The sequence below is a fragment of the Heloderma suspectum genome, chromosome 5 (genome assembly GCF_057233095.1).
Source record: "Heloderma suspectum isolate Gila_16-S chromosome 5, 16-S_ref, whole genome shotgun sequence".
NCBI lineage: Eukaryota > Metazoa > Chordata > Lepidosauria > Squamata > Helodermatidae > Heloderma > Heloderma suspectum.
In genome coordinates, this window is record NC_139462.1 from 127,391,856 (window position 1) to 127,524,142 (window position 132,287).

General features: G+C 46.9%; 6 protein-coding genes and 1 pseudogene across 15 annotated transcripts; 3 read left to right on the forward strand and 4 right to left on the reverse strand.

The window, feature by feature from the left end:
- Positions 1-682: 682 nt before the first annotated feature.
- Positions 683-2,618, reverse strand: LOC146344423 (amine oxidase [copper-containing] 2 pseudogene; annotated as a pseudogene).
- Positions 2,619-12,466: 9,848 nt separating this feature from the next.
- PSME3 (proteasome activator subunit 3) lies at positions 12,467-27,597 on the reverse strand. Of its 2 annotated transcripts, none has more exons than XM_084857340.1 (11): positions 27,461-27,597; positions 18,546-18,578; positions 18,128-18,190; positions 17,881-17,985; positions 17,628-17,676; positions 15,882-15,994; positions 15,095-15,163; positions 14,655-14,722; positions 14,447-14,501; positions 13,977-14,063; positions 12,467-12,691 (listed from the first exon to the last, which is right to left on the reverse strand). In XM_084857340.1, the coding sequence occupies exons 1-11, from the start codon at positions 27,500-27,502 to the stop codon at positions 12,611-12,613; spliced, it is 765 nt and encodes a 254-aa protein (XP_084713466.1). In that variant the 5' UTR covers positions 27,503-27,597; the 3' UTR covers positions 12,467-12,610. The 2 variants fall into 2 exon arrangements, with proteins under 2 accessions (XP_084713466.1, XP_084713467.1); XM_084857341.1 differs by lacking the exon at positions 27,461-27,597 and adding an exon at positions 19,551-19,646.
- Positions 27,598-27,878: 281 nt separating this feature from the next.
- On the forward strand, positions 27,879-29,490 carry LOC146344426 (uncharacterized). Its single transcript, XM_084857338.1, has 2 exons — positions 27,879-28,818; positions 29,279-29,490. The coding sequence occupies exons 1-2, from the start codon at positions 27,977-27,979 to the stop codon at positions 29,400-29,402; spliced, it is 966 nt and encodes a 321-aa protein (XP_084713464.1). The 5' UTR covers positions 27,879-27,976; the 3' UTR covers positions 29,403-29,490.
- On the forward strand, positions 27,879-41,055 carry BECN1 (beclin 1). 3 transcript variants are annotated; one of them, XM_084857336.1, is made up of 13 exons: positions 27,879-28,117; positions 29,484-29,635; positions 30,032-30,160; positions 30,873-30,940; positions 31,479-31,537; positions 32,525-32,615; positions 32,838-32,974; positions 33,313-33,507; positions 34,236-34,382; positions 35,318-35,467; positions 35,621-35,681; positions 39,257-39,399; positions 40,499-41,055. In XM_084857336.1, exons 3-13 carry the CDS (start codon positions 30,034-30,036, stop codon positions 40,665-40,667), a joined length of 1,347 nt encoding a protein of 448 aa, XP_084713462.1. In that variant the 5' UTR covers positions 27,879-28,117; positions 29,484-29,635; positions 30,032-30,033; the 3' UTR covers positions 40,668-41,055. The 3 variants fall into 3 exon arrangements, with proteins under 3 accessions (XP_084713462.1, XP_084713461.1, XP_084713459.1); XM_084857335.1 differs by having other exon boundaries at positions 29,484-29,585; XM_084857333.1 differs by lacking the exon at positions 29,484-29,635.
- A 158-nt stretch (positions 41,056-41,213) lies between these two features.
- CNTD1 (cyclin N-terminal domain containing 1) lies at positions 41,214-58,871 on the reverse strand. The gene is made up of 9 exons (XM_084857337.1): positions 57,231-58,871; positions 54,488-54,664; positions 49,260-49,450; positions 49,092-49,167; positions 46,762-46,918; positions 45,609-45,771; positions 44,679-44,823; positions 41,789-41,885; positions 41,214-41,624 (listed from the first exon to the last, which is right to left on the reverse strand). The coding sequence occupies exons 2-9, from the start codon at positions 54,646-54,648 to the stop codon at positions 41,517-41,519; spliced, it is 1,098 nt and encodes a 365-aa protein (XP_084713463.1). The 5' UTR covers positions 54,649-54,664; positions 57,231-58,871; the 3' UTR covers positions 41,214-41,516.
- LOC146344428 (uncharacterized) lies at positions 57,871-59,632 on the forward strand. Its single transcript, XM_084857342.1, has 2 exons — positions 57,871-58,480; positions 59,322-59,632. The coding sequence occupies exons 1-2, from the start codon at positions 57,881-57,883 to the stop codon at positions 59,433-59,435; spliced, it is 714 nt and encodes a 237-aa protein (XP_084713468.1). The 5' UTR covers positions 57,871-57,880; the 3' UTR covers positions 59,436-59,632.
- Positions 59,633-65,464: 5,832 nt separating this feature from the next.
- On the reverse strand, positions 65,465-118,360 carry WNK4 (WNK lysine deficient protein kinase 4). Of its 7 annotated transcripts, XM_084857331.1 has the most exons (21): positions 117,723-117,812; positions 112,852-112,934; positions 98,033-98,205; positions 95,592-95,812; positions 92,125-92,282; positions 91,200-91,288; positions 87,310-87,529; positions 83,787-84,117; positions 83,338-83,438; positions 83,153-83,211; positions 82,500-82,641; positions 79,279-79,395; positions 79,033-79,167; positions 78,260-78,317; positions 77,308-77,460; positions 74,482-74,975; positions 73,427-73,520; positions 71,169-71,484; positions 70,878-71,080; positions 69,435-69,532; positions 65,465-66,294 (listed from the first exon to the last, which is right to left on the reverse strand). In XM_084857331.1, the coding sequence occupies exons 3-21, from the start codon at positions 98,185-98,187 to the stop codon at positions 66,292-66,294; spliced, it is 3,147 nt and encodes a 1,048-aa protein (XP_084713457.1). In that variant the 5' UTR covers positions 98,188-98,205; positions 112,852-112,934; positions 117,723-117,812; the 3' UTR covers positions 65,465-66,291. The 7 variants fall into 7 exon arrangements, with proteins under 7 accessions (XP_084713457.1, XP_084713454.1, XP_084713453.1 ...); XM_084857328.1 differs by lacking the exon at positions 112,852-112,934 and having other exon boundaries at positions 73,427-73,517; positions 117,723-118,360; XM_084857327.1 differs by lacking the exon at positions 112,852-112,934 and having other exon boundaries at positions 117,723-118,360.
- Between the last annotated feature and the right edge of the window lie 13,927 nt (positions 118,361-132,287).

Sequence of the window (132,287 nt, forward strand, 5' to 3'; positions counted from 1 at the left end):
GAATCCCGAGTCCCTCCCCTGAAACTCTTGTTCTAGATCGCCTGGGAAGATTTATGCCAGGAATCCTGAGTCACTTCCCCTGTGTTCAGAGCTGTTGAGATGGCAATGAGGAAACCCAGTTGTATAGATCTCTGTCATGGTTGTAGTTAATAGGTTGAGTATGTTCTGGAATTACACAGATCTTATAGCTATTGACCACCAGCTGTAAGATTTCTGGAGAGTGTAACTGTTAAGCTTTTGCTGTGGGATTTGCTACCATAAAGAAGTCTCACTGTTTTAGGTATCCTTTGTCAGATTTCCTGAGTGTTTGTGGGAAGGACTGAGCCCTCGACACAGTGTATAACTGGGCCAAGAGGAAAATACACAGATGCCCTGCTAGTTTCACAGTCTGTGCTCCTGGCATGAGCGTGCGCGTGCACGCGCGCACACACACACACAGAGGAAGGGACAAAGACACTGGATACATTATCAGAATTCAGACTATTAGCGACAGATTGATGCAGGTGCCAGCTACGGCAGAGAGCCCATAGGCAGGCAACAGGGAGAACTTAAGCATAAAGCGAGGGATGCTAGAATGGCGCTGTGTCCACCTACCCGGCCCAAACAATATATAGAACACACTGCAGTCCATTCAAGGTTCAAAGACAAGGACTATACACAAGACATTACAAAGCTCAAATGAAGAGAAAAGCAGCAGCCCCACCAGGATTTTGAATCTACCCACTGGAGATGGGACACTTACCACCAACATCCAGGTCCACCTTGTAGCCAATGAAGTGGGTGTGGATGGTTCCTAGGGTGTGATCTCCAACCCTATTTCCATAATCTAGCCCATCACCATAGAGGAAAGATGAACTTATATAACCTGTGGCTCGGACTTTGCTTTCAATGGCTCCGTTGGGATAGAATACGAAGTCCCAGATATAGTCATAGTTGCCAATGGTGGTGATAGAGCGAAAGACCAGTGCAGTGCCAGGCAGCCCCCCATAGTAGAGAGACTGCAGGTTGGAGTAATGACGCCGAAGTGGCCTCCCCATGTCATGCTCAAAAACACAGATGGCATCTCGGGTAATGATGGGCCTTTCTGCTTCAACTAAAAAGTGAACATTGAGGTAGGTAGCGGAATAAGGGCAGTCGACCCCTCGCACCAGTGGGTTCATGAACCTCCCAATTCCAAAGCTCGCATCCATGAACCGGGTTGACATCCCACCAGGGTTGCTGGAACCATAGACGGACATGGTGTCCTGCACGCTGAGTTCGTAGATTACCCTTTGGCCTTTGAATCGGATATCAAAGAGATGTGGGCCCCTGCTCACATCCATCCGGAAAGCAAAACTCCAGGATGAGGAGTGGACCTGGTTCTTTCTCACACTGTAACGGGGCCCATAAGGCTCGTAATTCAAAGGGCCTGGCTCAGCATGCTGCATCCTGGGCTTCATTGAGGAAAAAGCCCCATCGATTGGGACCATCTGCACCTTCTCCACATGCACACGCCCCTCTGTGAATTCTCTCTCCAGTTGAGCCAAATCCCTGTAGTACTGCCCATTGTAAAAGACTTCCTTCACAGCCCAATGGGAGATATCCAGGCTGCTGTGATCTAGCAGCACCTCCAGCCCAATTGGGTGTAAGAAGTAGCCAGTTACATTCTGAAACAGGACCAGCCAAGTTGCACGATCACCAGACTTCAGCCCCCGGGGAGATGTGGTCATTGCTGCTAGGTTGGTCCCATCATAACTCAAGGCCTCCCGCATGAAGCTTGGGGCTGTGGGGAATGCTGCGCTGCGCAGGAAGTGCGCCATCTGCTTGTATTCAGCAGCTAGTGGGGGCCTGCGGTGATACGGTACCTCCCCTCCATACTTCTGCACTGTCACATCCCGGTGATACATTGGCTCTGGGAGGGGCCCCACCACGTATTCAGTGACATTTGGATCTGGCTGGTTTCCATAATACACAACCGTCAGTGCCTGCCTAGGAGGGCGGCTTCCTCCATGATCCAGAAACAACAGAGACTCGGCTTTGGGTGGCAAGTGCAAGTCAATGGAATAAATGCAGTTATCGGAAGGGCTTGCACGAGAAGCATCTTCCAGGGTTGCTCCAAGATTGGACTTCAGGTACTGCACCACACGAACCATCTCCTCTTGTGTCAGATCAGCAAACAGCCAGCTCCATTCACTGTGCAGATGCTCCGGAAAAGCATGCGGCTGGTGATCACAGCTTGCATGTTCTTTACCTGTAGTCAACAAGATGCAAACTAAGGCAAAAACTGCCACCAAGACCAGAAGGAGCACAAGGAGAAGAGCTTTCAGGTTCATATTTGCAGCAGTGGAAGGAGAGAGCACGAAGGAGCCTGGCAGTGGCGTCTCTGTTCCAAACAGCTCCCTTGAACTATGACCAGCTGGATTAAAGGCAGTGATGACGAGGGGGGAAGGAAAGACTGAGGGAGGGGCTTGCAGAGGGTCAGCAAAGGCAGGCAGCCCCTGCTTTCTCTGCATGGCAGGGTTGAGGCAGGCAGACACATCACTAGGCCAGAGCAGGCAGTGACTCATGGCACAAGTCACACAGCACTTGCTCTTGGCTGCTCCTTTGGGCTGGCCACCTTCCTGGAGAGTCTGCAAAGCCAGGGTGATTCAGTGGATGGCAGGCCTGGGAGCTCTGACAAGCTCAGCTCTTTTGTAGATTAGAGAAGTTGCCCCATTCCTCAGTGTAGCTTCTTTGTGCTCAAGGTAAACGTTTATTTGTTCACTGAATACATGTAGCCTGTCTACCTCTCTCTCCTAAGAGATTCAAGGCAGTTAAATGAAGTGAAACACAAATATACCAACCACGCTAGCTAAAACATAGCATCATCAAAACCATCAACAACATAAAAGTTGCCCTTGATTGGGTCTTCTGCTGCTGTAAAGACGCTGCAAGATACACCAGGTTTGTTTAAATACCCTTGGACTTAGCCCATAAAAAAAAAGGATACAAAATCTCAAGTTAATTCATATGTTAGAAGGACAAGCTCCCTGCCCAGTTTGCCTCGACTGGGACTTCCTTATCCTGCTTGGCACAAGGAGTACCAGACTTTGTGATGGGACACACAGTGTCCTGCTTTTACATAAGGGAAGAATGCGTCAAGACAGCATGGTGAGGGAATCCGCTGGGCTGCCACACCTGCATTCCCATGGCTTTATACTTTCCTCTGGGAGGAGCTAGCATCCCACTGCAGGATTCACTGGGTGGTGGGATTTTCTCTGATGTAGAGGGTTTACATTTTTCCACTCACCTTTTGAAGGCAAGGAGCACCCCCTTACTGCCCCTGGACTGGAATCCTAATCCACAGCAGCAAGACAGTGTCAGGCAATTGGTGCCTCTTTGTGCCTGGCCCAGCCGAGGAAAGGAAACCACAAACCCGCCAGCCAGGAGAGGCTCTGTGTGGGAATTTCCACTCCTGCTTCCAGCCTGCCCCCATTCTGGTTTCCTGAAACCTCTCTTCTGCAGTGAATGTGCCCTTTCTGTGTCCTTCCAAGGGTGGACCCTTCTCTTCAGCTGGCCCCAGGTGTACCTGTTCCACCTTGGACCACAGCCGCTCCTCTTCAGAGTAACTCCTTCACTGAACAGCAGTACTTGGTACCAGCAAAGCCCTGCCTGCATAAGGGGTCGCTAGCCCACTTTTGCATCAGCAGCCCCTGCTCCCTCCATGGTTCTGGTTTTTACTCTTTACTTTTGAATCATGAGCTTGCTCATACTGTGTGAACACGGTAGAAAACGTGGCCTGAAGCAATGTGAAAGAGCCCTCTCCAGAGAAAGGCCATCGTCGTCGGGTCTTTTGTTACTGGTGGATATAACGCCAGCAAGCCCTGAAGGCTTAGGGCATGCTAACGTTTGTGTAGACGTGGAACATGTGTCTAGTGTCTTGTGCCCATTTGGAAACAGAACGCACCAGCTGAACCATCGAGGGCATGATGTACACTGTCATAGTCAAGTGTTGGCTTTCAGAGCACATTCACACAAGCGCTTCCTTTGCTCAGCTTTCTGGTAACAGTATAATTTGGCAGACTTTGAACCTGGTGGACCTTTGTCTGACTGAACTGAAAATATACTGCTTTCAGTACCTCTGGCTTTCATCTGTGCAAGGACTGTTTAGTATGCAGAATTCAGCGTCCTAGCATTTTGAGCTTCTGCAGGCTAGGAGAAAAGCAAGTTTCTATTCCTTATGGCTGGAAGGGAAACCTGGAAAAATGAAGCAGAAGAAGAGGGAGGGGGTGGCAGATGAGCTATGACGGTGTCCTGTGCACCTCCTTGTCCCTCCCCTATGGTGCTACAGCCTTTCCACACTATATACGTTTCTTCCGGTCCTTGCTAAAATGTTTTCAAGCTCTTTGGAACTCTGGTTCTCGGAACTGGAATAAATAAAGCAAAATAAGTAGGTATATGCAAATATGCTTTGATTTGCACTATATCTGCAGTATATCTGCAGAGGCTGAGTGATATCTGGGGTTGTACAATAGAATATTAGAATATAAACAAAAGGACAAATTTATTAGACAAATAATTCCATATCTTTGTCCACATCAGCTGCAAAAGTAGGCTTGAAACTGGATGGGTGCTCACATGGTAGAATCTGAGACTATTGGAGGTGGGGAGAAAGGAGGCTGAGCAGCACTTACACAGGCCTTCATAGCTCTCTTTTCCCTGCATGACTAGCAGATGCAAAATGTAAGCCAAATTAGCAGATACAGTGCCACACTTTGATCTTTTTAAAGCATCTCTAGTGTCCCTCTGCAGTTGAAGGCCGCTACTGGAAACAGGGAACATACACATTTCTACCTAGAGAGCCACACCACACACAACTGGTCATGCTTCAGCAGCAACAGAAGCATCCACACCTGGTTACCAGAATCCTCTCTTCCAGCATCAGACAAAGGGATAATGAGATGAAGTTAAATACAATGCTCTATGCAGATAGAAAGGTGCCAGAGTCAAGGGGACCTAGTTTTAATAAAGCAAAAGAAGGCAGAAAAGTGGTCTACTCTCTCAATGCAGGTTCTGACAGTGATGGAAGATAAGCATGATGACAGCACAGAAAGGAGACCAAGCAATTACCAGAAATTCATCCCATTTCAAGGTCACCAAGGAACCACTTGCTAGAGTTTGAAGATGTTCAACAATCCAACCAAACAGGCAATGGAGAACAAGTGATGAGCAGAGAAGTCATAAGATGAGAGAAGCTTCCAAAGTACTTGAGAGGCTATGTTATATAGAAGAATTTATTTGGAGGGAGGCGAAACAGTGTCCTATGTACAGACATGTTTTAGAGAGTGCCTATCATATGAAGGAAAGGAAGCTCTCACACAGAAAGTGAGAACTAGAAGAAAATGGAACAGGGATCTGCAAGCAAGGAGAGAGGGCTGTGTAGCCCAGTTATATAACTGTGTTACTCAAAGTTCCCTGAGCAGTTATTCACCAACATTGATTAGCTCTGGATATCTAACCAGACTAGTAAACCAACTTTGGCCAAGGAGGAAGCTTTGTATTTGTGAAACATTTTTGAAAATGCCAAAGCAGAGCAACGCTACTAAGAAGAGGGTCAGGATGGCATTCAACCCCCCGCCCCTTTGTCATCTTAGTGTGAGCCCACATGCTGAGAAATGCCACACCTCGCATCTGCTAATACTGACACCTCACCAGAAACGTATTGTAAGCATCAAGACAATGGTATAATCAGTGTTATAAGAAAGCAGATTAAAGAAGTTGAAAGATCAGCTCTGCAGTTCTGAGAGGGAAGGTGGTCCTAGGAGTATTGCAGGCAGGCAGTTTTGAATGGCAAAACAGTTATGAAATAGGATAATGCTGTGGTCTCACTGTGAGGACCCGATATGGTGGACCTGCAGGGAGACTACGGCTTACAAGTAACGCACTGATTCGGAGAAGACATCCGGTGCTTTTCTACTGGTTGTAGATTACGCATAAATCGGCAATCCAGTTTGGGACCTGGATTTGGGAATTGGAATTATGCACTAATTTGTTTATAGCAATCCAAGTTCAAACCTGAGTTCTGAGTTTCTATCCATTGCCAATCATCAGTTAACATTAACCGTGCCTTATAAGTGATTATGGTGGAAGTCAACCAAAGCTACCTCCCTACAAAAGTCTTCCCTAACCTGGTGCCCTTAAGGTGTGTTGGACTATGACTCCCATCATGTCCAGCCCAGATGGCCAATGGCCATGGTAGCTGGGGGATGATAGGAGTCAAAGCCCAACAAATCTGGCTGGCAGCAGGTTCGGGAAGTTGGGTATAAAAAGCTGTTTAGGTGTTACTGATTTCGCACCTGCAACTGTGTTAGTTTGCTGCAGCAAACACAGGAGAGCGTTGCGGCACCTTAAAGATGTACCAGTGTATTGTAGCATAAGCCTTCATGGACTGGGGTCAGGCTCTGAAGGAATTACCTGAAATGCAGGAACTAATGGCTTCTCAGCCTGCTCATTATGGTGTATCAGGAGTAAAAGCCTCTTTGTAAAAGAAGCAGAGTCCAGCCAAGACAAGAGGGCCACACAACAGCAGATTCAGGTTGGGTTAACGTTAATGCTGCTATTATGTTTCTGCATTTATGATAATTGTATTTTAACTTGCGTAAAGATATGTACAGTCAGGGCCAGAAATATTGGAACAAGGATAACTGTTTTGGCAGTTGGCCTCTGTACACCACCACATTGAAGTTGAAAGGAAACACACCCAGATGGGAGCAAAGACAGGACTTTCAGCTGTAATGCAAGGGGTTGGACAAAAGTGGGGCACTAACCATTCAGGAAGTACAGCCAGTGGCATACACCCCCCCCCCCATAGTTGGTGGCTCATAAGTAATGGAGTGAATGGCTGACAAGCAGCTGCATGGCCAGGTGTGGCCTGTTTCCTGGGTACCCCTTGACCAATCAAGGAGATAAAAGTCCTGGAGGTGATTCTGAGTGTTATATTTGCATTTGGTAGCTGTTCACTGGAACTCCCAACATGAGGTCCAAAGAGGTGTCCATGTGAGTGAAGGAGGCCATAATTAGGCTGAGGAAACAACATAAACCCATCAGAGAGATAGCAAAAACAGCGGAGTGGCCAACACAACAGTTTGGAACATCCTGGAAAAGAAGGAATTAACTGGCAAACTCAGCAACAGCAAAAGGCCTGGAAGACCATGGAAGACAACTAAAGTGGATGACTGCAGAATGCTGCTCATGGTGAAGAGGAACCCTTTCACAACATCTAGCCAGGTCAAGAACGCTCTTGAGGAGGGAGGCATGTCATTGGCAACATCTACAGTCAAGGGATGGCTTTATGAATGTAAATACAGAGGCTTCAGAACAAGGTGCAAACCACTGGTAACGCTCAAGAACCGAAAGGCCAGATTAGCCTTTGCCAGCAAACACCTAAAAAAGCCTGCCCAGTTCTGGAAGAAGATTCTCTGGACTGATGAAACCAAGATTAACTTGTACCAGAATGATGGGAAGAGAAAAGTATGGAGAAGGAAAGGAACAGCTCATGATCCAAAGCATACCACATCATCTGTCAAACATGGCGGAGGCAGTGTTATGGCATGGGCATGTATGGCTGCCAATGGAACCGGGTCACTGGTGTTTATTGATGACCTGACTGCTGATAAAAGCAGCAGGATGAATTCTGAAGTGTATAGGGCTATACTTTCTGCTCAGATTCAGCTGAATGCTGCCAAACTGATAGGACACCACTTCATATGGCAGATGGATAATGACCCAAAGGTGCTAGGGAAAGTGGAAGTCAAAAGGAAGAGGGGCTGACCAAGGGCAAGATGGATGGATGATATTCTGGAGGTGACGGACTCGACCTTGGGGGAGCTGGGGGTGGCGACGGCCGACAGGAAACTCTGGCGTGGGCTGGTCCATGAAGTCACGAAGAGTCGGAAGCGACTGAACGAATAAACAATAAAATGACCCAAAACATACAGCAAAAGCTACCCAAGAGTTTCTCAAGGCAAATAAGTGGGATGTTCTTCAACGGCCAAGTCAAGTCGCCTGATCTCAACCCAATAGAGCATGCTTTTCACTTACTGAAGACAAGACTGAAGGCAGAAAGACCCACAAACAAGCAGCAGCTGAAGGCAGCTGCAGTAAAGGCCTGGCAAAGCATCTCAAGGGAAGAAACTCAGCATTTGGTCATGTCCATGGGTTCCAGACTTCAGGCAGTCATTGACTGCAAAGGATTTTAATTCAGGTATTAAAGGCGATCCTTCAGTTTGAAATGATGTTTGTTCCTTTACCTATGAGCCACCAACAATGGGGGTGTGTGTATGCCACTGGCTGTCCTTCCTGAACAGTTAGTGCCCCTCAAACCCCATGGATTACAGCTGAAAGTCCTGACTTCTCTCCCATCTGGGCGCGTTTCCTTTCAACTTCAGTGTGGTGGTGTACAGAGGCCAACTGCCAAAACAGTTATCCTTGTTCCATTATTTCTGGCCCTGACTGTATGTCTTCCAGTCCAGGCCACCTCTCCTTACAGCATCTGGGATACTTGGACTTCCTGCCCATGTGGCAGAGAGCATGACAGCAGTGGGGGCGGGGGGGGGGGAGTTCCCATGGAAAGGCTCAAGGTGTCTGTTCACAATGACCTGCTGCTCTCATGGCCGCGTTGGGCATTCAGTCCACATCCAGGACAGCACAGGATTTGGGTCCTGTGGCACAAGAGCAGCCTGAAGCAGCTGATTGCCTCGTGCCTGTATATCGGGGTGGGGAACCTCTGGCCTCCTTGGGGCTTTGCTTGCCCTGCGTCTTTCTCAGTGGGAAAGGCGAGGGCTAGGCAAAGCCAGCTCACTGGAGAGCCACTACTTTGAGGAGCTCCCAGCAGCATAAAGCTGCTCTTCCCTGGGGGAGCAAGGCTGGCTTAGCGTGAGGAAGCACATGTGTCTGGGGACATGCCAGCTGCATGCATGTGGCCCCTGCCATCGTGGCCCAAGGCCAATCCCGATTTCGGCCCACAAAATGTTCCCCATCCCTGCTGAATACGTAGATCTCCAAATGCAGACAAGGTCCCCTAACCCGCCCATCCCATGCGAGGCTTTACTCAATTACCCCACCACTAGACCCAGCTGGCACTTTGGGCAACCAGAAATGGGAAATGGGTATTATGGCGACAGCAGCAGCTGAGTCTAGGGTGAGACTTTGGTAGTTCTTTCAAGATGATTAGCTGTGGATAAGGGCGAGCTGCTGATTGTGTAAGGCAAGACATTCCAGAGTTTACAGTGCAGTAAAGGGATGAGTGTTTGCTATAGGTTTCAGAGACAGACACACTGGTAATATTGTAAAGAAATCATGCATAGGCTATGGCACATACTGTGTTTTGCCCAGACCCAGGACGCTAATATGAGGCAGGGTCCAGGTAACATAAGGCAGGTGTCCCCAATGTGGCAGCTGCCGGCACCTCCAATGGAACCCAAAGCTCTTCACTCCCTGCCCCCGCCAATAAAAATCTGAAAAATGTTGGGGCGCCAGGTTCTTCCTTTTCCTGAACATGCTGCTGATCAGCTGTTTAGCAGGCAGAAGGGAAAGAGCAAGGCTAGATGCTGGGAGTGAAGAGAAACAGCAAGATAAAGGGGTAAGGGGAAAGAGTGAGGCTAGACTCTGGGAGCAGAAAGAAAGTGCGAAGGGGACAGGTCTGTGTGGATAGAAGGCCAGGAAACACTTCCCACTTCCCCCTTCCTCCCAGCCTCTAGCCTCATTATTTCTCTCCCCACTATCACCTGTTGACTAGCCAGGCCCCCACGGCAGCCATTATGCAACTAGCCACATCCTCCAAGGGAGCCATTTCGTGGTCGTGCCCACAGAATGTGCCCTTGGGTCCAAAAAGGTTTGGGTACCCCGACATGACATCAGGATTTAATAATACAGGGCACATAGAACTCACAAGACTGTAAGAGCCATGCTGGATCAGACCAAAGGCCCACAGTGGCCAATCAGATGGCCACAAGAAGCCCACAAGCAGGACCTGAGGGCAACTGTGCCCTCCCACTCATGGTCCCCAGCAACTGGCATACAGAGGCATATTGCCTCTGATACTGGAGGTTATGTATAGGCATCGTGATTAGTAGCTATTGATAGCGTCTCCTCCATGAATTTGTCTAATCCCCTTTTCAAGTCATCCAAACTGGCGGCTATCACTACATCTTGCGGTAGCAAATGCCACAGTTTAACTATGTGCTATGTGAAGGACTTCTTTTTCTGACTGAAATTTACCATCATTCAGCTTCACTGGATGACCCTGGGTTCTTGTATTATAACTTCTCCTTCTCCATTTTATCCACACCATGCCTAATATTGTACACCTCTGTCGTGTTGGTCCTGACTTGACTTTGTGCAGGGAGATTAAAAGTTAGGAAGTTAACAGCCCCCCAAACTGTGTAGTTACGTTCACCCCAGCACAACTCATTGTAGTACGTCTAGAATCTTGACTCCTGAAAACGGAGCAGAAGGGGCAGCACGAGAGCTGCAGAGGCAGAGAAGACACCTCTGCGACATGAGCCCGGGCAAACCAGCAATGTCTGTGGCACAGTGTGATTGAAGGGACTGATGCTACAGAGACACACTTCCTTATTTAAAAAGAGCTCTCCACAAAACCTAACGGGCACTGATAATTAAGATACACATCTGTCTATAATGGCCATAACATATCTGAATTTTTGCTCAGCCCTCCTACACTAAGCAGAGGTAGCCATCCTGAGCAGAGACCACCCCATGTTGATTTGGTCAGTATTCCTTCAGCCTTAAAGCCAGTTGGGTCCAGAAATCTGTACTACAATGGACTGAGGCACCATGCAGGTTTTCAGTGGCGTCTCTTGAATCTTGGGAGCCAGAAACAGCAAAGATCGAGCCATGATGTGGTACAAAGTATTAACAGTGTCAGGAACAGAAACGGGGAAGTAGCCTCCCGCACCCCTTGACCAACGCAGACAGAGATTGATCTTCCTGCCTCACGGCTGTGCCCAAGACAGCTCTAGTCTGGAAGCTCAGAGGAGGGAGCTGCAGTCAGCAGAGCCCCAATGTTATAACCCGTTGCAGGGGGCACTGTGCAAAATCCAAACAGGTGCAGGCAAGCGGGCCAAGAGTAACTGTGCAGCAGGCAAAGACCTTGGTCACCAACCCACTCATACACACAGTGATTGTTGAGGATGGATTCAAAGTACCTATTATTTTTAATTTGTTGACATAGTAAAAGTTGTACATACGTTCAACGTGGCAAGGATATATGAACAATCCAACAAAGCAGCTGATACAAAGAAACATCCGGGGGGGGGGGGGGGGCTGCTCTCCAGGTGGCAGCTACAGTAAGAGCAGCTGTTAGGGAGCCTTTACTCTGGGGAAGACCACGGCTTGCCCAGCGACAAATGACAATGACACAAAGGCATCTGCAAAGAGTCCAGGGAAGATGTGCTTCCTGTGCCCTTAAGAGCTGCAGAGAGGATTTTTAAGAACCACCGCTGAGAGGGAGAAGGGCCAAGAAACTTAATTCACCCTGCCACTGCTTTTACAAATCTAACACCACTCACAAGACTACGGCACGAGAGGAGGAAAAGGATTAAGAGGAAATCTCAAGGGAAACTGCAGCATCCCAGGTAGTTGGCGCCCCCTTCCTGCTTCCTTGAAGACTACAGAAGAGCAAAACTGAAGCCTAGCAGAACTCATTTAGGCCTAGGGGGCTCTCTTGAAGGTCAGGCAGAGCCCCTCCAGAAACAACTGCTAGGCTCACTTAATTAGGGCAGGAGAAGGAAACAAGTAAGACGAGGATTTAGGTCTTCAGTGCTTGATCAGTCATGCTGCTATTAGACAAATCAATTTGGCTGGGCTGATGGTCTAAGCAGGCCTGCCTTGCCCCAACCCAAGATCCAGAGAATGCCCGCTGCACACAAATGTTGCACTAGGGTTCCTTGTCAGATGGAAGGAGTGCCATATCAAAAGGAGAGCTACTTGCAGAACATTGGAGGAGATAAACATGGATCTAGAACTATGAGCCATGAATGAATCCAATGGGAAAAGAATGAATCCACGGGGTGGGGAGGAGAGACTTAAAGTGGCATTAAAGTCTGCATGACTGGACAGGGTGTGGGGAGAGAGATGGGCAGCCATGCAAGATGAAAGGGGGCGCTCGCTTCCCCAAACTGCATTTTCGATGGGAAGACTGAAGTGAGGGAGGCAACGGCCAAAGGAATCCGCTCTCAGCAGGACTGGACACTGCTGATGGCCAATCAAGGGACCAATTCCCTGAGGGGAGAGTTCCTCTGGGCTGCTAGAGGATGGCAGGGCCATCCAGGGCTGCTGGCATCGGGATTCTTGCCTGGAACAGACTGGCCACTGCCCTGTCCCCACCTACGCAGGAAGAGAAGCTCTGCCCCATGCCTTCCAGATGTCACAGACGGGGGCGGGGGGGGGGGGAATCCCAAGACCCAAATAAAAACCAACCAGAAAGAGCTAGGAGAGAGTTTCTTTAGACTTTTAACTAAAAGTGTGGTGAGGACCGTTTCCAGCCAGCTTCCCCATCTTGATAGTCACATAAACCGAGCCAAAGACTGTTTGGAGCCCACTGAACAGTTCATAAGTTCAGAATGTTGACGGCTCAGTAGAGGGTCTCTGCATTGCTGCTCCGGGGTCGCTTGATCTTCTCAATGTTCTTTAGGATCATGTCGTGCAGAGTCACCTAGTGGGAGAGGAGATGATGAATGATCACTTCTCACTCAGGGAAGGTATGGCTTCCCATGAAGCTCCTGCCCTCCCTCCAGTTGTCGTTTAGCATGATGAGAACAAGCTGCAGTGAGGCTTGGACTTGGGAGCTCCGCACCCCCTCTCCTTCTCTGATGCGACTGCAAGGAGTTCAGAAGCTTTCACCTCTATTTTCTATTAACCACAGTTTAGCATTTTGTCCAAACCCTGAAATTTGGTTAATATGAACGATGCTAACAAACCCTGAACCAGAGATGCACAAACATTTTGGCCCCAAAGGCCAAATCTGGTTTTGCTTGGGGGAGGGGGGAGCGCGGGGAGAGAATGTCCAGAGGATGCACATCTACACGCACAGGGACACACATACACACAGGGGTGGGGAGGACATCACTGGCATGCTATGGGGAAGCAAAAGTGGAAGCAAAAGCTCCCAAACCTCTCCTCACGGCTGCATCAGGGGAAGAGAGGAGAGGACAGAGTGCGCAAACCCAAGGTTTGCTGTGGCTCATTCTCATCATACTAAACATAATGCCTGAATTCTCCCTTTGACTCATGGATGGATGCATTCTTTTTTTTTGTCAGGATTCGCATCTCAAGTCAGCGAAAATTCCTACAGATTTTTTTTTAGTATATATTTCAGTAGAACCACTGAGATTTCAGTAGACCTGGCCACACTGATCACTATATTTCACATGGACAGCATCCACATGATCAACAGCACTATCGGCTTGCATGCTGGTATAACAATGAGGTCTTTCCTCAGCTTATAGTTCCAATCCCTTTCAGCAAGTATTTCAGCAGCCATGCAATCTGCCACTCACCCGCTTGCCTGTGGCAAGCATGATTTACCTCTTCAAATGGACATGCCAACTTTTTTCTTTTAGCAAAATCTCAGAGGTAGCAATTGTTCCTGGCCATCAAACAAGCAGAAGCACCTGCGCCCTGCCTCACTCTCCCAATCCAAAAGAGGATTATAGGGGGTTCCTGGCTTCACCTGCTGGGCTTTGTCAAGCCAGCAGAGGATGCTGGGCTCACCCTTTCCTCCCAGCCTGAGCTGATGGCAATTCAGCAGCAACAGCCATTCTCGACCTTAAAAGACAAGGTTGGAACGTGCAGCAAGTATGAGCCAGGGCCACCTCATGCTGCCTCTTCCAGCTGGAGGCCACAGAGAAAAAGGGGATGCCAACAAGCAAGCCAGGGAGGACAAGTGATGGGGCTGGCAGACAGGGAGGCTTCAAAAGAAGCCTGGGCGGCTGACTTACGTATTGATTTCTGAGCTCCGAAATGATGAGCCGCAGACTGATGTATTCCTTTTCATCCATCTCAGTCACTGTACGACGGTAATCCTCCTACAAAGACAGCTATTTAGCCAGAATGGCTTTGCCACCACTAGACCCCACAGGGACTTGCTGTGACTGAGGGATCTCTCTCTCCCTCTCCCCCACTCCAGCTAAGAGTTGCCTGCAAAACTGCCATCTTCTAAGGGTCTCCTAGGTCACTGCATCAGTATACCTCCCCCACTCCCCAAAAAGGACTTTGACTATTGAAAGATAAGTCCTGTGCAAACCTCACAAAAACCGAGAAACCAAGACAAAGATTCTCGTCCACAATGTTGTTCTAAAGATTTCTTAAGACTTCATGATAATATTCCATTTAGCAGTTTTGAATGCTCTTAAAAGTTCATAATTCTAAATTTAGTTACCAACTTAACATATCTGCACTCTACACTTACCACGTGGGGATATTTTGCTATTTTAGAAACCAGCTTTGCTCGTGTGATGTAGTATCTGAAATGAAAGCAGAGAAGCGGCTCAACAGATGGCAAATCCCCACTCCACACCTGTGACAGGCCACACTTTGCAGAGATACACCTCTCCCAGAGGAAAGCTAGCTTCAGAGGGAGCTCTGCAACAAGCATAGGACCTCGAGAAGGCACCCACCTAGAGATCTGGTCCAAGTATGAAGCCGCCTCACTCTCCACAGTTCGCAGCTCAGCCACAGTCTCTTCCTGCAAGGGTGGGAGACAGTGAGAAAATGTTGGGAAGAATGCCCAGGCCCACTCGCATCTGGATGCACGCCAGCGGTCTGTGATTGCAGAGGCCGTGCTGACGAGTCTCCACCTTGGTCCAGACATCTGAGCCCCAGACAGGCAAGGCAGCCCCTCAATTGGCTGTGCTGAGCAGGAGTGGAAAGATGGGGAACGAGAGACGGACCAGGGGAGCCACTTCCTGAGAGGCAGCTGAGTTCCACAGGGCTTACCCTCCTCCAGTGTGCAGAAGCAATGACAGAACCCAACCTTTGCTCCCTTTCCCATGGAACTCGCAGAGGAGCACAGCAAAAGCACAATTTCTCAGAAATCTCACCTCAACCGTTGATTTACCTGAATAGAAACACCAAAGTTGTTGCCATCCTCTATTCTGGGAATCAGCAGCTGCACCCACATTTTGACCTGGAGGGTAGAATATGTCACATTAAAAAGTGTTTCCACCTGGGTGGCTAGACAGAGGATGCCTGGCAGGCTGCTCTGCATGCAGCATCTGGTTCTTCCCAAGCAGGAAGGTCAGGTGGAGAGAGAGACAAACCTCTTCCAGAACACTCAGAAAACACCAGCAGTGAACAAGGATATCAACCCTAGTCAGCTGCATTCAAACCCAACAGTGGCTCTCATTGAAGGGGTCCTTCAATGATGACTGAATGGTCCTTCAAACAAAAATCTCTAGGCACAGAAAACTCGCAGGTCAGAGAGACGCGCTGGAACCTAGCTTTCCCCCTGGCATACTCGCTGTCTCTGGATGGCAATTCATTTTTGTGTGGAGAAGCAGCAGCCAGTCATGTGAGGCCCTTTAGGTATCATCTGACAAGGCTCAGTCCAGATGTAGCTTCACCACCTCAGCGAGCACTAGAGCCGTCTGCTGCAACACAGTGGACTGATCAAGGTTTGGCAACAGATTGCTGCAAGGAGAGGTCCGGATGTGCAGCAACGTGAGTGGCCCCTCCCTAAATGGAGGCGGGTGCGCAGGATTAGTCACCTCATTCTAGCTGAGCAGCTGACAGTTGTAACCACTGCAGACAAAAAGCACATTTGACTTTATCCCCACCGTTCAGAGAACCATGCCAGGTAAGACAGAGCTGGGGGCGGGGGCGGGGGGGGGGGATCCAGCGCTCACCGTGTTGCATTTCTCAATCAGCAGCCGGATCTCGGGTTTCACCTTCTCAATGATGTCCACCAGCTGCTGGTTGCTCTTCAGCATCCCGTTAGGCATGACAAAGACTTTGGTACCTGGGGCCACGAGAAGAGACTGGCCACTTACCCCCATGAAGGAAGTTAGTGAGTGTTTGCTTGCCATTCAGCAGACTGCCCACATTTTTTCATGCAGGCACCTCAGTCTCTTTCCCAACCCTGGACAGGCCTATTCCTACTTCTATCCCAACTTCTAAACTCAGTAATATAAGGGTTGCCATCCTTTCCATATCAGGAGTTCAACATCTTGAAATACTTGCGAAGGAGGGAATTTCAGTTTGTCATACTGCAGTGCTGCAGAGATCTGAAAAGCTGCACCTAGTAAAATTCACTCTTCTGCACAGCTATTAAAGTTGCGGAAGCCCCTACTGCAGGGGTCCCCAACCTTTCTGGATCCATGAACACGTTTGGGAATTTCAGAAACTACTGTGGACACCACCACAAAATGCCTTCCATGGAGGATGTGGCCAGTCACATAATGGCTGCCGTGGAGGCCTGGCTAGTCAAGAGGTGGTGGCGGCAAGGGAAATAGTGAGGCCGGAGGCTGGGAGGGAGGGGGAAACGGGAAGCATTGCTTCCTGGCCCGCCCAGCCATCTTCCATCCACACTGACCTGTCCCCGTTGCGCGCTTTCTCTCTCCATGCCCAGACTCGAGCCTCACTCTCTCTCTCTCTCTGTCCCCAACCCCTTTCCTCCCTATTTCTCCCCCTTCCCCATCCCTAGCTTTCTTCTTTCTCTCCCTTCCTAGCCCCTGGCCTCATTCCTTCTCCCCCTTCACTTCTTTATCTCATTGTTTCTCCCCGCTCCAACCCTCGCTCTCTCCCTCCCCTCTCACCCTTTGCCTTGCTTTCTCCTCCTGCCTGCTGAACAGCTGATCAGCGGCAGGTTCAGGAAAAGAAAGGAGAACCTGATGCCCTAAGGTGTTTCAGGGTTTTCTTAATTTTTTTGAAGGCAGCAGGGAGTGAAGAGCTTTGTGGGTGCCATGGTGTCCATTGCCACGGTGTTGGGGACCCCTGCCCCACTGTGGAATGTCTGACCACGGCTGCTATTGATTTTGGCCATATAATGCCAAAGGAGTGAGTTCCAAAGGTTTGCTATTATTTGCGCAGAACACTTTCTTGTGTTAGTTCCAAAAATAATGGGTTTTAGCGCACTTGCAATCCTTGGGTCTGAAAGTTCTGTTTTTCTTCTTGGGAACACACTGTGTCTTAATGCACAGCAAGGGAAAAAAGAAGACTGAAAACACGAGCGAGGCTACAAGTGACGCATCTCTGGATTCCCCAAAGAAACGCAAGGGGCTTCCAGCCCTGCCAAAGGCCCAGAGCAAGCTTTCCCACCACCATGGCATGGCAGTGATCGTCATGCCCCACAGAGATCCAGTCATGTCTTTTGGTGGGGTGGGAAAAACTGGAGCATGTCAGGGGATCATTTCAAATTCCAAGCAGCTGCCTTGGGGATATGCACTAAAACTGAAAGGATAGTTACAAATTAAGTATTTTTTTTTTACATAAATTCTTTGGCACCAGAATCAAAGTTTCAGGGTTCTGGATTTCCTGACGCCCCTCAAATGTGACACAAGACACCGTCACAAGACTAAGCCAGCTTCACAAGCTAGTATTGACAGACAGCACAAAGGCACTTTGAAGGAAGCAACAGAGGTTTGGGAACTTACCCTGGAAGGTCTCTTCACAGTCTTCCAGCTTTCTCTTTTTCATATTGGGCTGAAAAAACAAGCAGGAAATTCTCAGTGCATGCACAACACTTGGGGATGGAGAGGGACAGGGAGGCAAGGATCCTTAGAAGGCAACTGTCCGTGCTCAGTTCCCAGAAAGCTTCCCCCGCCCCTCTCCAGACACTGTCAGTAAGCGTAAGGATTATGCTATTTGGAGTAGAATTAAATGTTTCACTCAGGTGAGCAATCTTACCCCATCCAGTCCATCATGACTGTTTGTCAGCAGGATTGGGTCCGGGACAGGAAGGTTCATATCTGAGTGGATTTGGGTGAGATCATGGATGTTCAGAATAGGATCCTAGGGAAGAACAGTCACAGCAGAACATTAGCTGCCCAATGTTCACCACATGTTCCCCAAGAGCCAAAGCTGAATGCAACACGACGTCGACAGCTGATATCCACAGCAGCCCAGTGACAGGCAGCAGGCTCCCAGCAATTACCTTAAGGAACGCATCGAGTTCTAAAAGCTTCTTCGGGAAAAAATTTGCCACCAGATCTTCAGCCTGAAAGAGAAAGAAGAGCCATCTGTGACGCATGAATTAATGTTAAAAATATATGCACGGGCACCACAGAAGCGAGGCTGAGACCAAGGCTCTGTATGAACCCGAAGAAATGCGAGAGAGAAAGAGACGAGACAGACCCCTCTGGGATCTGGGCAGCTTCCAGAAGCAAGGGACATAAGTTCTAGGTACTGCTGGTGCCAGGAGAACACACCTACAGGCAAACTCTCTCGTTGATTAGCAGCAATTTTGGAAGCCAGCGAGGGGCTCCAGCCACATCTTCCAACAACAGAACATCCAGCCCCTTTGGTACCCTTAAGCATTTGCTGAAGTTGATGGGGATGAATCAGACACTTACTTCACCAGTAATCCGCTCCCTGAAAGAGTCTACCTGCAGGAGAGAAGAGAAGTAGCTTAGGGCACCAAGTTTGAGCTGCGTAAGATGCAGTGGCCCAAGCACACATTAGAACATAAGAAGAGCCCTCCGGGATCAGACCAGGGTCCATCTAGTCCAGCATTCTGCTCACAGAGTGGCCAACCAGCTGCCCATGGGAACCCCACAGGCAGGACATGAGTGCAACAGCACCCTCCCGCCCATGTTCTCCAGCAACTGGTGTACACAGGCATACTGCCTCTGATAAAGTGTACTGATGCACAACCAGAGTAATGCATCACTACACATGATGCAATTACATAAACTATCACTGGCCACAGAGAAATGCAACTGATTTAAAAATCAAGAAAAGTCTAAACAGCCAGAAAACAATCTTAAATTTATTTAGCCATCTTCTAAGTTTTGATAGATGTTGCTGATCTTGACTAACGGCCACTGATGGATCACAGGGCTGGGAAAATCTTTATTGCCTGGCCCATCTAGAAGTTTGATGCTGTCTCTACAGACTTCATGATCTCTTTTCTTGTCCTGCATGAACCTATTTCTAACGCTGTTTCCAAATTCAGCACTGCTGTTGATTGCCACCACATAATGCCACAGCAATCGTAAAGGTTAATAGGTTTTGTGTATGAGCACATAGACCTAAGAAGCTCCCACACTGAGCCAGACCATTGGTCCATCTAGCCCAACTGGCAGCAGCCTCCGAAGCACAGAAAGACCTATTCCAGGGGTGGGCAAGTTGTGGCCCTCCAGAGGATTTTGCCTGCCTCCCATCATCTCTCACCACTGGCTGTGCTAGCTAGGGCTAATGGGAGCTCTAGGCCAAACATCTGGAGGGGCATGAACTGCCCACGTCTGGTCTAGTCCATCCTTGCCACCCAAGATTTGTAAAACGAGAGGTGCAAGGGATTGCACCCAGAAGAGAGGTTACTGTCAGGCTTAAATCGCCTAAGTTATCCTGCGTCCCACCTTGTTATTTGATGCTGCTTGCAGTGCACTCTGCATGGGACTGCCCTTGGAGCGTGTTCAGAACTTGCAGCCAGCACAAAATGCTTTCTGGTGTGCGCTTTGTAGACCACATTAGAGCAGTCTTATATCAACTGTACTGGCTGCCAATCTGTTTCCAGGCTCCAGTCAAGGTGCTGGTGCTTACCGATAAAGCTCTAAATGGCTCGGGGCCAGGATATCTGAACGACGGCCTCCTCCCATATGAACCTGCCTGTAGTTTAAGATCTTCTTCAGATGCCCTTCTGCACATTCCGCTACCAAGAGAGGCGAGGCTGGTGGGAACACAGGATAAGACCTTCCTCTGTCTGCGGAACTCTTTCCTAAGATAGGTTAGACTGCCTCCCTCTTTGTTTAGTTTTAGGTGGGCTGTTAACCCTTTTTTGTTCAGTATGGCTTTTTAGTATTTTTCATGTATTAGGGCAGAGGTGTTTCTACTCTGCCCCCACCCAAAGTTAGGTTCCCAGTTTGTCTTCACATGAGCAACCTAACTTATTCACAGAAATCAAGACTGTGAAAAAATCAGCTTATTTTGCTCCTCCAGTTTCATCAGTTACATTGCTCCTTTGCATCTGAGTGCAGATGCGGTCTTGCCAGCAAGACACTGGATACCTGCAATACATTGGATGCACATCTAGAAGATGGATTGGAATATGCATCTCACTGAAAGCAAGGCAGCAAAGATCAGTGAGTGGGCTAGCCTGGCTCCCTCTCTGTTGTCCTGCAGCCGCCAGGCAAATATGTTTTTATTCAGGCAGACCTGTGACATGCAAGCTGGTCTGTGGCTGGAGGGTGTCCCATGGGTTGGGTGCTGTTTATTGCTTTTATTGTTGGATTTTAACTGGGTTTAATTTATTTGGGGTTTGTTTTGTTTTGATTTCTTTAATTTATTCTTGTTCTTATTATTGTTGGCCGCCTTGAGCACCAGTTTTGGGTAGTAAGGTGGGATATAAGCCAAATAAATAAATTGTACGTTCATGACAGAGGTGAGATCTGAAATGAGGATTTTCTGATTCACAGCTCAGAAAATTAGCCACCATAATAGCTTTCCCCCCACCTAGTGACCTCCAGATGTTTTGGACTACAGCTCTCAGGCTTCCTGACCATTGGCCATAGGGCAAGGCTGATAGAAGGTGAGGTCTAAAACATCTGGAGGGCACCAGATTGGGGAAGGCTGCATGAACTTGATGTTCTATTGTGACTGTAAACAGCCTTGTGGGATTTGTTATGGACTAAAAGATGAGTTCAACAGAAAGTATTTGAGATTGGATCTGACAGTCTATAGATCTAGGTACTTTACAGGGATCTCAGATGAGAATAATTTCTAATCTTCTATACACAAAAATAAGAAATGCTTCTCAATCTTTCATCAGCGTTTGATTCAGTGGATCACTCTCTACTTCTTCGTTCTCATTGTTTTCCTGGAATGCCTGCCTTTTTTATTCTTGTCTAGAATTTATCTTTTTAAATTCTGTCAATACCTCCTTTTCTTAGTATTCTCTTTTGGCTAAGGTCCCTCAGGACTCAGTTCTTAGCCCTTCTCTTCACTCTTTATATGCTTAACCTTGGTAATCAGGTTTCTTCTTTTGGCTTACAATGTCAGTTATACTTTCTGTTCAGTCCTTTTACTGGAGTGGCTAATTGTCCTACAGCTGTTTCTGCTTGGATGTAGGATCATGATTGCAAGCTCAATATGCAGAACACAGTAGTAATTGTGTTTCCCCTGAATCTTTACTTCCACCTTCACTTTTAATTGGCAGTTGTTGTTCAGTAGTTAAGTCGTGTCCGACACTTCGTGACCCCATGGACCACAGCACGCCAGGCCTTCCTGTCCTCCGCTCTCTCCCGGAGTGTGCTCAAGTTCATATTCATTGCATCGGGGATGCTATCTAGCCATCTCATCCTCTGCCGTCCCCTTCTCCTTTTGCCTTCAGTCTTTCCCAGCATCAGGGTCTTTTCCAGTGAGTTTTCTCTTTGCATTTGGTGGCCAAAATATTTGAGCTTCAGTTTCAGTATCTGTCCTTCCAATGAGCAGTGAGGGGATTTGATAAATAGGATTGATTGATTTGACCTCTTTGCAGTCCAGGGGACTCATAAGAGTCTTCTCCAGCACCACAGTTCGAAAGCATCGATTCTTCAGCGCTCAGCCTTCCTTATAGTCCAGCTCTCACAGCCATACGTTACTACTGGGAAAACCATAGCTTTGATTAGACGGACCTTTGTCGGCAAGGTGATGTCTCTGCTTCTTACTATGCTGTCTAGGTTTGCCATAGCTTTCCTCCCAAGGAGCAAGCGTCTTTTAATTTAATGGCTACAGTCACCGTCTGCGGTGATCTTGGAGCCCAAGAAAGTAAAATCTGTCACTGCTTCCATTTCTTCCCCTTCCATATGCCAGGAAGTGATGGGGCCAGATGCCATGATCTTAGTTTTTTTAATGTTGAGTTTCAAACCAGCTTTTGCACTCTCCTCTTTCACCCTCAACAAGAGGCTCTTTAGATCCTCTTCGCTTTCTGCCATTAGGGTGGTATCATCTGCATATTTGAGGTTGTTGGTAATTCTCCCGGCAATCTTAATTCTGACCTGTGATTCATCCAACCCAGCGTTTCTCATGATGTACTCTGCATATAAGTTAAATAAGCAGGGTGACAGCATGCAGCCTTGTCGTACTCCTTTCCCAATTCTGAACCAATAGGTTGTTCTATGTCTCGTTCTTACTGTTGCTTCTTGACCCTTGTACAGGTTTCTCAGGAGACAGGCAAGGTGGTCTGGTATTTATTTATTTATTTCTATACCACCCAATAGCCGAAGCTCTCTGGTACTCCCATCTCTTTCAGAATTTGCCACAGATTGTTGTGATCCATGCAATCAAAGGTTTTAGCGTAGTCCATGAAGCAGATTTAGACATTTTTCTGGAATTCTCTTGCTTTCTCCATGATCCAGCGAATGTTGACGATTTGATCTCTAGTTCCTCTGCCTCTTTGAAACCCAGCTTGTACTTCCGGTACTTCTCGGTTCACAGGCTGCTGAAGCCTAGCTTGTAGGATTTTGAGCATAACCTTGCTGGCATGTGAAATGAGCGCAATTGTACAGTAGTTTGAACACTCTCTGGCATTGCCCTTCTTTGGAATTGGAATGTAAACTGACCTTTTCCAGTCTTGAGGCCACTGTTGAGTGTTCCAAATTTGTTGGCAGATTGAGTGCGGCACTTTAACAGCATCATCTCTTAGGCTTTTAAATAGCTCAGCTGGAATACTGTCATCTCCGCTAGCTTTGTTGTTACTAATGCTTCCTAAGGCCCACTTGACTTCACTCTCTGGGATGTCTGGCTCAAGTTCAGTGACTGCACTATCATGGCTATCAGGGACATTAAGATCTTTCCTGTATAGTTCTTCTGTGTATTCTTTCCACCTTTTCTTAATCTCATCTGCTTCTGTTAGGTCTCTGCCTTCTTTGTCCTTTATCATGCCCGTCTTTAAACAAAACATTCCCTTGATATCTCTGATTTTCTTGAAAAGATCTCTAGTCTTTTCCATTCTATTGTTTTCCTCGATTTCTTTGCATTGTTCATTTAAGAAGGCCTTCTTGTCTCTCCTTGCTATTCTCTGGAACTCTGTATTCATTTGGATATATCTTCCCCTTTCTCCCTTGCTTTTTGCTTCCCTTCTTTCCTCAGCTACTTGTCAAGCCTCATCAGACAGCCACTTTGCTTTCTTGCATTTCTTTTTCTTTGGGATGGATTTAGTTGCTGCCTCCTGAACAATGTTACAGACCTCCATCCATAGTTCCTCAGGCGCTCTGTCTATCAGGTCTAATCCCTGAAATCTATTCCTCACCTCCACTGTATATTCATAAGGGATATGATTTAGGTCATACCTGAATGGTTTAGTGGTTTTCCCTACATTCTTCAATTTAAGCCGAAATTTTGCGATAAGAAGCTCATGATCTGAGCCACAGTCAGCTCCAGGCCTTGTTTTTACTAACTGTATAGAGCTTCTCCATCTTTGGCTGCAAAGTACATAATCAATCTGATTTCAGTACTGACCATTTGGTGATGTCCATGTGTGGAGTCGCCTCTTGTGCTGTTGGAAAAGAGTGTTTGATATGATCAGCGTGTTCTCTTGGCAAAACTCTATTAGCCTTTGTCCTGCTTCATTTTGTACACCAAGGCCATGCTTGCCTTTTATCCCGGTTATTTCTTGACTTCCTACTTTAGCATTCCAATCCCCTATGATGAAGAGGACATCTTTTTTTGGTGTTAGTTCTAGAAGGTGTTGTAGGTCTTCATAGAACCGATCTACCTCAGCTTCTTCGGCCTCAGTGCTTGGGGCATAGACTTGGATTACTGTGATGTTGAATGGTTTGCCTTGGATTCGTACAGAGATCATTCTATCGTTTTTGAGATTGTACCCCAGTACTGCTTTTCCCACCCTTTTTTAATTGGCAATACCACTCTTCAAACTTTTCATGTGCCACCTCTGATTCCTCTCTTTCTTTCTCAGCTCCCACCACTGCTTGAGCTAAGGTCTGTCAGTTCTCTCTGTAGTATTTCTAAAATCTGTTGTTTATAACTTACCAATTCTACTTAAACCATTATTCAGACTCTCATTCTCTCTTGGGTTTACTATAATGTTTTGCTTCTCTGTGTTCATACGTCTTAGCTAAATCTATTAGTTGTTTTCAACACTTCTGTTTGTTTAATTTTTGTCTCTTCAAGCTTTAACTATGTTACACCTCTAGAAGGTTCTCTTCACTCGCTTCCTCTATTGCTTTTACCAAGTTCAAACTTCTTCCTTAAACCTTTACAGCTGCAAGTCTACACATTTCCCTAAGAACAGGTCCCACTGAACTCAGCGGACTTACTTCTGAGTAGACATGTATAACAATGCACTGCAAGTCTCTCAATGGCCATGCTGCTTTTAACTATCTTTACTGCTTTCTCTCCATTTTCCTCCTCGGTCTCTCTGCTCATTAAATGCTAATCTTATTTAAAGCTCCACTCCCTCATGCTACTCTTTGTCTCTGCACCTTCTTTTTTAAAGCCCCTTTCTATAGATCAGGGGTACACACCCCTTTCAGCCCAAGTGCTGCATTCAGCATGCATCCACACATATCTCAGTGGACTGGGATGGGGAGGTTTAGACTCTCTCCCTACCCACTGAGATCTAGGGATGGCTGGGTAGGGGTGGAGGTGAAAGCCTCTTTCATCTCCAGCAATCACTACTGAATTTGCGCTTTCTCTGCTGATACTAACGGTGGGAGGAAAACAGCGATCTTGGAAGTGTGGTCACTGGGGGTTTCCCATCCTCCAACGAGAGTGCTTTCATGGTGCTGCCAATAATAGCATCAGAACAGCATTCCCCCCACCCATTCCTGCTGATCTGGGCTGCGGGGGAAAGTGGGAGGAGTCCTGCCAACTTCGAGGATCACACTGGGAGTGGCCAAGGGCCGTGCAGCCCTGCTTTAGATGTTCACAGGGCCTCTCTCTGTCCTGTGCTGTTCAAATGATATCTGTGGAATAAAATATCAAACTCTACACATAATTTCTTAAAACCGAATCCCAAGATCATCTATCAGTTCGCTCATTTTATCTGTCTCCAAGGCAATAACATGACTTATGGAGTCAAATATTATAAATATTATACAATAGACCATGGATTGTGTCTATTAATTGTGCAAAGTAGCGGGCCCTCCCCTAGGGAATTCCTCCTGATAAATATATGTCTTGCCCCATCTGTGGATGGTTTTATGAGGGTGTTAAAAACTCGACAGTTCTCCATGGCCTTTAACTGAAGGTTTTAAGGGTACTTGCTGTTGATAGGTATTTTGAAACTATATGTTATTGCAACTGGTTTATTTAAAGCTATTGTTTATATTTAATGTGATTTGTGATTCAGTTTGTGATGTTGAGTTGTATTACTGTTATGCTGGAGGCTGCCTTGGAGAGAGTATGGGTTGAAAGGTGGCTAAGAAACAGAGTAACTAAATTAGATAAATAAACACGGAATAGTCATACTATGAAATGGCATCAACATTTAAGGTGCAAACCTAGACCCACTTACCTGGGAGTAAGCCCCATTGAATTCAATGGGATTTACTTCTCAGTAGACCTATACAGGATTGTGCTGTTACTCCCCATGACAAGGGGAAACACTGTTCTGCCCAGGAATTACCAACCATTGCTTCTGAAAAGCTCTCGGTATACTATCTTGCTTAATGTCCCTACATGAATATAGAAAAATCCAGACAGGAGCCCTTACCCTCACAATTATTCCCCATTAGAGATGTAAAAGTCCAGAAAAAAACCCAGAAAAAATTGGGGGGAAAATATTTTTTTCTCGTTTTTTTCAAGGACCGTTTCCCCCCCGCCCCAAAATATTGAACAACTTCGGATTATGAAATATTTTCTTTTAGCATTTAAGACAAAAGTACTTATAATAGTGTTACCCAGCTTTTACTGCACTCAAAATGATTTCTAAAAACTATGTAATAAGAAAACTTGTATAGAAAGACTAGAGATGTAAAATGCCTGGAAATAACGAAGAATGGGGAATTTTTTTTTCCAATCCTCTCTGTAAGACTCCCAGCACAGTTATTTCTTTCATTACTTACTAAAATTATTGATCTATAGTATATTTTACTGATAGACATTTATGCTCAATTTCCCAACACATGAGTAGGGTCTATGCATTCTTGACGGTTTGGGTTTTGTTTTATAGAGTCCTGTGTTTCTGATGCTTTAGCAGTAATTTAATCTAGTTCTAGTCTTTTCAGACAATAATTACACATTTACTAACTGAGTTTACATTTTAAAGTTTTAAAATATGATAATTTAATGAGCAAACTAAGTCATACATAAAATAACTTTAGGAACAGAAAGGCTGCTTTATGTTCCTAAGCAGCAATCTCCAACCTGGTGCCCTTCAGATGTTTTGGACTACAGTGCCCAACATTCCTGACCATTGGCCATGCTGCCTGAGGCTGATGGGAGCTGAAGTCCAAAATATCTGGAGGGCACCAGGTTAGGGAAGGCTGTCTTAAAGCAACCAAGTGACTTTAGATCTGTAAAGAGCGCTAAAAAAAAGTATTGTTCTCAAGCTGTCTGTTTTTTCCACACACACACCCAAACATGTTTTTCCCCCATGGCCTCAAAATTTTTGGAAATTTTACATCTCTACTCCCCATTTCTGATAAAACCTACCTAGTGCAAAAGGTAAGTTTGGTGCATGACTAAATGTTTTGAAATATGTTTCTCGATAGTGTATGTTTAATTGCAACACAAGTACATTTTATCAGCCAAGAATTATGCATGTTCAGGAAACATATGAATTAGAAATTAGAAACTTGTCTTAAACTGGCCCTTTTTATCAGTGGTTTAAATCATCTTGATTCAAGTTAAAGCCACACTTTGCATGACAGGCAGAAATGAATAATTTCTCACACAATGTCTAATCAGGCTACAGAAGACACAGCCAAGGGAACACCACGATGGCTACTGGCCTCCACAGCTCGAAATAAAAGTAAGCACAATAGATACCAGAGTGGAACCTCCATGGTCAGAGGCAGTTTAACTCCGATTATCAGCAGCTGGGGACAAACAGGAGGGGAAGGCCACGGCCACCACGCTACCCAGCTTGCAAACTCCCCAAGGGCAGAGGGCTCGACGCTACTGGCAAGAGCACTCGGCCAGAGGGGCATTCGGTCTTGTCCGACGGAGCGACCCGCGTGCTCTTGCTACGTTCGTCTCGTGAACAGAAAGGTGCCCAGGCTGAACTCTGCCAGGGAAACGCCCGATCTTCTCTAGCAGCAGGCTCGAAACTCTGCACATGCTCCAAGGCACGGCCGCGGCAGACAGGCTCGCTCCCCCTCCCCCGTACCTTGATCTTCACTTCCGGGTCCACCTTGAGCAGGGAGGCCATGGCGGGGCGGCCACTGTTCCTAGCCCGATCCGTGTCTTGCTGTCCCGCGCGCGCGACCACCCAAGCAAACCACCGGCTTCGCCGCCGCCGGAAGTGACAACATATCGCCCCGCCGCCGGGCTCCCCTGACCAATCACCGAACGCGTTCTCAGCTAACGTGATTTCCCCTTTGTGTCTTTGTCGTCCGCCCCTTACCTGCTACAGTGCGCACGCGCGGAGAAGCAACTTCCTGTCGACGTGGGTGGAGTTTGGGGCACGTGAGCGAAGAAGTTGGAGCGAGTATAGAAACAGGAAGGCGGGAGCGACGCGCATGGGCGGTGGACGGGGAGGGCGGTCCTTGCGTTGCGCAAAAAGCGGCGCGCCGTCGGATGACGGCGAACGGAAAGCGAGGTGTCGCTTCCGTTGGGCGGCGGCTTCGCGGGGCCGGCTTCCGCCGCCGCCTGCGGGTGGCCGTGTGGGGGCGCCCGAGGCCCCATGCGACGAAAGGCGGCCAGGCTGGGGGCCCCGCCACCCCGTGTGAAGGTGCTGTGGAGCTGCCTGGGCTGCCGTGACACGGGGACACCGCCCGCCCGCGGCCCTGCAGACGGGCGCCCGGAGGCCCGCGCAGCTGCCCCGGTGAGAGAGATACCGGGGGCGCCGCTCATCCGGGCTCGCGCCAGGCGTCTGTGTTGCGATTCGATCCGCCGTGTCGCAGCGCCCCTAGGAGGCCGAGCTGGCCGCTCGCGCGCCCCCTTAGGCGAGGGCTGCTGTGCGTCGCTGTCGGCTGATTCCTGGTGGTTCGGGGGCGGGCGGGCGCCAGAAGCCAGATTTCTGCCGCTGCGCGCTCATAGATGCCAAGTTCTGGTCACGTCGGTTCTGGCTGTCGGCAGGGCGCATAACCAGCGTAATGACGGCTGGGTGCCGAAGCGTCTCCAGGGAGCGTCCGCAACGGCGGGCTGGATCGGCCTCCCGAGCGGCGTGCCGTGGCTCGGAGTCCTCCGGTGCCCCCGCCTCCCAGGCAGCGCGGGAGCCTTCCGCGCGCCCTCAGTTTTCAAATTCCCGTCATTCGTGACTGATCTAAAACTGTGGGAGCGGGGGCGGCGACGCAGGGCTGCTGCAGGCCGCCATTTCCGGCCCCCTCTATACGGGGGCAGCGCGATGGAATCGCCTGGCGCGGGAAGGAAGCGGGGCCGCCCGCGCGGGGGCAGACCTGCCGGCGCCGTCAGGGTGGCGTTTCTCCCGGGAGGGAGCGCCGGGCCGTGGCGGGAACAGCGCGACCCTGCCGCCCCCGCCCCGAGCAGCTGCGCGCCCGTGGCCGAGCGCTGTGGCGCCCCGGGGTGAGTCCGCGCTCAGGGGGAGGCGCGGCGCAGGCCTGCCCGGCCGACGCGTGAAGCGGGCGCTCCTGGCCCCGGTGCTGCGCTCCGCCGGCAGCGCCGCCCCTCCCGCCGCCTTCAGCGGGGCCGCGGTCTGGCCACTGGCTCCGAGCGGAACCCGCCACTTCACGGCTGTCGCCTGGCTCGTGGTTCTGCTGGCTGGGGCGGGTCTCTTTTTAAGGGCCGCCCGCCCGCAGTGGCAGCTCCAGTTTTCGAAGGGGTTAATACGTAATTCCTGGGGTCTCCAGTGCCTGTGGGCATCAGTGTGCCAGCAGGCACCTCTCTTGGTGCCTGCCAGGCTTCTGGCTGCTAGCCTCTCCTGTTTTTTATTTTATTTCTTAAGGCTTTCTAAGTAACATTTTTTAACTGGGACACTGGGTTCAAAAGAGTGGGTTTGTGTCTTGGACCTATGCCTTGTGCATAGGTTACTTTTCTTTCAGCCTCCGGAGCATAGGCATGAGGATCTCAACATTCACGCTGAGGCCACCAGATATGGAGCAAGCAGCTCATGTAGCAAGACACGCTCTAGATCTGGTTTTCTCTACTGAGCAGGTTGATCGGGGTCTGAGGGTGGGGGATATTACAAGCTGTTTCTTGTCATGGTCACAGCACTTCTTGTTATGATTTAGGCTAGCAGTGGCTGTCTCCCTCTGCAAGGGTGGTGGGCCTACAAGGATGGTCCCATCCAGAGGTTGATGGATTCCAGAGGGCTCTGCGGGATTTTCCAGCTGGTATGACTGGTGTTTCTGTTGAAGCTGTGTAGAATATGGAGATGGCTTGGGTGGGTGACATGATCACATCTGAGCAACTTGAGCAATTGTAAGATGCATAGAATTTTTTTTAATGAGGCTCTTAATATATTTAAATAAATATTCTTATCAGTTTGCTTTCTAGGAAATGACTGTTTTGTGACTAGCCAGGCCCACGGTGGCAGCCATTTTGTGAGAGTGCCTATGATACACTTAAATTCCAAATATGTCCACCAACCCAAAAAGGTTGGGGAGGGGGCTCTGACTGTTTTTCCTGGTGACCTGGGGGGCAGGGGCAGGGGTGGGTTACAGCAGAAATGTCAGATCTAAGCCATAAGGTAGACTTTTATAAATGTAGCAACCTAGAGAATGCTAGAAGCAGCATACACAGGTTATAGGATCCTTGTTCTCTTTTCTCTCCACCACAGATATGGATGGGTTAAAGTCACCTGCCTGCACCATGCAGGTCAGTTTTGTTTGCCAGCGCTGCAGCCAACCCCTTAAACTGGACACATCTTTCAAGGTCCTTGACAAAGTCACTATCCAAGAACTGACAGGTATAAAAAAAATAGGGAAAAAAGCCAACATGGTGCACAGTCCAAGTGGGTGGAGACAGATGTCAACCAGGGTGAGAATCCCAGGGAAGTGGCATATAGGGTTGTCATGAAAGGTGTCAACGGAACTTAATCTGAGGCAGTGCTCATAAGCCTGAGATCCAGAACCCGTCATCATTGCCTTAAATATGGAGTCCAAAATTGGATGTGGGGGAGGGGAAGTCCACAGTTAGACAATAGCTTGATTAGGTCCAACCGCTTTGCATCAGGCTAGGTTATAAGAGACAGGGGATGGGAGATGAAGCAGGAAAGTTCAAAAATTAGACCAGATCTTGTGGTTGTAAGATCTGCAGTATAGAATTGGTTTCAAAGTGGTGATTGCAGAGTGAACGAGTCACTGGCTGGTGTTACTACTTAGCCTGATGAACAGTTCTGGAGAACTTGAAAGCTTGCACAATCTTCTGTAGCATTTCAATTTGTCCTAATAAAGGTATTGCCTGATTCTGGGTTTTGGATTTTATACTGATGGGCCAGTGTTGCTATTTTTGTTTTTAAGAATATGGAAGAAATAGTTCAAAAAGAGAGTATGTCTGTGCAGATGCAGACAGCCTTCTGTTGCTGCTGAGCCACAACTAGTCTCCACACACAGAAACACAAAATGTTAGTAAAGTAATCCTCTGGGTTTTCTTTTGGTAACTGATTATCTTTTGTCTAGCTCCTCTGCTTACTACTGCTCCAGCAAAACTGGGGGATGTACAGGAGGAAGAGACTGCTTTGACAGAGGTAAAGCGTTAGAGTATTACTCTTACAATAAAGCTAAGGCAGCCTTGCAGTTACCACTAGCCCACAATAAGAGATGTTTCTTTTTTGGCATATAACTTGCCAGACCTGGGGTTGGATTCAGGATCAACCTTCCATTGACAGAACGGCTCCACTCAAGGAAGATGCCTCTGCCCAGTGTTCAGAGATCCCCCTTCCCCACCCCTGCATCACAGCTCACCCATTCAGCAGGGTCCCCTGACCCTCTGTGTAGCATTTACTGTGGGAAGTCTGCTTCTGCCAGCCCAATTGCACATGCTTAAATCTGGATCTAACCCCTGTTGTTTTAATTTGCCCTATGATGCATAAATACATGTAGATAGGTGGGCTGTAGAATTGTTTAAGGGCTGATGGATTTCATGCACACATCTGGAAAGCTTGTGAGCTTATTTGCAAGGCTGCACTAAGGGCATGTTGACTAGCTCTCTAGCAAGGAGTTTTGAATTTGGATGATGCTCTCCTGGTGGTGAAGACCCTCAGCTGATGCTGAGTTTCTTTTCAGGAATTGTTTGTTGAAAACCGCCAGGATGGCGTGTCCCGAAGATTCATCCCCCCAGCCAGGTATTGACCAGGGGCTCTGTTTCTTGCCCCATGCATTTGCAGTAAATGTCCCCTCTCAGAAGTTGCAAATTTTGCTACTGCCCAAACTGTGAGTCTGCCAAGCCTCTTGGGACTATTGCATTCAGATCTTCCGTGGAGTCCCCATGGATATATATACACCCAGTTGTGAAGCAGAGCAAGAGTTCTACATATTCCAACAAATGGGAAAAGTGGTGACAGAAACCTGAATTCTAATCCCTGTTTGTAAGACTTGAAAGGAAATTGCTTTTTCAGCCTCTGCTCCCTTTCTTTAAAATTCTCTTCATATTCTCTTAAGCACTGACCATTTTTAGCTGGCCTTCTATGTGCTCCTATATTTCATCAGCCCCAGACTGCCCACTTATATCTTGAGAAGGAACTTTGGAATTTGACTTGTGCCTCCGAGGTTGGAAGGGATCAAAGGACCATTTTGTGTCTGATTCCCACTGCTGTGAGCTCGAACCTCAATCACTTCTGCCCCAGGATGAAAACATGCAATCCTGCCCATGGTTTTCCACTAGATGAGAGCAAGTGTACTGTAAAACTTGCTTACAGAGCAGGTGCTTCAGATGACTTGAATAAAGTAGCCAAGCTGCACACTGATGAAGGGAAAACATTTTTGTAATAGACCCTCAAAATAAATCTAAGGGATTATCGGGTATGGGTCGGATCCAAATATATTTATTCTTTTAAACCATGAAGGTCTGTCCTTAATATCTTAGGCCATCTTCTCTCTTTCAGGTTGAGGCCCCAATGTGCTGAGCAAATCCCAGCAGGCCTTCCTCTAAGTAGATGGAAGATAAACATTTTCTCACTTGTTTCTGATCTTGGCTATGGAAGCAAGACTTCATTTAGGAATTTTAGAGGCATACGTGGGGCAAAGGGTGAACTGCAGTGACCAGTAATCTCTGAGCATTTGGTAAAAGTCTGTAGGAATATCCTTCATAGGAAACTCATACTGTTTTCCAGGATGATGTCAACAGAAAGTGCCAACAGCTTCACTCTGATTGGAGAGGCCTCTGATGGAGGCACCATGGAAAACCTCAGTAGAAGACTCAAGGCAAGTTGTCCTTGATTTTTGAGTGTGCTGTGCATCTTTCAGGGAGGCTTTGGAGAGATTTGAGCTTTTAGAAGTACAGAACTTGGCTACCTTGAATTTGATTTTTTTGAGTAAGCCCAAACTGAAAGTGTAACAGTTTTGCTGGACTTGGTCTCTCATTTTACACCGTATAGGAGTGTCTTCCATTTTCCTTGCTAAAAATGATTTCTGTTCTCCCTCCAGGTTACAGGGGACCTGTTTGACATCATGTCCGGCCAGACAGATGTAGATCATCCTCTCTGTGAAGAATGCACTGACACACTTCTGGATCAGCTGGACACACAGCTCAACATCACAGAGAATGAATGCCAGAACTACAAGTGAGTGAGTGCAGAATTCAGGGATGTTGCAAGAGTGCCAGCCTACAAATGGCCTCATGGCTGAGGAAAGGAAAAGAGCCTTTGCTTCTATTCCCCCAAATCACTTCCACTGAAGAAGGCAGTATGTGTGTCTCACGCATTTACAGTTATGCTGCATGAACACAGCTTCCATTTTAAAATAAAGCAAAATTCTAGCACTCATGATTATAGAGATAAGTGTGATACTGGATGTGGCCTGGATTTCAGTACAGGTGGGTGAGAAGGAGGTAGGCCCACAGTGTGTACCTCATAGCTTTTTGCCCCTCCCTACATTACTTATGCCTGGGTGTTGGCTGTAGGAGATGCCTGGAAATCCTGGAGCAGATGAATGAAGATGACAAGGAGAAGCTGCAGCTGGAGCTGAAGGAATTTGCTCTCGAGGAGGAGAGACTGATTGAGGAGCTGGAGGAGGTGGAGCAGAAGCGCAAGACAATGGCTGAAGACTTTGAGAAGGTCAGGACTGAGGCAGAGCGGCTGGATCAAGAGGAAGCTGAGTGAGTGCTACGCTCTTACCAAGTCTTGGCACTGTCAGCATCGCCAGGACTTGTCTTTTCTTGGCTGAATCTGTTGCTAAACCCGTATCCATGTTCTCCTCTTGGCTACTGTCTTCCAAGTTCCTCCTTGCTGGCCTTTCCTTATCCCCCCACCCCAGGCCCCTTCTCCTATGCTAAAAGCATCTTCCCCTCTTCTTAAATCTCTGCACTGGCTCCCTATCTATTCCTCACTGCCTCTCTGTTATACTACTTCTTTCTCAGCCCTCTCCCGCAGGCCTTATGCTGTCTCTGTTGCATTCTGCAATAGCTTCTACCTATGAGTTGACTCCATTCCCATTGAGGCCTTGCTAGTAAGGTGCAAGTAAATTGTATATAGCCTCATGATATACCTGAAAAGAAGAAAAGCAGTACATGGTTCCCAGATAGCTGAGCCCTTTTTGTTTTCTTTTTGTCTTTGGCCAGGTGGGGTCTGTGTTGCGCACTGGCCAGTAATTGCCTCCCTTTGTCCACATCAGGGCCCGTACTACAACTCAGTCCTTAAAATATTGATCTCTGTCTCATCTCATCCTTATTAAACCTTATTTTCTTCTCCCTTCTAATAAAAGAGGTCTTGGTTTTCTGTACCTACCACCTTGTGTGCTGCTGATCCCAGTTCATTTTGTATAGTATTTGGGGAGGGATGGTGTCCTGGGTCAGACTCATGGATGGATAACCTTGTCTCCCTGGAGGTACCAGAAAGAGTACAGTGAATTCAAGCGGCAACAACTGGAACTGGATGATGAACTGAAAAGTGTTGATAATCAAATGCGCTATGCCCAAATGCAGCTGGACAAGCTAAAGAAAACTAACGTGTTTAATGCCACCTTCCATATCTGGTAAGGCAAGGCGGCTGGCTAGATGTGGGGGTGGGGAGGATGGGGTGGAGTATCTATAGCAGAACCAGGGTAAGGAGAATGTCTTGAAGTGCCTGTACTCCTGCAGCAGCCTTGCTTGGCCGTGCAGACTTCTCCCCAGCGCTGAGAGTGCCTGAAGGCCCTCTGGTCAGCATTGCAAAGAGAAGGTGACAGTTCTCCTTGGGCTCCCTGCTGAGTGCTTACATCTGCAAGCTCTACACAGCCTCAGTTAGCTGGACTCTGCGCTCTTCGCTTTCCGCATCTGCTTCAAAGGGAATGGGGGAGGCTTGGAGGGGGCCCCTTTTTGGGTGACTGTCCTCCCTGGCCTGCTCTTGTTACTCTCTCTTTTGGCGGGGGGATGTCAGCTCTTGGCATTCTCCCCTGCCGCCCTTTGGCCGCCCATTACCAAGGCTGGGAACTCTCATTTTCCCCTTAGGCACATATACCCCTCTGCCCCATAGCACCCCTTCCTGGGGAGCCCTGGGTTACCTGGCATGTGACCAAGGGTCTCATCCCTCCTTTTTTGTATCATAAGTTGTATACTCTTCATGCTAAAAAAAAATGCTAGTAGTACTTGAATAGCAAGCCAGATCTGACCCTTGCCAAAGAGCCCATGGTCTTTGTCTTAAAGCCACGGTTTGTGTTCATTTGTGTTAATTGAACTGAAACGCTCAAGAGTTGGTAGTCTGCTGTGAACAGCATGGGTTGAAGGAGACAAGTGAGACTCTCAACAGCCGGGTGTTCTGTGGGTAAAATAGACTGTTAATGATAGCTGTGGATCTTGTTTTTCAGAGGTTTTTTTTGTTCCTCGATAACTGTGTGCATTTAACAAGCTGCCTTGGGAAAAGCCTTGTGCAGTCTCACGGAGACTTTCTTGCCCCACGGGCTTGCTGACTGGACCTCTCCTTCTTGCACAGGCACAGCGGACAGTTTGGCACAATAAACAACTTTCGCCTGGGGCGCCTCCCTAGCGTCCCTGTAGAATGGAATGAAATTAATGCAGCCTGGGGGCAGACCGTGCTGCTGCTCCATGCCCTCGCCAGCAAGATGGGCCTGACCTTTCAAAGGCAAGAGCAGAGACCCAGGCCACCTCCCCCTTTCTTGGCCATTGGGCTAGGGGAGCTCTTAGATTAATGGCCTTCCTTTCTATCCATTTCAGAGACTTGTACTCCACCTGTCAATCAAACGATTCTCAAGGTGGCTCATCTGGTTTCTTGCAGGTACCGTCTCATCCCATATGGAAACCACTCTTACTTAGAGTCTCTCATGGACAAATCCAAGGTAAGAAATCTGGCTTCCTTGTGTCTAGGCTTGCTAGAATCCCAGTCTTCAACGCACCTCTTGTTGTTTTGGACTTCTAGACTGTTCTGTCTAGTAGAGGTGCCAACCCTACAGCCCTTGGGGCAGGCGTCTGCCCTCCCTCAGCCAGGCCCCCACAGGCCGTTTGATCTGCTGCTCATGGGGCTTGTGGCTGTTGTTCTCCTCTGTGCTGGTTTCCTTCCTTCTTTGTTCCTGTGTGTCTTGCCTGTTCTCTTTACAGTAGCCGAGGCACCGATAGGAGAAAGCGAAAAAAGACTTTGAGCAAGGAGGGATAGAAGAAGTTGGGCAGAGGCAGTGTCTCCCTCCCTGATGTGCTGACATCCGTCTGTTTGCTTGGCTACATGAGGAGAGGGTGGGTCCCAGCTGCTGCTGTGTGGAGATAGTTTGAATCTAGCTGCCCAGCCATCAGCTCTCTTCTTTGGGAACAACAGTTGGTGGTAAGAGCCCGGGTTCCCCATGCACAATCTCGCATGGGAAGCTTGCTAGAACTCTTCCGCTATCTCCCAGCCCCACCCTTTGCTTCCCAGGAGGAGAACGAGCTGTAGAGAGAGCTGGGCATCTCTCCTTCCCTCTCCATGGCTGCTCCCATAGCATGGAATGGATGAGTATGGGGAGAGGAGGGAAACTTGAGTCCCTCAGAGGAGAAAGGGACATGGAGGAGGGGAAATAGACATTTCTTCAGAAACCCAAGTGCATTTTTTTCAAACAGCTGTTAGCCCATGCATCAGCCCAAATATGTGCTGCACGTGCACAGAACCAGTCTCTGGTCCAGCCATGTAAAAGGAATTGGTACTGAATGGCAATGGCATGACTGCCTTCTGAATGACCATATAATGGCCTAGCCACTCTGCTGGAGTACAGATATCTGGGGTACATCAGTGGGCTGGCACATGGGCCAGGAGATTTTTTTAGATGGGGCCTTAGCTGTGTGGAGCACTTGTGTAGGTATGTGCTTTTTGGCAGCCTCTTAGTATATATAATTTGGTCCTGAGTCTGAGCAGACATTCTGCAAGAGAGAAGGGCAATGTATTTGAGTAACAATGGATGAACAGCAGGGTAGAGTTCATCTGGCCCTCTGTTTTGGCAGGTTTCTGGATGTCTTAATATGTCACCGTTACTGTTGCCAGGGGTGTTACCTCTAAAACTGCCAGGGTTTTCTCCACTCCTGTAGACATTGGCCCGGTTTGCATGATCAAAATAGCCACCATGGCTAAGCCTAGAGCAGGCCATGGGTTATGTGATGGTGGTTTGACCCTTGCACAATCCCCACCACCCAGGTTCACAAGGCATGACAAGCTGCAGCTGGGCAATGAATATTCACAGTGGCCAGAGGCACCCACCACAGCTCACCGAGGCGTAAATAAGCCACAGTGAGCTGTTCAATTGTGTGAACCAGCCCACTGTTGATGAATCTGCCCAAGTCTCAGGATAAAGCATGAACAAATAATCTCCATCTAAGGGGGCTGGGGATAACATACCTGTCTTGACTCATTGCACCTGGGTGGTTCAAGTACAGGCAGTTGAGGGGAAAGGTAAGGCACTTCTTTCTAATCTCTTAGATAGGCGGGGGGCTCCTGAAGTTTAAAAGCAGAAGTGCATAGTTCTTTCCCTACCAGAATTCATCAGGTGGTGATAGGTAGAGGATTTCCCCATCCTTCCATGTTTCTGTACATAGTGATTATTGTAATCTATGATCTTCTATCTCATTCTACTGTGGCTTGCTCCTGCTGTCACTTCAGTTCAGCACACTTTTTTAGATGAGGAAGCAAGTGATTGCCACTAATTCCCCTAGAATGCTTTCACCTTCCACATTTTTCCAGGAATCCGACTGGTCTAGAATAAATCATAGGGTTGGATCCAGCTTTAGTCATACTTAACAGTAGAATAATTTAAATTGAAGTCATGACTAACTTGAGTTCCACTGATTTCAATGGACTTACTTCTAAGTATGACTAAAGGTGCAGTCCTAATCATGTTTAGGCAGAAAAAAGTCCTACAGTTCCCAATATTCCCATGCTGGCTGGAGAATGCTAAGAATTGTAGAATTTATTTCTGTCTAAACATACATAGGATTGCACCCTAAATCTGGATCCAGGCCATAGTTGCCTTGAATGCCATTTCTGGGTAGTAAGGCGGGGTATAAATCAAATAAATAAATAGTACTGAAAACAAAGGCTTTACAAAGGTTTTTAATACTGACTTAAATTCTGTTAAGTCTCAAGGAAAATGCAGCCTGCTGTCCTTTTTATCTTTCCTTTTGGTAAGGAGTTGTCTCTCTGTGCACTCTTGAAGTAATTAAAACTGGTGGGGAACTGTTTTTCTGCTGAAATCTGCATTCCCTTGGGGGTAATGTTTCAGGGGCCGCATGCCAGCAATGTGGGGTCAGAGCCACCCCACCCTTCCTTAGGATCATTGCACACACATCCCTTTCTAAGATTCTTAAGCTAATAATAACCTTGAGATCATCACCATGCCGCTCTTTCTCCCACCCACACACCCTCCTTCATCCAACCAATCTATAAAGAGCTTTTCCTTCCCTCCTGCATCCTCCTCCAGGCTGCATCTCCCTCCTGCTTCCTGTCCTGCCTCTGTGCTCCACTGCAGTTGGGGTTTAAATGCCTCTTGGCATCTTTCTCCTGCTCTCTCTGGCTGCTGGCTTGTGGCAAGGAGAGGGAGAGTAGTAGAGGCAGCAGGCAAGTATACATGTGAACTTGGAAGCCCAACAACAGAGTGTGGTAGCTAGAGCATCTTTTGGCAGGATACTCTAGCCACTGCATTCCATGGCTGGGCCTCTTGATTTCACGTGTGTGCCTGCCTTCACCTCCCTCTCATCTTCCTTGTGGTTGGATCATGGTGAGAATGAGAGAGATGAGGGTGGGTGTGGGCTGGCAGTTCCCCATCCCTGAATTAAAAGGATGTTGTCCATCCCTGAATTAAAAGGATGTTCTCAGCCAATCTAATGGCACTTCCATGTAGTATATGTAGGAAAGGAGTGAAAACTTGAATTGTTTCATAATTCTATTTTCCCAGTTGCAGAGTGTGGCTCACCTGAGGCTCTACTATTTATCTGCATTCTAGATCAGGGGTGGGCAACTCGTGGCCTTCCAGAAGTTTTGGCCTACAACTTGCATCAGCTCTAGCCAGCATAGCCAATGGTTAGGGATGATGGGAGTTGTGGTCCTCCAGATGTTTTGGCCCCCAAATTGCCCACCCCTATCGTAGATGGCTTTTCAACAGTAGAGCATTTTTCTCTAAAAGAATATTCTGAAAGTTGAAACTTTGAGGGAAAAGGTAACACTTGCTCCCCACTATAGTAAAGCATTTCTCTAACTTGTTGACTCCTGCTGCCCTGGACTTCATTTGGGGGAACAGTAGGGGCAGAAGGTTGAAGCTGACTTATACTCCCACAGTATGGATGGTGTAACTGAGCAGGGGTGCTCTTGATTCACTAAAAAGACAAAGCAGCACCTCCAAAATCTTGGGGCAATTGCAGAGCAATCCCTTTTGTTTCTGGTATTGGCATTTGTGTCTTCAAGGAGCTGCCCCTCTACTGTTCAGGAGGCTTGCGATTCTTCTGGGATAACAAGTTTGACCATGCCATGGTGGCCTTCCTGGATTGTGTGCAACAGTTCAAAGAGGAAGTGGAGAAGGGCGAGACGCGCTTCTGTTTGCCTTACAGGTAAAAAGGCACTAGTTCAGGAAAGTGGGTAGAAATAAAGGGTTTCCCCTTTCTCTGAACAATAGTTATCCACTGCTACTGACTAGTGGGAGATATGGGACAGAGAAAAGTGTTTTTGTATTCATGGTAGGCACATTTCATGAACACTGGGTGTTTTGTGATTGTCCCTTATCCCATGGCGTTACAAACTGAATAGAATACTGTGGTGCACCAGTGTACAGGTGCACAACAGAACCACTAGAGGCAGCATAGCTGCAAGGTTGCCTTCAGTATCTGACTGGCAGTTGTTGAAAACGTTACTGGAGTAGATTGTATTTTGCTCTGTTCTCATAATACTTGTTATCTTAAAAGACTCTAACAGGATAGCACACTGCTTGCCTTCTTGCTTTCCTAGGTTTCTGCTCATTCTGTACACAGGGTTTCTGCGGCTTTACCCAGACCAGTAATTTTGCACACCCTCAAGTAGGACTGCACCCAGAGAGAGTAAAACATTTACTCTGGTAAAAGGAACCTCTGCCCCTCTTGACCCTTCTACCTATAATAACCATTTAGTCATGCAGGCCCCTCAAGCTGTGAGCTAGGTTCCTGTGTTTGATAAGAAAGTCTTTTGGCTCATTCAGTTTCTTCTGCCATTGAACTTCCTGGTGAAAGCAGTAGCTACTAAAGTACTCCCTTCTGCTTCTCCTGTCCTGCTTTGAATCTGTCTACTCTGTGCCTTATTGGGCATTTGCATCTCTTGCAGCATCATTCAAGTGTTGTCTGCCAGATTGTGGAACTTTTATTAAAGCAAGCGCATCTTTTCTTCAGAGTTCCCTACTGTTGGAGCAAGAGCAGGTGCCCTAGTGTGTTGTCCAGTTTTACCTTCTAGCTAAGTTTGCTTTGGTGATATTAGGAAGATATTAAAGTGGGGAGAAGAGGGCAATTGCCTGAGCAGGAACCTTTACACAGCGCTTATATTTTACAATTAATAAATAGGAGCATTACAGAAAAAAGGGAAGTTTGCTCTATTGATAAACTAGAGGGGAATGTGATGGTGTCCCAAGACAAGCAGCCAGGAGTTAAATTTGGAAGCCTGACAGAATATGTTTCTCCAATGCAGAATGGATGTGGAGAAGGGCAAGATTGAAGACACAGGTGGAAGTGGTGGGTCTTACTCCATTAAGACTCAGTTTAACTCGGAGGAGCAGTGGACAAAAGCACTCAAGTTCATGTTGACAAACCTGAAATGGGGTCTAGCCTGGGTCTCTTCCCAGTTCTATAATAAATGACTGTGCTAATGGAGAAAAACTCTGTCCTGTAATACATCTGCAGTTTGTTTCAATGATGCTAAAAGCAGGACTGGGCTTGGGACAGCCGTACATCACCTTACGAGATGAAAAGAAGTCTGCGAAACACGTCATCTTAAAACTTAAAACGTGAAGCAAACTGCTTCATCTTATGGTTGAATATCTGTCAGATGTACCACACTGCTGCTATTGAAGAAAGATGTGACTGAGGACTAGCCAGTAGGATGGGCTCACTTAGGTCTCCTTTTTCTGCCCTAACAACTTTCAGATGTGTTATGGGTACTGACTTAGCTATGAGGTAATTCATGCTTGCAGATTGGTTACTACGCAATAGGAAACACAAAAATAAATAAAACCAGTTTGTATTCCAGAGGAACACAGTATCCTTATTCATCGCTGACAGCCATGGAAGTATTTAGTATTTCTTCTACCCTTATAAATGAGTTTATTGATCCCTACTGAGACTTCCACATCAGAGAAGGCTTTCAGAATAAACTCATCTCATATCCTAGCAGTACATGCATGTAGTGTTTTCCCAAGCAGCCATAATTCTCTGTCAGTGCTGTAACTATGCAAGAGAGCATTGTAAAGGGGTCTGAGCCCCTTCCTGTGGGCTGGAGCCAGCGGCATGGATGCCTTTCTTTAGAATATCTACCTTGCCCCCTCTTAAGATAAAACAAAAGCCAGTGAGAAACCCATTAACATTTAAACTATGATTGGGGATCTTGTTTCTTTTGAACACAAGTAACCATCCCTTTGAGAGTCCTGTACACACGTGAAGTATGGCAGCACACAGCTTGAAGGGCCGCTTCCTCAGCTGCAGGGGAGAATTCAGTGATCATCCACAGCACTGCCAACACTATGCTTCAGAATTGCGTAGACTGCCTCAATGATGCTCTGCAGACTAATTCCTGTGGTGTCGCTGAGGTACTCCATAAGCTTTCAAAGGAAATAGGGTGAGGTTAAGACATAGCACTAGGATGCTTATGGGTAGGGAGTTCCTGCAGGGATAAAGGTACTGGATTCTACTCAATGAACACTGGAATTAATGCAGCCTGTTGCTACTCAGTGCCTCTGGGCTGAGCTACAAGGTCTGTATATACCTGATTCCAGCCCTCAGGGTTCAGCAGGAAAGCACTTCCTCCAATAACTCCCACAGCCAGTAGCATGAGATCTTCCTTTACGGACACAAACTTGGCTCTATCCAATTGAAATGACAAGGTGAGAAAAGAGCTGGCTTTATATTCCAGCAGCAGTCAACAGCCTACTGTACATTTAAAGCCTACCCCTACAGATATTCAGAAAATAAATACTTTTTAATCCTTACCTAACACTGTATTATCTGGGTTGTTAAGTATCATAAATGTTTTATTTTGTAAACATCTCTTAGCCATTAGAATGCCTGTACCAGCCACAAAGGCATATTACCAAAACAATCTAGCAGCATAATCTTGTGAAAGTCTACTCAGAAATAAATCATTGAATTCAGTGGGGTTTACTCCCAGGTAAATGGGCATAGGATTGCATCCTGAATCAGTGGCTATAACCTAGATGCCAAGATATAGGCAAGTTCATGTATCTGTTTTTGTGGTTGAAAAATCACCCATAGCATGGCCACACCAGTCTTTCCCAAATCCCAAGCTCCCTTTCCTTGCAGACTCATCCTTCCATGTATTTATTTAAAGCTGTGTGTTCTAGAGAAGCCTTCCAATGGCTATGGTGGCTGGGAAGATGGGAGTTGCAGGCTAGCCTCTCTGAAGGGCACCAGGATGGGGAAGGCTGTCCTATGGAGCTGGCGCTGTCAACTGTCCAAACCCAAATGAAAAGGAGGAGCAGCGTAGCCCCAGGGGAGCTTTTTATGGCTGTCATATGAAAAGTGCAGGTGGCTATTCACGAGGTAAAAGAAAATGAGGCTTCATGCTGACCCTGCCCTAGACTGAACTGGTGGCAGTATTACATACTATACCCTGGCCACATGTAATGGAGGGATAAGCCTGTCAGGTGGGTTTTTCCCCAGTAAACAAACCAGCCCACAGACACTCCACCAGAGAGAAGTGCACCAGGTCTGGAGAGAAGAAGCATACATCCTCCTTTAAAACATAAACCATTAAACAGTAGGTGTTGCTGTAGGGGGAATATATAATCTTTCTTCTGCTGTCACAGACTCTTCTTTAAGAAAGAGATGAGTGCTCCAAGGGGGAAGTGCTTCACTTCTAAAAATGTAGAATGAAATGTTTTCAAAAGGTCCAAAAATGGCATTGTGTCAGTTGTGTCACAAGCAGTATCCAATAGATGCCCATAACACTAAACCCCAATGACCCCTCTAGCAGTGGCGGGTGGGATGTATTTTTTTCAGCAACATTATAAAGTGCTATAATTACTGTGAAAATAGCCTTGCAGCAGAAGTGCTTACATGAGGGAAGATACTTAAATCTTGTGCAACCAGCATCACATTTGTATCTGATTATGTAGAAAAGGGCCTAAAAGGGCAGTTTCAAAGTATAAAGGAGCAAATAAAAGGATCCAGAGGACAATATCTCTAAAATAATTTATGGAGTTCTCCCCCATAACGTGTAGTTTGAATCGGCAACAGAGGATTGTTACGTGTTTATTTTTATTTATTTATGTATTTATTACATTTATACCCCGCCTTTTTTCCTCCTTAAGGAACCCAAGGTGGTGTACATTATCCTTCTCTCCACGTTTCCCTAGCAAGATGCTTTCAAACTAATTATATAAAATAGTTCAAAACATGCTCGGGTGAAATTCTTTAGAATAGCCTGTGAAAAATTGATAGTATTGTTTATCTGTCCGTTCTAAAGGACATGTATAATACTGGGGACTCTGGCATTTGTTTTCTCATGGTGCATGTCAACTATTTTCATTGTATGAGCTGCCCTGGCAATATTTAGACCGAAGGGCAACACTGAAAAATTTAAGTAAGCCACAGCAGTAAAGAAAGAAATACTGACTTTCCCTGTACTTCTTGTAGGTGGTAATTTTACAAGGCATTGACTTGCTTCGCAGGTAATGCCCAGTAAACGACTCATGAACTGGTGGGGCTGCACTGGAGCACAGGAGCCTCCCCACCTGCTTTGCACCCACTATGCTAAACAACTCAAACACCCTGTTCCTGGGTTGTTAGTTGTGACATCTGGGTTGTTGAGAGTTACAATTCAGAGTTTTAACCACAAACCCTAGGTTCGAACTCTAGGTTGTTTAACCCTCAACAACCCAGAGTGTCAAGTTGACGTCACGACTAGCAATGGCAAGCAGGCAGGAGGCAGCCCCAATAACCCATGGGTGATAGTTATGTGTGAATAACTTTCTCAAGTTCAAGGATAGGTGACCTGGTGCCCTCCAGATGTTTGGGACTACAATTCCCATAAGCCCTTGCTAGCATGGCCAATGGTCAGATTATTGGAGTTGTAGTCCAAAACATCTAGAGAGCACCAGAATGCCCACACCTGTGCTAGTTCGAATAATATGAGAATAGGCAACCCCAAAATGTTCTCTACAACTGAACTATGTCCCCTCCCAACAACTCCTCCAAATAATCTTACTACAGTAATTGATTTATGGAATATCTGGATACATTAACAGTCTGAACAGTTTTATCCCAGTTTAGAAACTATCAGGATTTGCACCACCATCATAGTCAAGTAAAAGGACACCTTAAGTTGGGAGCTGTGCATGTTGTGCCAATGTTTCATGTTTCACAGTGCAGCTCAGCTCTGAAGCCAGGCTCTATCCCAAGTGCATTGCTTACAAACAGGCCTCTGTTAAGGTGTGTTGCATGGAATATTGACTCAGATTTTCTTGGTCTGTAAAGTACTTTCTTCACTTCTTGCTGCTTTGACAGAAATACCAGGGTCTGGAAGTACAGGAAGTGCTACACCCTATCCCTATATCACTGAACATATTTAAAAATATCTCTATTTGTTTTCCTTACAGCATACATTCATTTCTAGCTTGTCACTTTCCAGAACTTACAGCTGGAGCTCACTTGGTGATGAATTTTCAATTGAAGCCTTTAGCAAGGTGTCATAAATGCTGCTCCTAAAGAGGTATGCTAAACGCAGCAAATGTCTGCACGTTTCATGCAGCTCTTTTGTGGGAAGCAAATAGCCATTGTATCCTAATATTGAGGAAGAAACAGAGGGCATCAGAAGCTGCTGCAAGGAAGTCAGCTAGGTTTCTGTTTGGAGCCAGAATCTACCCACCTATATTTTAGATACCCTTTCGGTCATTTCGCTCTTAGTCAATCAATTTATAATAGATCACTGACCTATCTGAGATGCCTTCTAGGAGTTTTTTGTTTCTCATCTTTATTACACGCCCAAATTACTGTAGGATTTGTTGCCCCAGTTTCTGCAGCTTAATTTTGGTATAGTCTTTAACAAAAAGTTAAAAACAAAACATCTTCTTTACAAGAAGAAGGGAGTGTAAGGTAAGATCAACACATAAACTGAAGGTAAAATACAGATTTAAAAGAAATCTGAAGGTCAGGCTATATTTAGACAAATTCCTGAGGGATGGTGAGTTTTAGCCCACTGCAGCAAAAATTTACGTCATAATAAATGTTAGTCTTTAAGTGCTACAAGACTGAAGTGCCAAAAAACCAAGACTATGTTTTTTTCTGATTCAGTGTCTCCTTAAAAGTTATGTTATTCTGAATGGGACCAACAGAATAATTAGAACAATGCAAGTTGATCAAGTGGCCATTTTATTGAAACAAGGAGCTAATCGCCCAATTGCATAGGGAACAAAGAGATGGTCACTCATTCCCAAACAAAAAAAGACACTGCAAAGGTTGCATGAAGCTTCCCATTGCTCAAGAAGGATTAACAACAAAGTGGCATGACTAATTTTTACCCCTAAGCTAAAGTTTCCTCAACATTACATCTTATTTCTGGCACTTACCTAAAACCTCCAGGAGCATTTCAACATAAGCAAAAGGGGCTGGAACGTTGATTTGGAAATGCAGAGCCTTCAGAATAGCCAGTTCTGATTCCAGGAGTTCTTCTGTGGTATAGGAGAAACCCAAAGACTTCAGAAACTTCAGAACCATGTTGTTGTTAACTATCTGTGTTAAGAGAAATGTGAACGTTACTATCAAAATGTCAGCCTTTTTTTCCTTCATATCTACCAAGATCTAGTGTTAAAGAGATGCTATTGTCTGATGGTTTAAAATTAAAAAACACAACACCTTACATGACAGTGACATAATGTCTTATACTGTGAAGGTTGCCCCCCAAATTAAAGGTTTTCCTCCTTTTGCTACAAGTTGGTCGTTGTGAAAGCCAGCTCTATGTATCCCATAATGCTATTAAAGGGCTAGTCATTTAAAAAACTTATTTTCAAAAGACATTGCTTTGTAACCAGTCATTCCTATTTTCATTTTTTGGCCAGATTCTCCAGTCAGGAACAGTTACTTTGGTTCCAAATGCACAAAAAATGTTCGGCCCCAGTAATTCTCTCACAGAGAGAATTACTGAGACCGAACATTTTTTGTGCATTTGGAACCAAAGTAACTGTTCCTGACTGGAGAATTCACATAGAGAATTACTGCGTTTGGATAATCAGTGGGGGAAACAATGCTGTATGGGCTGTTTCACCTGCCCCCGAGCGTGCCAGTCGCACAACTGGCATTTCCCTAGTTGCCCATGCCACGTTGCAGTGGGGGTGGCTTCTAACCCTCCCCACAACCTCTCCTGCAAGCCATGGCTTGCAAGGTGGGGAAGAAGCCATGTTTGGACAACATGGCAACCTGTGACATGGCAACCTGTGACATGGCACAGGTAATTAGGGAAATGCTGGTTTCATGACCAGCATGTGCGGGGGCAGGGGAGACAACCTGTACCGCATTGTTTGCCCTGCTTATCATCTGAACCTGGTCTGTGTCTCTAACATGGTGCATAAAGAGACTAACAGTGCAATCCTATGTACACCTACTTTGAAGTAAGTCCCATTGAGCTCAGTGGACTTACTCTCAGGTAAGTGTTTAAAGGATTGCAGCCTAAACTTTGCATTAATGGTGTGTAATATGCTCAGGGCGAGTCTTGAATGTTCTTACGCTGTAGTGGAAGGAGAGTTTGCTGGCAAGCTGGATAGAAGAGACTAGACGCAACACAAATATGCCCTTGATTTGCTGTTTCACTGAGGCGCAGCTGCTGTCTTCCACCTTTGCTCTGGTGGAATTGCAGAAATCTTCAGTCAGCGTGAGCATGAACCTAAAAAGACGTAAGGATGAAGAGCCTGACTAGAGAAAATCAAGTGGTGCTGGTGACAACTACAAGGAGTCCGCTTCCTGCTTACAGCACCTAGTATCAAAGCAGCCTGCCTGCATCAGTTTTAGGGAGCAAAAGCAGCCATGAAAGGAAAACCACAAGGCGCTCAGTTGATAAAGATCCCCGATGAAGCCTTTGTGTGAAATCGTCATAAGGGTACTACAGTCCCTCTATACTTTGTCCTGCTGCCACAGAAGCCATCGGAAGCTCTTTCTTGGGATTCCAGACCTCATGGTCCTTCATGCTACTGGGTGCATAAACCTATGTGTATGCCAAACATGGCAGCCAGAACTTGGCAACCACCACAAGCAGAAAAGAAAATTGTGCAAAGGCAATAGAGGGTTCAGAGGCTTGATGAAACTCGCCAGCACACTGCATATAGAGGAACAAGGCTGTAATGTGCTACAATTGTCCTAAAATACTTGCCATTCATAGTGGACCTATTGACTAATGGAAGAAACTAAAGTTAATTATATGGCCATTTACTTAGAGAAAGGGACCTTTACAGTCTGTTTCAGCTGCATCCAATCATATGGAATGTGCATGATTTTGTAGAAGTCCATTCTGAGGGACTCCGTGAGATGCCCTCGTATCTTAACACCCTCATCTCTGCAAAAGCACAGGAGCTCTCAGCATGGGTAGTGCACTTTTCAATGCTTTGCAATGTCTTTGACTGTTCATCTAAATAAGTCTGTTTCCTTCCACCAGCTCAACTACCCTGGCACCCTTGTTTCCTGAGGATCTGCAGCTTTTTGCATCAAGCACACACCCAAACCTGTCTAGGGCAGGTATGGGCAACTTGAGGCCCACCAGATGTTTTGGTCTACAAGCCGTTGGCCTTAGCCAGCATGTCAGTGGTGAGGGATGATGGGAGTTGTAGGCCAAAACTTCTGGAGGACCACTAGCTGCCCAGTGCTGGTAGTAGGCAGATAGTCATATGTGTAGTACTCTCCTCAAATCTCTGGATAGCCCCTGTCTACCTGCTTCACTTCTCCCTGCATATCTTTTACTGGCTTTGTTATATTTAGCTTGTGCTTGGTTAAGGATCAGTAGGGTTTTTTTTTCTCAGTACATTAGTAGGAAGCAAAAATGTGCATCTTTAAATTCTACTCTACTCTCCAAATTCTACTTCCCTTCTACCACTGTCCAGCCATTGTGATCCATGCTCTGGTAACTTCCTGATTGGATTACTGCAATGTGTTATACTTGGGGTTGCCCTTGAAGACTTCAGTTAGTGCAGAATACAGCAGCCAGGCTTCTGGCAGGTACATCTTGTTTCATGCACATTATATGTATTTTAAAAGAACTTAATTTGCTGCCTATCCCCTTCCGGGCCCAATTTAAGGTGCTAGCACCTATTTTTAAAGGCTCAGGGCTCAAGAATTTGAAGGCATATCTACTTCCATATCAACTTGCTCGTGTATTACGGTCTTCTGAGGAATTTCTTTGAGTGCCCTTGTGTATCAGAGGTTCATTATGCAAATACAGTGGAGAGGGCTTTCTCAGCTGAGGTGCCCCTAAATTACAATTTATGTTACAAACTTTCCTTTTTTCCCAAGGCATTGTAATATGCTATTGTTTTTAGATTTAAGGGTTTTGATATTTAATTGCTGACTTGCTATTTTATTGTGAAATAACATTAAATTGTATATTGTCCTGAAACCTGAATAGGGCAAGAGGCAATACATAAATGCTTAAAATAAATAGTAAATAACATTTAAAATCCCACAGCAGTTCAACTCTCCTCTTACCTCATCAACACACACTGCGATTCTGGGCTCTTGCTGCTCAAAGTAGGACTCTCATAGAGGACCTGTAGCCAATTTGTTTTAGTTTTTAAAGGAGAGCATATAAACCCCCAAGTCTACATGCTATTCAGTAAGAGCTGATGATTTGGCTGCTATAGAGTTACATTTCAAGGGTGACAAAGGGTGTATATTGCAGGTAATTAACAGTGTATTCCTATTCTGTCTACTCGGAAGTACATCCATTGAGTTAAATGTGGCTTACTCTTAGGTAAATGGGCACAGGATTGCAGCCTAAAGAAAGCCTGGATAGTTCAAACTGTTCTCCCCTGAAGTCATCACCCCTCAAAGGAAAGAGAAAAAAGGAATACCTTTCAAATATTTCTATTGCTTGGTATCTTGCAGATTCACTCAGGCTCCATTTCTCAGATAAAAGAAACACAAATTCTGCCCAAGAGAGAGAGAAGGAACCATCAGAATCATAGCTGAAGGCTTTTTTAGCATGTCAATCTAGAGAGTTTGCCAGGCTCAATTCTTACCCACTATACGAGTCTCCTTAAAGCAGCCTGCTTCACCACACAGCTCATTCAAATACTGCTCATTCTCCCTGGCCATGTGGAGCAAAGCATCTTGGATAATCCCGGTGGCCACTGTGCCAAAAATAGGCTCTGAGGATTGGTACCTGGCTGCCACCTGTGCAGGTGAGCCCATCTCAAGAGGTCTGCCAACACTTTGAAAATAAGAAAAATTATCAACACCGTGTCTACCGTTAATATAGAACCCACTTTTATTTAAGTATTAAAGCAGAGTAGGAATAAATGGTAAATTCTCCCAATGGAGGAATGTAAATACTGGGGTCCCACAGTGACTGTACTGGGATCAATGCTTTTCAACTTGTGCATTAATGATCTGGAATTAGGAGTGAGCAGTGAAGTTTGCCAGATTTGCAAATGACACCAAATTATTTAGGGTGGTTAAAACGAAAAGGAATTGTGAAGTGCTCCAAAAGGATCTCCCCAAACTGGGAGAATGGGCATAAGAACGTAAGAAGAGCCATGCTTGATCAGACCAATGGTCCATCTTGTCCAGCATTCTGTTCACACAGTGGTCAGCCAACTGCCTGTGGGAAATCCACAAGCAGGACATGAGTGCAACAGCACCCTCCTGCCCATGTTCCCCAACAACCGGTGTACATAGGCATACCACCTCAGGTACTGGAGGTAGCACAGAGCCATCAGGGCTAGTAGCCATTGATAGCCTTCTCCGGGAATTTGTCCAATTCCCTTTTAAAGCCATCCAAGTTGGTGGCCATCTCTACAGCCTGCGGTAGTGAATTCCATAGTTTGTGCTATGTGAAGAAGCGCTTCCTTTTATCTGTCCTGAATCTCCCACCAATCACCTTCATAGGATGACCCCAGGTTCTAGTATTATGTGAGAGGGAGGAAAAAGTCTCCCTATTCACATTCTCCACACCTTGCATAATTTTGTACACCTCTTTCATGTCTCCCCTCACCCTCTTTTCCAAGCGAAACAGTCCCAGCTGTTGTAACCTTCTCTCATAGGGGAGATGCTCCAGCCCCTCGTGCATTTTAGTTGCCCTTTTCTGCACTTTTTCCAGCTCTACGATATCTTTTTTTTAGGTGTGGTGACCGGAACTGTACACAGTGTTCCAAGTGTGGTCGCACCATAGATTTGTATAGGGGCAGTATGATGTTGGCAGTTTTATTCTCAATTCCTTTTAAAATTATGCCTACATGGAGTTTGCCTTTTTTTACAGTGGCCACACACTGGGTTGACATCTTCATTGAGCTGTCCACCACAACCCCGAGATCTCTTCCCTGGTCGGTCACAGCTAGCTCGGATCCCATCACACTATACTTGAAGATGGGATTTTTTGCCCGAACATGCATCACTTTACACTTGCTTACATTGAACTGCACTTGCCATTTAGATGCCCATTCTCCCAGTTTGGAGAGATCCTTTTGGAGCTCTTCACAATCCCTTTTTGTTTTAACAACCCTAAATAATTTGGTGACATCGGCAAACTTGGCCACTTTACTGCTCGCTCCTAATTCCAGATCGTTTATGAACAGGTTGAAAAGCACTGGTGCTAATACAGATCCCTGTGGGACCCCACTATTTCCTTCCCTCGATTGGGAGTATTTACCATTTATTCCTACTCTCTGCTTTCTGTTCTTCAACCAGTTACTGAACCCTAACAGGACCTCTCCCCTTATTACATGACTGCTAAGTTTGCTCAGGAGTCTTTGGTGGGAGACTTTGTCAAAAGCCGTTTGGAAATCCAAGTAAACAATGTCTACCGGATCACTCCTGTCTACATGTTTATTGACACTCTCAAAGAACTCTAAAAGGTTAGTGAGAGAGGACTTACCTTTTGTGGAAGCCATATTGATTCTTTTTCATCAGGGCTTGTCCTTCTATATGCTTACTAATTTTATCTTTAATAATGCCTTCAACCAGTTTACCCGGAACAGACGTTAAGCTAACCAGCCTGTAATTTCCCGGATCCCCCCTGGATCTCTTTTTGAAAATTGGTGTTACATTGGCCATCTTCCAGTCCTCTGGTATAGAGGCTGATCTTAGGGACATGTTGCATATTTTGGTTAGAAGATCAGCAATTTCATTTTCATGTTTTTTGAGAACTCTGGGATGGATACCATCTGGGCTTGGTGATTTATTTGCTTTTAATTTATCAATAAGGCTGAGAACTTCATCTTTTGTCACCACTATTTGCCTCAGCTGCTCATTCTCCCTTCCTGAAAACATCAGTTCAGGCACAGGTATCTATCCTATATCTTCTGCAGTGAAGACAGATGAAAAGAATTCATTCAGCTTCTCTGCCATCTCCTTCTCCTCCTTTAGTACTCCTGTAACTCCATTGTCATCCAATGGTCCAACTGCCTCCCTGGTTTTCTGCTTCTGATATGTTTAAAGAATTCGTTATTGTTGGCCTTGATGTTGTTAGCGATATGCTCTTCAAAATGTTTTTTTGCATCTCTTATTGTCTGCTTGCATCGTCTTTGTGCAAGCTTGTGCTCCTTTTCGTTTTCTTCACTTGGGCAAGACTTCCATTTTCTGAAAGAAGCTCTCTTTTCTCTAATAGCTCCCTTAACACTGCTCATTAACCATGCTGGCAACCTCTTGAACTTAGGTGCTACCTTTCCTAACCTGTGGTATCCATTTTATCTGGACTTCTATTACTGTGTTTTTGAGTAATCTCCAAGCATTTTGAAGGGATTTAATCCTCTTCACTCCCACTTTTAGCTTCCGTTTCACCAGTTCCCTCATTTTAGAGACATTTCCTCTTTTGAAGTAAAATGTGACTGTGTTGGACTTCCAGGGCAGTTTTCCACTTAAATATAAAACCTGATAGCACTGTGATTACTGTTTCCAATTGGTTCAACAACATTTATATCCCATATTAGGTCCTGGCCAACACCATTTAGGATTAAATCCAAATGGCATCCAAATGGCAAATGCGGTTCAATGTAAGCAAGTGTAAACTGATGCACGTTGGGGAAAAAAATCCCAACTTCAAATATAACCTGATGGGATCTGAGCTAGTGGCGACCAAACAAGAAAGAGATCTGGGAGTTGTGGTGGACAGCTCGATGAAAATGTCAACCCACTGTACAAAAAGTAAAACTCCATGTTAGGCATAATTAGAAAAGGAATTGATAATAAAACTGCTAATATCAAACTGTCTTTATACAAATCCATGGTGTGACCATACTTATAATACCATATATAGTTTTTGTCACTGCACCTAAAAAAAGATATTGTAGAGCTGGAAAAAGTGCAGAAAACGGGAACTGAAACTATCAAGGGGCTGAAGTATCTCCCATATGAGGGAAGGTTACAGCAGCTGGAAAAAGGAGGGTAAGGGGAGACATGATAGAGGTCTACAAAATTATGCATGGAGTAGAGAATGTGGATAGGGAGAATTTTTTCTCCTTCTCTCACAATACTAGAACCCAGTGGGGTCATCCCATGAAGTTGATCGTTGGGAGATTCAGGAAAGATAAACGGAAGTACTTTTTCACACAGCGCAAAATCACCAGGTATGGATGGCATCCATCCTAGAGTTCTTAAAGAACTCAATATGAAATTGTTGAACTTCTAGCACAAATATGTAACGTGTCCCTAAGATTACCCTCTGTACAAGAAGAGGACCAGAGAGTGACCAACATAGTAACAATTTTTTAAAAAGGATCCAGTGGGGATCCAGAAAATTATAGGATGGTTAACTTTCCGTCTGTTCAGGGTAAACTGGTAGAAAGTTATTAATGATAAAATAAACATATAGAAGGACAAATCTTGCTGAAAAGGAATCAACATGGCTTCCACAATGGTATGTCCTGTCTCATTAACCTGTTAGAGTTCTTTGAGTGTCAATAAACTTGTGGACAGGGGTGATCCACTTCACATTGTTTACTTGGACTTCATCAAAGTCCCTCACCAAAGACTCCTGAGCAGTCATGGGATAAGAGGAGGGCTCTTCTTATGGATCAGTAACTAAACAACAGAAAACAAAGAGTAGAAATAATTGGTCGATTCTTGCAATGGAAGGATGAAAACAGAGGGGTCCCACAACGGACTGGTACTTGTAAACTTATTCATAAATGATCTGAAATTAGGAGTGAGCAGTGAAATGGCCAAGTTTGTTGATGACACCAAATTATTAAGGGCAATTGAGGGCACAATCGTATGCATAGACAAATCTTACAACTTCCAGGCTGGCTGGGGAAAGCTGGGAGTTGTAGAACTTTTCACTGTCTAAACATGCATAGGATTGCAACCTAAAAAAAAAAAAAGGACTGCAAAGAAAACTCTCTCCAAACTGGGGGAATGGGCATTAAAATGGCAAATGTGGTTCAATGTAAGCAAAGTGTGAAGTGATGCACGTTGGGGTAAAAAATCCCAACTTCATGTATACACCGATAAGATCAATGCTGGCAGGGATTGACCAAGAAAGAGATCTTGGGGTTGTGGTGACAGCTTGATGAAAATGTTCCAGCATGTGGTAGCTGTGAAAAAAGGCAAATTCCTTATTGGGCATGGCTAGAAAAGAAACTAAAAATAGAATTGCCAGTATCAAGCTGCTGTTATATGATGCAACCACAGTTCAAATATTGTCTACAGTTCTGGTCACAGCAACTCAAAAAGGATATTGTAGAGTTGCTAAAGATGCAGAAAAGGGCAACCAAAATGATTAAGGGGCTGGAGCAACTCCCCTATGAGGAAAGGTTGCAATATTTGGTACTTAGCTTAAAAAAAAGGTGAGCATGGGGAGGGAGACATGATAGAGGCATACACAATTATGCATGGTATGAGAAAGTTTCACTAGAACCTGGGGTCTCATAATACTAGAACCTGGAGTCACCCAGTGAAGCTGAATGATGGGAGATGCAGGATAGATATAAACGGAAGTACTTTACACAGCACGTAGTTAAACTATGCTACATTTCGGAAGCAAATTCCAATGGCCATCTTGGATGGAGGATAGAGCTATCAGTAGTTCCTACTAGTCAGGATGGCTGTACACTACCTCCAGATTCAGAGGTAGTATGTCTCTGTATCCCCTTCATGGATCACTGCCTTGTTGTGGGGAAGGGGCTTGCATAACTCAGTGAAGCCATAAGCTGTGCCGTGCAGGGCCACCCAAGACGGACAGGTCATGGTGGAGAGTTCTGACAAAATGTGGTCCCCTGGAGAAGGAAATGGCAACCCACTCCAGTATTCTTACCAAGAAAACCCCATGGAACGTATCACAAGGCTAAAAGAGATGATGCCGGAAGATGAGCCCCTCAGGTTGGAAGGTGTCCAATATATTACTGGGGAAGAGCAGAGGGTATTTCCAAGTAGCGCCAGAAAGAGTGAAGCGGCGGGCCAAAGCTGAAAGGACATTCAGCTGTGGATGTGTCTGGTGGTGAAAAGAAAATCCGATGCTGTAAAGAACAATATTGTTTAGGAACCTGGAATGTAAGATCAATGAATCAAGGTAAGCTGGAGGTGGTCAAACATGAGATGGCAAGATTGAACATCGACATCTTGGGAATCAGCGAACTAAAATGGACAAGCATGGGCGAATTTAATTCAGGTGACCATCTTATCTACAACTATGGGCAAGAATCCCTTAGAAGAAATGGAGTAGCATTCATAGTCAACAAAAGGGTGGGAAAAGCAGTACTGGGGTACAATCTTAAAAACGATAGAATGATCTCAGTACGAATCCAAGGCAAACCATTCAACATCGCAGTAATGATGTTACTGTCTATGCCCCAACCACTGATGCTGAAGAAGCTGAGGTTGATTGGTTCTATGAAGACCTACAACACCTTCTAGAACTAACACCCAAAAAAGATGTCCTCTTCATCATAGGGGATTGGAATGCTAAAGTAGGAAGTCAAGAAATCACCGGGATAACAGGCAAGCATGGCCTTGGTGTACAAAATGAAGCAGGACAAAGGCTAATAAAGTTTTGCCAAGAGAACACGCTGATCAAAGCAAAGACTCTTTTCCAACAGCACAAGAGGCGACTCTACACATGGACATCACCAGATGGTCAGTGTCAAAATCAGATTGATTATGTCCTTTGCAGCCAAAGATGGAGAAGCTCTATACAGTCAGTAAAAACAAGACCTGGAGATGACTGTGGCTTGGATCATGAGCTGCTTCTTGCAAAATTTCGGCTTAAATAGAAGAACGTAGGGAAAACCACTAAACCATTCAGGTATGACCTAAATCATATCCCTTATGAATATACAGTGGAGGTGAGGAATAGATTTCAGGGATTAAACCTGATAGAGTGCCTGAGGAACTATGGACGGAGGTCTGTAACATTGTTCAGGAGGCAGCAACTCAATCCATCCCAAAGAAAAAGAAATGCAAGAAAGCAAAGTGGCTGTTTGATGAGGCTTTACAAATAGGTGAGGAAAGAAGGGAAGCGAAAAGCAAGGGAGAAAGGAGAAGATATATCCAACTGAATGCAGAGTTCCAGAGAAGAGCAAAGAGAGACAAGAAGGCCTTCTTAAATGAACAATGCAAAGAAATCGAGGAAAACAACAGAATTGGAAAGACTAGAGATCTCTTCAAGAAAATCGGAGATATCAAGGGAACGTTTTGTGCAAAGATGGGCATGATAAAGGACAAAGAAGGCAGGAACCTAACAGAAGCAGATGAGATTAAGAAGAGGTGGAAAGAATACACAGAAGAACTATAAAGGAAAGATCTTAATGTCCCTGATAGCCATGAGAGTGCGGTCACTGAACTTGAGCCGGACATCCTCGAGAGTGAAGTCAAGTGGGCCTTAAGCATTGCTAACAACAAAGCTAGCGGAGATGACAGTATTCCAGCTGAGCTACTTAAAATCCTAAGAGATGATGCTGTTAAAGTGCTGCACTCAATATGCCAACACATTTGGAACACTCAGCAATGGCCACAAGACTGGAAAAGGTCAGTTTACATTCCAGTTCCAAAGAAGGGCAATTCCGAAGAGTATTTAAACTACTGTACAATTGCAGTCATTTCACATGCCAGCAAGGTGATGCTCAAAATCCTACAAGCTAGGATTTAACTTATTTAACTTATATGCAGAGTACATCATGAGGAATGCCGGGTTGGATGAATCACAGGTCGGAATTAAGATTGCCGGGAGAATTATCAACAACCTCAGATACGCAGATGATACCACCCTAATGGCAGAAAGCGAAGAGGATCTCAAGAGCCTCTTATTGAGGGTGAAAGAGGAGAGTGCAAAAGCTGGTTTGAAACTCAACATTAAAAAAACGATCATGGTATCTGGCCCCATCACTTCCTGGCATATGGAAGGGGAAGAGATGGAAGCAGTGACAGATTTTATTTTCTTGGGCTCCAAGATCACTGCAGGCGGTGACTGTAGCCATGAAATTAAAAGACGCTTGCTCCTTGGGAGGAAAGCTATGGCAAACCTAGACAGCATAGTAAGAAGCAGAGACCTTGCTGACAAAGGTCCATCTAATCAAAGCTATGGTTTTCCCAGTAGTAATGTATGGCTGTGAGAGCTGGACTATAAGGAAGGCTGAGCGCCGAAGAATTGATGCTTTCGAACTGTGGTGCTGGAGAAGACTCTTGTAAGGAGGTCAAATGAGCCCGTCCTAAAGGAAATCAACCCTGAGTGCTCATTGGAAGGACAGATACTGAAGCTGAAGCTCAAATATTTTGGCCACCTAATGCGAAGAGAAAACTCCCTGGAAAAGACCCTGATGCTGGGAAAGACTGAAGGCAAAAGGAGAAGGGGACGGCAGAGGATGAGATGGCTAGATAGCATCACTGATGCAATTAATATGGACTTGAGCACGCTCCGGGAAGAGAGTGCAGGACAGGAAAGCCTGGCGTGCTATGGTACATGGGGTCACGAAGAGTCGGACACGACTTAACGACTGAACAACATGTCTCTGTATGCCAGTTGTTGAGGAACATCAGTAGGAAAATATTGTTGTGCTCATTACCTGCTTGTAGACTTTCCATGGGCATCTGGTTAGCCACTGTGGGAACAGACCATGAACTAGATGGGCCTGTGGTCTGGTCCAGTATGGTACTTTTTATGTCACTTATAAATACTTTGAAATCTATACATATGGAAGATTAGCGACAACACGCTGCTATGCATGTTTACTCAGAATGTCCCACTGGGTTCAGTTGCTGTGTTCAATTCCAGTCCCACTTCCTTGCGGTACAGCGGGCCTTCCGCCTGAGTAAACAGGCGTGGGGCTGCCACCGGCCGACAGGAGCGGGTCGGCCTTCCGCGCCCCCGTTCCGGCCTTGAGTACATCTCTTCCGCTGATTTCCGTTTCAGTTTGCAGGACTCAGAGATTCGCGGTCACTTCTTAGAGGCTAACAATCCCCGAAAAGCCCTTTTACACGCGCGCCCACAGGCATTCAACGCGTAACCTACTACAGCGTGCACATACACGTTTATACGGATGGATGTTCATATCTATGCGCTCAATAAACAAATATCCGCCCCCGGTTTTTTATGTATCCGCCCTCGCCAAAGATGGCGAAACTGACACGCGCACTGTGAACATCACCAGCAACGCTCCGTTTCTCCGGAGATGGCCGCCGCTTGGGCAGGCGCGCAGGCCAGCCCTCACCAAAGATGGCCGCGCTAGCTCAGCACCGCTCCCGGGGGGGCGTACGCTTGGGGCACTGCCTTTGCTGGGCCAAGCTGTCGGGGAAGATGTCGACGGCAGCGCCGGACGGGGGAGAGTCGCCGCGAGGTCCGCCCGCGGGCGCCGGGCGCCGGGCGGAGAGGGCCCAGGCCGGGGCTCCCACCGCGCTTGCGTCGAGCCCCGGCGTGGAGGCGGCCCGGCGGGGGCTGAGGGTTCGTAACGCCCTCACGGCCCTCGGCATCGGGGCTGTCGTCGCCGCCATTTGTATCCTTTCCATCGTGGGTCGCGCGGAGGAGCTGGCGGGGCCGAGCCCGGGCGGAGGGCGACGGCGAGCGCGGAGTCGCGCGGCCCGGGCCCTGGGAGCGCGGCGGCGCCTCCCGGCTCTTTTGAGGGCATGGCGAGGGTGCGCAGCGCCTGCTCTGGGGGGCTCGGCTCGGCTCGGCACGCTCCGAGGAGAAGCCCCGGCGCTTTCCCGAGGAGGAAGCGCGGGAGAACCAGGCGCCGCGGCAGATGGCAGCCTGCCGTGCCGCCCTGGGCGCGTCTGCTCGGGCGTCAGTCCCGCGGAGTTCAGGGAGGCTTCCTCCCGGGTGAGTGGGCATTGGATGCTCGCCTTTGGCGTTGGGGCCGCGGACTCGCAGCGGTACCCCGGAGCGCCGGGCGCTTCGCCCTCGGCGAGACGAGGCGCCATGCGGGGCGCGCGGCGGGGCGGGGGCCTTCCGCCCTGTGGGGAGAAGGGGGCCGAGCGAGGCGCCACGGGGACATTTCCCCTCCCGTCGCCATTCCCGCGCCACATTAAGCTTTTGTCCCAGGCAGGAGGGCGGTTGCTTTCGCGCCGCCCTCGGGGGGGCTGTAGGGCACGGAAGGGGCGGCCTCGGGCGGGGGGCTGCTCCCAGTAAGGATCGGGAGTGGGGAATTGGGCCGCGGGAGACGCACCCTCAGCTGCGCGGCCGCTGAGCCCATGTCCGCCCTTCTCCTGTCACCTGGCGCAAGCCTGACGCGTGACTTCGTTCCAGAGCGCACCCCTCCCCCGCCTGCCCCAGTAGCTGCGCATGCAGGACACCCGCGCTAGTACCAGTGGGGCTGGCTCCCCCCAAACAGTCTTGGCTCTTTGCTTTTGCTCTCTGAGACCAGCCTCGCCTTGTGCTGTGAATGCACATCTTCTGACATACACCTTGACTCATTTTCAGGAGGGGTGGATTTTAAGGGCAGGCAACGCTATCTCTCATCTCCCCCCACCCCCCTTGCCCTTTACATCCAGTTCAAGACTGGAAGGAAGCTGGGTGTCCAAGAGTAGGGTAACAGTGTAGTAACTCCTCTGGCTGTCCCTGGGAATGACCCAAGGGCCCCTTTTGGGGGCAAGTAGTTTCATGGTTGTTTTCCTTAGCCTCCTGTACACAGATGGCTACACCTTTTATTCTGTCTCCCAAGAGCGCTTCCTGGATGAGTTGGAACTGGAGGCTGAAGTTGTGCGGGCCCAGGCAGCGAAGACCCCAGCAGACTGAGGCTGACAGAGCACTTGACAGAAATGGACCACCACAGTAGATGCACAGGGTTAGGATTGGACTGTGTCTTCCCTGGATGTCATCTCTGGCCCTTGTTGAGGACATGTTGGCACAGTGCCTCATGCAAGAGAACTGGTCATTGCATTTATTGGTAAGCCATTTTGCCATGGCTAACGTGTAAAAACTAATCATTCTAGCTATTTAATGTGATCAATAAACCAGCTCAGTGGAGGACAATTGTGCTTCCTTGCCTTTTTTAGGGCCAGGCATGGGGTGGAGAGGTTGAGATGCTGTTAAATGATAACCTTTGCAAAAATGGAAGCTTTATGGTTATTAAACATACTGTTATTCTCTTGCAACCCACTTCTGAAATTTCAGGCATTCCAACAGTTACTCAGACTTCAGGTTCCTGAGGAGGAGGACACTGGAGATTTGTGGCATTTCTGTCATATGAGGTTTATTCATACTGAGCTTAAATGAGGGTCCACAGCATTACCACTCCAACAGATCCCTGCACCCCCTCAGTTGTCTAGTGGTTTCCTGCAGAGAGACAAAATCAGTTCTCTTCTCCCTCTTAGATCCATAGAATCATAGAATAGTAGGGTTGGAAGGGGCCTACAAGACCATCGAGTCCAACCCCCTGCTCAATGCAGGAGCCCAAGTCAAAGCATCCCTGACAGGTGACTGTCCAGCCTTGTCTTGAATGCCTCCAGTGTGGGAGAGCCCACCACCTCCCTAGGTAATTGGTTCCAATTGGGCCCGATGACATCAAGCGGATGGAGCCCCCCTCTCATAACCTCATCCTCCCCCTCCCCACCTGCTTTTCTTTTCTCCATGCAGAAAGCGGTATTGAGAAACCAACTTGGCTGGTGTTTGGAGGAGTGTTTCCTCCAAATGGCAGCTAAGTTGGGCACCTTCTTCGCATGCCATTCCAATTGGGGCAGTGCACAAAAGCTGGAGACTTGGCTGGCACTTGCAAGAGCTCCTGCAAGCGCTGGCAGAGTGCCAGAGTGGGTTTCCCCATCCCAATTAGGAAGGGGAGCATCACATGAAGTACGGGGAATCCTCTCCAACTGCGGATAATGAGGTGATTCCTCTCCCCACCTCCTCCCCAAGCCCCCTGTAGCTTCCAGGCCAAGGGAGGAGCTGTGGAGGGAATCCAGGCAGGATGGGAAGCCTCTAGCTGGAGGTTCATCATCCCTGCCCTAAACATTGTAACCTTCCCTCTTAGGAGAGTTGCTCCAGCCCCACGATCATTTTCCTTGCCCTTTTCTGCAGCTTTTGCAACTCTACAATATCCTTTTGGATGTGTGTTGATCAGAACTGTACACAGAATTCCAAGGGTAGTTGCACCATACGTTTGTATGAAGGCATTATGATATTGGCAGTGTTATTTTTGATTCCTTTGTAAACTATAACGAACATGGGATTTACCTTTTTCACAGCACGTGCACACTGGGGCAATGTTTTCATTGAGCTGTTCATTGCAGCCCCAAACTCACTTCCTTGGTCAGTCAAGACCAGCTCAGATCCCATCACTGTATATGTGAAGTTGGGATTTTTTTGCACCAATATATGTCACTCACTTTACACTTGCTTCAACTGAACTTCATTTGCAATTTTAATGCCCATTTCCCCACTTGGAGAGATCCTTTCAGTGCTCTTCACTGTCTCTTCGTTTTAACCTCCCTAAATAACCTGGCCGTTGTAACATCTGGCTGTTTTGGTATGCATGTTTTTATATTGTTAAATTTAACCCAAGTTAGATAGGGTTAATAGTATGCCAGAGGGTGAGTGAAAGGTGGGAAGGGCCTGACTGTGTGTGAGGATCCTGACATTATATAAAGGATGAACTGACAGAAGTCAGATAGGGTTTAGGGACTGAAGAAGCAACATCTAGTGGGGTTTGTGTATGGGATTTTAGGAGGGTAGAGTAGGTAGGGACGTTCAGAACAAGCACTGATTAATAATAACATAACTTTTCATGTTTTAAATCAATCTTTGTTTTTTAAAATCCTCATTCCCGTGTGTTGTTTGATTTTACACTACCTTTATTATATCTACTTCCTGACTTCTCCTGTGGTGGGTTGAGAGAACCAATTGAGCTTATTGAGTTTCTCTGGAATCCAGAGAGAGTAAAAGGGTCGAAGCTTGTGGGTACAGCTATCCCAAAGCGAAAGCAGGCATTCCTGAGGGGTTTGGTTCTGTTTCAGAGGTGGAGGCTGGGGAAAAGGTGGAACCTGTCACAGTAGTGTTAGCAAACTTGGCCACCTCACTGCTCACCTAGATCTCTTAAGTCATTTATGAACAAGTTAAAAAGCACCAGCCCTGATACAGGTCGTTGTGGGACCCCACAGTTTTCACGCCTCCATTGAGAGAATTGTCTGTTTATTCCTACTCTGTTCTGCATGTTCCTTAACTGGTTACCGATCTGTAAGAGGATCTTTTTTATCCCATTACTGCCATGTTTGCTCCAGAGGTTTTGGTAAGGGACTTTGTCAAAAGTCTTTTGAAAAGTAAATAGTTTCTACTGGAGCACCTCTGTCTGCATTCTTGTCTACACTCTAAGAGGTTAGTGAGACAGGACTTATATTTGCAGAAACCATGTTGATTCTTTTTCAGCAGGTCTTGCCCTTCTATGGCAGCCTTCCCTAACCTAGTGCCCACCGGATGTGCTGGACTACCAACTCCCAGCATCCTCCAGCCAGCCATGTTTTTTTAATGTTGAGTTTCAAACCAGCTTTTGCACTCTCCACTTTCACCCTCAACAAGAGGCTCTTCAGATCCACTTCACTTTATGCCATTAGGGTGGTATCGTCTGCGCATCTGAGGTTGATAATTCTCCCGGCAATCTTAATTCCGACCTGTGATTCCTCCAACCCGGCATTTCTAATATATGTACTCTGTACATATATGTACTTATATGTACTCTGCATATAAGTTAAATAAGCAGGGCGACAATATGCAGCCTTGTCGTACTCCTTTCCCAATTTTGAACCAATCGGTTATTACATGTCCAGTTCTTACTGTTGCTTCTTGACCCTCGTACAGGTTTCTCAGGAGACAGGTAAGGTGGTCTGGTACTCCCATCACTTTCAGAATTTGCCACAGTTTGTTGTGATCCACACAATCAAAGGCTTTAGCGTAGTCAATGAAGCAGATTTAGATGTTTTTCTGGAATTCTCTTGCTTTCTCCATGATCCAGCGAATGTTGGCGATTTGATCTCTAGTTCCTCTGCCTCTTCGAAACCCAGCTTGTACTTCCGGTACTTCTCGGTTCACATGCTGCTGAAGTCTAGCTTGTAGGATTTTCAGCATAACCTTGCTGGCATGTGAAATGAGCGCAATTGTACGGTAGTTTGAACACTCTTTGGCTTTGCCCTTCTTTGGAATTGGAATGTAAACTGACCTTTTCCAGTCTTGTGGCCACTGTTGAGTGTTCCAAATGTGTTGGCAGATTGAGTGCAGCACTTTAACAGCATCATCTCTTAGGATTTTAAGTAGCTCAGCTGGAATACTGTCATCTCTGCTAGCTTTGTTGTTAGTAATGCTTCCTAAGGCCCACTTGACTTCACTCTCTAGGATGTCTGGCTCAAGTTCAGTGACCGCACTCTCATGGCTATCAGAGACATTAAGATCTTTCCTGTATAGTTCTTCTGTATATTCTTTCCACCTCTTCTTAATCACATCTGCTTCTGTTAGGTCCCTGCCTTCTTTGTCCTTTATCATGCCCGTCTTTGCACAAAACGTTCCCTTGAGATCTCCGATTTTCTTGAAAAGATCTCCAGTCTTTCCCATTCTATTGTTTTCCTCGATTTCTTTGCATTGTTCATTTAAGAAGGCCTTCTTATCTCTCCTTGCTGTTCTCTGGAAATCTGCATTCAGTTGGATATATCTTCCCCTTTCTCCCTTGCTTTTTGCTTCCCTTCTTTCCTCAGCTACTTGTAAAGCCTCATCAAACAGCCACTTTGCTTTCTTGCATTTCTTTTTCTTTGGGGTGGATTTAGTTGCTGCCTCCTGAACAATGTTATGGACCTCCGTCCATAGTTCCTCAGGCACTCTGTCAGGTCTAATCCCTTAAATCTATTTGTCACCTCCACTGTATATTCATAAGGGATATGATTTAGGTCATACCTGAATGGTTTAGTGGTTTTCCCTGCGTTCTTCAGTTTAAGCTGAAATCCACTTTTAAAGCTGCCCAAGTTGGTGGCCTTCACTACATCTTGCGGACCAAGAAGCAGGTCTTACAAGTTTACTTATGTTTGTACAGAGTTTTTAAAGAACAATTTTAGTATCATTTTCCTTTCTTTTTAGCTATTGTTCTTTTTCTCCTGTTGATCACCACTCTAGAATCTGTTTGGATGTGGAGCGGTTATACAAATGTTGTAAATAAATAAAATAAATTTAGCTTCAGGTTGGAAAAATGATCCTCAAGGTAGCTGCTTGAGCTAGTGTGGTGGTGGGTGGAAAGGAATGCAAAGGGGGAAGTTAGTTAAGTTTATCCTACCATGAACAGTGCAGGGGAAAGACAGAATAGATGTCCTAAGCTTCTTTAAACATTTCTGTGGTTTGAAGGCTTCAAAGATATGATCAGAATAAGTCAAGGGAAATTTTATAAAAATACAATATTTTGTGCTATCAATTGCATTATTAGTTAATAATTTGCACTATTAAAGGTAGAAACATTCTTTTGAACTATTATTACATAAGGTGAAGGATGCAGTTTAAGGCATGTTAAGATTCTGGGTTTATTTCACCACCAGCTTTTGAGAAGTGAGAAATGTTCCACTCACGTATCAGTTTCAGCTAGCTTTGTAAGTGACATACACATCTAACTGCTCTAAAGTGTCAAATGATACCAGATTTAATGACGTGTAGAGGAAGACCTGAAAGCCCTTATTTCAGAGGCAAGAATGCAGGGGTGAGGCTCCAGAGAGTTGGAAAAGTGAGTTTGACGCAGTGCTGCTTTTTGTGTCCATTTGACCAGCCTGTCCTGCTTAAGAGGGGGAAGAGATTTTGGTTACTGGGCAAAGTTCTCTCTGCCTCCTCCAGCAGGAATCCTGATGCTTCAGAATAATCAGCTGAACTTGTTCTATAACAAGGGAAAGAACTCTTGCAAACATGGGCCAGTTCAATTCCAGGGCATCATTTTTTATGTGTGCCGCTTTCACAGCTGTATTGTTGCTGTTACTGTCCCTCGTAAGTGCTATTTGGGCCAAGTAAATCATTAAAGTGGTAGCTGGCCAGGAGCCAGAGGAGGCATTTGTTGAATGCAGACTTCACTAAGAAGCTTAAGGGAAGGAAGGGAATTTTCCATTTAGCTAAAGCTGCCCTGCACTGTCTGCACTTCAGGCTTCAACAGCACAAGACTAAGAGCCTCTACACAAAGGATGCAACAATAATTTCACCACTGGAACATTTTAGAGCAGTTGCACCTTAACCTATTAACACTAGCTGCCTAAGACAGTTGTATTGCTAGCTGTCCATTTCTGGGCACAAAGGTGCTTCCAGATGGAGGGCTCTTAACGCTGTCGGTCAAAAGACATTGTGCAGCTATTTCATCTTTTCCCGCTTATCAGAAAGAAGTAGTGGGAAAACATGCAAGGGTTACAAGCAGGCGATGATATCTAAACCGCACATGAAATTCCTTGAATGAGGCAGGGTAACGGTGTGACAGTCCTCTTCAGAGATGCTGAAGAGGATTCATGAAGGACGTTTTGCTATGCTGTTCTTCAAATGAATTGCATTGGCCCACAAAAAAAACACAAAACCATTAAGGATGAAGGGATGGAATAGCTGCGCAATGTGCTTTCATTTGTAGTGCTGGCCATCCGCTCTCTGGAACTGAGCCCTCAGTGGGTGCTCAGTTAGGCATGGGGGCAAAGCTCAGGGAATTTGGGAAATTCTCAGCAGAATGTATATCTGCTAATTTCCTTTGATGGCGGCAAGAGCAGACAAGTGTGGAGTGTTTATATATTTCTATTTCCTTATCTCTTGGAGTTCTAGGTGGGAGTTCTACATTAATACATAAAATATGATCACACACAAAAAATGCTGATGCAATGTCTGTTTTCCTTCCAAAGCCTGTTTTTATATAAAAATAAAGCATCATACACAAGGGTGAAAGCATCAAGGCTTCATTCCAAAGTGCAGATTCCCATGCAAGTAAAGGGGTGGCCCCCAAGCAGTTCATATCCCCATCAGGGCAAGGTTAAAAACAAAGTGCAAGAGGAGATCTAGCATAGTGCTATTGCAGTGAGGAAGAGCAGCTTGGGGATTGAAGCAAGAAGGAGAGACCCCAATCCTGTTAATACTGCAGCACAAGTTCTGAATGCTTCTTCCTTAAGGCAGTTGCTTAAAGATTTCTGAGAGCTTTGGCCTTGGGGTGGCTTTGTGAATGAACCCATGCAAGGCAAGAGGGGCATGACATCTACTCAGACCAGGCCATGACGCTCCCAGGCACATGGGTCAATCTGGCTTGAAGCATGAGAACCTCACTCTATTGCACACAGGGTCCTATAGGCCAGGGGATGTCGGGCTTCTGTTACTGTAGCACTCCTTTGTGAGATAGAAACAGCAGCAAAACCATGCACATCCAGGCATTTGCACAAGACACATCCCCAAATGGGCTTGGCTTCTCTCTGCAGATCCAACGCCTATGCAGAGAAAAGCCATGGCTTGTAGTGCTGGGCTGTCACCATCCTTGCTCACTTGGTGTGGGCAGTTGCTCTGTCCCTTCCATCAGGAGAACTTCGCCATGTTGGGTAATGGTAGTTGGCCTTACAGCTGGGAGTATAAAGCAGATGCTGCATAGGACCCTTTGCCATCTGCTCTCATCCTTTCAACTGTGGGTCACAGGCTGAGGTAGTCCACACGCGTGTGCACAGGCACTCAGGCTACTGCAGAAACAGAGGGAATATATGTGTGTGAGAGAGAGGCACAAAACCAGGCGAAGGGGGTACAGTTCAGACATAGAGCACATGCTTTTCCCACAGAAGGTCTGAGCTTCAATCCCCGTTAAAGAATCTTGAAGAGCAGGCTGGGAAAGATCTCAGTCTGAGACCAAGCCACTGGAGAACTACTGCCGGTTAAGCTAGACCAGGAGTGCTGAACTAGCTTGGAGTGGGGGGCCAGATGATCCCCCCAGGCAGCCCTGCACAGGCCATGTGATGTCAGGTGGGTGTGGCCATGTCCCTGCCCTCAGTGGCCATGCCTGTGCCCACCTGACAACATGGGCTTCTTGCCCATAGGCTGAGTGGATCCCCCCCACTCCGGCCTGTGGGCCAGGCTTCTCTGCATGTGGGCTTTCCCACTTAATGAGGCCCTAAGTCAAGCCAGCCCAGTCCCCATCGCTCCTCTGATGGAGGACTGGTGAGGACTGGGTTGGCTCTGCCCCATCTTTGCCTGCTCTGTCTCCTTCCTGCAAAGGGGGGAGGGAGGTGGTGCGGGGGGGCAGAAGTGGCCAGTCCCTGATGGAAGAACGAGGGAGACTCATCTGCTTCGCCTGCCATTGTGCAGAGGAGCAGGGGTGGGCAAGGAACAGTTAGGCTTCCCCACACCCCCATCCCTGCCATTCTCTCCAGTCTCAAATTGGAGTCAAGAGTGGGGATGGGAGGATGCAGGGTGGCGGGATTTGGCCCATGCCAAAGAGAGCAGCCACTCTGCCCAGTGCAGGCAAGTCCTACCTTCCTCCTGTTATCTCAGATATCAGGAGGTCAGAGACAACAGGAGTCCAGCTGCTGGTATGTGTCAGGGGTGTTTCAGAGCACAGGGAGTGGGATAGCTGTTCAGATTCTGAAGGAGAACCATCAGACATGGGGGAGGTATGTTCCCAGGCTAGTCCAGATATGAGTAGGCCGGTCTCTCAGGTTACAAATGTACAGATGGCTGAGCTTGAGGGTCCCTCCTCACCCCCCCCCCCGGTGAGAGGCAGCAAACAGGAGGATGACCTAATAGATGCCAGGCCTAGAGCAAAGAGAGAGAAGGTGGGGGCGGAACTAAAGAGGGTCTACCTAATTGGCTATGCGTGAAAAGCTGTCCTTAGAGGCCTCACGAGAAGAGAGCGACCTCCCCTCTTAAGGCTAGCGAGAACTCGTAAATTCCATTTGGATCCCCTGGAGGCATTCCTTGTAGACGAGAGTCTCTGAGAATTTGCATCTGTATGACCCTGTGAAGTAATGGGTTAAAAGCTGCAGACTGAAGCCTCTTGTCTGCATATGTCTGGGCATGAAGTGAAGGGGCTAAGGAATCCTGACAGTGTTGCTCCAGCAGGGGAATTCCCTCCGTTATCTCTGATCTAACAGCTGGTGTGTGTGTGTGTCTCTCTGAGGGGATTCCTCCAAGAAGCGAGGCTTACAGCCTAAGCCCTACCCCCTGGAGGAACTCCCAGAGGCCCATGGGCAGGAGGTCCGGCTCCCCTGGACTGCGTGGACCAGTGGTCTGACACAGCCTAAAGTAGCTTTGTGTGCTTGGGATTTCCAGGCTGAACTCCACAGCCAAGAAACCCGCTTCCGTGCTTAAGAGTGGTGGGTGAGTGTATCCGTGCTTTTGGAGCAACTATTTGCAAATATGATTAATGTGCATAATCTCATTTCAAGCATTAGGAATGAAACACTGAGATGGCCATCAAACTTCATTTGCCATAACAAAGGCGTGCAGACACACATTGAAGGTTGAGCTTCTAAGGGTGTTTCCAGACGAAGCTGTTACAGTGCCATTGCCCTCCCTCTTTCACAGAATTGTCTGAGTGGTGGCAAGGGGGAGGGCAGATGACAACATCTCCCACTTGTAACCCTCCCATGTTTTAACACCACTTCTTCCATTTTTTTTCTTACTGCAGAAAATCCAGTAATTAAGAAATGACTGAATAGCTGCACAATGCCTTCTGGTTGTTAGTGCTAGGATCCCTCCATCTGGAAGCACCCCAATTCTTATGTCCTTGAACAATATACACTCTGACTGTATTCAAGACCTGCTTCTCGAATCTCACCCTGTGCTTAGATACCACTCCTCATCTAAGCATCCTTTGTCATGGCAGGCTCCTTGATACTATTACTATTATTTATTTATTATATTTATATGTAACATAAATTACATATAATTTATATATAAATATAGCAGCCGGGGCTCTCTGGGCAGTTCACAACAATTAAATTCATAAAATACAACATGGTAAAACATAATACAAGACTTTGAAAGTTTAAAGGTAGCATATGAAACCAAAACCCAACAGCAGTTGCAACCCAGGGAAAGCCTGGGTAAAAAGGTGCATTTTAAGGAGGTGCTTGAAAGATGCCACATTTTCTGCCTCCCAAACTGCATGGGGGAGGGTTTTCCAGAGGGTGGGTGCCGCTACAGAGAAGGCCTGCTCCCTTCTCTGTAGATGTGGGCCTTGATCCCTCCAGATGTTTGTTCTTCCCTCCTCTCTTTAAAATAAACATCTGAAGATTTTAAAACAATATTTTCTTGGAGCTTCTTAGGTGATCCACTTTCTGCTGGCCCTTTAGTGCGCCCTCCCCTTCTCCCTTTGTCTCCTTGAAAGTATGTTTTAAGTGACTGCCGTTGATTGTGTTCTGCAAAGTGCCCTGGAGTGGCTACTGGCAGGTCCATGAGTAATACAATATTACAAGCGAGGCACTTGTAATATATTCACCAGCCCCAAGTCTACTGCTGGGTGTGGTTTGGGTTCAGGACACAGTTACAGCAGGCTACACCCTTGTCGCTGCACAGCACTTGGCAAGTGATGTCGAGGCAGACGTTCCCAGCTGGCCATTGGTGCTGTGTGTAAGCCCGTTGTGGGCCTACTTCGGAGTTCAGCTAGGGTTTCTGGTTTTGGACATCCCAAACTTGATCAGTCTACGTGTGGACTAGAATATCGCTCAGTATTGCCACCATTCTTTGGGGCCTGAAGATGTCACCTTTTCACCCAAGAAAAGTAAGGCCAGAAGGGCTGCGCTGGCCTTGCCTGCCCAACATGGGCAAGTTAATCTCTGGCCAAGGGCACACAGTCCCCCCTTGCCCAGCCTAGCCCATGCCTCACCATGCATCCAATATCACTGGCAAACTTCACACCCTTGCTTTGTCGCTGTTCCTGGGAGGCGTTGCTACCACCACTTACAGAATTCCTCCTCATGATACCTGCAAGGGCAACAATCACGTGAGTGGAGGGACTAGTGCAAAGCAGATCAAGACCATGATATAATTACAATTATAGAAGGAAAACTGTAAGGAAATGACAGAGCTCTTCAAGACCTCACTTATTAATTGAACAGGGCAACTCTATTATTAATTGATTTCTTTAGCACCATTTATGTACGTGGTGGATTACAAAGAACAGGTCTGACAAGTCCCTACTGCAAGGGACTGACAATCCAAACATAGGCACATGGAAACAATCAGGAAGTGGAGAGAAATGGAGGCAGGGCTAAACAGGGAAAGATGAGATGATCTCAGTTACATGCACCTCTGCATAGATACAATGGGGGTGAAAGCAGGATGCAAAGCCACCCAATGACAAGCCCCACAGGAAAAAGTATGAAGAATATTCAGGTTATTTAAGGAAAATGAGAATTGACAAATAATTGTGCAATTTTCAGTTCCCTGTGTGTAAAATGGGAATTACTGTGACTCACAGGGTTTTATGGATGGGAAAACAATAAAGATTGCAAGGATTCTGCAGATTTAAGATGTAGTTGCCAGACGGAATTAGGACTTTGAACTTCCAGAGTGGCCTTCTCAAACACCTCTGTAGGACAATAAGAATGAGGTGTCAAGGTGTTTGCTCTAGGAAAACCAAAAAGTGCAAACCAAAAGCAGAAACAAGAGGCCCTATGATATCTTTTATTTCTCCTTGTGTGAAACTAAAAATAGCACAGAAAGGCAAGGCACTTAATGAAAGAGACAGTTCCTTTCAAATAAACTTAAATTTTCTTCAATGCAGCTATTCACAATATAGCTAGGTAATAGTAATAAAGGAAGGCAAATTGTTTCCTTTATTACTATTTTCATCAAATGTGTCTCAATGGGCAACTCTGGACCTCTTCCCGTTTTTAAATTAGGAACAATTTGTGAGATAACAGATGCTGACAGGGATTTATTATTTTGAGGAACCAATTCTCTTCAGTCATGCATTTAAAACACACCTGCAGGCAGAGCCAAGAGATATGTGTACAGTGCCAGAAGTGCCAAAGGCCTTTTTACAAATAGCTGATGGGGCTGCGACAGACAGAGCTGTTCTTTGCCCAAGCTCCATATTCCTTGGCCTAAGCAAGGTGGCTCTCTGGAGCACCGCCAGGCTAGTGACTTTCACTGGCAGGCTTTCTAAAATCTGCTATTGCAACCTGTATAAAATAATCCAGATCAAGGTGTCAAGTGAAGCCCAAAGAGTGCTGCTCCCAGCCCTTACGGTGCTCACCAGCTACACTCAAGAGCTACTGAGACTCCTCCTCAGTTTGGCTAGGGCAGAGGTGAGGAGCAAGCGTACCTTGGGGCAGTGCCAAGTCAGGGCGCTGCAGACTACTGCGCCGCAAGGGGTTGAAGCTGCCTTTGGAGAGGCGACGCTGGCGGCTGGAGAGCATGGCAGCAGGTGACACAATTCCAGCAGGTGGCACCTTGCCCAGCCGGGTGTAGAGTTCCTCTATCTCCTGCTTCTGCTGGGCCTGGAGAGTTTGTACTTCAGAGAGATGCCTGGGAGGAAATGAGAGACGAAAGAGGGGAGGTCAGTCACGGGAGGGAAGGGCCTTTCTCCCACTCTCTGGCACATAACCATGCTCACTTCTGGCGCAAGGCCTGCAGCTCGTCCCAGACTTCCTCGTCCTCAGCACTGTCCGAGTCATCGCTGCTCGGGCAGGATGGGCTGTACAGGTAATTCATCCAGACGGAGGGGCTGTGCGAGGCCTCCCCTTCCCCTTCCCCTTCTGCCACGGGGGTGGTGCCCTCCTCGGCTTCCTGCACTGGTGTTCCAGCTGGGGACCCACTGTCAGAGTCTGAAGTGCTCGGACTGCTGGGTCCATTGCGCCTTGGGGTGGCTTCAGGAGGCACATCTCGGGTTGGTGTCACTTGGAAACGGCCCAGGATCTGTGGCTTGGGCTCTGTTGGCCAAGAAAAGGGCAGATGGGCAGGTTAATTGTGGGGATGGGGGGGGGAGCCCTCCCACAGGAGAATTTGTGGAGAAAGGAGAACCAATGCTCAATTTCTTAGCAATATTTTTCTTGCATTTCTACTAATTTAAAGATAAACCTCCAACACTCCTGGGATACATTCTGGGTGTATACTGAGTTGAACTGTCTATATCAGCTTTAATGTGAGGTACCTGGAAGTCAGAAATCTGTGGCCTGAGAACCCATCCACCTTATTCCAAATGTGTGAAGTCTGGTGGTTGCATTTACTAAGAGGTGAAAAAGGCTCTTACTGAGAGTCCTATTTTCCAACAATTGCTACTTTGCATTTTCTAAGGCACACACAGAGACTAGGTTTGCACATCACACTAGGCCATGATGGGTGGTTTTTGTGGGTTGTCACAGAGTGGTTTAGTGTGACATCCAAACCTGGAGCAGTTTTCCCGTCGTGGGTAGTTTTGCGCAAACAAACCACCCATGACTTGTAGTAGGGTTGTTTAGGGTAGCTTGTTCTCAGAGTGGCTTAGTGTGACATCCGAATCCGGGAGGGCAATTTTCCCATCGGTTGTTGGGAACAGCTAGACAGCCACCTGGCAAGAGCAGCACCCCCCCCCCCCGCTGCTCCTCACTAGGGCCACCACCATTCTCCCCCATCCCTTCTCAGCCTCAATATTGATTCTTAATTTTTTTTGTAGGGATCTTGAAAAAAGGACACTGGAGAGCATCCTGAACACGTTCACAAGTTGTTTTTTAATTTTACTTTTGGTCCTGCACAGGAGCAAATAACCACCACTAGGAATTTTTCATAATTTGCCCCTTCATTTTACTGCTCTGCCATGAAATATGTGCAATTTTCCCCTCCACTGTACTGCTCTGCCTTGAAAAGTGTGCAACTCCCCTATGCCCCCTTTTCACTGCCCTGCCATGAGATTTGCACAATTTGTCCCTTAGTTTTACTGCTCTGTCTTGAAATTTGCACAAAGGGGGGAGGGGTAGCTAAAAGGGGCTGGCAGCTGCAGGAGAGAAGAAGCTTTAGGGATGCGTGTTATTACATCAGTGTAATGTGAAGCAGCCTTTAAAAACAAAAGGTGTTCACTAGCAATGGAAGCACTGAAGTGGAGGACATTGACAAGAGGGGGATATGAGGATGGCTGGCTAAATAGGGGACAAGTGCTCTTGCAGTCTTGTGCAAGAGCGCAAGACTCCAAAAAAAGATTGCAAACGCATTCTGCATTCATATGGGCTCAGAAAATTACTTCCTTTTTGCTATGTGGTGTGTGTGTGTGTGTGTGTGTGTGTGTGTGTGTGTGTGTGGAGGGGGTGTTCGCTCAGGAAGCCCCAAAGTTAAGGATGAAATTGACAAGGACACTGGCAAGAGGGTGATCTGGCTATGCTGAGCATTACAGCAGACAGGCGATCTTGCGCAAGAGTGCAAGACCCTACCAAAAAAACAGTTTGCAAATGTGTTCATAAGGGCTCAGAAAATTATTTCTTTTTTGCAATCCTAGGGTGGGTGGGGGAGTTTCCTTTATCAGCTGGCAACCACAGTGGACCAACTGCAGAAAGCGTGCTGACACAGGGAACAAGGATAAGAGGATTTCTGCTGGAAAGCCACCTGGGATACATGCTGGCAGCGGGCTGGAGGACTGAGAGAGACGAGGGAGAAATGAGCCACGGGAAGCCACCGTGTGGGCAATCACCTGTCAGGAGTAAGGGACAAGCCATCCATCCGCCACAGCTTCTTCTCAGGGTGGCTTAGTGTGACGTGAGAACTTGCCTAGAGAACATTTGCAGGATTGGAGCCAGAACTCAATGGTGAGTACAGGTGTTGTTCCAACTGGGCATCCTACTGCCACAACCACACAGACTTATTCCCTGGCCTCAAACCCTCCAGTCCTTCCAAAACCCTCCTCACCTTCACTGATGGTTGAGAGCTGGGCTGGGGACAAGGTGGGCGAATCTGACACGATTAGCTGTGATCCAGACCAGGGGGAGGCAGGAGGCACCTGCTGAGAGAGGATGATGGATCGGTACATAATCTCCCCACTTCCACCCCATTTGCTAAGCTCTGGGTCTGATGTTCGTTACTTGCCTCCTGCACACCTGCACCTGGTGCCCTCTAAGACACCTATTCCCCTTAGTGGCAGATGGCGGTGTGGTTGGTCAGGTCCCCGAGCCTCAGGACTGGCACGGACCTTGTGCAGAGACCTTGCCCAGCACCAAAGTCATGTGACTGGCCCTCATACAAGGAAGCTATGGCAGCCAGGAATTCTCAGCCAGCTCCTAAGAGAGGTGCTAGTATCCGATGGAGTTGGTGTGGGGTCTCAATGGAATGCTCATTATTTATAAAAGGGCATCACACCAACTCTAGTGTCAGATCGCTAATTTCTGATCAGTAGTATAGTGGGGATGTTCACTGTTCTGTCTTAAGATGTACAGATACACTCTTAACAACCAAAGTGCTGTGTAATGATGACCTCATTTGTACTCATATCCAAACCTGCAAGGTTAAAAACATGGGCAGGGGGGAGAGATTTCAAATTCTGGGGGTCCAGCAGCATCAGTTTTTAGGCACTAGCCTTGAACAAAGCTGAACAACAAGAAAAATCAAATTCCAATTTCTTTACTTTTAGGATGTAGATAACTAGGAGCCCTGATCATTGCAATTCCAATTGCACAGATGTGAGAGCTCAGGCCATAAGGCCAGTTTTCCACGAGTACCCAGGCAGTTCTTGAATGAAGAAAGATGTGAATTCAATCCAAGTGCAATGCTTTATCCCCGTAGCCAGCAACAAGACTGGCTCATGAGACAATCTAATGCCCCTTCCCTTTCCTGCTGCTTAACAGCGCTGCCCTTTACATGATTACATGATAGATTTCAACACAGCACTGAAGTTGGGAAAGTGGGGAGCCAATGCTGCTCTCTCTCCCCCCGCCCCCCGACTTCATTCACATCATGCTCCAACTCACCATGTTGTTGTCAGGCCTCCTAGTGACTGAGGCGCTTGGGGATGGCTGACAGACCGGAGATGCCAGTGGTCCCAGCATCTTGCTGGTGAGCTGGGTGGGCTTGCTGGGAGATACCACCTCAGGGTAGACAAAGCGTGCAGCTGTTGGGCTAGGCAGGCAGACCACCGGGGACGGTGGGATTGGCGAGGCATAGAGCGGCCCTGTCTGGGCAGGCACCACGGATGCTGCCGGGAGAAGTGACTGGGCCATGCTCATCACAGCCAGTGAGAAGACGTTGGCGAGGGAGAAGAGTGGGGAAGTGGAGGGGGTCCAGAGGGGGATAGGTGGAGCAGGCGCAGCAGGTGGGGCAGTGGGTGAGGCAAGGGACAACGGGGGCAGAAGGGGACTAGATGGGGTGATCGGCTGAGGAATGGGGAGAAGATGCGGAGGGGTTGCAGGAGTCATGGGCACCATGTGGTAAGATGGCCAGGTCTGTACAGGCATACTGGGGACACCTGTAAGGAGAAAGGCAAGTGGCAGGTGAGTGGGAGCTGGAAGCAAGGGAAGGGAGGTAAAGTGCATCCCTCTGGCTATCTTGTAAAATACATCCTCCATGTTAGCATGGCTGTGTGCTGCTGCTGCTTCTCCTCCCCTGCGGGCTCCTTCTCCAAATTAACACTGGGTGTAGTTCTGCTCTGCCTCTTTACCCAGTTCCACATTTTGCAACAAGGGGGTATCTGCACGAGGCTTTTACTCTGGTTCTACTCCATCCCCAAGTCGATGGTGGCAGATGATGTGCATGGTGAGTGTGGTGTTTCTTGCCCTAAACCTGTTTTTTCATGCTCGTTTCGTGATGGTTTTTTCCATCATAGCAGCTTCAGTGCAATTTGGCAGTCTGTGTGACCTCAGCTGGCTTCACAGCAGACTGGTGGAAGCAGTGCTGATTGGTGGAAGGGAAAGTCACGTGAGGCAAGGGTGTGGGGAGAGCAGAGGGCTAAATGTCTACCCGGAAGTAATTCATTCCCCTCATTTGCACTTTGCCTACAGGAGCAGAGGGGTTGGGAGGATTCCTCTGCCAGCCCTTTTTCTTAAAACTGCTCAATCGCTGCCTCACCCTTTAAATATTCATTCATTGAGTGCTGAGTAATCATGCTTACTTGGAAGCATGGATGGGAGAACTGAACCTTACTTCACCCGGGCTTCGAGGGCTGCCACAGCAGTGTCTGTTGCTGTTGTTATCATCATCATCATCATCAATACTGCTGCTGCCACTGCCTCCCCTACCCCAAACTCTTGTTTCTGCAGGAAGGCCTCCTCCCACGCCCCACTCCCCAAACAGGAAAATCACACACACAACAGGGGAAACTGGCTAGTATTTTTGGATGAAGGTTAATGTGCTCTGCCGAAGGGGCGAAACACCACGGTTGTGAATGAAGGAACTGGGGACACTGGTATTACTGAATGAAGACGGTTACTGCAGTCTGTTAAAGGGGTGAAACACCGCCATTGCAGGATTGTGAATGAAGGAACCGGGGATGTGATTGTAAATGACTTAATCAGAGGCTAGTATGTATAAATTAAAAAGGCTAACTAGTGCGGTCTGGTGAAGGGGAAAAAAAAGTGAGAAAGGAAGCCTACGTCCATAAGCGCCCTGGGCAATTTGGAAGTAAGTTTCACTCCCCCCAGTAAGTAAGTCTCTGAGAGTCTCTGTGAAGCCACCCCCCACTTTCTGTGCATGTTTACTCGGAAGTAAATTTCGCACCATAGTAAGAAATAAATCTTGCTCCCATGCAGTCTTAAGCAGGGGATTTATAAAGTTCTGATGGATCCTGTCTTTCCCAATGGATGTTTACTTGGAAGTAAATGTTACAGGGGACAGTGAAACTTATTCCTGGGCAACTATCATGTTTAGGATTGGGACTGGGAAGGATGAACCATGATTTGCTTTTTCTCAAGGCTACAGGATGGGGATTTACCCCAGTGCTGGATGAGAGGGGAGACATGTGGGGTAAACTGCAGGGGCTTAATTCAGTGCTTCCAGTAAACTTCCCTGAGCAGGGAGCATGGACATGGGTGGGGAACAACTCTCTCATTCGCTAATCAGAACCTATGGGGCTGATGACATTTTTCATGATGAAATCTGCTTTGGCCCGCGAGCAGCACACAAAGCAAGAAAAGCTGGGTTTTAGGTAGTGTATACTCAGCTCTTCATGCTTCGTGTGCCACTGACGGACCAAAGCCAATTTCAGGAAAAAGTGGAGAAAAGCTGAAAATGCTTCTCTGTGCGTTTCCATAAAGATTGGCTCCAAGTAAGACTAAAATATATGTGAGGAGATCATGCAAATTGGGCACATTTGCATATACATCCATTCATCATAAATTCTGAATAATGTATTCTGCTTACGGAATTCCAGGCTTGCAAAGAATGTAAATTACTTTTAGAAAGGAATTGGGGAATGGGGGGATGGAATAGAATGGGGAGGGCAGAGGGAGAAGGAACTATACAATTCACTGTAGTCCCCTCCACCTCACCTAAGCCATGGAAACTCTGCCCTGACCTCATCTGGCTTTTGAGATTTCACCAGGCTGCCTACAAGTTTCTACAAACCCAGGACAGCTAAAAACCTATTTTAAAAAAGCCACAGATGTTGTAGGATTTCAGATTCTGCTGATACGCTGAATACACACACGCCCTTCCTCCAGTCCATCTGTTTGCACTGTGCATCGCATTTCCTTGCCAACTGTATTACTACTGAGATATCAAGCCTGTATCCAGAATTTCAGGTGCACCGGACAGAGGTCCTACAGAAAAGTTCCTGGGAGGAGCTAGAAGCAGATGAGTTTTACCTGTGGATGCTGTTGAAAGCAGAGGCAGCCCAAAGTTCTGGGTGCTTAGTGGGGGAACCACGGGGCCAGAGAACTCATTCTCACAGGTGGCATCCAACAATGAAGCTTGGGCAGGGGGTGACAGAGACTGCCCAGGGCTAGAACAGCCAAAATCTGAAAAGAAGAAGTACCACGTTCAGTCTTGGGGCACCTCCACAAGCCTTGACTGCAGATTAGTTTCCCTGTAATGTATTCCCCACAAGGGTGGATCCTCCATCCTTTTCAGCCTGGCGTTTTTGCTAATGCATTCGTTTTGATGTGGGAGAGCATTCAGTCATGTGACACCCTTCTCCACCCCCCACATCTGTACACTAAAACAAAATTGTAGGATCTACTTTGTTTTTCACTAGAATCCAGAGATCCGTCAGGAGGAGCCTGATGCAATTCTGCGCCCAGGAATTTTCTCTGAGTACCAGAATGGAACGGAGCTCAAAGTCCTCCCACGCAAAAATCTACTCCTGGTTACCCCAAGCTTTCCACATTTCAGCATATAATTTAAGGCAGGAGCCGAGGGGAGGCATTTTGTTGTTGCCACTATTAAACCACTGGGAGTTAAAAATCCTTGCTGATCTACTGCAAATCACTCAAAGATTCACCTTCTGCCCGCCTGAGTTCTAAAGCACTAAGAATCCTAGGAGCGGCTGTAATTCTTTGAATATGCAAAGCAGGCGTAACAGAGTTTAGAATCCCAGAAACATTCACCAAGTGTGGGTATGACAGAAGTAATAGGAGTAATATAAACTTGTGTTATATTCCCAGACAACATATGGACTCTTTTCCCTTCTCCCCCATTCCATTCAACTTGACTGCAACATTACTATATCAGCCCTGGTAAGAATGGGCCATTGTGTGTTGTCGTAAATGAGGGTGTGTGAATGCTAATCAGGCATAGGGCAGGTACTGGATTACATACCACTAAGAGATGAAGATGAAGATATGGAACGTGAGAGGCCTTGTAGCGGCAGCTCACCCTGAAACGAGAAAGAAAAATTTTTTTTCTTTGGGCAAGGGAGGAGGACAGGCCACTGTTCTTCCTTTTCCAAACCATCACATGGACAAAAGAAAAAGGGGAAACCCTGTAAGGTACACAGGACTGAGTATGCCAGCAGGTTTTCATTCAAGCCAGGTTGTAGCTCTGGAATATGTTAAATATTTTAAAGGGACACTTCTGACCACAGGCAGAGTTCCCATTCCTTTTCATGTGAGGACCATAACCAACCACCGTACATTTGGATTTAACAGGAAGGGATTCCTGTTCAGGTTGTGACTTCCAGGCAGGCTTGAGCCGTGCCCCTCTCTTTTTTGTGGAAAACAGCCAGCATGAGGGAAAGGGCTGCAGCATTTTGGGGCTTAGGGATGGGAAGAGAATGGCGACTGAAGGAAAGGGGCACTGGAAGCTGTGGGAAGGTAGATTACATTAGAAGGTGTCTCACTGTGTGCAGGTGGCCACCAGGGAATAGGGGGATGTAAATCTGCTGTCCATTAAGCAAGCAACAATTGACAAAGCATTTCTGTGAGCCTAAAAAGCTTTTTGAACCTCAGTCTAGGCTCAATGCAACCACAGAAATTCAGAGTGGAAACACCCAGAGAGCTACATCGGCTCTTTATCCAGATTCCCCTGACTTCCACAGATCTGTCACCCACTGAGAGTCCATCAGCAGCCAAAGTAACAGACAGGCACTGCACCTCAGGATTGCCCAGAGAACCCTGGTCTTTGTTCCGCCCATCTTTGCGCAGAAGGGTCTCCACGCGTTGGATAATATCACAGATTCGCCGGATAAATCCATCTTGCTCAGATTTCAGGACAAACTCTTTGGCGACCTGGAGAGGCCAGGAACAAAATGAGGGGAAGCAGTCAGGACCTGTACTTAAGAGGTCACATCCTGCCACAGACCCCCACCTCCACATGAAGTCAAAACCCTACATCCTCACCATGACAGCTGCGATTTCCTCAGGGCTGTCTCCGTCCAGGTCAAACTTGAAGGTCACCATCTTGTTATTATATGTTTGCAGTTGACACTCAACCACCCGGTCATTCTGGTCTGGCATCTGTACACATTAGGGGTTGGCATTAGGGTTGCAATTTAAATTAAAATAAATTAAAATAAATAAATAAATGCACAAGCACACGCAGATTAATCAGTAGGGCCAAGACAGATTCCAGGACTCTCTATGGGCCTGAAACCCTGCAGGCTACAAAGATGTGATGGTGCCCTTTTCCCTGAGTCCACTGAATGAGCAGACTTAAAGACGGACTTTCCCTCCAGTTCAAGGGGTGAAAGGGGAGACTGGGTGGTGAACTATGTCTGCCAGGTTGCCAGTTATGTAGGGAGGATTACATTTGTCTGGGGTGCCAATGTATTTTAAAATGTTTAAAAACAAACATACTAGATTTGAGGAATCCTGGTGTGTGCTCTACTATTTACATAAGAAGTTTTGCTGCTCATGATCAGTCAGTCATTGGATACTTTCAGACAAGGCTTTTATCACAGGATTGCCCTACCTCATTTGCTGAAATTTTTGTGCCGCCCAGATGTGGCTGCTTTCCATGCCTAGCCCTCCCGTGTTTTCCCACTGCTTCTTCCATATTTTTTTCTTACTGTGGAAAATCCATTAAGAAGAAAAAGATGGAACAGCTGCACAAGGCCTTCTGATTGTAAAGCATAACTTTTGATGAAAGTAAACCATTATTGATTATTCCGAATCTTGGTGTCTGTTCTTAGGGTGCTTAGCACTAACAATCAGAAGGCATAGTGGAGCTGTTCCATCTTTTTCTTCTTAACGGATTTTCCACAGTAAGAAAAAAGATGGAAGAAGCAGTGGGAAAACATAGGAGGGTTACCAGTGGAAGACAACATCTGGACTGCACATACAATTCAGTGAATGAAGTAAGGTAGATGGCACAATAAAAGCCTCATCTGGGATCACCCCTAAGAACAGGCTCTAGGGTTCTGAATAGTCAATAACAATTTGCCTCATCAAAAGGTATGATTTATAAAGGTAACAAATTATTATCAGGTTTCAAATACAAATACATAAAAGCACTTTGTTCCTTAAATATGAGAATGACATACAGTTACAAAAATCCTGGGTTCTGAACTTCTAAGTACACCAGTTACTTATTCTCATTACAAAAACAAGAAAACACGATTTGAACACAGCCCCTGAAGACTTTTAACTAAGGCCTTTAGACAGGTTTAGTTATTGGAATCATTTGCTTAAATTTTAAGCCTTAAACTATACATATTAATTCACCCTCAGGCCAGCTTACTGGATTTACAAAAGGGGAATTTCCAGGGGATCAAAGCCCATAAAGGTAGCAAATCTTACAGTGGACATTTAATTTTTTAGTTTAAAGAAAAAAAATATTTCTGAGAGAACCCAAGTTACCCTCACTTGATCCTTGTGACCATGGAAAAAGTTGGAAGGCTCTAATGTTGCGCATGGCCCTATCACTGGACTTTCCAGAAAGAGCACTTTTAATCCTCATTATTCCAAGGTTGGGAAGAGGTTGGAAGGGCTCGCTCCCTGCTGTTCATTGTCTTGTGGCCAAATATCATTTCTTAACTTGATGCTTCTTTCAATATCCAGTAGATGGGGACAGTATATCACCAATTCCCATTATAGTCTGTGGGGATAATTTTCTGGGAGAGATATAATATTAATTTGCCAATTCAATAGTCTTTGAAGCAGCTACAGTTAGCCCTGATGCTCCATTGGATGATTTTTGTATGGCTATGTAGCATATTCCAAAATTAAAATAGTGTAGCAGGATTGAATTTAGCCACAGTTTAGGGAGAACTGGATGAGGAAAGCTAGGGCAAGAAGCTAAGGCCCAAACTTGATGTGATGTTTGTCACATGGGTTGGAAGTCAGTGTGGGGTCCAGGCAAGCAGGTTGGGACCAAGGTGTGGGAGGAGAGGGGCTTTAACCCCTTGCTTCTACCACTGTCTTGACTGGAATGCCCCCCGCACACACGCACACACACAATGGCTATTTGCAATTCCTCCCATTGTGAGTAGGTGGGGGGTGGGGCAGATTCCTAACAGGTTGGTGGTAAAAGCAAAGGGTTAAAGCCCTCCTCCCCACCATGCCATGGTCCCAATCCAGCTTAGCTCCCCTTCTCCCACACTGGCTATAAGTTGCTTTTAAAAAATCAGCCACACAAGGCCAAACCACATGACAAGTGTCACATTGAATTTGACCCTAAACTTGCCAGACAAAAGGGGCAATTGGTACTGAAGATACACAACAGAGGCATTCCACCATAAATACAGCAGTGTTTGGTTGCTGTTTAATAATATTTAAGAAACTAAGGGAAGTTTCTGGTATATTGTTCAATAAATGGTTCTTTACTTGAGTGAAGATGTGGTTGCTAGATGGAAGGGAAGAATGAGAAAACACTTGGAAGTTATATTCTAAGTGTATTCTTGATGGCGGCTGCAGTGTCACAGGCCAAATATATTATTCATTTCATATTGTAGCCAACACAGTTTGTATCCAAAATGAGCCAAAACATTTGCCTTTCAAGCAGAGGGCATTGTGGCTCTGGTTTAAGAATAAGAATCACTGTTAAATGATAGGCTCATTTAAAATCTCTGTCAATATGTCTATTGGACATTTCACAGTACAAATGAGTCTTGAACTTATTCATTTTTGAGCCCTTTCAGCTCTGTCATGTTGTTCTAATAGGGATCATTCCATAGTCAATATTCCAGATTTGATGCAAAAGAAAATATGAATAGTAGCCTTTCCTTCTCACACCAATAGTTCATTTGGCTTGCTTGCACCCCTGTTTTGAACACCTTGCTCACTTTGGTTGTCTCACACCTTGAATAACAGAATCATAGAATAGTAGGGTTGGAAGGGGCCTACAAGACCATCGAGTCCAACCCCCTGCTCAGTGCAGAAATCCAAGTCAAAGCACCCCTGACAAGTGGCTGTCCAGCTTCATCTTGAATGCCTCTAGTGTGGGAGACCTCACCTAACACATATATATATAGTTGATTAATCCGTTAACTAAGAACCCTAATCATCTGACAGCCACAGTCAGCATATCAGCATACAGGAGATGGGTCAGAATTGCACACCAGTCAATCTCCCACTAGTTAGGCCATGGTGCACAAGGCTGCTGCAGCATAGACCGCACTCACATTTGTGATGCGCAAGCGAGATCGGGCACGGCGACGCAGCAGCCTTCCAGAGCCCCGCTTGGCCAGGGGCTTCGCTGTGCACTCGCCTGCAGAGAGACCCTCACAGCCATCGCTCAAGCCAGATGCTACGTCCGACGTGTAGCTGTTTGCAGGTGACCAAAGCAGGAAGCGAAACTTTAGCCAAAGCAGCGACTCTGGCCACACCCCAAAACGCTCCTCTGCTTTCCCTCTAGCCCCTCTCTGCCCCTGAACTCAGGCTGCAAACAATGCTTCAGTTCAACAAACTGTACAGCGGCTTACAGTGGGAGGTACCCTCTCGTCCATCCCAGCCTTTCCCAGGCTGCCTGGGCAAACCAGAGAGAGGCGGGAGGAAGGGAATTCTAGGCTATTCTCACAAGAGCTCAAACACAATTCTACACAAGAGGAAAAACAAGCAGGCTGGGAGGAAGAGTCTGACAGAGAGACAAGAGAGATTGAAAAAAGAGCCTGCACCTGCAGTTTGCCTCTATTTGTCTGAATGCAGGCCTGCTCAACATCCCACCATCTGCTGCAGGGACTGGGATGGGGAACATGCGGAAAGACTTCCTCTCCTCACATTGTCCATGCTACACCCTGAGGCAAAGCCCGCCACAGCCATCCAACTTTCTTCTTACCTGTCCACAGGGGAAGAGAAGTCACTGATGGTGGCAGGGCTTAGGCTCACCGCAATGCTCTATGGGTACAAAGAGGAACTGAGGGGGAGTTGTGGTGCCAGTCCCAGCCCTCCCCAGCTCCAAGCTCATGTATGGGAGCCTCTCCCCATCTGGCTACCCCCACCTGGGCCAGCGCTCCCACTCACCGAAGCGAAGGAGTGCTCAGGGGCAGTGGCTGGGCTGGAGAGGCTCTGTGGCAGGTCCACAAATCCAGAGGAGCTCAGGTATCCATCAGTCTCACAGTCAGCTGTGAGAGAAAGGAAGAAAAAGGGCGGCTGTGAAATGGGAGGCCAGATGGCACCTCACTTGATGGCCGCACAAGCTGCCCAGCTCACCGGCACCTTTGTCCCAGTGGCATCCGAGCCCAGGGCAAGATTTCCCTGGCAGAACTGGGAACTTTCTTCAGAGGTCAGCTCTAAAAAGTGGCAGGCAGAGGCTCTCAGGGTGCTGCGCTCCACAGCCCTCCCAAATCCCATGACTTTGCGGTGTGATGGTGGAAACGGAACATGCACAGCCCAGTCAAAGTATATAATCACTGCTACAAAAGGGTAGAGGGGCAGGAGGCCTCCCAGGGGACCAAGCCAGCTGTACTCACAGGTGGCAGAAGAGTAGCTATGCTGACACTGGAAGGTCTGGTGCTGGTCAACCTCCGGCTCCTCTGGCTCTGGGGGAAAGGCTGGGCCAAGCGCAGAGTCCCCGGATCCAGGCGTGGCAGGTCCTGAGGGCGGGGCGGGGCCGAGGGGTGGGGGGGAGTCCCGCGCCAGCAAACGCAGGAGGTCAGGTATTGCTGGCGCCTGCTCCTGCTGCTTCTGCTCCTCCGGAGCCCGCTGGCTCTTCTCCCGGTGGCGCCTGATGGCGAGGACGCGCTCGCGCACGGCTCGGGCCACCAGCTTGTAGTCTGCCTCGCACACAAAGCCCAGGACCACCTGTGTGGGGCGGGATGGGGTACAGGTGTGGAGAGGGAGAGAGAGGGGGCGGGGGGGGTCTTAAGTCGGGTCTGCACACCTTGTCTGGTCACCCACAACACCGGCCAGGCAACAAGCCCTTGGGCGCAGAGAGGCAGAAGCCCAAGCCCTGCGCTTGGTCCCTGTCCCCACCTCAGCACGCGGGAGGACGTTGGGGAACCACAAAGGAGGCCTTCCGTGTCACATGCGGCTGCTCCTGACACAAGCGCCTGGACTAACGGGCTTCTCAGACGGAACTGGAAGGCACCAAGAGGCCATTGGAAGCAGCCTTCCCCAAGCTGGTGCCCTGCAAATGGGCTGGACTACAACTCCCATGGGAGGGCACTAGGCTGGGGAAGGCGGATCTAGACCAACACCCTGCTTGGAGGCAGGACTCTCCACCTCAACGCTCCAACCAGATCAGCTCAGAAGCCAGACCTCAGTTTGCCACATGCTGGGTGCTGCTGCTTGGCCAAAAGAAGCTTGCAAAGCAAATCTCGGTTGTACGTGCCCTGCGGAAGGGGATAACCAAGGCTTTCTTCACACAGAGCTTTTATCCTGCAATTGAGATGGCTCCTTCACAGAAGTTTGCAGGCTCTTTACATGACGCCATGACCCTGCCATGACCCTCCTGCCCTATGCCCTTCGCTCCATTTTAAATAATCGCAGATACTGGGCTCTCAAATTACCCCGTTGTGTTCTGCTTGAGTTCCCTTCGTGAAAAGAGGAAAAGCGGCAAGAAGAGGAGCGACATCAGTGAAAGATCATGGAAGACTCAGATATGGGGAGAAGGAGGGGGAACGGGGAGGGGGAAAAGGAAGCGCGTGAAAAAGGGAGTCGCCGTGATCCTGTATTTAAAACGGAAGCAGAAAACCCCGTTTTAAATGCAGGATTTTAGGCTGGTGTAGATGACCCAAGCCAGGATTATGAAGCAAAGGGGGAGACACTCCCTTCCCAGCCCCCCAAATGCTTTTCAGTCAGATCCTGAATGCTGGAAAACACCCATTCCAAGTGTCCTTGCAAGGGAGCCTGAATGCAGACGGCGGGGGTGTGGCGCGCACCTGCCTCTGCTCCACGCTGAGCAAGGGCCAGCTGGAAGGGAGCAGGGCTGGGGCCTGCAAGGCTGGTGGGCCCCCGGTGCTCCTCTGCCCCTTCCGCCGGGACTTAAATGCTGAGCAAAGCAAGCAGCAGCAGCGCCATCCGCTTTAGTGGGGGTTAGACAAAGCAGCGAATGGGAAGGCGCTTCTTACGGAATCTGTCAAGAAGGCGGTGAGATCGCTGGCCATTGTTTGTGTGCAAGGAAAGAGGGGAAGGAGTGGAGAGGTTCTGGATCCAGGGGCCAGGTGGGACAAGTTTGGAAAGGGAGAAAAGATTAAAGTCAGTATTCTTTGGAAGGGGCAAAAAGGGGGGATAGCGGAAGCAGCTGAAGCAGGAGGGGCTGCATCAAGTTTTTAGAGTTAGTTAAGACTGCTGCAGGAAAGTCCTCCTGATGAGCCGGGCTTCTTAATGCTGCTGGAAGGGTGAGAAGCCCCCCCCCCCCGCATTCTGTAGTGTGACGTCGGTTCTGAAGGTTTTCCCTTAGAAGTAAAAGCTTCTAACCGCCCTCCCTGCCTGCTTTTGGAAATAAGTCCAACACTGAATTTGGAGCATCTCAGTACTATCCCAACCTTCCGCCCTGATCGTGGCAGTTCCTGATGACCCAGCAGTGAAACAAGAAAAAAGGACCATATAAAATTACTGTGATTTTAAAATGTGGGTTTTAATAAATCATGTTTAGAGCGCTTTATTCATATTTTATCATAAGCTATCTAGAGTCCTGGGAGTACACAAATCTCCATGGCACAACAGCTAGAAACTTGATTTCCTCTAAGGAAATATGCCATTCTCAGGACAACAGTCCTGCTCTTGAGTTGAGCTACTGCTGGCCGAGAGGCAGCCTGTGTTCAGTACTACAGCTTAATCCCTAAGATTTGAAGGAATACTGAAGAGAATGCACTGGAATGTTCATGGTGCCTCTCTAGCCTCTACATGTTTGAGAGCATTTCTGCACCAGGCTAAAATCCCACAACTTTACCAGAGCTTTCTGCTTCCATTTTAAATGAAGGATCACAAAGGCTCCCTTTACACATGCTTCCTGCCCCCCATTTTCTGCATTGTTCTATATGTTTCATTATACAGCCACCAGATGGCGCTGAGGTCTAGCTCCTCTGATTGCAGGATTTCCTCTTTTCACAAGGGAACTCAACGCGCTGTAATTTGATAGCTCATTATCTCCAATCTTTAAAAAAATAGGATAAAGGTCATTTAGCGTGGGAGACGCCCTGGAAGTTGATGACGTCATGTAAAGGACCCGCAAACTTCCGTGAGTAACCAGTCTCAATCTCAGGATAAAAGCCCTGTGTGGAGAAGCCCTGAGGTGAGGGCCTTCAGTCACTTCTAGGCATGCTTGAGTTCCGGCACCTCTCCTTTTTGCTGTTCACCCAGTGCTTCTCCCTCCAACCCCCTTCTCCATGAGCAATTCCAAACTGCTAGACTTCCCACAGCCAGGATCAACTGTCAGGAATGAATCTGAGTGTGTGGAGATAGTTAGCAGCTCAGACTCAGAATGGGAACAGCCAGAACAGGGGGAGGCTCTCTCCCTACTGAGCTCAGATATGGCAAGGCCTTCTTCTCAAGACCTTAGCATACAGATGGCTCGACCTGAAGGCCCCCCCCCTTTGTCCATGAGAACCCAGGTCTTGGGGGAGGAGAGTGAGGGGTGTGACTTGAGGGATGCTAGGATCTGTCGCAGAGCAAAGTGGGAAAAGTTAGAAGCGGAGCTCAGACACTCCTCCAGGTTGGCTATGTATGATAGCCTACTTAAGAGGAAGCAACTGTAAGGGAGGGGCACCCCCCTAAGCTAGTCTGGCCAGGAAGTTCTTGTTCAAACTGCAGGCAACTTCTCTAACTTCCACTTTGGCTCCTCTATTGATATTTGTAATTGTGTGGAGTAGCTGTTTCCTCTGTAGCCTGAGAGTTTTCTAGAATTTGCATTTATAAGGAACCTGGTCGTTAACTAATAAAGCAGTGAGCCTGACGCCTGGTATCTTGGAGTGTGTTGACTGTGAAGGGAGAGGACGAAGGAACATGACATCAACCTCCTCATCCACCACTGTGAATCACACCAAGATGTACCATTTCCTGGGCAACTTCCTCAGCCACATCCTTATACAGCTCGAAGTGGAATTCCAGGGCATTGTTGTCCTTATATTTCCCATGCAGCTTTTTCGTGTCATCCAACCGCAGCCAAAGCTTCAGGTTCGACTTCACCCCATCATCCTCTTCAGCCAGCTCCACATGGACCCCTGTGTCCTCCTGGAAGAAGGAGTGATCCAGAAGATCCTGGATGGTGTATCTGCAAGGAAGGAACGGAGACAAAATGGATTTAAACTAGACTGTGGAATTAAGATGAGGGCAGTCATAGAGTGAGCTCAGATCTGCAGGGTATCGTGAACAATGGCTGGGGTGCGTCCTGATTAGTACATGAGCACAGATCTATTCCCATTTTGTGTGTATGCTTATAAAGTTTTGCTTAAAATCCTCTTCAGATATAACCAGCATGTTGAAATTTTCATGAACATTTCATGCATGGAATTTTATTTATTTATTTATTTATTGCATTTATACGCCGCCTTTCTCCCTCTCGCAAGGAACTCAAGGCGGCTTACATTATCCTCCTCCTCACCGTTGTATCCTCACAACAACAACCCTGTGAGGTAGGTTGGGCTGAGAGTCTGTGACTGGCCCAAAGTCACCCAGTGAGCTTCCATGGCCAAGTGGGGACTAGAACCCGGATCTCCCGGCTCCCAGTCCGTCACTCTCACCACTACACTACACTGGCTCTCCAAAATTTTCTATGAGATTGCCATTTAAAAAAAAGGACTAAAACTGCACCTTTGTAGAGTTTGCTTACTACGCCTACCCCCTTGCAAAGTTTCTAGAAGCTCAGGTGATAGCAAAATGTTTTTAAACAATTTTTTTAAAAATGTAATTATCTTTTTAAAAGCAAAAGTACTAGAAGTGAGATGAAGAGAGTAGAAATAAATGGATATTTCTCACAACTGAGAGAGATAAGAAGTGGGTTCCTCCAGGGATCTGTATCACGACTGGTGCTTTTAAGCAAATTCATAAATGATATGAAGTTAGGAGTGAACAATGTGGTGGCAAAGTTTGCTGATGACACCAAATTCTTCAGGATGGTGAAAATCATAGCAAATTACAAAGAGCTACACTCCAAACTGAGTGAATCGACAACAAAATGGAAAATGCGGTTCAATGTAAGTTAGGTATTAAGTGATTCACATTAGGGGCAAAAAATCTTCATATACACTGATGGGGCCTGAACTGATGGTGGCTAACCAGGAAAGAGATCTTGAGGTCATGGTGGACAACTCAATCCACAGTGATGTCAACCTAGTCTGCAGCAGGAATGAAAAGGGCAAATTCCACGTTAGAGTTATTGGAAAAGGGATCCAAAAAACCCCACTACCAGTACCGTAATATGCTTATACAAATGTTTGATGAGGCCACACTTGGAATACTGTCTGTAGGTAGCGGGAGGGCTGCCTGGTGATCTGGAAGGCAGCCCCAGTTTGCGTGCGCCACCAGGTAACTACTACAAACTGGCCAACGAGTGACTGTAGCCCTATGGCTCTTTGCCTCCAACACAGGGCCTGTAGCTTCTGACAGACCAGGGCCTGCCAATATGATGGTTCTTGAGTCTGTTTTCCTTCTGGCAGATCTTAATAGTCCAGGCCCTGAGTAAAACTAGCTAATGTAGTCAGTTTTACTCAAGGCGTGGACTACTAAGATCGAACACAAGGAAACAGGCTCAAGGGGGGCGACAGCCAGAACCACCATACTGGAGTATCTACTTTCCACGTTAGGCTTTCCCCTTTGCCATCACAGACACATAGCCGATCAGCCATCTAGCCAGCCAAGTGGACTAGCGAGACAACACCTAGAGCATCTCCATGAGTGGCCTGTCCTGAGGTAAATAACATCCATTTGCAGCCTGACTTTGGTTACAGAATGGTTGTGGTTAACAGGGTGGCCCGCCGATGAAGGAGCGTGGGTTGAGCGGCTGCTCTGATTAAAGTGGTTTACCCTTGAATTGATCCTTTGATTGATTTCCTTATTTACAACACTTGTATGCCACCCCATAACATAAGGTTATTTACAAAATAGAACATAAAATCAAAACCAGCATAAAATACAAGAAACAAAACTCACAGCAAATCCTAAATTTAAAAAACCCACAGATTTAAAAACAGAGAGATCCAGACTATGGGAGCTATTTAAAAGGCATGGGGGGACCAGAAAGGGTTTCACCTGGCACTGAAAAGATCACAGGGATGATGCCAGGTGAACCTCTCTCTGACTAGGAGGGAGACAGGATGGTATTAGTTGGTTGTTCCTGGCTGGGATTAAATTCTTTTGATAGAATGGATTGTGGACTTTATTGCAACTGAAATAGTTATTAAGTGGAAGTTGAGTCTTTTAGAGTCCAGCATGTGTGTAGGAGGATGTGGGGATGTTGGGGTCACTGGAGATGTTTACTGGGAGGAGGTGTTATGACAATGTTTGATGGGCACAACAGCTGAAGGGAAAGTGAATTCAACATCTTTGTCCCATTTCCCCTTCCAGCTCGTCCTACAGCCTGGATAGCACTGGTGGCCTTTGTTGCACTCCCCTAAGCCTTATGCTGCAGCAAATAAATGACAGCCATTTCTTCTTTGGGCTTTTCTACATGAGGCTTTTAACCCACCACTTTACCGAGGCTTCTGCATTCTTTGTGGGATTAAGCTCAGCTCCTTTACACATATTTTTTTCTGGGGGTTTTCTTTCTCTGCCCATAGCGGAATTGCGCAAATTCGCCAGGGTTTCATGCTGCCATTCACAGATATCCCAGACTTTCCTCGTTAGGAAAAAAAAGGAAAAATAGTTGCAAACAAAGGGAGAGGCCATGGAGGATGACAACATTACCTGCAAACTACAATGACTGAGGAATCACAAGCACACAATAAATGCCTTGTGTAGAAAGGCTCTTTGTCCCAGAATGTTATGTGTAATCTGATACCTGCAACACCCACCCATCCACAAACTTCATCCTGAGACTGAGCCTAAGCTGCAGACCTCACGGCCACAGCACCTGGCCTAATCTTAGGACTTTTTTTTTTCTCCTACCCCCTGCCTTTTGTACCATCTAGCCTAATGAAAAGTTCTGAAGAACTCAAAAGCTTGCACACTCTTTTGTGGCATTTGGTTAGTGCTAATAAAGGTATTGCCTAACTGTGTGTGTGGGGGGGGGGGGGGGTCCTCATGGACCAGCGTGGCTGTTTTTCTGTTTTTCACTAAATTGATGTGTTGGAACTCGCTGCCACAAGATGCGATCATGGCCATGAGCTTAGATGGCTTTAAGAGGGGATTAGAGGGATGTATGAAGGGGGAGAGGGGGTTGGTCAATGGCCACTGGAGGAGAGGTCTGTGAATGGACACTAGTCAGTATGGAGCTTCCAGATTCAGAGGCAGTGTATTTCTGAAAAGCAGGTGGTGGGGAACAACAGCAAGAATGAGTCATTGCCTTCATGTCTGGCTTGTGGGCTTCCCAGAGACATCTGGTTAGCCACTGTGAGTAACAGTTGGCTGGACTCAATGGAACATTGATTTAATCCAGCACATTCTTCTGATGTGCAATCAAAAACAAAACAAGAAACATGTGAAAGGTGTCATGCCCTCTTCTGAAGCCTGATATATCAGGTAAGGACTCAGGGATGAGATTTCCAAGGGTCAGGACTGGCTTCTGAATTCCCTTCTCCTGTTCCACACAATGCTCCTAGTTCCTACACTGCACCAACCCAGGCTTGTGTGTGTCTTTGCCAAAACAGTGTGGAATATTACAAAAGAAGAACTTACACAATGCAATCCGAATCTATTATATACAGGGAAAAGAATCCATCACCTATATTGCTTTATTGAAAGCATAGCAGAACTCAGGCCATGTCAATGGCTGTGCTGTTCCCTACCTCTCATTCTTGTTCATCCGGATGCAGCCCTCAATGATCTCCTTCAGTTCAGGCACCTTCACCTTGTAAAAACTGTTGGGCTTCATGCCCTGTGATGAGAAGTGACAGAGGGACCAGCTCAGACAGGGCTAGGGAGCTGGGGGTGGGAAGAAGTGGGGGCAGCATGAGGCTTCCTAGCAGAAATGTTCTGCCTACAGATAAGACACCCCAGCATCCCAGCCCTGGAGAGATGTTTGCTGGGTCTCCACATCTTTTTCTGCTGCTCATCAGCAGGTCTTATTCTTAGCCAGGCTCAGACCCAGACCTGTTCTGAATACCAGGAACATGGGCCCTTTACTTCTGCTACTGAGTAACCATAGAGGACCCAAACATCTGGCAACAGTGGGCAGGACTTCCAAGCAGGAGAATATGCCTTCTAAGTAGGTTTGAGTCCACCCAACACCTCTCTTTTTACAAATTAAAAAAGGGCCAAAAGGCCAGAGTACAAGATGCCCCAAAACACCCATAATGGCAGCCTGCAAAAAGGGTTTTAAATATAACAATGATTCTTTGATAGCAGACAACCTTTAGAGACAAATGCAGGGGAAAGGGTGAGTATCCAGCCTTACAGCGTACAAACAGTTTGTAACCTCAGGGAAAGTATTCAGTAAGAAGCGAAATCTGGGTGCTTCTGTCCCAGAAGTTGTACGTGGACAGTAGTCAGTGCCCTGAACATCAGCCTGACCCCTTCCCACCGCTACTCTTCACTGGCCCTAAAGCTCCCCCACTCCCCACCCCCACCATATTGTCTCTCCTAAAGCAATACCAAACAGTTCTAGGTTCCTTGGAAACCTGTCCCCAAAAGCCTGTGGACCCCCAAGGACAGTGCACAGCGTGGAGCCCACAACAAGGGAGCAGGCTCAGCCCAGGCTCACTGAGCTCTCACCGAGGTGACCTTGCGATAGATCTGAGCAGCGTTCTGGCATTCCGAGTAGGGGTACTCTGACGTTGCCATCTCCAGCATGCACATGCCAAAGGCATACACGTCCACGGCTTCATCATATTTCTCCTCGTACATCTCTGGAGCCATGAATTCTGGGGTTCCTGGGAGAGGGGGACGGAATGGGTGTTATCAGAGACTCAGGCAAAATACACTCACGCCCAACCATTAGATCCACACACATCCCATATAAGTCCTCCAGGAGAACCCTTTAACCACAATGGGTAGCACCCCATAACACAGTGATCCTGTCCACATAATTAAATAAGCCACGGTCGGTTGTACCGCATACTGGCCGCCATTGTGAATATTCAGTCCTTATTGTGATGTGCGCACCTGGGCACGGTGGCTTCTTGCTGTGGGTAACAAGCCACCCAGAACCTATGGTTTGTTAACCACAGCAATAAGCCACCTTGCCCGAGTTCACACTTCATGATAAACTGTAGCAACCACCCATTGCAGCTTGAATATTCACAATGGCAGCCGGGACATGCCGGCACAAGCCATGGTGGGTTGTGGCATGTGCCAGCTGCTGTTGTGAATACTCATGCAGTGATGGGCGGCTGCCACAGCTTAATGTGACGTGACTTGTTTAAACCCCAGTGAGCACCAGCGATCTTGTGAACTGGCTGAGAATCTGGACAGGCTTCTGAGGATCTCCAGGACACACTTGCAAGTACCAGCTTTGACCTATCAGGATCTAGATACCTTGAGGACAGCATGCCTAAAAGACTGCCTCTTCCACAACCATTTCTCAATTCAAGGGGAAGAAAAGCAGGAAGATCAGATAAAGAGGCATTCTTGGTGGCTGCTCCTCACTTACACAGCTCCCAGTCTTCAGAGGCCCCACAGCAATTCGAAGCGTCTTCCAGCTGTGATGCAAGAGTTCTTAATTTTAACTGGCTTTCAGCTGGTTCATCACACTTTTTCCTTCTAGTTTTAGAATCATAGAATCATAGAATGGTAAGGTTGGAAGGGGTCTACAAGGCCATCGAGTCCAACCCCCTGCTCAATACAGGAATCCAAGTCAGAGCATCCCTGACAGATGGCTGTCCAGTCTCGTCTTGGAAGGCCTCCAGTGTGGGAAAGCCCAGTACCTCCCTAGGGAATTGGTTCCATTGTCACATTGCTCTAACAGTGAGGAAGTTTCTCCTGATGTTCAGCCGGAATCTGGCTTCCTGTAACTTGAGCCCATTACTCCGTGTCCTGCACTCTGGGATGATCGAGAAGAGATCCTGGCCTTCCTCTCTGTGACAACCTTTCAAGTACTTCAAGAGCGCTATCATATCTCCCCTCAGTCTTCTCTTCTCAAGGCTAAACAGGCCCAGTTCTTTCCGTCTCTCTTCATAGGGCTTTGTTTCCAGTCCCAGTCATCTTTGTTGCCCTACTCTGAACCCTCTCCAGCTTGTCTGCATCCTTCTTAAAGTGTGGCGCCCAGAACTGGACACAGTACTCCAGATGAGGCCTAATCAGTGCTGAGTTAGGAACTAGTGCTTCCCTGGATTTGGAAGCTATGCTTCTATTAATGCAGCCCAAAAGAGCATTTGCCTTTGTTGCAGCCACATCACATTGTTGGCTCATATTCAGCTTGTGATAGACAACAATTCCAAGATCCTTCTTGCTTGTAGTGTGGTTGAGCCACGTATCCCCCATCTTGTAACTGTGCATTTGGTTTCTTTTTCCTAGGTGCAGAACTTGGCATTTATCCCTATTAAATGCCATTCTGTTGTTTTCTGCCCAGCGCTCCAGTCTATCCAGATCACTTTGAATTTTGTTTCTGTCTTCCAAAGTATTAGCTATCCCGCCCCATTTTGTGTCATCTGCAAATTTGATCAGCATTCCCTGCACCTCCTCCTCCAAGTCATTAATACAAATGCTGAAGAGCATTGGGCCCAGGACTGAGCCCTGCGGTACCCCACTCGTTACCTCTCCCCAGTTTGAGAAGGTCCCATTGATAAACACTCTTTGAGTCCAATTCTATAGCCAACTGTGGATCCACCAGGTCGTTGTTTCATCTAGCCCATTTTGAGCTAGTTTGCTCATCAGGACATCATGGGGCACTTTGTCAAAAGCTTTGCTGAAGTCGAGGTATATGATGTCTACAGCATTCCCACAGTCCACAAGGGAGGTTACTTGATCAAAAAATGAGATCAGATTCGTCTGGCAGGATTTGTTCTTGACAAATCCATGTTGGCTTCGAGTAATCACTGCATTGTTTTCAAGGTGCTTACAGATGGATTGCTTTATCATCTGCTCCAGAATTTTCCCAGGGATTGATGTCAGACTGACTGGTCTGTAGTTCCCAGGTTCCTCCTTTTTACCCTTTTTGAAGATGGGGACAACATTAGCCCTCCTCCAGTCATCTGGCACGTCACCCGTCCTCCATGATTTCTCAAAGAGAATAGACAGCGGTTCTGAGAGTTCTTCTGCCAGTTCCTTTATTACTCTAGGGTGCAGTTCATCTGGCCCTGGAGATGTGAACTCATTCAAAGTAATTAGGTGTTCCTTGACCATATGCCTATCGATCTCAAGCTGCAATCCTGCCCCTTCAGCCTGTACTTCGCCTTTGCCATGGGGGTCATAGACCCTCTTCTGGGAGAAGACTGAGCCAAAGTAGGAATTGAGTACCTCTGCTTTTTCTTTGTCATCTGTTGTCGTTTTGCCATCCTTATTTAATAGCTGAACAACCATTTCTTTCCTCTGCCTTTTACTATGCACATAGCTGAAGAAAGCCTTTTTGTTGTTTTTAGCATCCCTCACTAACCTCAGCTCGTTCTCAGCTTTAGCCTTCCTGATGCCATTCCTGCAATTCTGTGCTACCTGCCTGTACTCTTCCTTTGTTACTTGGCCTTCTTTCCACTTCCTATATGTGTCCTTTTTTGTTTTCAGGTCATCCCTAAGCTTTTTGTGAAGCCACATTGGCTTCTTCTGTTGTCTTCCACCTTTTCTTCTTGTTGGAATTGTTTGTGATTGTGCCTTGAGAATTTCCTTTTTTAAAAGCTCCCACCCATCTTGGACTCCTTTTCTCGTTAGCGTTGCTTGCCATGGGACCTTCCTGATCATTGTTCTGAGTTTATTAAAATCAGCTTTCCTAAAATCCAGGGTACGCATTTGGTTACACTCGGCTTTTGCTTCCCTTAGAACCTAGAACTCAAGTGCAACATGGTTGCTTTCCCCCAGAGTTCCTGTAACTGCTACTTTATCCACTAAGTCATCTCTGTTGGTTAGGATCAAGTCAAGGATAGCCGATCCTCTAGTTCCTTCCTCTACTTTCTTTTCATCCCTTTGCTGTATATACAACTGTTCTAACTACTGTTGACCAACACGGCCCTTAAGGATAGAAAAGACTGGCCTGATGGGACACCTCCTGCCCGTCCACACATTCTGTCACCCCCTCTCCACCCAGGATGTACCTATGACACTCTTGGCAAAGGATGCACGCTTGAGTGTGGCCAAGCCAAGGTCCCCAATTTTGACTGAGCCAGTGGGACCTGTGATGAAGACATTGTCACATTTCAAGTCACGATGGATGATCGGGGGGGATCGTGTGTGCAGAAAATGTAGCCCCCGCAGGATCTGTCTGCTCCAGCGCTGAAGCACCTTCAGTTTCATCTCCTTGAAGCGCTTCAGGTACCTATTAAAAGAGGGTGGCATCAGATTCAGGGCCAGCCCTTCATGACAACTGGATGTGGGCTCCACCCTTCAGGGACAGGATATAACTGGACTATGGCTCCCATATCGTTCTGAGCAAGGCCTCTCTGCAGGTGCCATCAGCATATATTCCAGCAGCAAACTCAATTCCCCAACTATTGGTCCTCACGTAGCCAAAACAGCACCATCCACTGAATCAGCCGGCTGTGGGAACCCGGATATTTGCGGAGGTACAAAGATCTTGAGGGGGAGAAACCCAAGGAGGGAGGCCTCCCCGAGCCCCGCAAGGACTGAGCGTGCTCAGAGGCTGCTGTGTGGGAGGGTTCATCCAGGGGAGAAAAGAGGGGATGGAGCATCCTGAGAACTGAACAGGTGCTTTCACGTGGCAAAACTTTGCTGCAGGTCCCACTTGTTTGCTCTTTCTCTGATGTTCAGTACTGTTCTGGTTTATGTAGCCAGAACAGCCCCTTGGAGGAACCCCAAGAGGCCCCATGGCCTGGAATGGGGCTGGAGGTTTTCCACCCCTAACCTAGGCCAAAGGTGGGTAACTTCAAGGGCTCTGGTGGCCAATTTTGCCTCCCTGGAAACCCTCCCTGGGGGGGGGGGGACTGCACCCCTACTGCGCACTACCAAACTGCAGCAGTTGCAAAACAGTTGCTGGACAGATGTGACGTTTTTGTAGCTACCGGCAACCGTGGCCGACAAAGGCCAAATTTAGCGTTAGAACAAGCTGCTGATGCAGCAGCAAATGCGGTGGAGGTGGTGCGCCCCCCCTTACCCCCCCACATACAGCCAGTGGGCCACGCATTGCGCACCCCCACCCTGTGCAGTGAGCCAGGGGAGGGTGCTGCTGTCAGAGCGTGGGTGTGGCTTCCCCTGTGGTGTGCCCCCGCCCAGTCCAGCTCCTTGGCGAAAGAGTCTTTCCCTTCCTCGATGGGTCTTGAACACCTGCCCTGAAAGAGCTATGTGTGCTCTCTGGAAGCCTCCTGCATAAGGAGCTATGTGGGTGCGGGATTATGGGGGCCCTCCTTCCTTCCCTGTGTGCATTGTCCTCAAAACAGCATAAGGGGATTTGAACCCCTGCCTGTACGGATATCTGGAGACTGGCAGTAGCAGTGTTGTTGCTGCTTGTCCCACTGGGGCTGGGGACTGGGTAACGCCATTTCCCATGCTGTGTGTGATGCTGCAGAGAGGTGTCCTGGGGGCATGTCCCCATTAACCTAAGTTCATTGGTTCTCTGAATGTATTGGTGACATGTGGGTGCCATTGCAGGCGGAGACCCTGATACTTGGACGCTGGCAGTGTTTCTATGGGTGCTGGGATGTGCCTCCCGTTTTTCTGTCATTGGGGACTTTCCAAGCGGTGTGCTTCTCCTCCCTTCCTCTCCTGGACTGAGCACACACAGGACACAGTGGCTGTTCTGCCAGCATGTGGGAGTCTTGAGGCCTACCACATGTTCCCTTGAGCTTTGCCTATCCTGGCTACCGAGATCTGCCAGAGCTGGGTTGGGAGCGTGGCCCGCAGAGGTAGGCCACTCCCCTTTGACGGGCGCTGTGGTCTCCACTGCTCTGGTGAGGCCTGTCTTAAAGAAATCAAATCTTGATCCAGTGGTTTGAGATAATCAACGCTTCACACTGCCACTCTTATTTTGAAAGAAAAGCAGCCATGGGGCCTCAACACAGCACTGTGTTCCTGATCTGGATTGGGGGCCCACACTAATTTATTGCACCTTTGAGGGGAAATAGCAGCTGATGGGGAACGTTTTCGGCTGGAAACTACTGTGGGCCCCAATCCAGTCAGGGAGTGTGGCGCTCACCGGATGAGGCTGCCTTTCCTTCTCAATAAAAGTGGTGGCGTTCAGCATCACGTTTAAGAAGTGTGATTAACGTAATGTAGTTTGGCCCTCATTGTTGCTTGGTGCTTCCTCCTGCACGACAGTGGAAGAAGCCAAATGAAGCGCTCCTCCAAAAGAGCCTCAGAGGCCCCTCATCACCCCACCCTCCACTGCAACTTCCCCACCATCAGAATCATAGAACAGTAGGGTTGGAAGGGGCCTACAAGGCCATCAAGTCCAACCCCCTGCTCAGTGCAGGAATCCAAGTCAGAGCATCCCTGACAGATGGCTGTCCGGCCTCGTCTTGAATGCCTCCAGTGTGGGTCAGCCCGCCACCTCCCTAGGTCATTGGTTCCATTCCATGCTCACGTTTTGAGGGTGCCCGAGGTCATGAGCTCTGTGACCAGCACAATGCAGACCTGCCCTTTGATGGAAGACTTCCACGAGTCATAGAAACGGACAATGTTCGGGTGTTGGAGCCCCTTCAGCATCACCACTTCCTCGCTGAAGCGCTGCCGCTCCATCTTGGACAGCTTTCGGGTCTGAGAAGGAGGGAGGGAGGAAGAAGCATAAGAGCCACGGAGTCGAGCTGAGTTCTTAGAATTCAGACTTTTCCGTTTTGAAATTCTCGCTTTTAATTTCAAAATGTAATTTAGGGGGGTGCTTTTATTGCTTATACAAATTAAGACAAAGCGAACTTCCTAAACCTTACACCTAGTTTTTCTTTTATTAAATAGATTCTTACATCGAATGCTTATTTATTTGGAGCATTTTTATTTTGCTCCTCAGCCAAAAAGGTTCCCAGAGTGATTTACAAATAATCAATAAAAGACGGTCCCTGCCCACAGGCTCATAATCTAAACAGACACCACACACAAGGAAAAAGGAATTGGGGATGGGGAAGAAGGCGGGAAATTACTTGCACCGGGGGTGGAACACAGTGGTAAAGAGGTGGACCCCATGCACACAGGAGTAGAGGGCTATGCTAAGGTGGGAAATTGACTATTCTAAAGCCTTTGACTGTGTGGAGCATAACAAATTGTGGCAAGTTCTTGGTGGGATGGGGATACCAAGTCATCTTGTCTGCCTCCTGAGGAATCTGTATAATGACCAAGTAGCAACGGTAAGAACAGACCACGGAACAACGGACTGGTTTAAGATTGGAAAAGGAGTACGGCAGGGTTGTATACTCTCACCCTACCTATTCAACCTGTACGCAGAACACATCATGCAATGTGCTGGGCTAGATGAAGCCAAGGCTGGAATAAAAATCGCTGGAAGAAACATTAACAATCTCAGATATGCAGATGATACCACTTTGATGGCTGAAAGCGAGGAGGAGATGAGGAACCTTATGACGAAGGTGAAAGAAGAAAGTGCAAAAGCTGGGTTGCAGTTAAACCTCAAAAAAACCAAGATTATGGCAATCTTATGCCACAGCTCTGGCACTGCCCAGGCCGAATCAGCACCAATTCCAAGTCACAGGTTGGTCCCTGAGGGAACACTGGTTGCTCCAAATTTAAAAACCAGGAAAAGAGGCACTGTCCAGCAGAGCCAATCACCATATGTTTCACTGCCTTTTAGTCATCGTCTCTACACCAGCACCCTTGGAACCTGCAATTAGCCCAGGTTCACAGTTGTGGAGCAGGGAAGCTGGAGGGGGACTTCACCTTGTTCAAAGTTTGACTCCACGCACAAAGTGGCCAAAGGGATGAGTGCAGCCTTTCACAGCCAGAGAGCAAAACAGAACCACGGAAAGTCTTTCCTAAACCCCTCCACCACTACTACGAACGCATAGACTGCCAGCACGGAGCTCCCCCAAAGGTGTGCTGGCCACTCTCAGTAATGATCCACAGAGGAGAATCAAGGCCAGGCGATGTAGAATGGGGGGAAAGGAAGAAATCACAGAAAGGCAGGATGATTGGCTTTACTGCGCAGCTCTTGGAAAGGGGCTGTGTTCTAGGGGGGTTGGGCAGGGGCTCCTAAGCTGGGACTCCTGGGTTCATTTTGCAGTTGCACAAGAAGTGCCCCCCCAGAGACCAGCCTTGTGCAGGACGTGGGTTGCAGGGGGGGGGGGTTGCTTAACCAACCAGCACAGCCCTCTTTGCTCACACAACGTGTTCTAATTGCTGCCTCGTGTGGTATTGCTGGCCTCTCTCTGAAATAGGTGTGCGGGCGGTGGGGGGGGTGACAGGGGGGTGGGGAGGCAGCTATCAGCGAAGGGCAATGGCAAGGATCCAGTTCTCTCTCCTGCCAAGCTAGAACTGGACCCCAGCTGGACGGGTGCCAAAACCGCTGCCGCCACCAAGTTCACTGCTCCATCCAATCACCGCTGGAACAGAGGAGACCATTTGGCTTGGAGGAGCTGACTGTGAAAAGAAACTCCCGTGTGTGTGTGTGTGTGTGTGTGTGTGTGTGAGAGAGAGAGAGAGAGAATGAAAATCACAGAAACAGACACAGCAGACCTCCTCCACATCCCAAGTGAGCTCAGTTGGAAAAGAAACAGCAGGAAAAACAGACTAAACGTGTTAAAAAGTGGCAGTTTTGCCAGGGAGTCAGCGTTTGCAGTGGCCCAGTGCCCACCTGTTAGGCCACACTGCCTCCATGTGCCTGTGGGAACCTCCCCACTTCCCCATTGGCCAGGTCGTCTGTGGTGGAGCTGGAGGTGGATCATATTTTTACACTTTGGGATGTTTATGAAGTTTTGCTACACATGCAGCTGTGTGCTGTCAGCCACTGTGAAAGCTTCATTGTACATAGCTCAGGCGAGGCAAGGGGAATAAACAACTTCATAAATGAAGGCACATTTAGAGCAGAAAGAGCCCCTGCATGCTGCATGAGACATGGTAGCTGTACAGGAGCAAACACGCAATAGAAAAGTTGCCATGTGAGCCCAGGGATGCTTGCCATGATAAAACAGAGGGTCCTTGTTCCTCCAAAAGAGGTTTTCTGGATTGGCTCTGGGGTGCCACAGAGCCACAGCTTGCTATGGCAAAGTCTGATTCCGCATCCACACATCAATGCGGATTAAGGACACTTTATGTCTCAGCATTTTGCCTTCCAAATAGGCTTTAGAAAAGGAAATGCCAGGAAACAAAACCCTCTAGCCTGGAAACGCTGCCCCCTAATCTAAGAGGCAAGAAGAGCGATAGGTTTTTAGAAGAAAAAGAAAGAAAGCAAATTAATCCGCACCCCATGGCCAAACAGACTAGCCAGAATCCATTAAATTAGAGAAGGGGTGGGCAACTTGTGGCTCTCAAGAGGTTTTGGCCTACAACTCCCATCATCCCTCACCACTGGCTAGAGGAGATGGGAGTTGTGGGCCAAAGCATCTGGAGGCCATAAGAAGCCCACCCGGGGATTAGAGATTCTGATCTCTTCTGTAAGAGAACACCACACTGGTTTATGAGGACATTCTGGTTCTTGAGCTTTGTGCTCCACAAGCCTCAACACTCCTCCTATCTCACTGCAGCCTGAGCACTGGGAGGAGGTGTGGAGCAGCCCAGCCCCAGCTGGCTCCTACCTTGAAGGGAGAGTGGGCCAGCAGCAAAAAGTCCCGCAGCCCTGGAGATTCCTTACCTTCAAGGAGCCCAGTGCTTCTCTAGGAGTCTCCCACCACATTTGTGACACAGGCCACACAGAGCTACAGGCGGGGGTATAATGGCTCTCACTGAGTTCAGAGCTTGCTGCAGTTCACAACCAGAGCGCTCCCTTCTCTGTGCTGTGAGTCAGTGGCAGGCCTGCCCTATCTCGCCAAACCATTACCATGGCCCCATTTGTATTCAAGCCAGATTTCCATGAGCCATATTCCTCACCCGTTGCTGTGGCAACCAATGTGGTGAAGGCTCATTTCCCACGAGGCTCTTCAATCTTGTATTTGCTCAGGGAACTAGCCTGATGTACTATGCCTGTTCTCTGTGTCATTGGCGGGGCTTCCCCATCCCTTCCCTGCTGCCCCACATAGGCCATACACCGTCATCACCACCGCACACCAGCTAAGATGCCACATGGGTCCTGCTTCCAAAGTTAACATTTGCCAGTCCCAAAGCATCAACAAGAAGGTGAACACATGAAGCTGGGCTTATAGTGTCAGAGCACTCATCCACCTGCCCCAGGGTTGTCTACTGTGACTGGCTGTGGTTCTCTGGGGGTTCAGGCAGGGGTCTACTCTAATTTGCTATCTAAAATATAAACTGGAGGTAAAGGGGACTGAATCTAGCTCATCTTTCCTCAACCTGGCACCCTCCAGACATGTTGACTATAACTGCCATCATCTCCAGCCAGCATGGTCATTGGCCATGCCAACTGTAGATGATGGGAGTTGTAGTTCAACATATATGGAGGGCGCTAGGTTGAGTAAGGATGACCCAGACTTATGCATGCACTCTCTGACTGAGCTGTTATTCCTCTGCAAAGCTGCCTGAAGTTGCTGAGGCCCAGAGAGCACCTAAGAACTGTAGAAACTGTTAGTACTGGCATGGAACCACTGAGGTGTTTGGGCCCTTCCAGGATTCCCATTCCAACAATAATAATTATCATCTGTGCAGCACCCTCCAACTGTTCAAAGCTCTTCACATGGATTACCTAGCCGTAATCTTTACAACTCCAAAGGGTGAGTGGCATTATCCCCCATATTGCAGGTGAGCGGACTGAGGAGAGAGAAAGAGAGAGAGAGGCTTGCCTGAGGTCACCTACTGAGATCATGGCAGAAGTAAGATTCAAATGAGGTACTTCCTGACTCACAGCCCAGCCTCTTGGCCACTACGCTTTGGCAGCTCTCACCAATGAGGCAGTGTCCACTAGGCTGAAATCATCCATCCATGCTGCTGACCCAGTAGCCATCCTACACTCCTCCCCTACCTCAGGGGACTAGCACTATTGCTACTTCTCATTTCTCAGAGCTTTTAATTCACAGAGTGTTCTACATGGCCAGAATCATGTATTCGTGACATAGGACAGCTATGTCAAAAGACCCTCTTACTTCTGTTTTACAAAGCGGCAGAACCAAGGCTGAGAAATGTGACTTCAGAAAGGCTACTGCAATGAGTCCATGACACAGCAGAACTTGAACCCAGTTCTCTATCCTCAGGACCATACTGACCTTCCGGTGACTCCCCCGCCCCTTCTTCCATACTTCTTCCTTGCAAACTCCCCGCCTTCTTCAGAGGACAGGAAGACAAGCAACATATTAAGGATGCTTCCAGATGGATTGCTCCTAACACTACCAATCAAAAGACATGCATGGTGTGAGGAATGTGGATAGGGAGACTTTTTTCTCCCTCTCTCATAATACTAGAACCCAATGGGGTCACCCCATGAAGCTGATTTGTGGGAGATTCAGGACAGATAAAGAGAAGGACTTCTTCACACAGCACATAGTCAAACTAGCCCTGATGGCTCTATGCTCCCTTCAGCATCAGAGGTGGTGGGCCTGTGTATACCAGTTGCTGGGGAACATGGGTGGGAGGGTGCTGTTGCACTCGTGTCCTGCTTGTGGGTTCCTGGTCGACAGCTGGTTGGCCACTGTGTGAACAGAATGCTGGACTAGATGGCCCTTGGTCTGATCCAGCAGGGCTCTTCTTATGTTCTTATGACATTGTGTAGCTACTCCGCCTTTCTCTCCTCAATGGATCTTTTGTGGAAAGAAAAAAGACGGAAGAGGCAGTGAGATGATTACAAGTGTAAGGCAACAATGTCTGGATTCCACATAAATTCCATGAACAAGGCTGGGTGATTGCACAATAAAATCCTCATCTGGAAGCACCCAAACTTCCTTCTAGAGTTAGAGACCACAGGATGTCCCCACAGATCTTAGAACAGTTCAGCTAGAGCACTGGGTTTAAACAACAGCTGCCTGGAGAGCCAACACTCAGCTGACACTGTTCCAAGACCTTTGCTGCAACCTTGGGTAATGTGATACATAACATACCAAGTTCTAAGAGGAGGGGAGGAGGGGAGAAAGATCAATCAGGCTTAGACAGGATGAAGAACGCCAGGCCTAGAAAGACTCCCTTCCTTGAATGACACCCTCAATACATACACACATATACACACACGCAGAAAACATACAGGCCCCACCCCAGCCAGGTTCTAGCAGGCCGAGGTACAGTTGTAGCTTTTGCAAGAAGGACCAGAATAGACTCAAAGGAGGATAAATGGGATTAACTTGGATCTATTAATGGGTTATGTTTTAGTCCAGATTCACCAAGGCTCAACCCCAAAGACTATCCTGAAAGCTAGGGCTCAGTACTGGATGATAATAATAAATACAAAACTGCGCATGTGCAGAATCTCCTCCCTTCCTACAAAAGCCTGGCCTGGGGCAAGCAGGGTTTCCAGGTCACTAGACCCAAAGTGCAGGCAAATGTAGGCCCAGAACCACTCATTTTACAATTAACCACTGCCTATACCCCATCCACACAATCAGGGAGCCTCACAGTTGAGAAGATACCATCACTGAGCTTGAGGCAAAACTCATTCAGAGTGGTTGGTGTTAAAGACAGGAGCTGCAACCAGAACAGCTAGGCACATCAAGTCCAAATTGGGGGCGGGGGGAATTTTGTATAATACATTGATGTTTTCATTCTCTCTCCCAAACCTCACTGCAAAGTCAAGGAAACACAGACCCAGTCCTGGTAGCAATTCCCATTTCCCAGGATTTCTTCCTAAGCCTGAGCATTTTGCAGAAGCACATCTACCTGGGGAGGTATTTGGTAACTGGGCTTAAGGGGGGGGGCATTATATATATATGATATAAGTATTATTTCTTCCATATTTTAATGTTATCTGTCCCAGCCAAGCCTGTGAGGTATAGTTTATAACCTTAAATTAAATAACACTATGCTATAGCACTAGCTGAGAAAATGTCCTCTAACTGGTCACCTGATCAAAGCACACAATACTCTGGACTGAAATCTATCAATAAATCAAATTTATTATACAATCATAGATCTGTTCAGCAAGGCTGAAAAAAGTTGCTGTCTAGAACGCTTATTCTGGCACCTAGGAATAATTCCAGCACTTTTGTGAAGGGAGTGGCACCTAAACTATTAATGCTTTTATTTATTAATTTGAAGTATTTGTTCAACCCTGGCGATGCTGAGCCCCAAACTCTGAGTCTTGACTCTGTTCTCCTTTCTCTAGGGACATCAAAGGTGCAACCAGCTTCTGCCAGTTCCTCTGCCCTTCAATACCTGTACAAAAACAGTCATCTTCAGTAAATATTTATAGGCTCCAGATCATACTCACCACCTCTGCCCACCCCCGCAAAGAAGGCCATCCATAAGATGTTGCTTGAAACTCACCTCTGGAAACTAGAAATAGACCCAGGCAGAACTTTTTGGTTGGGGAGGCTGGTTTGTGCTCAGGTTTGTGGTTTGCTAACCACAGATGTTTTAAACAGCAACATAATGAACAACTGCAGGGAAAAATAGGCTAGAGCAGAGCTATTTTTTAAAAAGAGAACAAGTGACCAAAAAATCCTGTGTTTGTGCAAGAGGCTTATCCCCAGCACAAGTACTGCTTAAAAAAGACTTTGGAAAGCTTGATAAATGTTCCTTATTTTTAGTTGGCCTCCCAAAAAGTGTCTGCAAATAGAAGAGCATCACTGGAGATGGGAGAAAAACCATGGGAATTGTAACCCTGGGGCGTCACTCTTTCTATATGATTGCTTTTCACTAGTTCCCAGCTCCTGGATACCCTGAGAATCTTGCACTGAAGGGCAGCCTAAAATTCCTTCCTTCATTCACTAAATAGATAAACTAGAAATCAGGGACTTTTCAGCATCACCCTCCCGGTAGTAGACCCTCACATGCCCCAGAAAGTCAGCAGCCACCAGATGGCAAAACCTGCTCTCACCACTACCACGTGTGCACAGAAGTGCTCTATGCTCGCACCAGCTTCTCTGGAGCCCAGCATCCATCCTCCTCTCCCTGTGGCTCAGGGGTGCAGCAATTGCTTTGCACGCAAAAGGTCTCACATTCAATCCCTGGCACGTCCAGTGAAAAGAATTTCAGGGAGCAGCTAGCAAAGGCCTCCTCTGCCCAAGCTGTCAGTAGAGCTACTGGCCCTTAGAAGAGACAATGCTGGGCTCCACAGACCAGCAGTCTGGCACCACAGGAGGTAGATTCAAATGTTTCCCCCGCAAGCCCTTTCAGGCACTGCGGAGAGAAGCAGGAGAGAAAGGGGTGAGCAGGGCAGATGGAGGAGTGCCTGGCCTGGCCTTGCCAGCAAGCCTCGCTGGGGCCAGGAATCAGCCTCCCATTCTCCACCCCAAAGTGCTCATTAGGGCTCAGCCCCGGGCCATAGGAGGCATCAACTGTAACATCTGAGTATATGCAGAGTGTCTTTTTCCTCAACCACCATCCACACACACGTCTTGAGACAGAGGAAAAGAACAGGTTTCAAGGTCACAGTATGCAGCCTTCAGGCAGGGTTCAGCCCCAGTACCTGCCTTCCCCCCCGCCATCCTTTTTTTTTTTTTAAGAAAACGGTGTGCTACCCCCCACACACATCCTGAAGCCTTCCCCAAAAGACAGCTTTCTTTCTGCTGCCTTCAAAAACTCCTTCCAATCTCAGAGACCAACATTACCTGTCTATATCGGGGGGGGGGGGGCAGAGAATATAAGCCCCATAGGATGCAGTTTCTCAAGGAGCTTTCTCATTATTCCAGTCTCTGTCGCAGAGAGATGAAGCTTTATGTCCCCCTCCCTCACGCACACATCAAAGCCTCGGACACAGGTAACTAACCAGCCTGGAGCAGCAAGGATAGAATATGAGGCAGGCCTCAAGCTCCAAGCAGCCCCAGCATACAGGCACAGAAAACAGGCAGCCCCACTCCTCAAACTGTCACCTTTGCTCAGATCCTGTCCTCTACCCAGCTAGGGCAGTGTCCACTCCAGCAACTGCAGGAGAACATACCCTTTGTGCACATACGGACTTGGACCCCGCTGAGACCATATACCTCAGAGGGTTGAGGTGGACTTTGGACAGCAGTGAATCCCAACCCCACGATGTGGAGGAAGGCTCATTGCCCTCTGCCCCCAAACTTCATGGTTGCAACCCCCTTGGTTAAAAATGCAGATTTAGGGATAGCAGAAGGCAAAGACCAAATATTGCCAGCCACACTTTTGGGCCACTACAACAAGAAATTGTGGTGGCGGGGTGCGTGGGATGACCCATTTCTTATTCTTGGGCTTGGCAGAAAGAAGCCACAGGTGATGGAAGAGGGGCAGGGAGCAGGATCAGCAACAGGACTCCAGAATCCTGGGCTTTTAAAGTATCCTCTCTCTCTGGACATCAGTCACACCAGGGGCATTGCTAGGTTCTTAAAAGATCCGAGACACAGGCCCATAACACAAATTTGCGCGCACACACAAGTCTAAGCGCACATTATATATATATATATATATATATATATATATATATGTGTGTGTGTGTGTGTGTGTGTGTGTATAGATTACATACATACATACATAAGAAGTGTGCACTGACCCCCCACCCCGCTTCAACTCAGACCCTGATTTAGCATTTTGGAAAACATCCCGCTTCTGCTTAGGCCAATTTATAGTCGGACCACTTCAGCTCATCACCAAACCTGAGTCAAGGTTTGGAAAAATGAGTCTTTATGCTTCCTGTTGACTACCATGGTAAATTAGAGAAAAAAATTTAACTTTTTTCTCTTGGTCAGAACTGGATGCTAATTTCAGGTATAGTAGCCCCCTAGAAGGGGATTACACCTGCCCAATGTCAGAAAAATAGGTGCAGCGTTTATATTTTGATTTTCTTTTAAAGGGAACTTCCAATAGCATTTTTATTCCTTGGAAGAATTGGATAAAAATTTCAGGATTCACTGTCCCATCAGAGGAGATCATGTCTGCCAAATTTCAGAATGATAGCCACAAAGGTTTTTGTGCAAGGGTGGCCTTGACATTTTGAGGTCTCCAAAAGAGGACATACTTATCTCCCTATGTTCCTTGTGGACCACGGTTCTGAAAATTACAGTCAACTTACAGTTGTCCCTAAGAAAGAAACCAGCAAAGTTTCAGAAGGATAGATGCAGCAGTTCATGTGGAAGGGGAGTTCTCCAATTTGTGGGAGGGAGTGATTTGTTTTCCCTCCCATTCACCCCTTCCCCAATAGTTTTTGGATAAATTTGTATGAAAATGCACAGGTCATTAGAAGTGTCCCCCAGGCAAGAAACCTGCAAAGTTTCTGAAGGATATACATGCATGCAAATTTAGAATTACTAGAATGTATTTAAATTTCACCAATGTTAGCAGGAGGTGGGAAGGTGCTATTGCACTCATGTCCTGCTTGTGGGTTTCCTATGGGCATCTGGTTGGCCACTGTGTGAACAGAATGCTGGACTAGATGGACCTTGGTCTGATGCAGCATGGCTCTTCCTATGTACTTAAATATAGAGTGCCTCTGAGCATGTGCAGAATATTTTTCTTTCACCACTGAGCACTTACATTCTCCCCCTACCAATTCTATTCCCCTCTGTGCAACCATCCCTCATCCTACCATCCTCCAGCAACTCTTCATCAAAACAGATGTCTTGTTTTGTGCAACTCCTCTCTACCTCCTCCTTGTTATGCATAAGCTCTCGTTGTATCTTCCTCCCCATAACTTCATTTGTGCCAAGACTTTACCAGGATTCAGGCAATGAGTCTCTTTTCAAAACTAGGGCTAAGTTATGGAGAAACTCTGAGCATGTACTAAATGCCTTTCCCTCACCACTGAAGCTACAGTTCATGAAAAATGAAAAACACACACACAAATGACAAAACATGCATAGGACTGGGCTGAAATGGTAGTCAATTCATTAGATGGAATTGGGCAGGTACTGTATTAAGCTTGCAGTACCAGCTCAGGACTTATTTCTGAGTAAACATGCAGAACATCAGGGTGCAAACCTCCCTGCAAAAGTAACTTGTGCTGGAATCCTATGCACACTTTCCTGAGGGTAAGACTCATTAAACATAACGGGGCATCTGAGTAGGCATACATAGGATTGCATAAATTAGCAATATTTATCTCCCCTCCAATTAAAAAACAAACCCCAAACTCCTATTTTTTTAATTAAAGCTTTCTGTTCATAGGAACATAGGAAGCTGCCTTATACTGAGTCAGGCCCTGGGTCCATCTAGCCCAGAATTGTTGACAGTGACTGGCAGCAGCAGCTCTCCAAAGGTTCAGGCAGGATTCTTTCCTAGTCTCACCTGGAGATGCTGGGGATTGAACCTGGGACCTTCTGCATGCCAAGCAGGTGCTCTGCCACTGAGCTGCAGCCCTTCCTATTGCTGGACAATGGCAACTGACAGACAAAACAGCCCCAGATTTGTTTCTCTGCAACCATGTGAACCCACTCTTCTCAAAGACTTGAGGGAGGAGAAGGAGAAAAACAAACCCTCCTGTCTGTTTGTAAAATCAAATACAGTTCAGAACTTCTCTTGCCCACAGAAGAGAATTCTCTTTAAGTATTCCCCAAGATATGCTCTGGGTAGAATAAAAAAGAGAAAGGAAGAAAGAACAGGATAGGGGAGGGAAGAAGACAAGAAGAATGGCGATTGGAAATGTGCGCGGGGGTGGGGGGCAGAGATAATTCCCTAAGCCAAGTGGCTCCTTTCAGAGAGGTAGTACTTCAGAGGAATTTAGGAGGCTGTGCAGGGTTTGCAAGGATTGCATGTACTTAAATGAACTTTATGAGGTGAGGTGGCTGAGGGCTTTTTCTAGTTTTTTTTTTAAACTGTAGAACCTATTTAAAAGCCCCAGAAGTTTCTCGATCATGACGCCACATAGCCCTAAGCCTCCCTTTGGGATTATTTGAATCCTACAGCTATTTTGGAGAAATTAAAGTGGAGGGGGAAAAAGAAGTTTCTGGAGGCTGATTGGATCCTTTGCTATACTGATGCTACTAAACTTCTGCAGAAGCTAAAGGTTCCAGTTCAGGGCAGTAAAGTCAGATGCTGTGTGAAATGCCAGTATTTCACATGGAGCTCTTTCTTCCCTTCCTTCTCCCTCTTCAAAATTTCATTGCAGGCAAGCTCCCAACAGTGGGCATGTAAGAGCAGAAAAGAAAAGTAGGGGGAGAGAAGTTTTTTGTACCTCAAAAAAATCCTACACCAGAGATTAGGGATAGTGACCTCCTAATGGTCACCTGAAACACCTTCTCATTAGGATCTCTAATTCCCTGGGTGACTGGACAGTTTTTACTTTTTGTTTTAGACTTTGAGAAAAGGAAACTCTACATATGGCTAACGCAAAAGCCACTAGACATAACTGCCTGAAATTTGGAAGGTTCCATCAGCTCCATGGAAGCTGCCAGATTTCCAAATTCCATACACTTATGTGGAAGAACAAAAAAATTACAGCTCTTTACTTTGACAGATTTTCTTGGAAAAAGAAAATGTTACCTCTGGCTAGCACAAAAGTCACTAGGCCTACCTATCTGAAATTTGGCAGGCTAAGTGAGCTCTATGGGGGCTGCCAGGTCCCCAAATTCCATGCATGCATGTGGAAGCACAAAAAAATTATACTTCTTTGCTTTGACAGGTTTTCTTGAAAATAGCAAATTTTACCTGTGACTAGCACAAAAGCCACTGGACCTAACTGCCTGAAATTTGGCATATTCAATCAGCTCCATGGGGCTACCAAGCCTCCAAATTTCATGTATTTATCATACAAACCAAAAAGGTTATGGCCGTTTTTGTTTTCAATGCAAGTCAATGGGAAAATGTAAAAAAAATGGCGATTAGGACAGCTCAAAAGATCCGAGGCACAGCTTGAAAGATCCGGGGCCCGTACCCAGGTGGACCCTCTTTTAACAACACCCCTGAGTCACACCATCATGGGCTCATTCACTCACTTACTCATTCACTCACCCTCCATTGAGTTATATGCTATCTGCACAGGACAAACAGTCTCTATGCAAAAGAATAAATGACCACACTAAAAATGGCAACATTCTGAAGCTGGTGGGGGAACATTTCAGTCTCCCAGAGCACAGTGCTGTTGAGCTGGAAGTCACTGTTCTTCAGCAAAACAATCTCCCTTCAAAGGGAGGCTCCAGCATGGAATTGCTGAACTAGCGTTTATCAGTAAGTGATTCTATTCAGTAATTCTATTCAATCAGTGGTGTGCTTGTATTAAGCTGAGTACATGTTTTTAAAACTCATGCCATAATAAATCTGTTAGTCTTTAATACAAGACTTATGTGTGCACACACATATGTGTGTGCTTGCTGTAACAGATCAACATGAACATCCCTCTGGAATTTGTCACAATGGAGATAAAAATTGTGTTGCCTTTCTTTGTCTCTGCAAAATACATTTGTAGACATAAAATTTCTAGGAAACTAATGCCTACATACAATTATACAACATTCCTGACTCACATAATTATTTGATCTTAAGGAACGAGCAATGATAAGTAGTACTCCATGGCAGGAAAACCTAACAGGAAGAGGAGTTCAAGAGGGATGGGCATTCCTAAAACAAGGAGATACTGAAGGCACAATCAGAAACAATCGCAATGAGGAAAAAAATGGAAGATAACAGAAGAAGCCAAAGTGGCTCCACAAAAAGCTTAGCGATGATCTGAAAACCCAAAAGGACACGTATGGGGGGGGGGGGGTGAGCCAGGTCACTAAGGAAGTATACAGACAGATACCCAGAATTGCAGAGATGACTTCAGGAAGGCTGAAGCTCAGAATAAGCTGAGGTTAAGAGGGATGCTAAGAACAACCAAAAGGGCTTCTTCAGATATGTTAAACGTAAAGGAGGACAAAAGTCATGGTACATCAGATATGCAGTGAAAATCGCAAAATGCTGACAGGTAGCAAAGAAGAGGCGGAACTGCTCGACTCCTGTTTTGGCTCAGGCTTCTGTCAAAAGAGAACTGTGTCCCATCTGCCATATGTGACAAACAGGCTGAAGGGGCAGGAGCGCAGCTTGAGGCTGACAGAGAGAAGGTCAGGGAATATCTAAGCACCTTAAATGAATTCAAGTCCCCAGATCCAGAAGAATTCCATCCTAGGGTGTTGAAGGAGCTTGCCGTGGACTCCCAGCATCTCTATCATCTTTGAGAAATCCCGGAGAACGGCTGAAGGACCGGAGGACTGGAGGAGGGCAAATTATATTGGTATCTTCAAAAAGGGCAAAAAAGAAGATCCAGGGAATTATTGACCAGTCAGTCTGACATCAATACCTGGGAAGACTCTAGAGCAGATTATAAAGTGCTCATTCTGTAGGCACCTTGATGCTACTGCAGTGATCACCGAAAGCCACGTGGATTAGTCAAAAGCAAGTCCTGCCAGACTGATTTTATTTCATTTTTTGTTCGGAAGGATCAAAGAAATGCTGTGGACAAAATATATCTTGACTAAAGAAAGGCATTTAACAAAGTGCCCCATGATATGCTGATTAGCAAGCTAGTTAAGCGTGGGCTGGATGGCACTACTACTAGGTGGATCCACAGCTGGCTGGAGAACCATACTCAAGAAATGTTAGTCAATGGTTCTTCATGAAACAGGAGCGAGGTACTGAGCCTTTCTACACAAAGCATTTATTGTACACTTGTGATTTTTCGCTCATAGTAATTTGTGGGTGCTTTCCATGACCTCATCATCCTCCAGGGCCTTCCCCCGTTATTTGCAACCATTATAGCATGTGTTTTTTTTCTAACAAGGAAAGTCTGGTATTTCTGTGAATGGTGGCATGAAACCTTGGTGTATTTGTGCAATTCCTCTATATCAGAGTGGCACCTAGTGGTTGCGTAGTGGAACATATAGAAAGGCAGAGAAAGACCCCCCCCCCCCAAAATCATGTATAAAGAGACTGCTCTTAATCCCACAAAGAATCCAGAAACAGAAGACTTGGTAAAGTGGTGGGTTTACTCAAAAAGCCCATTGAGCAAAGTGCCACAGGTTTTGGTCCTTGGCCCTCTCCTTTTCAACATTTTTATTAATGACTTGGAAGTAGAAATGGGGGAAATGCTTATTAGATTTGCAGATGACACAAAATTGGGTGAGATAACTAATGTCTAGACATCAGAAACAAAATTAAAAATGATCTTGATAAGTTGGGAAACTGCGCAGAAAATAACAGAATGAAATTGAACAGAGTCAAATGCAAAGTTCTTCATTTAGAAAAGAGACATCAAATGCACAGATATAAGATGGGGGATACCTGGCTTGGAAATAGTACACATGGAAAAGATCTTGGAGTTGTAGTCGATCATAAGCTGAATATGAGTCAGCAGTGTGATGTGGCTGCAAAGAAGGCAAATGCAATTTTAGGTTGCATCAACAGATGTATAATTTCTAAATCACAGGAAGTAATTGTTCCACTGCATTCTCCACTGGTCAGACCTCACTTTGAATATTGTGTCCAGTTCTGCACATTACACTTTAAGAAGCATTCAGATAAGTTGGAACAAATTCAGAGAAGGGCAACAAAGATGTTCAGGAGACTAGAAACTAAGTGCTAGGAGGAAAGTTTGAAGGAACTTGGTATGTTTAGCCTGGAGAAGAAAAGACGGGATAGGATAGCACTTTTCAAGTGACCTAAAGGATGGTTACACAGAAGAGAGCCACAATCTGTTCTTTATCATCCAAGACTGTAGGACACGGAATAATGTGCTTAAGTTACAGGAAGGCAGATTTCGGTTGAACATCAGGGAAAACTTCGTAACAGTCAGAGCAGTCAGCCAACGGAAGCAACTGCCTACGGAGGTGGTGGGTTCTCTGCCACTGGAGGTCTTCAAGCAGAGATTGCGCAGCCATCAGTCAGGGATGCTTTAAACTGGGTTCCTGCACTGAGCAGGGAGTGGGCTTGATGGCCTAAATGGCCCCTTCCAACTCTATGAATCTATGAGTACTGCAGTTGTTACCAATATCAGAAAAGCCAAGGGAAGTTGCCAGAGCCCACTGAACTGCAATCAACCCTAGTCACCCTCGGAACCAGAAAAATAAAGTTTATACAGCTACTGATATATTTTCGAAATGTCAATCTAAGTTTTGCCTCATTGATTTACACTCCATCACAGAGTTTTTACATTTGACCATTCACCATGACTTTAAGCAAAGAAAGACTTGCTGAAAATGGAACAAATTCATTTATTCTTCCATACTTTCCTCAGATTTTCAAGCACACCCACGTACAGCCTAAAAAGTGGCTTATCATCTGTCACCTGCAAGCTTGCTGCCCCCCCACCCCTCAGTGCTACTGTTACAGCTCTTTGGAATGGAATATTCAGAAACATACTATCTACTGCAGGGAACAATGTCAGCAAAAGCTTGTAGACAAATATTACAGTTTCTGTGAGTGAAGGGAAAGGTCAATTTGCTTGCGACAAAAATGACAGAGGACCTGGAAACAGGAGAGGCTGTGTTCTTTAAGACGAAGGCAGGGAAGTGGTCCTGGGCAATCAGAAAGACTGAACACTGAGCAGTAGAGTGGAAAGACATCCTAGAACATAGAGAGATAATGGGCAAGATGTCCAGATTGGCTAAGAAAGCTGAGGAGCAGGAACCTGGGGGAAGAATGGGTGGAGACAGAAGTCTGAAGGAAAGAGGGAGCATGGAACTAAACTGAAGAGGCAGGGAGGAAAACTGAGGCAGAGGGGTGGAGCTGAGGAGAAACTCATCTCAGGACAGAAGGAAGTGCTCTGTTATCAAGAATGGGGCAGGCAAGAATTTGGAGTTTAGGAGAATATGAGCCAGGGAGCTAAGAAAGCAGCCAGAAATGGGGGAGGGAAAAGGAGAGGGGAATCGTATGCCCTGGTTTGTGCTCACCAGCCTTATCTTTAGCCACAGGTCTCTAGCTAATTAGAATATTTAATAAATATAATCTACTTGGAAAGCAGCATGTTTTGAAGAGCAAAACATTATTTTAATCAGCCTTCCCCAACATGGAGTTCTCCAGATGTGTTGGACTACAACTCCCATCATGGCCAGCATGCTGGCTGGGAATGCTGGGAACTGTAGTCTAATGCATCTATAGGGCACCAGGTTGTGGACGGCTGATTAAAATAATGTTTAGTTCTTTAAAAGCACTCTGAAAACCTGCAGGATGGAAGACACAATGTTTAGTTCAATTGTTCTACTGACTTAGTAGGACATATAAATTATTTTTTAAAACTTCTGTTCAAATTACTTAGGTTGGTGCCCAAGTACACAAGCTCTCAAAATTTACAAAACACTCAATAAAGGAACACACTGCTTTAAACTAGGGTGAAAAAATATTTTAAATTCTTAGGCTCAAACCCTATTCAGAGTTGAAACAAATAAATAAAAATGCCTAGTGGTTGGGCAAGCAAGAACCTGGGATTTCTTTAGCTCCAAGTCTGTCTCTAACAGGTATTTTACTCCTTGTTCTCAGAGAAAACATTTCATAACATTCTCTTAAACATTCTTTTTTTGAAAATGAAGGTTTTTGCCATTTTCAAAAACACAAGAAATATCCACCAACCCTTCTTCACATCTGTTCCGACTACAACCACACATATCCACCAACCCTTCCTCACATCTGTTCCGACTACAACCCAAGGATTGAGAGAGATGGGAATCTGTCTGCCTTACACACCTTTACAGCACATGACTGTTCTCACTGTGCCAAGCAAGTCACATGGATCGCTGCTGAATTTAATGCCTGTGGCAAACACGGCCAGCAGAAAAGCAGCTGCCAGCCTGGTACCTTCCCTCTCCTGCCATGCCAGCACCCAGTCTTGTAGGGACTAGCTATGACATAGTGGCAAAGCAGGGGCGATTGCCATCTCTTTGTGCTGCCCATTGGTGATAATCCAAGAAGCACCCTTATTCAAATTCATCCTGCCACCACAGAAAAGCAGCAACTCAGTCGGTCTCAAAGAGGAGTCAGTTTGTGCCACAACAGCCTTGGAACTGGCTTTTGAACCTAGGCTCAGTCCTGAAAATTGTGACTATGCAGTGTGCCTCAGAGCATGTGCAGAGTACATTCCCTTAACACTGATCAACCAACCTTGTCCCCATGCAACAGACAGCAGCAGATTTCCAGCTCCCTCTGACTTGGACAACACCCTTCTCCTTCCCCTTCATCATATCTGGAGGGTATAGGAAAATATGGCTCCTTGCTGTACCACTTTATGTACTTAATTGTTTATTTAGCAGATTTAATACCTCACTGTTGGTATTTACCCTCAGAGAGTGGCTTACAATAACCAATACCAATTAAAACACTAAAACATGGCCATATAGAATCATAGAATCATAGAATAGTAGGGTTGGACGGGGCCTACAAGGCCATCGAGTCCAACCCCCTGCTCAATGCAGGAATCCAAGTCAGAGCATCCCTGACAAATGGCTGTCCAGCCTCGTCTTGAAGGCCTCCAGTGTGGGAGAGCCCACCACCTGCCCAGGTAATTGGTTCCATTGTCGTATTGCTCTTACAGTCAGGAAGTTTTTCTTGTATATGTATATATAAAATTATATAATACTTCCAGAAGAGCCCCAAAGAGAAAAAGCACAGAGAGACAGCTACATCTCAAGAGGCGGTAACCCAGCAATCGCACAGAGTGGTGGGCGGCAGTATTGCAACCGAAACTCTCCCCACGACCTGAGTTCGATCCCAGCAGCAGCCGGGTCTCGGGTAGCCGGCTCAGGTAGACTCAGCCCTCCATCCTTCTGAGGTCGGTAAAATGAGTACCCAGCTTGCTGGGGGGAAGGTAGTCATGGCTGGGGAAGGCAATGGCAAACCACCCCGCTATAGTCTGCCATGAAAACACCAGCGAAAGCAGCCTCCCTCTAGGAGTCAGCAGTGACTCGGTGCTTGCACAGGAGGAACCTTTCCTTTCCTAAAACACCCCCACACACACACACACACACAGGAGCAGGTTCACAGACTCCTCCGAGATGCCTAACTAAACCCCGCCCAAGAAGTTGCTGTCAGGAAGGCACGCGACCACTCTGTGTCTCCCCTGCCCTTCTTCCCCAGGTCTGGCAGAGCAGAGGCACCCGCTGCCCCCATTCCACTCTAGCACCTTGTCTGAATCTTCTCTGAACCATGAGTAGCTCCCGCTACATTGCCTCACTTTGGTTTCGGACAGGCCGCTCTTGGCTGCCTCTCACAGGGATCTCCCACAAACCCACCCACCTCCAATCTCTGAACACCCCTCCAGAGATCAACTTATCATTGTCCTGTTGAAAACATTTTATTGTGACCCAATCCTGCTATTATGCTTGCTGGAATGATCTCTGGCCACTTCCAAACACAGCTACAGCTGAGTGCCTTTTTTCTTTTAAAAGGGCGTAGAAGAAGGCCGTTCAAAAAGAAGGCACCTTCTGGCTGGTCATGTGTATGCCTATAAATTAAAGAACCAGAACAATCAGATACAGGAGAAGCGACTGAAAATGAACGAGAAATTCACTGGTTTGAGAAATTCATAAATAGCAAAATTGCGTCAAGAAAACGAGGAGGATGTAAATGCAGCTAACTTTAATTTAAACTTCAGTCAATAAAATGATTGTGAAACATTTTTCCTTTTTTACTCTGTTGCTGAACATACAGCCCGAGTCCACATTTCCTAAGAGCAAAGGGTGTCTCGCGCAGACCCCCCCCCCAGCATTCAACCCCCCCTTTCAATTCCTGCGGGAAACCGTCTCCCCAGACACTTCCGCACCTCTTCTTTGCCCCCCTTCCTCAAGCACCTCCGCAGCCCAGGGGTGGCTCGTGTGTCAGCCTTTGCTGCACCCTTTGCCACGCGTCTGCCCCCACCTCACTCTCAGGGGATCGTCCTCCAGTGTTCAATTCCCACGAAGACAGGTACTGGGGCTGAGGGGCTCCCCGTGCCTCGAAAGCACTTCTTACTCCCTACATGTGACGTTACAGTCACTGAGGGCAATTCACTCTGCATGTGATCAGAGGCACCCTTCTTTCTTAAACCAGCACCACGTGCCCCAAGGAACTTGTTCTATTCCTGAGAAATCATGCCGGCGCTGAGCCTCGGCGCACCGCGAGCTCTCCCTCATCGGTGCTCGACGGGGCGGGGGCGACGCCACCGGATCCCCGGCTCAGTTACCCACCTGAAGTTCGCACCAAGCCACCTCGACGGTGGTCTCGGTGTCGAGCCCTTTGTACACAGTCTTGAAGGAGCCGCGGCCGATCTCGATGTCAAACTTGAGGAAGCGGCCGTCGGGGGACGTGGCCACGGCGTGCGTCTCCGCCTCTTCGTTCTCCTCTCGCTCCCAGTGGCCGCGATCGTGGCGGCTCTCCGCGGGCGAGAGCAGCGGCTGCGACGGGGCGGCCTCGGGAGCGCTTTCGCTGCCCGCGGATCCCCCGGCCGGAGGAGCAGCGCTCCCGAAAGCCGGAGGCGGCCCCGCCGCCTCCAGAGCCACCGAGGCTGCAGCCGGGGCACCGCCTCCGCCGTCGAAGCCCCGCAGCCCCAGCTCGGCCGAGCTCCGGCGGCTGATCCTGTAGGTTGACCCGCGGCGGCCGGAGGGTCTGCGCGCCCGGGCACACGCCGCCTGGCCGGCCGCCTCCTCCATGCCGCAGCTGCCCGGGTCCACCCCCTCGGGCTGGCCCAGGAGCGCGCCGGCGCCCGCGTCGGGCGCCCTCAACATCAGCATCGGACCGCCGAGCGAGACAAGCCGGCCGAGAGCGAACGCGGGCGCCGCTCGCTGAGCCCGTGGGTCGGGCGGCTGCTACGTGCGCCCCAGGGACGCGGCGGCACCGCCCCCTCCGGGCAGGCTCCTGCGGCGGCCGTCCCCTCCCCTCCGTCGCTGGCCAGGCGTGCGCGAGCCGCCTTCCCGCTCCTGCCTTCTCCCGCCCCAGGGTAGCCTCTCCGCGCCCCGGTGAGGTGCCCGAGCCGCCGCCGCCGCTAGACGCGACCGAGGGGCCCGTCCCCCCGCCTCCGGCCTCTTCTCGCGCCTCTTTTCGACGGGCGGCGAAGCGTGCGCTGTTGCTTGTTGGGGGGGAGGTCTGCGTGAGCGGGATACGTTGCTGACCTCTGTTGCACCTTTAGCTGGGAGAAGTTCTTGGTCTGCTTTTAAAAAGCAGGAAGCGGACTATGAAAAAGGCCTTAAAATCCCAAACACGTGTATCGTCGCCCGCACGAAGAACGCCGACAGAGGCAAATGGCGTGTGCTGCGATCGTCGCCGTGGCCATCCCCTTCTAGCTTCATGGCATGCGCGAGATCGCAATCCCATTGAACTCTGTGGGACTTAATCCTGAGCAAATATGCATGGCCTGGGCTGCACAACATCACTCCAGGCTCTTTGAAGGGAGGGTGGCACAGAAGTGTAGCAGAAAAGACAGGCGTAGGACTTGAAATCATACTGGCATAGCTTAAGATATTTTGCTGGTCCGAATTTTCATCAGCAGAAGCCCAGTGGCAATACCGTATTGGGAGACTTGCCAGTGAGATACCCAGTTTTGCCCCTGGGCTTCTGATGAAAATTCTGACCAGCAAAATATCTTAAGCTATGCCAATACAAGCTAGATTTCCTAAAACCTTTGCTGGGTTGTCATACTTGGGGTTAGGAATTTTGGGTCAGGAAGGAAATTCTCTCCCAACGTAGATGGTTGTTTTTAGCCATCCTCTGTAGCATGTGGTTTGGCTTGCTTGCCCGAGTTATTTGTGGCTACTTGCTCTGTAGTGCAAAGGAAAGAAGTGGGTCTGTAGCTGGTGCTAGAAAGTAGTAATTTATTTTTCTAATATTGCATTTTGACCCATAAGTCTTCTCCAACTTGCACTGATATAACTGGGATGGTGTATATTTTGAAAAAAAATGCTGATACTTGTTAATCCGTCCAGGTTTCTGAAATATGGGTGTTATTGATTCTATGAATATTGACCACTAAACGTTTTTAAAAGTTTATACAATATGACATTTATGCTTTCTGTTTGTTCAGGTATGTATTATGTGTTTTAGCGCTCTGCATTTGTTTCAATATACATTTGTAAACACATGCTGTTTGTTTTTGTGTCCCTGAGTAAGACCTATGGAAGACCATGCTAGGCATTCTTCATAACATAAATGACTCCTTTCTAGCACCAGCTTCGGGACCACTCTATCTGAGGTGTTCTTCCCTTCCCCCCGTTCTCAACTGCTTATCTGCAGTGCACTTCAGTCTCCTTGTGGCACGCTGTGTTTTGGATTGCATTTTGTTGATCTGAACAGTGGGGCTGGAGAGCCTGCTGTGTCGAGGAAGAAGACTGGAATTCCTTCCAGCATCTGAATGGTTTGGACTCCAAAGCCCAGGCTCCCAAAAAGCAGAGAAGCCGATCAGCAGTCTAGCACGAGACAGAGGGATAAAGGGCCAAACGCGACGCAATGCCATCCATGCAATTAGCAATTTTGTGAATGTTTTTAAAAAGAAAATAGCAGGAGTGGGATCTCTAATCCAGATTGGAACCCTGGCAGGAAGGCGTGGGGGAAACAGAAATCTAACCCTTTGCTCCCTGTTGCCATCCTGATCTGGACTGGCCCATGCCTATTTGCGTAGGAAGAAGAGATTTCATTGGTTCAACTGGCGCTTTCCGTCAACTGGAGCAAATAGCAGGTGCAGAGTCTTCAATCTGGAAATCCAGATTGCGACTGCAGCAGGAGGCAAAGGGTTAAAGCCTCCTTGGTCCTCTTACTCCCCGCCCCCCAGGTCCCCATCCAGATCAGGGTCCTGCACCTGCTATTTAGTGTGTGTATGGGGCGGGTGGGTGACCATTCAGGCAATTTCTAATTGTGTGAATGAAGCCAAGTCTAGTTTCACCATAGACACTTGGCTGTCATTTCCAGCTCAACTATGTACTGATCCAACAAATGATCTTGGTAAAATTATGGTGCATAAGAAAACAAGAGAACACAACAGTCCACCTCTTTCTGGGAACTGGTCAGCTCTCCTCAGCTGGAGAGCTGCACACAGAGTTTGGAAGGGGGGCACAGGGATTTGGCTGGACAGAAGAACATCAAAGATGTGGGAGGGTTTAAAAAGTGAGAACAGAGAGAAGGAGAGGTCTGAATACATCTGGCACAGAGAAGGGGAGAAAAGGGGGAGAGAGGAGGAAGAGAGAGAGGGAGAGAATAACTACATAGGAAAAGGAAACATATTTTCACTGAGAGAATAGGTCAAAAGATTTCCTGTGTAGACCTCCACAGCAGCAAGAAATAGCAAATGCTGGTGTTTGGTGGATCCTATCTCTGCCTTCCTCCAGATAAATTCCTTGTCCTTTTAATCCAAAGTTCTTCCTATCACTGCTGCTCCCAATTCTTCAATTTGTGGGATCCACATTCATGAATGGAGAATGGGCAAGTGTGGCGTGATAGGGGACTGCATTCCCCCCCCCATTTTTTTATTGTGAATTTTAACAAAACAAACAGAAAACCTAACAAAAAAATAAAATAAAAATGCAACAACGTATTCTAAAATCCTCAGTTTTAAAGATTACAAAGAAAATATTTCTTCCTTATTCAAGGAAGAAAAAATAGGTTAGTCCATTGCGTTATAGGCGGTGAGCTTTTATCCTTCCACTATCAGTCTTTTAGCAACCAAAAGGGTGCGAAAAATCCATTTACGCTGACCATGTGTTACATTCCAAGAAGCAGATAAGTAAGTTAAAAGAACATTTACATCAGTAAATATTAAACAGCTTTCTGATACAAAATTTATCCATATAATAACTTCCTCCCAAGAGGAGGCAACCATTGAGTATTTCCAAAACATATGAATAAGGGAAGCATTGACTGCATTACACCTCCAACAATTAGCTGAATTTGACAAACCTTTATTAAAAAGACATTGTGGTGTCCAATACACGCGAAACGAGTTTTTGCCAAATAAGGCGTAACCGAAGATCCGTTGAAATGTCTGATACAGACACCAAGACGGCAGTCCACTGATTAAACAAAATAGGATGTTCCAATTGCCTGTTCCATTCCTGCTATAAATCACTCATATTTATTCATTGATAATAAATGTTTATAAACATGAATCGTGGGTCCATATGTCTGATCAGCCTCAATAAATATTTCCAATAGCGAAGGAAACTCTGAAGCAGTAAAAGCAGCAGGACTGAATCTAGATATAAACAAAGGTTCCAGTTGCAAGTACTGCCATTCTGCTGTAGCAGGCAAATCAAAATGATCTCAAAAGTTGAAAACAACAAAAAAAATCATCAACCCCCACTAATTGATCTAGGGTAAAGTTAATTTTATCTGGCCAAGTCTGCCATAAGAACATTTTCTTGCTAATTCTTAAATCGGGATTTCCCCATAAAGTCAGTTTAGCATGGGAAAATGGGTCAAACTGTAATTGACGTGACATTATACGTCAAACTTCTCTAACTGCCAAAATTGCGGGAGGAGCTCTGCCTACCTTGATATGCCAAGAACCTAAAGCCATCCATTTAAAGAGAGGCTCCAGAGTCCAGACAAGAAGATTCCAATGCTGACCAAGGCAGGAAATCTGAGTGGAAAAGACCTAAAGTTAGTAGAGCTCAGCAAACAGGCCCAACGGTACATAGCTGGATCTGGAAAACCAAACTCACCATTAATTGGAAGTTGCATCCTTTTTAAATATATTATTGGTGGAAAGGAACCCCAAAAGAATTTATGAAACAAAGCATTTAAGTTTTTTGAAATATTTGCCAGATATAAGTATACGGATCCCACATATAAATTTGAGGTATGGTATTCATCTTAAGTGTAATTTGCCTTACCCCATCAATTCAACTTTAAAGATGCCCATCTATATCTTGTGAAACATTAATCAACTTGTTTAAATTTAACCTAATCATCTGAGAGATATCTCTACGGATAATTATTCCCAAGTAAGTAATGAACTCTGGGCACTGCTGAGATTGCCAACTGGCTAATACACTAGAATATACCCTAACTCCAGTCGGCAGTATTTCTGACATTGACCAATTAATTGAATAGCTGGACGGTTCACCAAAGGTATTAATAAATTTCATCAAGACTTCAGCAAAGCTTTTGACAAAGTGCCCCATGATATCCTGATGAGCAAACTAGCTCAAAGTGGGCTAGATGAAACAACGATCCGGTGGATCCACAGTTGGCTACAGAATCGGACTCAAAGAGTGCTTATCAGTGGGATCTCAAACTGGGGAGAGGTAATGAGCGGGGTACCCCAGGGCTCAGTCAACATTTTTATTAATGATTTGGAGGAGGAGGTGCAGGGAATGCTCATCAAATTTACAGATGACACAAAATTGGGTGGGATAGCTAATACTCTGGAAGACAGAAACAAAATTCAAAGTGATCTGGATAGACTAGAGCGCTGGGCAGGAAACAACAGAACAAAATTTAATAGGGATAAATGCCAAGTTCTGCACCTAGGAAAAAGAAGCCAAATGCACAGTTACAAGATGGGGGATACGTGGCTCAACAACACTACAAGTGAGAAGGATCTTGGAATTGTTGTCGATCACAAGCTGAATATGAGCTAACAATGTGATGTGGCTGCAACAAAGGCAAATGCTATTTTGGGCTGCATTAATAGAAGCATAGCTTCCAAATCCCAGGAAGTACTAGTTCCCTTCTACTCAGCACTGGATAGGCCTCATCTCAAGTACTGTGTTCAGTTCTGGGTACGGCATTTTAAGAAGGATGCAGTCAAGCTGGAGAGGGTTCAGAGGAGGGCAACAAGGATGATCAGGGGACTGGAAACAAAGCCCTATGAAGAGCGACTGAAAGAACTGGGCATCTTTAGCCTTGAGAAGAGAAGACTGAGGGGAGATAACGATAGCGCTCTTCAAGTACTTGAAAGGTTGTCACAGAGAGGAAAGCCAGGATCCTTTCTCAGTCATCCCAGAATGCAGGACACGGAATAATGGGCTCAAGTTACAGGAAGCCAGATTCTGGCTGAACATCAGGAAAAACATCCTGACTGTTAGAGCAGTATGACAATATGACAATGGAACCAATGACCTAGGGAGGTGGTGGGCTCTTCCACACTGGAGGCATTCAAGACGAGGCTGGACAGCCATCTGTCAGGGATGCTCTGTCTTGGATTCCTGCATTGAGTAGGGTTGGACTCAATGGTCTTATAGGCTCCTTCCAACCCTACTATTCTATGATTGTATGACTGGAGTCTCGAGACAAACAACAAAAGATAATCAGCATAAAGGCTAATTTTAAATTCTAAACCAAAATGGACAAATCCATGAATACTAGTATTCTGTCTAGTAGCACATGCCAGAGGTTCCAAACATAAATTGAATATCAATGGGGAAAGTAGACAACATTGTCTGGTACCTGATGGGGGACTACATGTGCAGTCTGTGGAAAATGTGGAATGGGAGAACAGGTAGCTCTGTCTAGATGAAACAACAAAGAGTCTTGTGGCACCTTAAAGACTGACACATTTATTCTGACATAAGCTTTTGTGGATATTGTCCACTTGGATTTCCTGGAGGATGTTGTTACATTTGCCTATGGGTAGCCTCCCTTCTCCCTTCATGGATCATTGCCTTGTTGTGGCGAAGGGGCTTGCGTAACTCAGTGAAGCCATAAGCTATGCCGTGCAGGGCCACCCAAGACGGACAGGTCATGGCGGAGAGTTCTGACAAAATGTGGTCCACTGGAGAAGGAAATGGCAACCCACTCCAGTATTCCTGCCAAGAAAACCCCATGGAACATATCACAAGGCTAAAAGAGATGACGCCGGAAGATGAGCCCCTCAGGTCAGAAGGTGTCCAATATACTACTGGGGAAGAGCAGAGGGAATTTCCAAGTAGCGCCAGAAAAATTGAAGCGGCTGGGCCAAAGCTGAAAGGACACTCAGCTGTGGATGTGTCTGGTGGTGAAAAGAAAGTCCGATGCTGTAAAGAACAATATTGTTTAGGAACCTGGAATGTCAGATCAATGAATCAAGGTAAGCTGGAGGTGGTCAAACATGAGATGGCAAGATTGAACATCAACATCTTGGGAATCAGCGAACTAAAATGGACAAGCATGGGCGAACTTAATTCAGGTGACCATTATATCTACTACTGTGGGCAAGAATCCCTTAGAAGAAATGGAGTAGCACTCATAGTCAACAAAAGGGTGGGAAAAGCAGTACTGGGGTACAATCTCGAAAACGATAGAATGATCTCAGTACAAATCCAAGGCAAACCATTCAACATCACAGTAATTCAAATCTATGCCCCAACCACTGAGGCCGAAGAAGCTCAGGTTGATCGGTTCTATGAAGACCTACAACACGTTCTAGAACTAACACCAACAAAAGATGTCCTTTTCATCATAGGGGATTGGAATGCTAAAGTAGGAAGTCCAGAAATCACCGGGATAACAGGCAAGCATGGCCTTGGTGTACAAAAAGAAGCAGGACAAAGGCTAATAGAGTTTTGCCAAGAGAACACGCTGATCATAGCAAACACTCTTTTCCAACAGCACAAGAGACGACTCTACACATGGACATCACCAGATGGTCAATATCGAAATCAGATTGTTTATGTCCTTTGCAGCCAAAGATGGAGAAGCTCTATACAGTTAGTAAAAACAAGACCTGGAGCTGACTGTGGCTCAGATCATGAGCTTCTTATCGCAAAATTTTGGCTTAAATTGAAGAACGTAGGGAAAACCACTAAACCATTCAGGTGTGACCTAAATCATATCCCTGATGAATATACAGTGGAGGTGAGGAATAGATTTAAGGGATTAGACCTGATAGACAGAGCGCCTGAGGAACTATGGACAGAGGTCTGTAACATTGTTCAGGAGGCAGCAACTAAATCCATCCCAAAGAAAAAGAAATGCAAGAAAGCAAAGTGGCTGTCTGATGAGGCTTTACAAGTAGCTGAGGAAAGAAGGGAAGCAAAAAGCAAGGGAGAAAGGGGAAGATATACCCAACTGAATGCAGATTTCCAGAGAATAGCAAGGAGAGACAAGAAGGCCTTCTTAAATGAACAATGCAAAGAAATCGAGGAAAACAACAGAATGGGAAAGACTAGAGATCTCTTCAAGAAAATCGGAGATCTCAAGGGAATGTTTTGTGCAAAGACGGGCATGATCAAGGACAAAGAAGGAAGGGACCTAACAGAAGCAGATGAGATTAAGAAGAGGTGGAAAGAATACACAGAACTATACAGGAAAGCTCTTAATGTCCCTGATAGCCATGATAGTGCAGTCACTGAACTTGAGCCAGACATCCCAGAGAGTGAAGTCAAGTGGGCCTTAGGAAGCATTACTAACAACAAAGCTAGTGGAGGTGACAGTATTCCAGCTGAGCTATTTCAGATCCCCAAAGATGATGCTGTTAAAAGTGCTGCACTCAATATGCCAGCAAGTTTGGAACACTCAACAATGGCCGCAAGACTGGAAAAGGTCAGTTTACATTCCAGTTCCAAAGAAGGGCAATGCCAAAGAGTGTTCAAACTACCGTACAATTGCAGTCATTTCACATGCCAGCAAGGTGATGCTCAAAATCCTACAAGCTAGGCTTCAGCAGTATGCGAACCGAGAACTACCGGAAGTACAAGCTGGGTTTCGAAGAGGCAGAGGAACTAGAGATCAAATCGCCAACATTCGCTGGATCCTGGAGAAAACAAGAGAATTCCAGAAAAACGTCTATTTCTGCTTCATTGACTACGCTAAAGCCTTTGATTGTGTGGATCACAACAAACTGTGGCAAATTCTTAAAGTGATGGGAGTACCAGACCACCTTACCTGTCTCCTGAGAAACCTGTACGAGGGTCAAGAAGCAACAGTAAGAACCAGACATGGAACAACCGATTGGTTCAAAATTGGGAAAGGAGTACGACAAGTCTGTATACTGTCACCCTGCTTATTTAATTTATATGCAGAGTACATAATGAGAAACGCCAGGTTGGATGAATCACAGGTCGGAATTAAGATTGCCGGGAGAATTATCAACAACCTCAGATACGCAGACGATACCACTCTAATGGCAGAAAGTGAGGAGGATCTAAAGAGCCTCTTGTTGAGGGTGAAAGTGGAGAGTGCAAAAGCTGGTTTGAAACTCAACATTAAAAAAACGAAGATCATGGCATCTGCCCCCATCACTTCCTGGCATAGAGAAGGGGAAGAAATGGAAGCAGTGACACATTTTATTTTCTTGGGCTCCAAGATCACCGCAGACGGTGACTGTAGTTATGAAATTAAAAGACGCTTGCTCCTTGGGCGGAAAGCTATGGCAAACCTAGACAGCATAGTAAGAAGCAGAGACATCACCTTGCCGACAAAGGTTCGTCTAATCAAAGCCATGGTTTTCCCAGGAGCAACATATGGCTGTGAGAGCTGGACTATAAGGAAAGCTGAGCGCCGAAGAATCGATGCTTTCGAACTGTGGTGCTGGAGAAGACCCTTACGAGTCCCCTGGACTGCAAGGAGGTCAAATCAGTCAATTTTAAAGGAAATCAACCCTGACTGCTCATTGGAAGGACAGATACTGAAGCTGAAGTTCAAATATTTTGGCCACCTAATGCGAAGAGAAAACTCCCTGGAAAAGACCCTGATGCTGGGAAAGATTGAAGGCCAAAGGAGAAGGGGACGGCAGGGGATGAGATGGCTAGATAGCATCACCGATGCAATGAATATGGACTTCAGCACACTCCGGGAGAGAGCGCAGGACAGGAAGGCCTGGCGTGCTATGGTCCATGTGGTCACGAAGAGTCAGACACAACTGAACGACTGAACAAAAACAACAACAGCAACAGCCTCCCTTCACTCTCCACCCACCACCCCCAGTCAGAGGATTTCGGCAGTAGATTCCCCCAAAGCAAGCCCTGCCAAGCTTTTGCCTTTGGTGGGCGGTGGAGTCATTTGCTTGCTGTCATAGTCATGTTTTCCTTGTTGCTGATGTTATGGCTCAGCATGGGAACCTGTTTTCAGTATCAGGGCTCAGGCCTGAAAGACATGAAGTAATACTAAATAAGGAGAGGGCCTTCCCCTCATGGATGATGAAAAACAGTGGGTCAAGACTACCTGGAATAGCATCCATTTTAGATCCAGGGATGTGACTTCCAAGTACACGTGATCATCAGCACTTTTTATTTGGGAAAATAAGCACTGACTGCGTAACCACCTTTCTTATATGGGGTTTGAGGGGCAAATCCTTTGCAAAACATTTAAGAAGAGCCAGCTGGTCATAGGCCTAATGCAGACACTAGCCATGGTTTGTTCCCTTCATCCTGGTCAAAATCCCAGATGTACAGAGCTGAAACCTCAGTTTTGCTTACTAAACAAGGTCTTGTCCGAGGAGGGCAGGTGGCAAGACCTTGTTGTCACCTTTGCAAGCAGAGAGGCTGGGAAAGCAGGGGAATGCGCATATATATTCTCAATGCAGATTTTTACCATGATTTACACAAACCATGGTTCAGAAACCCATTTTCATCCCTGGTTTCACATCCGGGTTTACAGTTAATCCTTAACTGTGCTTTAGGTATTCAGACATCATGCTTAATGATCATTAAGGAAAACAAATCAAAGCCCTATCAACCTCTGTTATCTGGTGTTGTTTCAACTTACTCGGGCCATTTACCATGGAGAAGAATGACGCATATATAGCCAATGTACACCATTCATAATCAGCTTTAAGAGCATCAGACATATTGTGGGGCAGCAGGTGCTGTTCATTTCCCAGAAGCTCCCACTTCCAGGTGTTCGCCAGCCCTTCTGGTGGCCTACAGTCGTTGCTGGCTCCAAACAAAAGAGTGGCATCCCTCGAAGGGCTGCAGCTAATCCCAGCATGTTCAGAACTAAACAGTAGGCCTGTTGGCATGAGGGCAGGCAACACAAGGCTTTTGTCTTCCTGGTAAGCTTTTCTCAGTGTGTTTAATTGCCTGATGGAGCTATTTACACAAAATACACAGCAACTGCGGCTGAGATTAAGTTCTTTTACCCTAAGGTCAAACTGTTTCTATTCCACAATAAGAGATAGGAAAAATGAAGAAGGCAGTCTCAGTTTGCTCTGTTCTAACTCACCAAAGTGACACTGTCAGGGCAGGAGGCACCATCACTTTCACATTTGCTGATGGGCACTGGAAAGATGATGCAAGGTAAACTGAGTGCGTAATGGGTGGGGGGACACACTCAGAGATCCCATATGCATGTGAGGCTGGCTGTTATTTAGCATGTACGGGACTGCACTCTGCTCATGTTCAAGGGAACCCTTATCTCTCTTCTCATGTTTGAGGATTCAGCTTTTGTGCTGAAAACAGGTTCTGCTTCAGAGCCCTTGCCCATATTATATCCTGAATAAATCCCACTGAAATTGGGTGAGTGGCTGGGAAGTATCCAGTGACAAAGCCCTGTCTGCTTTTGTTTGCTTTCAGCTCTGTCTGGGCTTCTGCTATAATTTTAAGTGCAGTTAAAATTATAACTGCATTGGTTTCACGAATGAGTGGGAAAGTACCATTATTGAATCAACTAGCATTTAAAATGCTGGTGCAAGCTTTGGATGAACAGTCGTGCATGACTCAGAAGCTTATGTAAACCTTGACTTTTCTAAAGCTCTACACCAGTGATCTTCGATAATTTTCAAACAGGAGCCACTTTGGCTCCAGGCACTACCACCAAGACAACTTGGGGGGCCTTTTCCCCACTGGTCAAGCACCAGCACCCTGTGCTAGACTCAGCTGGAGGCTGTCTGGGGCCTCTCTTCCCCATCCCTCCATGTTGGCCAAGCAAAGCTTGGTCAGTCAGTCTCCAAGTCACCAGGCAGGCAAATTCCAGCTGGCTCACTTCTTTTTCTTGCCACTGAAAGAGTGCTCTTCTTTAGGCAGTGCTGCAAGGTTCATGCCACTCTCTCTCCCACCTGCACATTCAGCTTTCCCACCACCTCCAGCACATGCACAATGCACTACTGCAGCTAGCCAATGACATCCCTCTTTGCCTCTCAGGCTCTGCCCCCCTCCCCACAGCTAATTGGCTATTGCCCGTGCATTAGTTCCCCACTAGCGTCACCACCACCTTACAGCTGATGAGCAGCGGGTCTCCTGACGCTCCACCCGGAAGCCCTCTCCATTAGCCCAGATCACAGCAGCAGTCCCACTGCTAAAGGAAAACAACAAGGCCGCGAAAGCTAGAGTGCCCCTGCTGAGAGGGAGGATCTACTGCAAAGGAAGAGCAAGAGAAGCCGAGAGCTCCACTTGAGTGACTGGGAGCCGACGCCGGTGCTCAGGCCTTGCCATGAAGAACGCTCCTGTGCACTGACATCATGCCCTTTAAGCACTAGGTGGCCCAAACAAAGGTATTGCCTGCCACAACAAAAGTATGTTCTGTTTCTCTGGGATTTCCATTACGTTTTGCTGGTTCTCGCAATTTATGAGAGTGAAATATTTTGTTGGAATTTCATTCTTGTTCATACCCACCCACTTCTTGCACTGATTATTTCCTTAGGTATGCTGTTTTTGCTCTCATCTGCTCTGAATGCTCATTCACAGTGTGACCAGGCAGGTCAAGGGAAGAAAATAGCCAACCAGGATGCATGTAAGGAGTGTTACTTTGGGAAAGGCAAAGCACACAGAAGTGAGTCTCATAGACTGAAAAGCACACAGTGGAATGACAGTCTTGTCTTTCAGCCCTGATCCCAATCCATAGACATTTGGACATTTGGCCTTCTGGTTTTATCTCTTTCTTTTGACTGCAATGTCAGGACAAGGTGTTATATTTGGTGTCTCTGTTCCAGAGAGTTCACAGAATTTCATACAGAATTATAATGTTGGCAGTGATGCAAAATGTCAACCTGAAATTTCAAATTTTCAAAGTTCACTTGGCGGGACACTAAAAAAAAAAATTCTGTGATCTTAAATGTTGTTCATGAACATTTTAAGCCAATACTTTTTTATATACTGGTTTTGGATTTATGCCTCACTTTTCAACCAGATTTCCCAAAATGGTTTAACGCATAAACAAATATATTTCAGAAATCATTATTTTACACCTATATATATTTTTTTTTAGCAAGCAAATTATATTATTGAGATATTTCCCCACTAAAATAATTTCCGCTCCAGGCCATTGTGTCCCATTTCTCATCACAGTTTCCTCCACTTTGATTCAGCTGCCTGTTCACGATGAGTTGATTCCTGTCAGAGATTGTTGTCATTTTCACAGTTTTTTGCACTTTTGGCATATGCCTGAAATTTGAATGAAAACTTTCGTACAGTGGTGAGCAGTAACATGTGCTTGATTTAAAAACTTTTCCCCACATTAACAGTGCTCCCAGATTACTCATGCTGGATTAAAAGGCATTTTCAGTCAGTGTCTGTGTCACTTCTGAAAACCTTTGCACTAGAATCTACTGGGCTTGCAATGTGTTGTCCCCTGAATGTCAGTATTGTTTCTCTCAGGATCCCTTCTCCTACTCTTGGGAAAGAGCATTCTTCAACAGTGGAAGAAAATCCCCTGTTCAAAGAATGCAGTCATTGCTTCCGCCCTTAACTTGCTGTAGGTTTCCAGCAAAGCTAATGATTTGAAACTCAAGGGCTTTGCAAGAGTGGAAGAACAGCAAAGAGAACTTTGTACCCCTAGCGTGATTCCTTTGCTAGGTGAGGTTGAAGGTGGATCTTCAAAGAAAGGAATGGACAATCAGTGAGGCCCCCTAACCAGCAAAGCTCTTGCCAAGCCCAAGTTTATTTTAGGCTCTATAAAGAGCTTCAGAAATGTTTAACTTGAATTAGAAAAACTTCTTTAAAGTTCAGAACCCATTTATTCTGAATACTTTCTTCATATAAACACATGCATAAATAATAGCTTCCTTAAATTAGCATTTACCCCCTTTCAGCTCTGCGATGTATTCACAGGGCCAGGCCTATAAAACGGGTGGGAGAGTTTACCAGGGCCAGGGAGAGTGGGGTGGCTCCTTCAGGCAGCTGACTTTGGGTGTCATGAAAAGGCAGAAAATGGCTAGTGATTTAACGTATAATTATTGTATGTTTACTGCCAGAAAGGGAAAGAGGCACTTGTGGGATTTGCTGTGACTGCTGCAAAAATAACATGACCAGCTTTGGGTACTATGTATCTTGGGGGTTGGGGGGCTGGCCCTGGAGTCTGTTTTTAATATCAAAATGAGCAAACAAGGGTGGGGAACAAAACCTGTCTCTCCCCCTCCCTCCACACTCAGATGCTTTAAGCTTTTTCTCCAGTCCAGCTCCAATACTGGAAGTTGGCCAGGCAGGGGGAAAAGGTTAAGCAGCTGAATGTGGTGAGGTTAGGTAGGGGAGAGGTGGGTTTCATTCCCTTTCCTCGCACACTCATTATGATATAAAAAGTAGATCCTCTGCTTAATAGGTAAACTGGCAAGCACATGTTTAATAACCACACAAACATCGCGTTTGGCCCACAGACGTAGTGGCTCAAGGAGGACTTTTTCAGGATGGCTGAAAATAAGGGTGATCTTGAAAAATCCACAGGTGGGGTGGAACACAGGAGTGAGTAGAGCTAGGTGGGTTAGATGGGGCACTACCATGGGGTGGGGGGCACCAGCGACCAATGAGTTTTTAAAACCATCATGGATTAGGAGATGAGCTTCCAGGTAAGAAGGTAGCTGTTCTTGGTCAAAAGAACTTTAAGGACAGATTGCAGCATGGAACAGCTGAACTACAATTCATCAAGAGGTTCAGCTCTTACCTCCTGTACCTTGAACAGGGATAAAGGTGTTTGTTTGA

Bases quoted from the DNA above. Each gene is read 5' to 3' on its own strand.
- PSME3 (XM_084857340.1), bottom strand. From the start codon at position 27,502: ATGGCCTCCCTGCTCAAGGTGGACCCGGAAGTGAAGATCAAG. The intron at 18,579-27,460 runs GTACGGGGGAGG...TCTCTCCTGCAG, and splicing joins ACCCGGAAGTGAAGATCAAG to GTAGACTCTTTCAGGGAGCG. The intron at 14,723-15,094 runs GTAAATCAACGG...CCACCCTTGCAG, and splicing joins ACTTTGGTGTTTCTATTCAG to GAAGAGACTGTGGCTGAGCT.
- LOC146344426 (XM_084857338.1), top strand. From the start codon at position 27,977: ATGCGACGAAAGGCGGCCAGGCTGGGGGCCCCGCCACCCCGTGTGAAG. The intron at 28,819-29,278 runs GTGAGTCCGCGC...CCTTGTGCATAG, and splicing joins GAGCGCTGTGGCGCCCCGGG to GTTACTTTTCTTTCAGCCTC.
- BECN1 (XM_084857336.1), top strand. From the start codon at position 30,034: ATGGATGGGTTAAAGTCACCTGCCTGCACCATGCAGGTCAGTTTTGTT. The intron at 32,975-33,312 runs GTGAGTGAGTGC...TGTTGGCTGTAG, and splicing joins AATGAATGCCAGAACTACAA to GAGATGCCTGGAAATCCTGG. The intron at 35,682-39,256 runs GTAAGAAATCTG...TGTGTCTTCAAG, and splicing joins CTCTCATGGACAAATCCAAG to GAGCTGCCCCTCTACTGTTC.
- CNTD1 (XM_084857337.1), bottom strand. From the start codon at position 54,648: ATGTCCTTTCAGCTTTGGCCCGCCGCTTCACTCTTTCTGGCGCTACTT. The intron at 49,451-54,487 runs GTAAGAATACTG...TTATTTTCAAAG, and splicing joins CGTTCCATGGGGTTTTCTTG to TGTTGGCAGACCTCTTGAGA. The intron at 41,886-44,678 runs GTAAGTTCTGGA...TCAATTGGATAG, and splicing joins TCACCAAGTGAGCTCCAGCT to AGCCAAGTTTGTGTCCGTAA.
- LOC146344428 (XM_084857342.1), top strand. From the start codon at position 57,881: ATGGCCGCGCTAGCTCAGCACCGCTCCCGGGGGGGCGTACGCTTGGGG. The intron at 58,481-59,321 runs GTGAGTGGGCAT...CTGTCTCCCAAG, and splicing joins TCAGGGAGGCTTCCTCCCGG to AGCGCTTCCTGGATGAGTTG.
- WNK4 (XM_084857325.1), bottom strand. From the start codon at position 118,265: ATGCTGATGTTGAGGGCGCCCGACGCGGGCGCCGGCGCGCTCCTGGGC. The intron at 83,212-83,337 runs GTGAGTGGGAGC...TTGTACCCATAG, and splicing joins CTGAGCACTCCTTCGCTTCG to AGCATTGCGGTGAGCCTAAG. The intron at 69,533-70,877 runs GTACGCTTGCTC...TTGCCCTTGCAG, and splicing joins TGACTTGGCACTGCCCCAAG to GTATCATGAGGAGGAATTCT.